We start from the raw sequence: 140,376 nt of genomic DNA on the forward strand, positions 1-140,376 counted from the left end.
CCTGTCAAAAAATAAAAAATTAAAAAAACATTCATGGACCTATGTCAGCATACTTTAACGATTAAATCTGTATGACATATTCCTAGTGGCAGAATTGCTGGGTTGCTCTCCAAACTGTTTGCACAGATTGGTGCCATGACCATTGTGAGAGGGAATTACCTTCCGATCAACAGGACCGGGTGGGATCACACTTTAACATTTTTGTTCACACCAGATAGTCTAGGAGAAATACAGTTTTGATTTTCATTTCAAAAAATTATTAATGAGATTGAGCTTTCTCTCTCTCTCTCTCTCTCTCTGCTCAGTTTTCTATTGAGCTGTGGCTCTCTTCCAGGCTCAAGTGTATAAGCTCATAGGAAAAGAAGAATAGAGCCTTTGTCCCATGTACATATTTTCCCCATTTGGTCATTTGACTTTTTTTAAGATTTGTTTATTAATTTTTTGAAAGGCAGAGTAACAGAGAGAGAGAGAGAGAGATCACTAATCCCCTGGTTTACTCCCCAAACGGCCACAACAGCCAGGGTTGGGCCAGGCTGAAGCCAGGAGCCAGAAACCCCAGTGGGGCCTCCCCCATGAGTGGGCCACCCTCTGCTGCCTTCTCACGAGCATCAGCAGGGAGCTGGCTTAGAAGCGGCGCAGCCAGGGCTTACACTGGCGTTCCGATCCGGGATGTCGTTGTTACAGGCGGCAGCTTAACCCACTGTGCCACAACGCCAGCTCTGGTCATTTTTTTTTTTTAGGTTCGAATTTACTTTCATTTTTCTTCCTGATTTTTCATTGCACTAGTTTTAAAGTATAAAGCAATTCAGGTTGCTAGTGTGTTGTGTGTGTGCGTGTGTGTGTGTGTACAGTAGTAGAGCCATAACAGTGTTTAGCACCAAACTATTCCCTGAGGTCGCTGCAGCACCCCTGGGCCGTGTGCTCTGTGTATCTCGCAGTTCGTGGCTTCGGTATTTGAAATAGGAGTAGCTTACGTCACCATGGTTCAACAAGCTAGTTAAGAGAACTTGTCTTGAAGTCACTTTTTGTTTAAGATTTTATTTTATTTATTTGAAAGTCAGAGTTACAGAGAGAGGTAGAGACAGAGAGATAGGTCTTCCATCCGCTGTTCACTCCCCAGATGGTCGCAACGGCTGGAGCTGCAAAGCCAGGAGCCAGGAGCTTCTTCCTGGTCTCGCACGTGGGTGCAGGGGCCCAAGGACTTGGGCCATCTTCTACTGCTTTCCCAGGCCACAGCAGAGAGCTGGATTGGAAGAGGAGCAGCTGGGTCCCGAACCGCTGCCCATGTGGGATGCCGGCACTGCAGGCCAGGGCGTTAACCCACTGCGCCACAGCGCCGGCCCCTTAAGTCACTCTCGCTTGCCAAGCGCACTGCTTTTACGGAAACCTGCAGGATTTTCCCCTGGCGCCCCTCTTGCCTCTGTGCCTTAGCTGGGCGCACCCCACCCTGGGGCCACCTCCAAGTCTGGCTGTGCAGCCAGAGCACCCTGTGTCTTCCCACGATGCACTTGAATAGAGCCGTTCAGAGCAGGGCATGGGAACTGGCTGGTGGCGGAGAGCCAGTCTCCTCCCTCTCCTGGGCACCAAGCGCTGGAACAGGGCCTGGGGTGTCCAGTCCTGGAGAAGCCCAGGCCAGCACAGGACAAGCCAGAGAAAAGCCAGCAGCTCCCTCTCCCCGCCCCCACCCGGGGGGCAGCACAAGATCCACAGCCCTCCGTCTGTCACAGCAAATACAAACTATTAAAAAGAAACAGAGAAAGATGCTAGCATGGAGAGACCAAAAAAAAAAAATTCCTTTCTTATTAAAAAAAAAAAAAAAAAGCGCTGCTCTAACAATTCTCCTGACAAGGTCATAGGTCACAGGTCACCTGAGGCTTAATTTCACAATTCTTCAGTGACTCCTCTCTCGGCTGAATTTTGCTATGCTCGCCTGCACCACCGTCCACTTACCTGCACTTTTCCCAATCAGGGTCAGTGGCCCCTGCAGCACAGAAGGAAGAATGAGACCCACACCTGGCCCCCACCCCGGCCGCACGGATTGTGCCCAGGTACTGTAAGGAGAGCTCAGAGCCAGCACCAGGCACCTCTCACTCTGCCCATCACGAGGTGAGCACGCGCGGCAGGCAGGGAGACAGGGGTTCCCGGGGACTCGCCCTGTCCTGTCCTGCTTCCAAGTCTGATCCCCCAGCTCCCGCCTGCCCTGCGAGTGCCCTGGCAATTTGTCCATGACTGCTTTTGGCCTCAGTCAACCAGAGAAGTTTCCTGAGAAAGGGAGGAGTGGGTGAGCCCCGCTGGACTTGGCTGGTTCCCGCCTCGCCTCCCTGTCCAGGACCCGGGTGGCTTGAATGGGTCTTCAATGTGACTTGCCCTCTGTCTCACGTTGGCATTGGCCAGGACTGGTATCCCGGAGAATCAGGCACCGCGGGCAGAGGCGGCTGGCTCTGGGGAGCGCCTGTGACAAGCTAGGACCCACCCTGGTGGTCAAGGTTGACTGGGATTAGAGCGGAGAGGACTCTCGGCTGTTGGGAGGTTTCCGCTCTGCCGTACCTCTCGGCCCTGCGTTCTTCTCCCTTTTGTATAAATGTCCATTCCTGCAGAGGAAGGACCAGTGGAGAAGCAAGCATCTGAAAATACGAGGTCCTCCCCACAAATCAGCACCCTCAGTCACCCTGCACAGCTCCCTGTCTTGGGTGGGGGCTCGGAGTGCTGCGTCCAGGCGCTTAGTGCACACTTCCCAAGATGGCCTGGAGGTGGCGCTGTTGAGCTAACAAATTCACACGCTGTCACCTGTTAGCCAAACCCGATGTCACTTTGTCAGTTTATTCTTGGATTAAAGAGGTTAATTAGTGAGAAACAGGTGAATTTCAAATAATATTTCGAGTACTAGAGAGTACCTTCTGGCACAAATTTCAGAAGCCGTAACAAGATTAGCAAATTTGATCACATAAAAATGTCAAATTTGGGGGCCAGTATTATGGCACAGGGGTGTTAAGCTGTCATCCCACATCAGAGTGCTGATCTGAGTCCTGGCTGCTCTGCTACCAACCCAGCTCCCGGTAATGAGCCGGAGAGGGCAGTGGGAGATGGCCCAAGCGCTTGGGCCCCTGCCGCCTATGTGGGAGACCTGGAAGGAGTTCCTGAATCCCGGCTTTGGCCTGGCCCAGACCCAGCTGTTGTGGTTTTTTGAGGGCTGAATCAGTGGATTGAAGATCTCTCAATCTCAATCCCTCTCTCTCTCTTCCTGCCTTTTCCTTCTCTTTCTCTGTCTCCGTTCCTTTTAAGTAAATAAATAAATCTTTTTTAAAAATGTCAAATGTCTGTGATTTAATAAACCAATAGAAGGAAAACAACCAAGGGAAATAATAGCAAATGCCATGACAAAGGGACAATTCTTTCTTCATTTAAAAATTTTAAAAAATTATTACTTGAAAGGCAGAGTGACAGAGGGAGAGAGACAGAGAGCTCTTCCGTTTGCTGGTTCATTGCTGAAATGCTTGCAACAGCTAAGACCGGGCCAGGCTGAAGCCAGGAGTCAGGAACTCCATCCTGGTCTCCCACTTGGGTGCAGGGGCCAAGCACTTGGGCCATCAACGGCGGCCTTCCCAGGTGCATTAGCAGGAAGCGGGACTCGAACCGGAGCTGTGATAGGATGCTTGGCTCGCTTAGCCCCGCTGTGCCACAACGCATGCCTCAGGATAATTTTCTTAATGTTCAGTGGATCCTTAAAAATAAATTCAATTTAACAATGAAGAAAGGGGGCCTGTGGTGCAAGGGCTAGCCGCTGCCTTCAATGCCTGCATCCCAAATGAGCGCTGGTTCAAGTCCTGGCTGCTCCACCTCCAATCCAGCTCCCTGCTAATGCACCTGGGAGAGCAGCAGAAGGTGGCCCAAGTGCTTGGGTCCTTGCCACCCATGTGTGACTGGGATTAAATTCCTGGATCCAGCGCCGGCCGCAGCGGCCATTGGAGGGTGAACCAACGGCAAAAAGGAAGACCTTTCTCTCTGTCTCTCTCTCTCACTATCCACTCTGCCTGTCAAAAAAAAAAAAAAAAAAAAAAAAAATTCCTGGATCCTGGCTTTGCCCAGGCGCAGCCCTACTGTTGTTGGGGCCCAACCAAGGGATGGTAGATCTCTGTTTCTGTCTTTCAAGTAAATCAAATAAATGTGACAACACACAATTGTGTGTGCATCCAATCGCTGCATACAAACACCCAGTTGCTCTGTCTCAGACCGTAACGGGCGCCTTGCTCGCTGCCTTCTTAGATTTCCCAGGCACTTGGGTTTTGTAAACCGTGTCTCAGCTGTTCCCACGCAGAGCTGGGCCTCGACCGTGGGAACACAAGCTAGGAGCCAATCTCCAGCTCCCCGCACCTGCCACCCCAGGGCTGAGACGGACAAGGCGGCACTGCGGCGGCTAGCGCTGTTACGGGGACGTAGAACAGGTGTGCCAGGAGGGGTTTCTCTACCCAGGGAGGCAGAGAACAGAAGGGAGGGGCCCGCGTGCCTGGGGGTGTCCCCGGCTCCGACTCATTTCCTTTCAAGGGCCCTCGGAATAGTAGCCACGGGACCCTCAAGTCCAACTTTTTCTTTTTATGGACATACACTGAGGGCTTAGAGACGTCAAGTGCCCTGTCTCGGCTCCGACCAAGCCCGAAAGCCTCACGCTCAGCCCCCGGATTCCCCTGCCTCTGCCCCTCGCGCGCTGTCCAGGCTACCCAGAGCGTCCACTCTGCCCCTCAGGATGGTGCGCGGGTTCGGCTCCGGGTGGACTACACTTCCCACAATGCCGCGGGCCCAGCCGCCCTCCCCCCCGCCTGTTTGGCACCGTCTCCGCCAGTAGAAAGGCAGAGTTTCCAGGGGCCGTTCGCAGCAGCCAATGAGCGCGGCGGTGGGCGGGCCTCTCCCGTCCATTGTTCTCGGTGCCCCACGGGCTTGAGCTGAGGTGACTCCGGAGGGGCCGGAGCGAGCCCGGAGGCGCTTCTGCGCGCGGAGCCGCGGCCGGAGCGGGACTCGGGCTCCGGAGAGGTGAGGCGCAGAGGCCGGCCCGGAGCTGCGCGGGCCCGGAGAGCCGCCCGCGGCAAGGGAGGAACGGGCCTGGAGCCAGCGCCGCTGGGGGAGGGGGTCCCTGCCGCCCCCACGGAGGCGCTCGGCCGCGCGCGAAGCGACCCACGCCGCGGCTTCTCCCGGCCGGGAACCCCTTGGCGGCTGCCAGCGGGCGGCGCGGGGTTTGCCCTGGAGGGGACCAGCGCAGCCTCCGGTGTTGCGGATGGGGAAACTGAGGCTGGGGGCGTGGCTTCCCCCGCCGGGACCCGCGCAGTGCTCTCGGCACTGGGGTTGAACGCACTTTGAGGGCTTTGCTTCCTCACTGGGATCTTGTTTCTGCCTTGCTGGTTTTGTTTGTGTCCATTGTTTTCATGTCAGGAGGATGAACTTAAATCGTTAATGATTGATAACCTCTGTCAACGTGATTTAAAAAGCACTTAAAAATGCGCTGATCTTAAATGTCACGTGTGTGTGTGTGTGTGTGTGTGTGTGGGTGGGTGGGTGGGCAAGTGTAGCCCTGGGAGTCCAGACGGAGAGCGTTCCCAGCCCCCAGAAGTCTCTCGGAGCCCCTTCCCGGTCAGTGCGCCCTCCCCCGCGGGAGGCAGCCGCTCTTGTGTTTGAATGCTTTTGAAATACATTTTCCTGGGTGGGTGTGCTACAGTTTGATTTATTAAGATTTATTTATTTATTTGAAAGAGTTACAGAGAGAGAGGAGAGGCAGAGAGAGAGAGATCTTCTATCCACTGGTTCACTCCCCAAATGGCTGCAACGGCCGGAGCTGCACTGATCCGAAGCCAGGAGCCAGGAGCTTCTTCTGGGTCTCCCACGCGGGTGCAGGGGCCCAAGGACTTGGGCCATCTTCCACTGCTTTCTCAGGCCATAGCAGAGTGGGCTTGAAAGTGGAGTAGCCAGGACTCGAACCTGCGTCCATATGGGATGTCGGCACTACAGGTGGTGGCTTTACCTGCTATGCCACAGTGCGGGCCCCTAAACATTTATTTATATTCATTTTATTTGAAAGGGAGAGCAGAGAGAGATCCATCTTCTATCTGCTGGTTTACTCCCTAAATTCCTAAAATGGCTGTGGCTGGGCCAGGCGGAAGGGAGAAACCAAGAAGTTCTGAAGACGTTGATTCGGTGAGGTGAGGTAGAACACAGCCCCCCTCCCCAGGTGTCGGGGAAGACTACTTGGAAGTGAGGCAGTGATGCAGTGAGATAGTGGCTTCCTCCTGTGAAGCCAGAGTGCCCTGACAGGGGATCCTTTGCTAATCCTTAAGATGTCCCCGTGAGATAAGGAGGAAGAATGTCATTATCTCTACTCATTAGGTGATCACTGAGGTTGAGTGGCTAAGCTGTGTCTTAGTCAAAGTCACCTGCCCTGCAGCAAGTCTGGAGTGACTTAGGGCAGACTGACCCTGCCTGGCCTCTTTGGAAGGCTTTGTATTTCCTCCCCTCCCTTCCCCTCGCCTCCCTTTCCTTCTTTCTTGATTGATTTATTTTTATTTGAAAGGCAGAGTGACCAAGAGCGTGAGAGACACAGAGAGAGACTCTTCCATCTGCTGGTTCATTCCCCAAATGGTTGCAACAGCCGGGGGGAGCAGACCAAAACCAGGAGCCCGGAACTCCATCCTGGTGTCCCACGTGGGTGCCGACCTTTGCTGCTTTCCCAGGTGCACTAGCAGGGAGCTGGACTGGAAGTGGAGCAGCCAGGGCACAAACTGTATTTCAGGAGCTCTTGGTGGCCGGAGCTGGGCTGCTGCGAGTCAGATCACTCAGATCACCAGTAAGTCTGCTTACTGGTTCCTTCCTCTGTCTTGTTTCTCAGCAGGTCTGCCTGTGGAGAGTGGGGCAAGGCCGTGTCTTCTCAGAGAGCGTGGCTGGAGAAGCCTCGAAGCCCCCGGTGCCTGGATGATGGCTGCAGAGCTGCCCAGCGTGACCGCTCCCCTGAGCCCCGTGGGCCAGGTGCCCCAAGAGGAGGACGAGCAGGAGGAGGCGGAGGTCACCACCACGATTCTGGAGGACGACGCCTGGGTGCAGGAAGCTGTGCTGCAGGAGGAGGGCCCTGAGCCTGAGCCCCTCGCGCAGGGCGCCGGCAAGGGCAGCCCCCAGGAGGAGGCAGCGGCCGCGGGGCCGCAGGGCGCGCTCGGCCGCCTCCGAGAGCTGTGTCGGCGCTGGCTGAGGCCAGAGGTGCACACCAAGGAGCAGATGTTGACTGTGCTGCCGCGGGAGATTCAGGCCTGGCTGCGAGAGCATCGGCCCGAGAACGGCGAGGAGGCCGTGGCCCTGGTGGAAGACTTGACCCAGACCCTGCGGGAGGGAGGTGAGATGCAGAGGCTCGTTGGCAGAGGGCGGGGCGGAGGGGTGTGCTGTTTAGGGAGGTGGAGAAGGAGGCGGCCAGGACAGGGTGTACCCTGTCCAAAGGCAGTTCAGCAAGTTCATCACCCTCTCATGCCCTATGCCGTGCAGTGGTGGCTCCAAAATTTCGGTCCAGGTAGGGCGTAGGGCGCTGATCTTGGAGCTGTGTTAGCAAAGCGAGCACAGATTTTGCTTGAGGGTTTATTTGCTGTGACTGGGGAGTCGATGGAGGTTATGGGGAGGGAAACTGAAGACCTATAGACCAGCCCTTGGCACTTCACTTGGTTCGGCAGTGAACAGCAGGATACTTCCAGCAGGGCTGGCACCGTGGCCCAGTGGGCAAGGCCACTGCTTGGGCCGCTGTGTCCCCCTCCAGAGTGGTGGTTTGAGTCCCAGCTGCTCCGCTTCCAGTCCAGCTCCCCATTAATGTGCCTGGGAAGTACCGGAGGATGGCCCAAGTATTTGAGTCCCTGCCACCCACATGGGACTCCTGCGTGGAGTTCTGGCTGTGGCCTGGCCCCGCCCCAGCCATTGTAGGAATTTGTTGTGTGAACCAGAGAATGGAAGATCTCTCTCTTTCACTCACTCAGTCACTCTGCCTCTCAAATAAATAAATGTTTAAAAAAAAAACGTTCCAGCAATTTAAAAAATTCTGATTTTTTTTTCAAAGTGACTATGAAACCAGTGACCAAAGTAGCTAATAACTAGGGACTTGCTGGGGTATAAGGCCATCCTGGGCTCTTAAAAAAATAATTCCAAGGCCGGCGCCGTGGCTCAACAGGCTAATCCTCCGCCTTGCGGCGCCGGCACACCGGGTTCTAGTCCCGGTCGGGGCACCGATTCTGTCCCGGTTGCCCCTCTTCCAGGCCAGCTCTCTGCTGTGGCCAGGGAGTGCAGTGGAGGATGGCCCAGGTCCTTGGGCCCTGCACCCCATGGGAGACCAGGAGAAGCACCTGGCTCCTGCCATCGGAACAGCGCGGTGCGCCGGCCGCAGCGCGCTACCACGGCGGCCATTAGAGGGTGAACCAACGGCAAAGGAAGACCTTTCTCTCTGTCTCTCTCTCTCTCTCACTGTCCACTCTGCCTGTCAAAAAAAAAAAAAATAATAATAATAATTCCAAACTTGAGCTCTTTACCCTGGTTACTGCGTGGGTCTCCCGGGTTGCTGCTGAGTTCCTGGCAAGTCACCTAACTCCTGCCTCTCCACTGTGGTCTTCAGTTGTAAACTAGAGGTCACAGCAGGGAGTGAGGAGGGGAGGGGAGAGGTGCATGGAGGATGCAGGGTGGCTGGGACTTGGAAAGGCACAGGTGGGGGCTGGTGCACTTCCCTAGAGGAGCTGTGTGGCTTTTCCTGGGTGACGGGGGGAGTGGGGGTCTGGCCGCTGGAGTGGCAAGTGTGCTTTGAGGAAGTCGTTTGGGGAAGGATGGGTGGCAGCTGGGACCAAATGCTGTGGGTTCTTGAGCGAGGGCCCAGGGGGCATGGGAGGAAGCTGAGTCTGGCAACAGGATGTTGGGTTGGTGCAGGAGGGGAGAGGCCGGGGAGTGGAGGGCAGCCAAGGAGCTTTCTGTCATGGGTGTGCAGGCCGAGGCAGGGCCAGCAGGCACCGAGGAGGAGCTGGACACGTGAGAAGGAGCTAATACTGGGAGTAACTAGCGTTTCTCCAGCTCTTTCTGTGGGCCTGGCAGATCAGAGGCAAGACTTTGGTCAGCGTCACTCCCTGGGGGAACCAGGGGGTTCTCTTTGCCAGCGAAGTTAGAGGAAGCTTGCAGGATCCGGGGCACCATTCACACTGCGGCGTGCAAGGACACAGGCACCGTGTGTGAGCATGTCACCACACGGACAGCGCTGCACGGCCTTCCTGGTGTGTGTGCAAGGAAGGGGCGCTGGTGAGGACGAGGACAAGCAGAGCGCTTGGGGCTGTGTGGTCTGGAAGGTTTAGGAGACAGGACAGGGACATAAGAGGAGAGGGCAGGTGACCAGGGCAGAGGCTGTGGCCACTGCCAGGAACTGGGAAGTTCCAGGGTGGGATGCTCATTTCAGAGACAGGAAGCAGGGGTTCAGTGTGGAGCCGGCATTCAGACTCGGGCCTGTTGCCTTCCATGGGGGTTTGGTAGAGCCTAAGGTTTATTTGAAGCAAAGTAACTGATTTTCTTCAGGCTTGAGAAAAAATTTTATTCTTCCTATTAAAAAAAACCTAGACACTGCACATCCTGTTTCATAACTTTGATGACTTGTCTCCTGATGGATGTGACAGGTTTGCAGTAAACTTCGGGATCTTCAGTTAGGAGCTGAGGGGTTGCTGTCTCGCTGGGGCAGCCACAGAGCAGTCGGATCTCAGCAGGCATCCGGGGTGACGGCAGCCCTGCCCCGGCCCATGCCGGGGGCTCCGTGCCCTTTTTCTTCCACTGAAGTGAGTGGGTTTGTCAGGCCTCTGACTTCTGCCTTTTGTTTCTTTTTACATTTAAAAAAATATTTGAAAAGCAGAGAGAGAAAGAGACTGGGGATGAGAAGCAGAAGGTTGGAACCCCTGGCCCTTTGCGACCTGGCCCAGACCCCCCTGCAGCCTGGCCCCCTCCTTAGTGCCCTTGTTCCGTTGAGAGCAGCCCTTGCTGGTTCCTGAAGGTAACTGTGTTAGGAATGTTGCGCCTGAGTTTTGGGGTTGGAATGGCCTGGCCTCGTCTGTGGATAAAATCCTGGTGTCCTGTGAGTGCTCACCTCTGCCAGCCCTCTCCCTGAAGCCATCCTCAGCCCCAGTCACCCGTCCCGTCCTGTCCCCGGTTGCACCATGTGGGAGCCCCTCTGTCACCTCTACTGCAAGTCCCCTCCCCCCGAACATCTGGGGTCGTCACCCATCCTGTTTCTATTTCTGTGATTCCGTTTCTTCTAGGAATTTGTAAGGTCCCAACTCTCTTTTTTTTCCCTCCTCTCCCTTCTGCCCCCCAAACCCACCCATCACAGTGCCACACACAGAATGGGAAGCCAGTGAGTATGGTGGGGTGAGTGCAGGAATCCTTCCCACCTGTGGATGGGGAGGGGCTTGTCTGCTTGGTCCGGGAAGGAGGCACAGCGCCTCCTTTGCCAAAACAAAGAGTCTGACATCAGGCTGGGCTTTGTATTTTAAAATGTTACTTGAGGCCAGCACCATGGTTCACTTGGCTAATCCTCCGCCTGTGGCGCCGGCACACTGGGTTCTAGTCCCGGTCAGGGCGCCGGATTCTGTCCCGGAGAAGCACCTGGCTCCTGGCTTCAGATCGGCGCAGCGCCGGCCATAGCAGCCATTGGGAGGGTGTGTGTGTGTGTGTGTGTGTGTGTGTGAACCAACGGAAGGAAGACCTTTCTCTCTGTCTCTCTCTCACTAACTCTGCCTGTCCAAAAAAAAAAAAAAAAAAGTTACTTGAGGGGCTGGCACTGTGGTGTAGCAGGGTAGGCTGCCGCCTGCAACAGCAGCATCCCATATAAGAGTCCCTTGCTGCTTTGCTTCCAATACAGCTCCCTGCTCATGTTCCTGGGATAGCAATGGAAAATGGCCCAAGTATTTGGGCCCCTGCCACCCATGTGGGAGACCCAAATGGAGTTCCCAGATTCCTGGATTCAGCCTGGACCAGCCCTAGTCATTGCAATAATTTGGGGAATAAACTAGCAGATGAAAGATCTCTTTCTGTTTCTCCTTCTCTCTCTCTCACTCTGCCTTTCAAATAAATAAAATAAACTTAAAAAAAAAAAATTGAGGAGCAGAGAGAGTGCCAGTCTGTTGGTTCACGCCCCAGCTGCCCACAAGGCCAGGACTAGGCTGGGACCAGAGCCACGAGCTGAGACTCAACCTGGGTCTCCCGGGTGGGTGGCCGGAACTCAGTCGTTTGAGCTGACCGCTGCCTCCCGTGGCTGCATTGGCAGGAAGCTGGAGGCAGGAGTTGGAGAAAGAATAGAATCCAAGCACTCCAATATGACAAGCAGACATGTCCAAGTGAGCGCCAACCTCGGTGTGGCAAAACATAGCTGGGGGGAGGGCACCATTGTGTCGTAGCTGCTGAAGCTGCCTGCTGCCTGCGACACCTGTATCCCCTGCATCCCACAGGGGCTCCGGTTTGAGTCCCCGCTGCTCTACTGCTACTGCTTCTTCCTCTTTTTTTTTTTTTTTTTTTTAAGATTTATTTATGTATTTGAAGGGCAGAGTTACAGAGAGGCAGAGGGAGAGAGAGAGAGAGAGAGGGGTCTTCCATCCTCTGGTTCACTCCCCAAATGGTCGCAACGGCCAGAGCTGGGCTGATCTGAAGCCTGGAGCCAGGAGCTTTTTCCTGGTCTCCCATGCGGGTGCAGGAGCCCAGGGACTTGGGCCATCCTACACTGCACTCTCAGGCCATAGCAGAGAGCTGGATCAGAAGTGGAGCAACCAGGACTTCAGTTGGCACCCATAAGGGATGCTGGCACTGCAGGCAGTGGCTTTTACCCTCTACACCACAGTGCTGGCCCCAGCTGCTCCACTTCTGATCCAGCTCCCTGCTAATGGCCTAGGAAAAGCAGCAGAAGATGTCCCACGTGTTTGGGCCCTATCACCGACATGGGAGACCTGTTAGAAGCTCCTGGCTCCTGGCTTCGGCCTGGCCCAGACTGGCCGTTGATGCCATTTGGAGGAGTAAACCAATGGATGGAAGACCTCTCTGTGTCTCTCCTTCTCTAACTCCAACTTTCAAAATAAATAAATAAATTTTAAAAACAGTAACAAAATCCTGGCCAGGGATATTTCTGAACCTGGAAAGCCTGCAGCCTAGATCTGGGGAAATTCTCAGGCTCGTCGGTGAGTCAGGCCAGTTCATTCCCACAGAGGGCACTTATGCTTAGCCTGCAGGATTTCCGTTGTGAGGAGCTATCGATGAATCCTTTATCAATAGTCAGCATGCCCAGTGAGTACTCTCATTTATGCTGGTAATAAAAGCAGTTTTCAGAGTAACTCGTCTCTGAGTATGGGTATGTATGTTTACAGGGGCCCAGGGAGCCCTCCCTGCTGGCCTGAGTGTGAACCAGCGGTAGGCGACCCTCCTCCGTTATCCGTCCGAGCCGCGGGCAGAATGCCGGGGCTGCCTGCGTTTTCTTGAACAGGACAAGTTTTTAATGCTTGCTTAATGATTATCATCTGCTTGAAAGGCAGAGTGACAGAGACAGAGAAATCTTCCAAGTGCTGGTTTACGTCCCGAAATGGCCACAACAGCTGGGGCTGGGCCAGGCTGAGGCCAGGAGCCCGGAGCTCCATCCAGTCTCCCACATGGGTGGCAGGGGCCCAGGGACTTGGCCCATCCTTGGCCCATCCTTGGCTGCGCCAGCCGGAAGTCCGATGGGATCCAGAGGCGGAACTTGACTGCAGGCACTCCCAATCTCAGGCACTCCATTATGGGGTGCGGCTGTCCTGGGCAGTGCTTTAACCCGTAGCACCACAGTGCCCGTCCCAGGACAGATGTCTGGTGGGCAGCACACTTGCCTGGACGTCAGCGTCTCCTGACAGACAGACAGACTGAAGCTGTCCGGGGCTGGCCTTGCTAGCCCGAGGAGGTCACCACTGCTCCCGTGGAAGCCGTCCTTCCAAAGACTCGGCCTTTCGGTCCAGAGGGATTGACAGTCCCTTGCAGCACGCTTTCCATCTGCTCCAGGCCTGTTGAGAGACCACACGCCCAAAACATGAGTTATCCCAGCTGCTGCCAGACTACCTCCGACCTGTGAGCTGGGGACCGGAAGTCATTTATCAAGTGGTATGGCCCACTTTGGGCTCCGAAACTGTAGTCCCCAAGGGTGGGTGTGTGGCACAGTGTCCCGTGTTGGAGTTCCTCTTGCTATTCCAGCTTCCCGATGTGCATCCCGAGAGGCAGGAGTGATGGCTCAAGTAGTGGGCCCTGCCACCCATGTGGGAGACCCGGATGGAATTCCTGGCTCCTGGCTTCAGCCTGGTCCAGCTGACTGTTGCTGGCATTTGGGGAGTGAACCAGTGGATGGAAGATCTCTCTCTCTCTTTTTCAAATGAATAAAAATGTGTAAATTTAAAAAATAAGCACCTTCAACTTATATTAAAAAAGAAAATGTAGCCCTTATAGAACTGGGACATGTCCTCGAACAGCTCTGTAATTGCTTTATGTGGGTTCACCCAGGTTTCTGGGAGGTAAGCAGGAAAATACCCTTAGGGACAGGGAGACCAGTGAACTCATGCCCTGGTGGAATCCCCTAACTAGCCCCAGGCCTGAGTGATGGCTTCTCTCCTAACAGACACTTTGCTCTCACGGAAGCTCATTTTCCACAAAGAAATGCTGACCCTGAGGAAGCTCGGGAAATTCCAGGGTCAAGAGTGATGATCTCCTGCTGCAGAAATCTGCCGACCATCAGGGGGGCCCCTAGACCAGCTGTGTCAGCGCCATCAGCAGGCCTGTCCAGAATGCACATTCCTGGGCCCCACCCCAGAACTGCTGAATCAGAAACTTTGGCGTTTAACGAGCTCCCTGGGTGATCTTGATTCAAGCTTGAGTTTGAGAACCATTGCATCCGACTCGGCCACACATTGGAATCTGCTGGAGACCCAGAGCCCACCCCTGGGGATTCTTGCTTCCTGATTTTATTGGTCCACTGTGGATCAGGTAGCAGATTCTTGAACACTCCCCAGGTGGTTCTTCTGTGCAGCAGGCCAGGCTGAAGCCAGGAGCCTGGAACTCAATCCAGGTCTCCCGTGTGGGTGGCAGAGACCCACTTGAGTGTATCACCTGCTGGGTGCATACTACCTAGAAGTACTTGAGCTAACACCTGCTGCCTCCCAGCGTGCACATTAGCGGGGAGAGGAATCCAAAACCAGGGGGCCAGGACTTGAAGCAGGTAATCAAGGGGTGTCTTTAACCTCTGCACCCGACACCTGCCCCGCCATGAACATTCTGAAACAGCACCCTCATGCCACAGGGCAGTAGGGAGAGGAAATGTTAGAACTGTAAGGTGTGTGGCAGTCTCTCATTTATGCTGACCAGAGTTCATTGTCGTTTTTGTCAGTGGTCGCTCTTTTTCCAAGCCATGGAGTTCAGGTAGACAAGGCCCCCAGTCCCTCGTGCTAGCCAGGCAGCACTCCAAGGGGGAGAGCCCACATCCAAATGGGGGAGAGCCAAGTTCCGGCAAAATTGGTACTGGATCCACTTCGGTAGCTTAGGTCCATGGCTCCGAGCAGCGCTGACACACAGTGTGGGCACAGGCAGGCGGGGCTTTGGAGGAACTTTGAGTCGGACACACACTAACACAGCAGAGTTGGTGATCACTGTATTTCCCTTGTTATAAATTAATTCAAGTTCATCCCCAAATTGACAGCAGCTTTGCTCATGCATTCTGATAAGCTTTCTAGCGTGGGAGAGGAGGAGGAGGAGGCCCATGGTCAGGTAAGGGCCTGGGGAGCAGCCACGGGAACCTGCTGTGCGTGAGTCCCAGAGCCTGTGTCACAGGAGCCGTTGGCTTTTGACCCAGCTGTGATTGTGGCTTTTGCCTGCTTGCCAGCAAGGGGAGAGGGTGGTTTTTGGACAGGGGTCCGATCGTTGTGAAGGCTGAGTCTCTACAACTCAGACCCCTGCTCCACAGCTTACACAAAAGGGAATTCCAGAATTACAGATCTGTGCAGGGTCTCCAGTGATGAGGAAGACAATATTCTCACGACCTTGGGATGGGGAAGGACTTCATAAGCCCATGAGACTAACAGGTAAGAGCTATAAATATTAGGTAATTTAGAAATTAAGAAATCCGGGGTGTTCCTGGCTCCTGGCTTCAGCCTGGCCCAGCTTCAGATGCTGCGGGCCTCTGGGGAGTGAATCAGCATGGAGGATTTCTCTGTCACTCTGCCTGTCAAAGAAATCAGTCTTTTATTATTATTATTATTTGACAGGCAGAGTGGATAGTGAGAGAGAGAAAGGTCTTCCTTTGCCGTTGGTTCACCCTCCAATGGCTGCCGCGGCCGGCGCGCTGCGGCCGGCACACCGTGCTGATCCAAAGGCAGGAGCCAGGTGCTTCCCCTGGTCTCCCATGGGGTGCAGGGCCCAAGCACTTGGGCCATCCTCCACTGCACTCCCAGGCCACAGCAGAGAGCTGGCCTGGAAGAGGAGCAACCGGGACAGAATCCAGCGCCCCAATCGGGACTAGAACCCGGTGTGCCACCGCCACAAGGCGGAGGATTAGCCTGTTGAGCCACGGCGCCAGCCCTTTTTTTTTTATTATTTAAAAAAAGTTACATTTGCTAGGTATTCATTCCCAACCCTTTTGTGCTAGTTTTCTTGGTTAACTGAAGTTGGAATTCATTTCCCAGTCGTTTCTCCAGAGGAGCTCATGGGAACAGTAGTCCGCCGTGTTCAAAGCTGTTTGCCGACACACTTTACTCGAAAGCCAATTCTGCAGAACACAGAACCTGCGACCCACATTTTCTTGCCTCTCTGGTTGTTGCTGTTGCTCCCCTGACTGCCGGCCTTGGATGTGACTGGAGAGAATTCTGGAAACCAGCGGTCGGCTCCCTCCCCCTCTCAAAGGGCTTTGCTCCTGTGCCTGTGGCCCACCTGCCTGGCTACTGAAAACTGCCCTTGGTTGGGTTGGTTTTCCTTGGCGGGCAGTATTCCTTTGGAGGGTAACGGCTTTGCAGCTTCTATCTGAAGTGTTCTTCCTGCTCCTTTGGTTTTTTCTTCTTTGGGAGCTCTGGTTACATAGTTGGTTCTCCTTTTACCTCACTCTGTTCCTGCCACCCTCTAATCCCTTTAACTCGTGTCCCGCTCGTGTAATTGCCATTCTCGCTTTCCTCCTCCGCGCTTTCCCAGGGGGGGCCCGGGATCCAGGTTGGCTCCATTTCCCCAGGGTGGGTCTCTTCTCCCCAGCTTTCCCGAGCCCTTCCAGCTTGAGTTTCCTCTCCCCCTGTTCCTTACGTTCCACCCCAGGTCTTGCTTCAGACAGGTGCTTTGTTCTCGAACCTGTTTCTGTGGATGGAGGACGGTGCCTTTGCTCAGTGATAGTGAAGTCCCGACTGCTGTGGCGTGTCTCAGGCTCTCCCCTTCTCTGCTGTGCAGGAACAGCTCCCTGCGTGCAGGGCTCACCTGTGCCATTCTGCCTGTCGCCTCACCATCCAGGAGCCACAGGAGCCAGCGCTGCTCACCCACTTGCCAACGCACTGTCATGCTGGAGGCTGACGCCCGCCCCCCCGCCCCTCACTCTCCATGTCGGCCTCTTCCCTTCTGTTCTCAGCCGTCCTACCCAGTCTCTGCTGTTCTGTGAGGACTCGACGTGTATTTTGGTGTCTGCAACTGCATCTTGCTTTTAATTTCACTGAAAATGAAGTTTTGGCTTTTTGTTTTATTTTTATTTACTAGGAAGGCAGAGCAATGCAGAGCTATAGGTATCTTTCAGCCTCTGGTTCAGTCCCCAAATGCCCTTAACAGCCTGTGTCCGGTTCAGACCAAGGGTAGGAGCCTGGAACCCGTCCAGGTCTCCCACGTGGGTGGAAGGGACCCAGGTATTTGAGCCATCACTTGCTGCTCCCATTAGTGCATTAACAGGAAGGTGGATTGGAAGCAGGAGCAGAATTCAATCCAAGGCACCCTAATATGCAAGTGTCCCAGGTGGCGACTTAACTGGCTGAAGTGTGGACTTTTACTGCTTTCACTGTTGCTTCTGAGTTCATACCAGAACTTAACCAGATATATATATATTTTTTAAGATTTTATTTATTTGAAAGACTTACAGAGAGAGGTAGAGACAGAGAGAAAGAGGTCTTCTATCTGCTGGTTCACTCTGCCAAATAGCCACAACAGCCAGAGCTGAGCCAGTCCAAAGCCAGGAGTGAGGAACTTCTTCTGGGTCTCCGATGTGGGTGCAGAGGCCCAATGACTAGGGCGATCCTCCGCTGCTTTCCCAGGTGCATTAGCAGGGAGAAGGATTGGAAGTGGAACAGTCGGGACTTGAATTGGCTCTCATATGGGATGCCGGCGCTTCAGGCCAGGGCTTTAGCCCACTCTACCACAGTGCCGGCCCTAGAACTTAACCAGTTCTAAATGTAAAACAGTAGAAGTCCTTACTAGCTGATGTCACCTATTCAGAGAACAGTCACTAAAGTCACTCCCAAAATGCTTTTGGTCATGTTAGCTTGCTAAGTTGAGTCTTCAGCCTAGAAATCCCATAGAAGAGATACACAGTGCTCTGTGTTCAGAACTTGCAAGAAGACCTGTTTTGGGAGTTGAGGAAACAGAATTCCAGGCTGTGGCCAGGATGGGGTGGAGGGAGATGGGGAGGGCATTATGCCCTCCTGTCTGTCGGCTGTGGAGCCTGCAGGCTACCAGGGGGTTTGTGTGTGTGTGTGTGTGTGTTCCTTTAATAAGGTCTGTTTGCAAGGCTGAATGTGATCTCAGGCTGAGCCCGGGTGCTGCCTGACAAGACACATGTCAGATTTTACCATGCTGACATATGGAAATTGACGTTAATTTCCAGAAACTAGTAATTGCTGAAGTGAGCTTCTAACCCTCAACAGTGTGTTCACTCTAACAGTGGAGAGTTCACTAGGACTTGCGTGATTATTTTACTAATTGCCTTCCTGCTCTCTCGGAAGCTCTGATTTTTGGGGTCTGAGGAATATCAGGCAGTGACATAAAGTTGTTAATTCATTTCTACACACTCTACAAAAGGGGAGAGACACAAAAATAGAGCACAAGGGAATTACAGTAAAAAGGGAAGAGTGGGAGGAAGAACCTGAAATCATAACATACGAAATGCATGCTATAAAAACGTTCAGTTCTTGGTGTAAGCTTCTGGCTCCGAGCTTCCTGGCAGGCGTGGTGAAGGGGAGCAATAACCACGAGCATGAGGGGGACACAAACTGATCACCCAGAAGAATGGCGCTTTTTGGCGTAGAGCTCAAGAGAGACTTCTCCAGGCTCGTCAGGAGCACATCGAGGATATAAACAGCATTGTCAGCGGCTTCCTGGCACCATCAGTGTTGCGACAGCCGTTAGTTTCTCGTGACACTTCCTAAAGCATATGTCTGTTAGCCAGGGCTGTTGAACCAACACACAGTTCCGGAAACAGTTACCCAGGGCAGAGGCGTGATCCAGGTGCCCAGCCCTCTGCCTGTCTGGCTTCACCCCAGGGCAGATTTTAGAGCCTCTCACCTACTTCTGGAAATCCTAGTGGGATCTTTGTTTATCCTTTTCTTTATTTTTTAATGTTTGTTTGTTTTCATCCATTTGGAAGGCAGGACAACAGAGAGAAAGATAGAAATAGATAGAGATCTCCATCCACTGGTTCACTCCCCAAATGCCTGCAATTGCCAAGGAAGGGCCAGGCTGAAGCCAGGATGCAGGAACTTCATTTGGTTCGTCCATGTGGGTGGCAGAGGCGCAAGCACGTGAGCCATCACCCACTTCCTCCCAGGCTTGTTTTACCAGGAAGCTGGATTAGAAGCAGAGGAGCTGGGACGCGAACCAGCCATTCTGATATAGGACGTAGGCATCACAAGCAGCAGTTTGACCAGCTCCATCACAACACCTGCCCCTGGCTTTAATTTATTTTCATTTTATTTGAAAGGCAGAGAGAAAGAAAACCAGAGTGGGGGGGAGGATCTTCCATCTGCTGGTTCACTCCCCAAATGTCTGCAACAGCCAGGGCTGGGCCAGGCCAAAGCCAGAAGGCAAGAACTCAGCAGAGATCCACATACGTGAGCCATCACCTGCTCCCTCACAGGGTGTGCATCAGCAGGAAACTGGATTGGAAGTGGAAGATACAGGACTCGAGCCGGGCACTGCAATATGGGAAACAGGTGTCGCACATGGCAACTTAATCACTACACCGAATGCCCACCTTCCCCTCCTCCCAATAAGTTTTTTTCACCTATATGTTTGCTAAGTATTGAGCAGGAGGGGGTTTGACAAGTTCTTAGAAGCTGGATGTTTTGTATTACCAATTTAAAAAGTCTGGGGGGGGGGTGGTACAGCTGGTTAAGCTGCACTTGTAATGCCCATATCCCATATCAGAGTGCTGGTTCAAGTCCTGGCTGCTCCACTTCCTATCCAGTTCCATGTGAATGTGCCTGGGAAAGCAGCAAAAGATGGCCCAGACGCTTGGGTCCCTGTACTCACATGGGAGACCTGGATGGAGTTTCTGGCTTCTGGCTTCAGCTGGCCCAGCCCTGACTGTCGTGGACATTTGGGAGCAAACCAAGGGACGGAAGATTCTATCTGTCCTCCTGTCATTATAACTGAGTGAGTTTTTAAAAAACAAAACGCTCATCTGTAGGCTCGCAGTGCAAACAAATTTGAGGGCTCCTTGAACTGCCCACTTGTTTGATGTGTGTAGACACCGAGGGTCCTTGCTGCCATCTTGTCATGTGTTACATGCCAAGCAGTAAGCTGATAGACACTGGGCACACTGTAATGCAAGAGGTCAATGTATAAGTTCCACTGGCAAGGAGACTGGGCTTCAGGGAAACTTCTCTGGTACCAATTTAAAAGAAAAAAGAAACCAGTTAAGTTATTCATCAAATTTATTTATTGCTTTATTTATTTATTTATTTATTTGACAGGCAGAGTGGATAGTGAGAGAGAGAGAGAGAGAGACAGAGAGAAAGGTCTTCCTTTTTGCCGTTGGTTCAACCTCCAATGGCCGCTGCGGCCAGCGCACTGCGCTGATCCGAAGCCAGGAACCAGGTGCTTCTCCTGGTCTCCCATGGGGTGCAGGGCCCAAGGACTTGGGCCATCCTCCACTGTATTCCCGGGCCATAGCAGAGAGCTGGCCTGGAAGAGGGGCAACCGGGATAGAATCCAGAGCCCCAACCGGGACTAGAACCCGGTGTGCTGGCGCCGCAAGGTGGAGGATTAGCCTGTTGAGCCATGGCGCCGGCCTTATTGCTTTATTTTTTTTAAATATTTATTTATTATTATTTATTTGTTTATTTATTTATTTTATTATAAAGGCAGAGTTACAGAGAGGCAGGGGAGGGGAGTCTTCCCTTCACTGGTTCACTCCCCAAATGGCCACAACGGCCAGAGCTGGGCCGATCCAAAGCCAGGAGCCAGGAGCTTCCTCCGGGTCTCCCACGCGGGTGCAGGGGCCCAAGGACTTGGGCCATCTTCTACTGCTTTCCTAGGCCACAGCAGAGAGCTGGATCAGAAGTGGAGCAGCCAGGACTTGAACCAGTGCCCATATGGGATGCTGGTGCTGCAGGTTGGGGCTTTAACACGCTGTGCCACAGCGCCCGCCCTGTGCTTTATTTTTTAATTATTTGTTTGAAAAACAGAGACACAGGCAGACACAGATCTCCCATAACTGGTTCACTCCCGAATGCCGCAGCAGCCAGGGCTGGGCCAGGCGGGAGTCACAGCTGAGAACATAACCCACAGGTAGTCAGCTGCTGGAGCCGTCACCTGCTGCCTCCTAGGGCTGCTGCAGGATGCTGGCGTTGAGAATGGAGCTGACCGGAATCAGGCGCTCCGCTGTGGCACGTGGGCGTCCCAGGCGGTGTCTTAACACCGCGCCACACACCTGCCCCAACACCAGACCGGGCACCGCAGAGAACCGGGCACCAGGGCGGTGTAGAGGTCATTGTGTATCCGTTGCTGCCCTCTAAGTAGGATTTTCAAATTCCCACCTGACCTTGTGTCCCAGGGGAGAGACAGGTAAGAGCCGTGGGACCTTTAAGACTTTCAGCTCCAGGCTGTGCCCACAGCTGTGCGGCCTGGCGCACGTGCGCCATTGGAAGGAAGCAAACCTTCAGGGTGGCGATCCCCTCCCAGCCTCTTCGTTTCCACTGGAGTCCCGCTAGCAGACGTGTCCCTTTGGTTTCCTTTTCCGCTCATGACCCGAATGCAGTCGGCACCGTGTGTTTTTCGTTGTTACAGGTTTTGACACACACAGCGACAACGGGGAGAGTGACTCCGAGACAGGCCGTGGGCCCCGGGCCCGCGGGGAGGTGCCGCCCCAGGGCAGGGCCGAGGGCCAGCTCATAGGCCTGCAGGGCACCTACCTGGGCGAGAAGCCCCACGAGTGCCCGCAGTGCGGGAAGACCTTCAGCCGGAAGTCCCACCTCCTCACGCACGAGCGCACGCACACGGGCGAGAAGTACTACAAGTGCGCCGAGTGCGGCAAGAGCTTCAGCGACGGCTCCAACTTCAGCCGGCACCAGACCACGCACACGGGGGAGAGGCCCTACAAGTGCCGGGACTGCGGGAAGAGCTTCAGCCGCAGCGCCAACCTCATCACGCACCAGCGCATCCACACGGGCGAGAAGCCCTTCCAGTGCGCCGAGTGCGGCAAGAGCTTCAGCAGGAGCCCCAATCTCATCGCCCACCAGCGCACCCACACTGGGGAGAAGCCCTACTCGTGCCCCGAGTGCGGCAAGAGCTTCGGCAACCGCTCCAGCCTCAACACGCACCAGGGCATCCACACGGGCGAGAAGCCCTACGCGTGCAAGGAGTGCGGCGAGAGCTTCAGCTACAACTCCAACCTCATCCGGCACCAGAGGATCCACACCGGCGAGAAGCCGTACGCGTGCAGCGAGTGCGGGCAGAGGTTCAGCCAGAGCTCGGCGCTCATCACGCACCGGCGCACGCACACGGGCGAGAAGCCCTACCAGTGCGCCGAGTGCGGCAAGAGCTTCAGCCGCAGCTCCAACCTGGCCACGCACCGCCGCACGCACCTGGTGGAGAAGCCCTACAAGTGCGGGGCGTGCGGGAAGAGCTTCAGCCAGAGCTCCAGCCTGATCGCGCACCAGGGCGTGCACACGGGCGAGAAGCCCTACGAGTGCCGGGCGTGCGGCGAGAGCTTCAGCTGGAGCTCCAACCTGGTCAAGCACCAGCGCGTGCACACGGGCGAGCGGCCCCACAAGTGCGGCGAGTGCGGGAAGGGCTTCAGCCAGCGCTCGCAGCTCGTGGTGCACCAGCGCGTGCACACCGGCGAGCGGCCCTACCAGTGCCTCCTGTGCGGCAAGAGCTTCAGCCGCGGCTCCATCCTCGTCATGCACCAGCGGGCGCACCTGGGCGAGCGGCCCTACCGGTGCCCCGAGTGCGGCAAGGGCTTCAGCTGGAACTCCGTGCTCATCATCCACCAGCGCACCCACACCGGGGAGAAGCCCTACAAGTGCCCCGAGTGCGGCAAGGGCTTCAGCAACAGCTCCAACTTCATCACCCACCAGAGGACGCACGTGAAGGAGAAGCTGTGCTGACGCTGCGGGGGGGGGGGGGGGGGGAGCCGGCCCCTGGACCGTCTCTGGGGTTTCCTCTGCCGCAGTATGGCCCGGCTCTCACTCCTAGGGCACTGGGCAGAGGCCAGCCTCCCCACGTTCGAGAACAGAAACTGGGTCTCATGTTTCACCGCTTGGTTGGGCTTCTCCCCGATTCCTCTGTGCCTCAGTTTCCTCCTTGGCCTGGGGGGGAGGGGGAAATGTGTCTCTGTGTGAGATGGAAGACAAAGAAATACCAGGCATTTGTGTGTGTGTGGTTGTTTTGCTACCACTGTTGGGCCAAGGTGCCTTCACCCCAAGCCGCCAGCCTCCCCGGACCCTGCCCATGGCAGAACCTGCTCTTCCGGTCTGTGCCGTCTTGGGCTTTGGTATCAGCTCAGGATGGAGGGGCCTCTGCTGCTCCGAGACACACACGTGAAGGTCAAGCCCTATTTCCATAAAGTGTCCAGAACCAACACGTTGCAGCCTGGAACGTGGGTCCCAGCGCCCCCTCTACTGGTCGGAGGCCAGGGCCTGTCGGGAGAGGTCTGCACTGAGGGGACCACGTGCTTGCTCTCGTCTGCTCACTGCCCTGTGTTACATTGGCTGCCAGGGGAACACACTTGACCTTGGGCCTCGTGTTTGCAGCGTGACGTAGGACTCAGGACACCTACCGTCCGGGGTGCAGGTTTGTCTTATCAAGGGCCAACAGTCCTGCTCCCTGCAGATTCCCACGCCCAGACGCCTGTCTAAATTAACTCCGTCTGTGCATTTGTGCTCTCCCTGTTAACATTTTCACTCTGTCCACTTTTCTGTACTAAGAACACTGTTAAGGAAGGGTTGATTGAGGACATCAGCGCTTCTGGAGAGACGGAGGCTTGGGGCAGGAGCTTGTCCTCCTTCTGTCACCACTGACCTGGGGATGCTGGCAGTGAAGATGGGAATGGGAGCAGATGAGGGGTTGCTAAACAGAAGGGGGGAGGGCAGGTGTTTCCCAGAAATGGGAAGTGGCCACCTGCTGCTGCGTGTGGAATCTGCTCAGAATCGGCCTGGATTCTTAGGGGATGGATGTGGCGTGCTGCCGAATAAAGTAGAGTCCCGTTCTCTTCCTGAGTCTTTTTTTTTTTTAAAAAAAAGATTTATTTATTCAAAAGGCAGAGTGAGACAGAGCTGCTATCCAGTGGTTCACTCACCAAATGGCCACAACAGCCAGGGCTGGGCCAGGCGAAGGCCAGAAGTCTAGAAGTTGATCTGGTCTCCCTCATGGATTGCAGGGGCCCAAGGACTTGGGCCATCTTCCTCTGCATTCCCAGGAGCAGGGAGCTGGATCGGAATTGGGGCATCCTAGACTCGAACGTGCACTGACGTGGGAGGCCAGCTTCACAGGTGGCACCTTAACCCAGTCCACCACAACACCAGTATTTGTTCTTTTAACGCATGCTAAAAAGCTGAACTTGACAGTTCACTTCCCGGTCCCACCTCCCCACAGCCACTTCCTCTCCAGGCTGGAAGGGGGCCGAGAGCTTCCGGAGATGTCAGTGCTTCACCAACGTTAACATTAATGAATCCGGACTCTGCTGCTCTACGTCCAAGACTTGCAGCAGAAGCCTTGGCTTAGGGTCCAGGCGGCTCCCGAGCAGGTCGCTGGGAGTCCTGTGTGTCCACACCAGCCGAGGGACCCAGGGAGTTTCAGGCAGTGACAGCTGCTAACCCAAATCTAGCAGGCTGTGACACTGCCACCACTCACTCCATCCCCGCATCTGTCTGGCAAAGGCTCACCAAGGACTCTGCCATGACAGCTGGTGCCGGGCGGGGGTGTGGACAGTCCCAGTGCCTGTCAGTGGAGGAAGCGTCTGCTCCATCTGGGAAGACACGGGCCTGCCAGGGAGACTCCACAGGGTGGTCTCCTGAGGAAAATGAGTCCTGGGATTCGATTACGGGAATCTTGAGTTGAAGAGGTACTAGATGTGTAAGTCTCAACTTGAGAGAACAGTTAATAGTACGCAGTTGAAACCTTGAACTCCTCCCCACCTAGCAAGAAGACAGCATCTTGGGGTGGGAGCAGCTCACTAGGCCGGGGAATGACAAATGGTGGGTCTTGAAAGGTCGCCAGGCCATCACGTCATGGCCTGCGTCCTCCAGGCGGGCCCACAGAGGCGATGAGGGGTGGGTGTGCACTGTCTTCCCGTGGCTCCGTGCTGGGCGGAAAGACGTGGTCCTCTTCCCTGAAGGACTTCCAGGAGGAGCCCTGATGCCCTGGGCAGGTGCCCCTCTGCCCCAGCTCAGGTACCACATGCTCTTTCCCCATACGGCTCCCTATGTTTAGGGACGGAGCTCCAGGCACCAGCTGACCTCTAAGATCAGAAATCTACACTAAAAGCGGAAACAACAAGAAAACCGTCTCCATCTCACTGGGAGGGGCCCCTCCCCAGGACCTCAGTGACCCTGGGCGCTTCCCGCTCCCATTCCCCACACTCTTGGGCCAGTTCTCAGAATGCAGCCCCCAGGCTCAGCTACATCCTGAGACCCTGGAACCCGCCAGGTGTGCGCTGCCCCTCCCACCCTCAGACCACAAACCCCAGCCCAGAGACCTGGTTGGCTGTTTCCTCTGGGGTCCGGGCTCTCCAGACTTGCTCCAACAGCCTGCACCCCCGCTGGAGCTGTTCCTAGAGCCGCACTCTCCGCCCGTCCACAACTCGCCTCCCTGCCTGCCCGCCCTTGCACTGCCCCTTGGGGAACGGTGCCACCAAGCACCCGCAGCCCGGCACTCAGCCGTCTTCCTCCCTCATCGCTCACAGCCTCCCGAAGCCCCTAGCGTAGCTCCGATCCCAGCCTGACACCTGTCCCGGCTCCCTAAGCTCCCCACGTGCGACGCCCGGACCCCAGAGGAAACAGCCGGGCCGGGCCTCGGCTCTCCCTAGCGGGTCCCCGGGGCCGGAAGCTGCCCCGTTGGTGCTCTCAGCGCCCCCCGGGGACCCCTCCCCGACCCTCCACTGAACCTCGGACGTTTCACCCGCGGAGCAGCAGAGACGCGGGGACTCCGTGTCAGAGCCGAAGCAGAGAAGGCGCCAAGTGGGTGCCAAGCGGAACGGCTTCCCTCCCGGGCTCTCCCAGCCGCCGCCTCTGAACGCTCGTCCCGTCAGCACTTACCGCACCGCACGGGAACGCGGCCCCGCGGCCGGCGGTGGAGTGAGCGGGTGCTGCTGCCGGTCTTCCTGACTCTCACCCGGGAAACGAGGCGACGTGTGTGCAGGGGAGGGGAAGTGGGGACGCAGTGTCGTCGCCGGCGCAGCCCCGCCACAGCGAGGCGCTTCCACCGCAGGACACCGGAGTCCCAGCTCCACACCGACAGAGGCTCGGGCCCCAGCCGCCCGTCAATGCGGATAAGCAGGGGTAACGGCCGCTCTGGGCCGTCGACGAATACGTTCTCAAGCTCCGCGCCCCCGCTCCTGCAGCCCGGGGGTCCCCTCACCCGCCGCCCGCTGCCCGCTGCCCGCCACGCGCACTACGACAGCCCTGCCCACCCTGGGAAACGAACGGGCGCCGGAGAGGCCCTCGTTACCTCATTGGTCAGCACTGCTGTCCGTCTGCGAGCAGAGACCTCTGGGAAACGTAGTAGTTCCGGTGCCTTTCTGGAGCTCGATTTCCGCTTCCGGTGGTTAGTGCGCCCGCCACATTCCCGCGCTCGGGGTCGCGGCTCCGGGTCACGGGGTTTCGTGGGAGTTCGTGCGGTCGCGGAGGCGGTGCCGTGGGGCGGATAGTCGGAGGTCACAGGCGTTGAGCTGACGGGCGGGAGGGTCTCTCCCTTCTCTCCGGGGCCAGTCCCCGGGTGGGCGCGGCTAGGCGCAGAGCCAGCATCCGGCCTCCGGGACCCAGGCCTCGCAAACCCCGATCGGCGCACGCCCTCGGCGTCGCCATCCGTCCGGCCCGATCTTTTTTTTTTTTTTTTTTTTTAAGTATCCTTGTTTTTGTTGTCCTTGTTATTAATCCCTGTTAACGAGGGCACAGCCTCCTCCTTTGAGAAGCCTGGGCAATGCTAAACAGGGCCCCCGAGGCTGAGAAACCAGCCAGAGGCGAGGGAAGTGTAGCGGTTTATTTCATTTGGTAAGATTGACTTCATTTGAAAAGCAGAGTTACAGAGAGGGAGAGACAAAGAGATTTCCATCCACTGGTTCACTCCCCAGATGGCTGCAACAGCCAGGACTTGGCCAGGAGCTTCCTGGCCTCCTACCAGGGCGCAGGGGCCAAGCCCAAGATTCGGGCTATCATCCTCTGCTTTCCCAGGACATTAGCAGGGAGCTGGGTCGGAAGTGGAGCAGTGGTCCTGATTACCCCGCTTTTGATCCACACAAACCCACGCTTGTATGGGCTGCTGCCATCACAGGTGGTGGCTTAACCCGCTAGGCTGCAGTGCCGGCCCAGGCAGGTCCCGCCAAGGGCAGTGCAGTTTAGCTGTGGGAGCCTTAGATTCTCTGAAGCTGGGATCCAGCTTTTTCAGGTGCTGCTCTCCAAGGTGCTGCTGCCTTGTACAAGGGCTCCACTTGGTCCTGGGCTTCGGCTTTGCACTACTGTTTCCTGGAGGCCACCGGTGGCTGGGGAGGGCAAATGCCTCTTTGTGCCGTAGGTAGTGTCCATCAGCCCACGCTCATTCTTCAGCCTTGTAAACCGCTGTAGTAGACACACGGCATGCTCCGCTACTTCCAGCAGATACCGGCCCTGACTCCTGTTTGACCCTCTGGAACTGGGGTCAGTGATGTGGATAGTAGTGAAGTCTCCGCCTGCAGTGCCAGCATCCCATATAGGCGCTGGTTCGAGTCCTGGATGCACCACTTTGATCCAGCTCCTGGCTAACAGCCTGGGAAAACACTGGAGCACGGCCCAAATGCTTGGGAGACCTGGGAGAAGCTCCTGACTCCTGGTTTCAGATTGGTCCAGCTCCGGCCATTGCAGCCAAATGGGGAGTGGACCAGCAGATAGAAGACCGCTCTCTCCCCATCTCTGTAGCTCTGCCTCTCAATGTTTTTTTTTTTTTTTTTAATTTGACAGGTAGAGTTATATTCAGTGAGAGAGAAAGTCTTCCTTCTGTTGGTTCACCCCCCAAATGGCCACTACAGGCAGCGCTGTGCCAATCCGAAGCCAGGAGCCAGGTGCCTCCTCCTGGTCTCCCATGGGGTGCAGGGCCCAAGCATCTGGGCCATCCTCCACTGCCTTCCTGGGCCACAGCAGAGAGCTGGACTGGAAGAGGAGCAACTGGGACTAGAACCCGGGGTGCGGGCGCCACAGGTGGAGGATTAGCCAAGTGAGCTGTGGCGCCAGCCAATTTTTTTGTTTTTAATTTTTGTTTATGCAGCTGACGCTGTGGTGTAGCAGGTAAAGCCACCGCCTGCAGTGCCGACATCCCATATGGGCGCCACTTCTCCAGCCTCCAGTATGGGTGCCAGTTTGATTCCCAGCTGCTCCACTTCCAATCCCGCTCTCTGCTATGGCCTGGGAAAGCAGTGGAGGTTGGCCCAAGTCCTTGGGTCCCTGCACCCGCGTAGAATGCCTGGAGGAACCTCCTGGCTCCTGGCTTCGGATTGGTGCAGCTCTGGCCATTGCGGCCAACTGGGGAGTGAATCAACGGATGGAAGACCTCTCTCTCTCTTTCTCTCTCTGCCTCTCCTTCTTTGTGTAACTCTTACTTTCAAATATATATATATATATTTTTTTTTAAGATTTATTTATTTACTTAAAAGAGTTACAGAGAGAGAGAGAGGGAGAGACAGGAGAGGCCTTCCATCTGCTGGGTCATTCCCCCAAATGGCCGCCAACTGCTGGGACTGGGCCAGCCAGGAGCCAGGAACTTCCTCCAGGTCTCCCACGTGGGTGCATGGGCCTAAACACTTGGGCCATCCTCCACTGCTTTCCCAGGCCATTAGCAGGGAGCTGGATTAGAAGTGAAGCAGCCAGGAATCAAACTGGCGCCCATATTGGAAGCTGGAGTTATGGGAGTCGGCTTAACCCGCTGTGCCACAGCGCTGGTGCCATCTGTGAAGTCTTGAACAGGCCCCTCCAGAGGGAGGAGGGACATCAGGGGGAATATCTTGTCAAACATAGTGGGGTGCGGGGGGGGGGGGGCTCCAATCAAAAAGGAAACAAAGTTGCTAAGCCTTCGCTCAACAAGGCCGCTAAGCCTTTGCTTGAGTTTGCCGCACTTCCGCATCCCAGTGACTCAGCGTTTCCAACAATCCAAGATGGCCCCTGGGGGAGGTACCTAGCCTGACAGGAGTCGTCCATATTCGTGAACAGTATGAGTCCTTGGCTGTGATTGGCCCTTGAGGGCGAGCCTGGCTCATGTCCTGCCTTACCTTTCTGCTGGTTGGCTCGGTTCCCTTGTGCACTGGACAGCCCCCTTTCAGTGTCTATAAAAGCTCTTCCCCTCCCAATAACCCGGCTGCGCCCTGGGCATTCACTGATCTCCCGGCTCTGGTGTGGTTCCTTTGCCGCCGACACTCATTATCCCGCTCGGCCCCTGAGCTCCCCGGGCTGGCCCTGCTGCCCTGTGACGAGCAGCAGTGGGGGCCTGTGTCCCCCTTGCTCATGTGCGTGACAGATTACTGGTCCCCGTTGGCTATGGGCAGGGGCAGATTCGGCCTGGTAGGTGATCCTTAATACAGGGAGGTGTCCCTGGGCCAACTCCGGTGACACTGAAGCATCACCAAAAACGGAAAACAATCCAAACCTGGCCGGCAGTACCTCGGTAGGTGTCCAGAACCCGGAAGGTATCTGGAACTTTCCTCTGAGACCATGTTGGTTCTCACCGACCCTCCCTGGATAGGGCAAAGCAGACACTACGAGAGGGCGAGCTGAGACCCCCACCTGTGGGCTCCAACAGCTCCTGTCTCTGTGTGAAGCCCCACAGAGCAGGGTGGTGATGCCCGGGGACAAGGGCAGCCTGCAAGTGAGCCACACTCCCTCCGGCGTCTCCTCCTCCTGCAGTGGGGCCCTCTGCAGCCAGCCCTCACACCTCTCCGAAATCCCCAATGAACTTGACCCTGCAGAAAGGCCCAAGGACTCCGATCAGGCTTCTGCATTTTAGCAGCCTGAAGATAGCTGCCCAAGTCTCCTTACTTCTATCGGGCAGGGCCATGGCTGGGGCAGTGAGAAGCTGTATTAAATTCAGTCTTTTGGGCCAGCGCTGTGGCTTAACAGGCTAATCCTCCGCCTTGCAGTGCCGGCACACCAGGTTCTAGTCCCGGTCGGGGTGCTGGATTCTATCCCGGTTGCCCCTCTTCCAGGCCAGCTCTCTGCTATGGCCCGGGAAGGCAGTGGAGGATGGCCCAAGTCCTAGGGGCCCTGCACCCGCATGGGAGACCAGGAGAAGCACCTGGCTCCTGGCTTCGGATCAGCGCAATGCGCCGGCTGCAGCGGCCATTGGAGGGTGAACCAATAGCAAAAAGGAAGACCTTTCTCTCTGTCTCTCTCTCTCACTATCCACTCTGCCTGTCAAAAAAAAAAAAAAAAAAAATCAGTCTTTTGGTTGGAAGACCTTCAGCGTTGCCCTGGTGGAGCGGGCACAGCCCTTGGCTCGAAGAGACGCATAACACACGGTGACCCAGCAAAGGCTGCCAAGGATGTCTTCCACAAAGGACATGGGGTTGGCCTGGTCAGAACAGACCTGAGAACCAAGTCTTGTGGTGGCGTGGACTTTCCTACTTCTGGTCTTGCGTAAACTGATACAGGGAAAGCGTCAGGCAGCCTAGAGACCACATGTAAGGTCTGTAACTTGGACTCCCAGAAAATACTCTGGGGCCAGAAATCTCTCCGGAAAATAGGTTGGCTGAAGGGTTGAAACTGGCGCGCGCTCTCTCTCTCTCTCTTTAAGATTTATTTATTTATTTGAAAGGCAGATAGTTAGAGAGAGAGAGGTCTTCCATCCGCTGGTTCACTCTCCAGATGGCCGCAACAGCCAGAGCTGAGCTGATCCGAAGACAGGAGCCAGGAGCTTCTTCCAGGTCTCCTACACAGGTGCAGGGACCCAAGGACTTGGGCCATCCTCTGTTGCTTTCCTAGGCCACAGTAGAGAGCTGAATGGGAAATGGAGCAGCTGGGACTCAAACCGGCACCCATATGGGATGCTGGCACTGCAGGCGGTGGCTTTACCTGCTACGCCACAGTGCCGGCCTCTGAAATTGACCCTTGATACCATATTCGTACTGAACTCAGGAAAGAAGAGTGGGAAACTGATGGCCTCCTATAAATGGGATTGTTTCAATCTTGGAAGTAATGTTGATACAGATTTTTCTGGACCAACCATCTATGGGCCGAATTGGCTTTTGAAGGTTGGCTTGCTGGCTCTCAGATGAGTTTTGACACAGCCAAATCCAAACTGTCACAGGATAATCTGGCCCTGGGCCACAAGGTTGCAGACTTCCAGCTGCACACCCACGTAAAGGATGGCCCTGAATTCGGAGGGTCCATCTACCAGAAGGCCAACGAGAAGACTGAAACCGGTGTGGACGCCTGGCGGTAACAACACGTGTTTTGGCATCGTAGTAAATACAAGCTGGACTGTAGAACTTCTCTGTCTGTTGAAGTGAATCACACCAGCCTGGTTGGACTGGGTTATACTGCAAGACCCCTGCTACAAGTAAATATTAAAATATTAAAGGGTTAAAAAGTTTAGCTGTTGACAGTAGACATCCCTTAAAATAACTGTGTCTCCACCTGCCTGCAGAATAACCTTGGGAAACTGCTCTGTGTAACTGTCTCACGCGATAACACTTGCAGGAGTCCGGAAAAGAGTTGCAATAAGGTTCTGTGACCATTGTATAAACTTACCCCTTCCCTCGCTAAAATCGCAACAAGAGTTTGCCCTTCAAAATAGCTAATCACCAAATGCCCCGCATACATATGTTAATCAGGTGGCTATTGTCTTTAAAAACTGCTGCAACCCCTGCTCCAGGCTCTCTCACTCTCTCGACTGCCTGTGGTGCTGGGGAGCCTGTTTGCTCAAACGCCTAATAAAAATCCTCTTGCTTTTGCATCTACTGGGCTGGAGTTTTGGGTCTTTGGGCGACCACCCGAGTGCGTTGGATTCCCAGATTTGGAGTCCTTCAATACGCAGACCCTCCGACCAGGAGTCAAACTGACCCTCGCCGCTTTGATCAATGGGAAGAACTTCAACGCAGGAGGCCACGAGGCTGGGCTGAGATTTGAACTTGAAGCTTAACGTGGTTTTGAGTAAAGCATCACATCGGTCCCTGGCAGCGAATCTCCAGGCTTCCGTGCGGGAAGCATTACAATTCTTTGGAGAATTTAAAAAGTCCACACTCTGAAGGTTCACATAGGGGGTTCATTTCTCTTCGCTGCCAGGGACCACGGAGTCAGCCGCACCTTAGGGCACACAAGCAGATCGGTATGATCGGGCGATTTCAGGGTCAGGGAAAAGGCTGGTTTTTTTCAATGTTCCAAATATGATGGGTTTATTTTAGTTACGCTGATGCAGAACCATATTCCGCTACAGCACGGAGAGGAATCATATTAAAAGGTCATGGAGGTGTGGTGGGGGACGTGCAGGCTGTGACAGCACACTGCTGCCCGGGTTAACACGAAGGTTACCCCAGGAACTGAACAGGAGCGCGGCACACACACAACGTCTGGGCACACCTCCCAGAGCCTGGAGCTTCTTCTGGGTCTCCCACGTGGGTACAGGGGCCCAAGCACTTGGATCATCTTCCACTGCTTTCCCAGGTTCTCCGGCTGGATCTCACGCGTGCGGCTGTGACATTGTGTAGTGGGGAAAGCCACAGGGTCAGACGGGCCGTGTGCGGATCCCGGCTGTCCCTGCGCTACACGTGCCCCTCTGAGCCGGTAGGAAAAGCGGAAGTGATAGGAGGGTTAGCTCGTTTCTTTCTTTTCTTTTTAAAATCCTCTTCTGTCCTTTTTATTGCATTTTAGAGCCAAAAAGGGCTCACTCTTTAGTCTCTCCTATTTTGCTGCTTGGCCTTGGGCCCAGGTATCGGAGGCATTATGTGTCCCGTTCCCCCAGGAGCTGCTGGCCTTTGGCGTTGTGGCCTTGGTGTCTCCTGGGAGGCACCGAGGCAACCGGAACCCGGATGGAGAACCACCCAGAAGTAACCTGGGAGAAGGCTCCAATTCAGGGCCTCCCTACGTACGAATGCCTTTTCCTTTCAAGGTGGAGTCACAGTGGGGTTCCTACCAAGCAAGACCCCACTTGCAGACCTTCTTTAGGTTGAATGTTTCAAATCTACTCCTTCCTTCAATCTTGCTTTAAACGAAGCTTAGAAATCCAGTGCACTGTGGTATAGCGGATAAAGCCACTGCCTCCAGTACCAGCATCCCATATAGGCGCCTGTTAAGAGTCCTGGCTGTGGCCGGCGCCGCAGCTCAATAGGCCAATCCTCCGCCTGTGGCGCTGGCACCCCGGTTCTAGTCCCGGTCGGGGCACCGGATTCTGTCCCGGTTGCTCCTCTTCCAGTCCAGCTCTGCTGTGGCCCGGGAGGACAGTGGAGGATGGCCCAGGTCCTTGGGCCCTGCACCTGCATGGGAGACCAGGAGAAGCACCTGGCTCCTGGCTTCGGATCAGCGCGGTGCACCGGCCGCAGCAGCCATTGGAGGGTGAACCAACAGAAAAGGAAGACCTTTCTCTGTCACTGTCCACTCTACCTGTCAAAAAAAAAAAAAGTCCTGGCTGCTCCACTTCCGACCCAGTTCCCTGCTGTGGCCTGGGAAAGCAGTGGAAGATGGCCCAAGTCCTTGGGCCCCTGCACCCACGTGGGAGACCTGGAAGAAACTCCTGACTCTTGGCTTCCACCTGACCCAGCCCTGACCGTTGCCACCATTTGGGGAGTGAGCCAAGTGAGCTAGCGGACGGAAGACCTCTCTCTCTCTCTCTCTCTCTCTCTCTCTCTACCTCTGCCTCTCCTTCTCGGTAACTCTTTCAAATAGATAAATAAATCTAAAAAAAAAAAAAAATTCCAATGTCACTGGGAGTGATTTTCTTGAGTCCAGAAAGGACACGAGATTGAGGGCCCGTCTCAGGGAGGTGGTGTCAGCACGTGCCCGAGCTGTGTGTAACCACGTGGATGAACCTGGGTATGCGGGTAGAGAGTCGGCCAGGATTTGTTGCTGTTCCCTCCTAGTCCTTGATATTATTTTCACTAGACCTTCTCAAGAATCTGCTTTGACTATTTTCTCACAAATTTTTATCTCCTTTCCCTGGCGAATCAAATGATGGGGGGAGGGGAGCATTGTGGCACAGCAGGTTAAACGTGCACTTGTGATGACAGCCCGCATCAGTGCCGGTTCAAATCCTGGCTGCTCTGCTTCCAACCCAGCTTCCTGCGAATGCCTCCAGGAAGGCAGTGGGAGATGGCCCCAATGATTGGGGTCCCTGCTACCCATGCGGAGACCTGGATGGAGTTCCTGGCTCCCGGCTCTGACCTGGCCCATACCTGGCTGGCTCTGGCAGCCATTTGGGGAGTGAACCAGTAGATGGAAGACCTCTCTATTATTGTCTGTTTGTCCCTCTGCCTTTCAAATAAATAAGTACATCTTTTTTAAAAATAAAATGATCGGAGTTTAACTCACCAAACCGTAGGTCTTCTGTTTATCTCCCTGCAAACAGATGGCCCAACTCACAGTGGGAGCTCCGATAGGGAGCAGGACCAAGACCTGCAGAGCCCAGGCCCTCAGCACGCCCAGGAGGAGTGTGTGGGAGGCTGCTCCGGGCCCTACAAGGCTCGAGGAAAGCCACGCCCTGGAAGTGTGCGGCTGGCAGGGCCTGCAGGATGAGGTGGACAGAGTGCACTGGGGCTCCGAGGAAACTAAGGTTGTACTGGGAATTCCCAGTGAGTCCTGGGTCCCTGAGGAGCTCCGCACCTGCCACCAGAACTGCCAGGTGTACCGGATCATGGCCGGGCGGCTGCGGGAGTGTGGCTTCCTGTGGGCCCTGAAGCAGTGTCGCTACCGCTTCAAAGCCCTGCAGACGACCCACCGCAAGGCCAGGAGCGCCCCACGCCGGGCACCTGGGCCTTCTCCAACGAGATGGACGCCCTGATGCGCCCCGCAGGCAGCCACCCCCACTGCAGAGGGGCTGGGGGTTTGTTTGGACAGCGTGAGGAACTGCGCAGAGGGTGCTGGGAGCAGGAGGCAGTGCCGGCTGAGACCATGTAGGAAGGGCCGCAGGGCAGAACCCGGTGCGCACAGCAGCGCCTTGGGAAGAAGGGCATTCAGGAGCGGCAATAGAGGATCCTGCAGGGGAGCCCCCCCACTGGTACGGCGGGAGGAGGGTCCTAGTTGTTTTTTTATTTATCGATCTATTTATTAATTTGAATGGCAGAGCTACAGAGAGGCAGAGGCAGACACACACACACACACACACAAAGTCTTCCATCTGCTGGTTCACTCCCCAGATGAATGCAATGGCCAGAGCTGTGCTGATCCAAAGCCAGGAGCAGGGAGCCTCCTCAGGGTCTCCCACGCAGGTCCAGGGGCCCAAGGACTTGGGCCATCTTCCACTGCTTTCCCAGGCCACAGCAGAGAGCCGGATCAGAAGTGGAGCAGCTGGGACTCGAACCAGTGCCCATATGGGATGCTGGCGCTGCAGGCGGGGGCCCCACCTGCTCTGTCACAGCGCTGGCCCCTACTTATTTAATTATTTTTAAAGATCTATTTATCTGTTTGAAAGGCAGAGTTATAGAGAGGGATAGGCAGAGGTAGAGAGAGATCTTCCATCTCTGGTTCACTCCCCAAATGGCTGCAACAGCCAGGGCTGGGCCAGATCAAAGCCAGGAGCTGTTTCTTCCAGGCCTCCTATGAGGGTGCAGGGGCCCAAGCACTTGGGCCATCTTCCACTGCTTTCCCAGGTGCACTAGCAGGGAGCTGGATCGAAGTGGAGCAGCCGGAGCCAACCAGAGCCATACCGATGCCGGCGTTGCAGATGGCAGCTTACCCGCTATGTCACAGCACTGGCCCTGGTGTTAGGATTTGATCCCCGTCATATAATGTGTTGTGAGCTTTCCAGATTTTTAAAGATTTGTTTATTTGAAAGGCAGAATAATGGGGGTGTGTGGGGTGACTGAGAAAAAGGGAGAGGGAGAGAGAATCCATCTTCCATCTGATGATTTACCCCTCAGTGCCCACAATGGCTAGGGCTGGGCCAGGCCGAAGCCAGAGGCCAAGTGGGTGCAGGGGCCCAAGCACTTGGGTTGTCCTCTGCTGCTTTCCCAGGTGCACTGGCAGGGAGCTGGACTGGAAACGGAGCAGCCGGGACTTGAACCAGTGCCCATGTGGGATGTGGGTGTTGCAACAACTTAACCCACTATGCCATGCTCCCAACAGTTTTTAATGCTGAAGCCACCACACTATGAAACTTCACTGTTCTTTTGAGAAACTTATCTCCAAACTGTCATCCCCACATTTTTCTTCACATTATGACTGGACGAGGTCGGGACATCCCCGTCTACTCCCCGTTCTCATTGTCCCCTTTCCTCGATCTGAGCGGAGTGCCAGCTGTCGGTCCACTCGTCCTCAGGTCCATCCGAGCCGGCTCCTGCTCAGCTCACTTCCCAGAATGCTTTGCACAGAGCTCCAGCAGGGCTAGGCCGGGGCACTGGCAGGATCTCCGAGGGTGGGAGAACCGAGGGCGCTCTCCCCTCCCTGTACCTGGGGCAGTTCCAGCACTGCCAGGAGCCCCAGCTGCACAGCCCCAGTGCTAGCCAGCAGGCAGTGGCCCCATCCCCACGGGAGACCCCTGTGGCAGCTCCCGTCCCCCCCCCCCTTCCTCTTTCAGGTGCTGCCTCCTGAGCTGCCCGCCACGCATTTCCTCTCGCTGGGGCTGGGGGAGGGGCAGTGGCTCAGTCTTCCGGGCCAGACACTGACTGCGACATGGTATGTCGATATTTTCCAGCAAAGCAGCTTTCAAAGTCAGGAATCAGCTGTCCTCCTTTCAAAGGTCACTGTGCTTCTCCTCGGGGCGGGGGCTGTCAGCGGCAGGCGGACCTGGCTCCAGGGCGGGGAGCCCTGCTTTGCAGCCTTCGGCGACTTTTTCTTTTTCTTTCTTTTTTTTGGACAGGCAGAGTGGACAGTGAGAGAGAGAGACAGAGAGACAGGTCTTCCTTTGCCATTGGTTCACCCTCCAATGGCCGCTGCGGCCGGCGCACTGCGCTGATCCGAAGCCAGGAGCCAGGTGCTTCTCCCGGTCTCCCATGGGGTGCAGGGCCCAAGCACTTGGGCCATCCTCCACTGCCCTCCCGGGCCATAGCAGAGAGCTGGCCTGGAAGAGGGGCAACCAGGACAGAATCTGGTGCCCCGACTGGGACTAGAACCCGGTGTGCTGGCGCCGCATTGCGGAGGATTAGCCTGTTGAGCCGCGGCACCGGCTCTTTTTTTTTTTTTTTTTTTTTAAGATTTTTATTTATTTGATAGGTAGAGTTACAGACAGTGAGAAAGAAACAGAGAGAAAGGTCTTCCTTCTGTTGGTTCACTCCCCTAATGACCGCCACAGCCGGCGCTGCGCCAATCCGAAACCAGGAGCCAGGTGCTTCTCCTGGTCTCCCATGCGGGTGCAGGGGCCCAAGGACCTGGGCTATCCTCCACTGCCCTCCTGGGCCACAGCAGAGAGCCGGACTGGAAGAGGAGCAACCAGGACTAGAACCCGGCGCCCATATCCCATATCCCATATGGCGGAGGATTAACCATGTGAGCCACAGCGCCGGCCCCAATTTTTTCTTTCTAAGAGTCATTTAAAACAAGCAGAGAGAGACAGAGAGACTCTTCCATCCATTGGCTCATTCCCCAGATGACTGCAATAGCCAGGGCAGGGCAAGCTGATGCCAAGAGCCAGGAACTCCATCCAGGTCTCCCACGTGGGTGGCAGGAGCCCAAGCACTCAGCCCTCTATCTGCTGCCTTCCTGGGCACATGAGCAAGAAGCTGAATGGGAAGCAGAGTCGTCAGGCACTCCAGGATCGGACGTGGGGGTCCCAGGCAGCAGCTTAACCCACCATGCCACAAAGTCCACCCCTTGCCAATTTCTTTCCCACTGTGGCTGGTTTCAAGGCAGCGATGTGACACCATCGACACAGAACTGAGAAGGGATCTGTAGAACCTGCTCTCATCAAAGTGGAGTCAAGTGGAACAGTGATTGAAAAGGCGACTCCCAGGGGCTGGCATGGCTCAGTGAGTTAAGCCATCACCTACAATGCCAGCATCCCATATGGGCGCCAGTTCAAGTCCCAGCTGCTCCACTTCCGATCCAGCTCCCTGCTAATGTGCCTGGGAAAGCGGTGGAAGATGACCTAAGGCCCCGCACCTACATGGGATACCAGTCTCTTGGCTTCGGCCTGGCCCAGTCCTGGCCATTGCGGCCATTTGGGGACTGAACCAGCAGACGGAAGATGTCCACACCCTCCTGTAACGTGGCCTTTCAAATAAATAAATCTTAAAAAAAAAAAGGCCGGCGCCGTGGCTTAACAGACTAATCCTCCGCCTTGCGGCACCGGCACACCAGGTTCTAGTCCCGGTCGGGGAACCGGATTCTATCCCGGTTGCCCCTCTTCCAGGCCAGCTCTCTGCTATGGCCCGGGAAGGCAGTGGAGGATGGCCCAAGTCCTTGGGCCCTGCACCTGCACGGGAGACCAGGAGAAGCACCTGGCTCCTGGCTTCGGATCAGCACGATGCGCCGGCCGCAGCGGCCATTGGAGGGTAAACCAACGGCAAAAAGGAAGACCTTTCTCTCTGTCTCTCTCTCACTATCCACTCTGCCTGTCAAAAAAAAAAAAAAAAAAGTGGAAATGGTCACATCTTGAACGGAGAACTTTAAATATCTTTAAAATATAACATTCTATCAACCTATTGTTAAATTAAGTATTCAAAGAATTTATCTCACTTTCAAATGTTAGGTTTTCCTCACTTCAAAATAATTCCCACGTGCTAAGGACTGAATCAAATCCATATGGTGAAGCCCCCATTCCCAATGTGACTGTTTGGAGATGGCCTAGAAGGGAATTAGGTTTAAATGAGGCTGTAAGGATGGGGCCCTAATCTGACAGACCCAGTGTCCTTCCAGGAAGAAGAGGGGCGGGCATCTAGCCCAGCACTTACGGCTCCAGTTAAAATGCCTGTGTCCCACATCAGAGTACCAGGGTTCGCTACCCGGCCGCAGCTCCTGACCCGCTTCCTGCTAATGCACCCGCTGGGAGGCAGGTGATGGTTCAAGTTGTTGGGTCCCTGCCACCCACATGGGAGACCCTGATTTTAGTTCCCAGCTCCTGACTGGCCTTGGCCAGTCATTCCATTTTTTTTAAAAAAAATTATTTATTTATTTTTTTTTTGACAGGCAGAGTGGATAGTCAGAGAGACAGAGAGACAGGTCTTCCTTTTTGCCGTTGGTTCACCCTCCAATGGCTGCTGCAGACGGTGCATCTCGCTGATCCGAAGCCAGGAGCCAGGTGCTTCTCCTGGTCTCCCATGCGGGTGCAGGGCCCAAGCACTTGGGCCATCCTCCACTGCCTTCCTGGGTCATAGTAGAGAGCTGGCCTGGAAGAGGGGCAACCGGGATAGAATCCAGTGCCCCAACTGGGACTAGAACCCAGTGTGCTGGCGCCGCAAGGCAGAGGATTAGCCTGTTAAGCCATGGCGCCGGCCCAGTCATTCCATTTTTACAAACATTTACGTGGGTGCTGGCAGAGTGGGTAAAGCTACTACCTGCAGTGCCAGCACCTCACATGGGCACTGGTTCGAGTCCCGGCTGCTCCACTTCTTATTTATTTATTTTATTTTTTGACAGGCAGAGTTAGTGGGAGAGAGACACAGAGAGAAAGGTCTTCCTTTTTCCGTTGGTTCACCCCGCAATGGCCGCCACGGTTGGCGCACCAGGCTGGCTGAAGCCAGGAGCCAGGTGCTTCTCCTGGTCTCCCATGCGGTGCAGGGCCCAAGCACCTAGGCCATCCTCCACTGCACTCCCGGGCCACAGCAGAGAGCTGGCCTGGAAGAGGGGCAACTGGGACAGAATCCAGCACCCCGACTGGGACTAGAAGCTGGTGTGCCGGTGCCGCAGGCAGAGGATTACTGGCTATTCCACTTCTGATCCAGCTCTCTACTATGGCCTGGGAAAGCAGTAGAGGATGGCCCAAGTCCTTGGGCCCCTGCACCCACGTGAGAGACCCAGAAGCTCCTGGCTCCTGGCTTTGGATTGGCCTGTTGCGGCCATTTGGGAAGTGAATCAACAGATGGAAAACCTCTCTCTCTTTCTCTTCTTCTCTGTCACTCTGCCTTTCAAATAAATAAATAAATCTTTAAAAAAAATATTATTTGAAAGGCAGAATGACACAGAGGGGGAGGGCGTCCACGGCCAGGGCTGGGCCAGGCCAAAGCCAGGAACTCTTTTTTAAAAATGGGATATGAATTATATCTCAGTGGAGATATTTTTAAACAAATCAAAGTGCAAAATGTGACAAGTAATCAAATAATCTTAAAGCAAAACTGCTAAAATCCTTCAGTAAATGCTAGTGAGAAATTCTATTTAATGGGGACACGCTTAAGACTCTCCTGCTTGCTACAGGCCCTGACAAGGGACTGTCGCGGGGCCCACGCTCCTGTGGGGACAGGTGTGGAGCAGACCCGCCCTGGGGAAGGCCGCGAGGCAGTGTGAGTGTGGGGACTACCAAGAGAGGGTGACAGAACTCCAGGGCCGCAGGTGGTGCTGGGTCACAAGGCCGAGTTCCCCATATTGTGGGAAATTTCAGAAATGAGTTTAGAAGTGATTGTCCCCAAGCGTTAGAATGTGAAGGGTCTCAACCTCGCAGATAAAAGCTTCAACCTGAAGCTGTAAACGCTGACTTCACGGATCAGACCGGCCAAGGTCAAAGCGTCAGTAAACAGACTTTGTTTGAGGAGGCAGACGACAGCGGCCCCACCTCTGTTGGCAGGGGCCGAAAGCGGCTCCTTGGCAGTACTTACACAACCTGCAAATGCACGAGTCTATTCTATTCTTGGAATCGCCAGGCAGGCGTCCTGCTCACGGGGACGAAAGCTATTCATCACACTATTTATAACAGCAAAAGCCGAGAAAACTTTCATTGTCATCCAACAGGGGACTGGACACACACAGGCAAACCATGGTTCAGCTGAACAACGGGCCTTACCCAGCCGGGCAGGAACCAGGCCGCCTCCGGACCTGCGGCCCCGTGGAGCACAGCTCAAAGTGGTCCTGTTGTAGCATCTGGCTGTTCACCAGGCGAGATCGGCGTGACCTTGTTTCCACTGCCGTTCCCAGAACACCCCCAGCGCATGTTTCTTTGCTGCCTCTGGGCCCTGCGTCGCTTTCTTCACATGACACATTGCACTCGTGAGCTCTTCCCGCTATCACTGTCCTCAGGGCTCACGGAGGCTGGCGGGCCTGCCGAGGCCACCCAGCTGGTAGGGGGACCTGCGGCCACCAGCGTCTGCACCAGCAGCCCTGCAGCAGCTCCTCCTCCCCGCCGAGAAGCCGGCGTCAGCAGGAGGCCTCCGGCGCCACCCAGTCCCACACGTGCAGAGAGGCGTCGCTGGCTGCTGACAGCAAGGTCCTCGGCTTGCAGGGGTGCCAGGTGTGGGTGGTGACCAGGGGGGCAGACTCCGCCCCGTTTCCGTCTAGGAAGAGGTGGCCTCTGTGCGTGAAGCGCGGCGCCACTTGGTTCCCTGCTGCAGCCCAGGAGGTGACGTCATGGACCTGAACTGTCCCGTCGAAGCCTGAGCAAGGGCACAGAAGAGGTCAGACGGCGAGGCCCTGGAATGCTTTCATCCTTTGTTCCAGGTGCCAGACAGGCCACAGGGTGGGGACACAGACAGCGAGGCACTCAGAGGCCAAGCCAGGGGCCGGGACCTGGCCGCGGGCAGCTGTAACAAGGGGCACCGCCAGGCCCGAGGTGACCGAAGCTCCCTAGGCAACGCACTTAGGAGACTCTCAGACCTCTTCCACTGGCCCCGAAAACCTATGCCCCCACCCCTGGCCACCCGGGGGTCCTTCTCAGCAGGTGGCCTCATCTCCTTGATGGAGGAAATGGAAACCATTGGCCCCCCATGACCTGGCTGACCCCATTCCGCATGCCCCCTCACCCTGCCTGGGCTGGGTTCTCTCCTGCTCTTTCTGGATCCCGACGCTGCTGGTCCCCCTCTCCTGCTCCCTCAACTGTCCTTTCAAGCCCCCCCACCCCCCAACAGCTGCCTCCCACTGGCTCTCTCACCAACCCACTGCTGCAAGATTCCCCTGGGCCTGACCCAGGAGTGCTGACCCGGAGAGGCGCCCCTGCGAGCCCACCACCTCTCACCGCTGCCCGGTGCGGCACCCTGGCTCTCCCAGCACCGGGCCAGCTCATCTGCAGGCCTCTTGGCTGGCCTGAGCCTGGGTTCTGGCCAGGCTGGGAGAGGCCGGCTGCCAAGCTGTGGCAGTGTGGTAGCTATGGAGGGCCTGCCCGGGAGGACCCTGGCACACTGACGTGCAGCTTCTCTCTGCACACTGCAACTTTTTTGACAGGCAGAGTGGATAGTGAGAGAGAGAGACAGAGAGAAAGGTCTTCCTTTTTGCCGTTGGTTCACCCTCCAATGGCTGCTGCGGCTGATGCATCTTGCTGATCTGAAGCCAGGAGCCAGGTGCTTCTCCTGGTCTCCCATGCAGGTGCAGGGCCCAAGCACTTGGGCCATCCTCCACTGCACTCCCGGGCCATAGCAGAGAGCTGGCCTGGAAGAGGGGCAACCGGGATAGAATCGGGCGCCCCAACTGGGACTAGAACCTGGTGTGCTGGCGCCGCAAAGCGGAGGATTAGCCTGTTAAGCCATGGCACCAGCCCACACTGCAACTTCTGGAGCCAGCTTCCTAAGGGGCCGCAAGCTCCTTCCTGAGCACCCAATCCATCAACCCCGAGACAGAGGGAGAGGGAGAGGGAGAGAGGGAGAGAGAGCGAGAGCGAGAGCGAGAAAGTCACACACACAAAGCCGGCTCCGCAGTACCTGAAATGGCCAGGCAGTTGTGGAGCCCCGGGGCCCAAGTCACTCGCAGCAGCTCCGGGTCAGGACTAGGCGTGGGAACTGGGCACTGGACCAAGCTCACAGGGCGGCTCAGGTCCCGGGGGTCGAGAAGGCGCAGCTGCCCACCAGAGCCAAGACTGGCAATGCTGGGCCCAGGTGCCTGGCCTCTGCCCCCGACGTCTGCACACCAGCTCTGCCCACCGAAGCTGGGGCCAGGACGGAGACTCTCTGACGGCGCCCACTTCTGGCGGGCGTCAACGAGCCCCAGGCGGCCCGAGGTGCAGCAGAAAGCAAAGGTGTCTCCATCCAGGACCTGCAGGTTACTCAGCTCCTCGCGGTCACTGACACCTGGGGCCGAAGGCACAGGAGAGAAGGCGCTGGAGTCGGCTGTGGCTGGCACGCGGGCGTCCACTGACCATGAGTCCCCGCCCACCAAAGCCAGGCAGCCGGGCCCTGTCCCCCTCCCACTCCTCTCGCCACAGGGGACTCAGCCAGGCGGGCTGGTCCCCACCCCCCAAGGAGAGCCTCTGGGACCTGGCCTTGTCTCCCTCCCCGCGCTCTCTCCCACCTGGCCGCAGGGCTGACCCAGGCGGGCAGGGAGGCGGGCGGCAGTACCTGAGGCGTACGTGGTCCTCTGGGACTCCAGATCCACGATCTGCAGGTCACTGAGCCTCCTGCCGTGGAGGATCCCGGGAGCCGTGGCGGCGAAGATGGCCACCCGAGGCCAGAGGCTCCCCTCTGCCTCCTGCACAGCGACGGTGCTGACAACCTGGATGACATCTGGGGGGACAGGAAGAGGCCAAAACGCAGAACACTCAGGCCACACGGTGTGGAGAGGACGCTGGGACGGAAACACTTGGGGTTACATTTACATTTCTGAATCTGCCAGAAGCACTCGCTTCTTTAAATTTTTCTCATGAATAGTTTCTACAAGTGGGGGGGATGAGTCACCACAGCCCCTGAAGCCCCAGAAGTGGAACTGGTCTAGTTCGGTAGAGAACCCCGGAGGGGAGACAGCACGCAGGCCACGAACTCTACAGGCTTCTCCAAACACACGTTCTGTGACCTCAAGCCAGCAAGCCAGAGGTGTGGATTCTGTCCTCTCCTGATGGGGACGGGGACGGGGCCAGTGGGGTGGGGCAGCACGTTGAGCCACTGCGTGGAACATGCGTGTCCCACATTGGAGCGGGCTTAGTCCTCTGCCACCTATGTGTCACAGCCCTGGATGGAGGCCAGGCTCAATCCTGGCTGTTGTCATCTGGGAGGGAACCAGCAGATGAAAGATCTCTTTATCTCCACCTCTATCTCTTTCTGATGCTCTGCTCTGCCTTTCAAATAAATAACATCTTAAGAAAAAACAACAGAGGTACGGGCTGGGGTGGAAGTGCATGGCACAGTGGGTTAAGCCACCTCATCCCCCATCCGGGTGCCATTTAGAGACCTAACTGCTCCCCTTCAGATCCGCTTCCCTGCTGATGTACCTGCGAAGCAGAAATGATGGCTCAAATACTTCAGCCTCTGCCACCCATGCGGGAGACTGGATAGAATTCCCAGCTCCTGGCTTTGGCCTGGCCCAGCCCTGTCCATTGCGGCCATTTGCCAGCAGATGAAAAAATTGATCTCTCTCTCCCCCTCTCTCTGACACTCTGCCTTTTAAATAAAAAAATTAGACAACACTGTTGGCCTCAAGTAGAATCAAGTGTGAGTTGGTTTGTCTCAACCTGCTGCGCTAGCGGGCGGGTTCTCACATCTGTACACTGGAGGCTTCTCTCAACAGCCGCAGACCAAGTCACTCACCGCACAAGCAACGTAAGGGGAAACCCTTGCCATCTTGTTTCCCTGCTCTAGGGGGCCCACTATCTGGTTCACCCGCTCTCGGACGCAGATGAAGATCTGGGCACGTTTTCAGTTCAACAAGAGAGGAAGGGTCAGCGGGAAGGAGGAGGGAGAGGTGGAGAAGGGCGCTCCAGGGTGGGTAACAGCGGCGCCCCCCTGCAGCCCCCAGGCGGCTCTGAGGGCCGCTCCAAGGCTGGGCTGCAGCACTGCGCCAGGCCACACGGCTCTGGGCGCTCCACTGGGACCTGCTGAGCTCACCGCTCCCATCGCAGGAGCTGGAGGTCCTGAGCAGACGCAGCAGCGGGCTCCTGGGGCCTGTCTGTAGGGACGACGCAGTGAGGTGCGACCCAGGCCTGTGGGCCACCCTGCAGGGGGCCTCTTTCTTCCCTTCCCTCAGAGCCTGAGGAGCAAGGCCGGGCTCCCCCAGGACGTGCGGCTCTGAGCCAGGGGATGGCTCAGATGTGGCTCAGCCCCTCCTGGGAGGAAGGAGAAAACCAGAAAACAAAGACTGAGGCCCCCGCCTGGAATCACAGCAGCAGAGATCAGTCCGGGGGGGGGGGGGGGGGGGGACCCTGAGGAAACCCACCCCAAACCCACCAGCCCAGCTGCACTCTGAGACACACCACCACAGAGCAAAGGGAAGGCGCTTCCGGAACCTGGACACAAGCAAAGGTGGTCTTCGAAAACGAGGCCACCACAGAATGATCAGAGCAGGCCGAGGCCCTGTGGAGTAGCCTGGCCCGGCCCTGCCGTGCTGACCACGCAGGACTCGGCTGAGGGAGGGCGGCAGCCCCGAAGGCGGGATATTTGAGGTCTGAGTGGGAGCAGCAAGTGCCGTTGGAATCGAGTCCCTCAGACCCGGTATTCATCCAGCTCAGTGGTTTCCGCAGCCTAGGGCCGGGCCACGCCCAGGGCCCGGGCAGCAGGGCCTTCCCAAGCTGCCCTGCCTGCCCGAAAGAGCTCCTAACAGAGCCAGCTGGAGGCCCTGGAGCCGACTGCTCTTGTTCTGGTTCCCTTTACCCTGCAGCCTTTGACCCAGCCACAGAAGCAAGGAACATGCTAGACGTGAGGCCCAGGAGCACCCTACTGTGTTTTATTATAAACTAAAAGGTTGATACGGCAGCTCTGTGAGCTGCTGAGTATGTCTGCCCCATAAACAGAGGGGACTGGTGCTAGGTGTGCTGACAAAATCAGGTACTTCAGACACCAAGGCTGGGGGTCAATACTGGGATGTGGAAAATTCACCAAGACGATGCTATGCTTTCACTTCTAGGAAAGAGCTGGCTAGTTCCCCTCAACCTGGAACATTCTATATTAACAGAGAGAGGAAAACGACTCCATGTTGACGGTCTACACCCCTATGAGTACCACAACAAGCCCCCTGGGGCCACTAGCTCCCCCCACCCCAGGCCTGTTCCGTGCCAGGGACCCAGGCACCGTCAGGACAAAGGGCACCTCCTAGTGGTCTCAAGAATCTTCTCCCATCTTGAAACCGCTGCCGCCCACCCAGCTTGTTTCCGGGTGAAGACAAAAGCACCCCCGTTAATGGTGTAAGGACAGACATGCTCTTAAAGGCCAGTGGAGCGGAACTGGAGTTCAGAAAGACATTTTATGTCTATCGGCACTTTGAGCAAAGGCGCCAGGGCACAGGGCAGGCACGTCAACACACGGATGGGGGCACCTGGACAGTCATACGCAGAAAGACAAACTCACCCCTCACCTTCCCTCACCCCACACAACAAAATCAACTCCAGACGGATCAGAGATCCAAATGTTGGAGCTAGGAAAAAAAAAAAAAAGGGAGATAACCTACAAGTTAAAGATGTCTTAACTATGTCAACATAATCTCTAAGAGGAAAACTGGACAAACCGGCCCTCATGAAAACTGAACACCTGTATGTTTCACGGGACATTGTTACGATGGAAACACAGGTGACACACTGGGAGAAAGCATTCACAAGATGCATGTCCAAGAGAGACAGAGCTTCTGCAACACTGGAAAGACAAACAGCCCGATCCAAAATGTGCACAACACCTCTGTGGGCATCTCACCAGGGATGTGAACAGCCAGCGAGCACAGGGAAAGACACGCAGGTTCACTGTCATTTGGGACATGCAACTTCACACTCTTTAGAATGGGTTTCATGAAAAAGACAAAAACATGTTGGGGACAACACAGAACAAGGAGACGCCTGGGGCGCAGTGGGTTAAGCCACCACTTGTTACACCAGCATCCCATACTGGAGTACCAGTTCCAGTCATAGCTGCTGTGCTTCTGATCCAGCTCCCTGCTAATGGGCCTGGGAGGCAGCAGGGGCCCAAGTACTTGGGTCCCTGCCACCACCGAGGTGGGAGACCCAGGAGATCCTGGCTCCTGGCTTCGGCCTGGTCCAGCCTTGGCTGTTGTAGCCATTTGTGGTGAATGAACCAGCAGGTGGGAGATCTCTCTCTGTGTGTCATTCAGCCTTTCAAATAAATAAAATCTTTTTAAAAAAGATTTATTTTTATTTATTTGAAAGACAGAGTTGGGGCCGGCGCTGTGGCATAGCAGGTAAAGCCGCCACCTGCAGTGCTGGCATCCCATATGGGCACCAGTTCGAGTCCCGGCTGCTCCACTTCTGATCCAGCTCTCTGCTATGGCTTAGGAAAGCAGTGGGAAATGGCCCAAGGGCTTGGGCCCCTGCACCTGCACGGCGGACCTAGAGGAAGCTCCTGGCTCCTAATCGGCACAGCTCCAGCCATTGCAGCCAACTGGGGAGTGAACCAGCAGATGGAAGACCTCTCTTTGTCTCTGCCTCTCCTTCTCTCTCTGTGTAACTCTTTCAAATAAATAAATAAATCTTAAAAAAAGAAAGAAACACAGAGTTACAGAGAGAGGTAGAGATGGGGGAGGGGTCTTCCATTGTTGGTTCACTCCCCAAATGGCTGCAATGGCCAGAGCTGAGCTGATCCCAAGCCAGGAGCCAGGAGCTTCTTCCAGGTGCAGTAGTTCAAGGACTTGGCCCATTCTCCACTGCTTTCCCAAGTGCATTAGCAGGGAGCTGGATCAAAAGCAGAGCAGGTGGGGCCAGCGCCGTGGCTCAGTGGGTTAACGTCCTGGCCTGAAGCGCTGGCATCCCATATGGGTGCTGGTTCTAGTCCCGGCTACTCCTCTTCCAATCCAGCTCTCTACTGTGGCCGGGGAAAGCAGTGGAAGATGGCCCAAGTCCTTGGGCCCCTGCATCAGCATGGGAAATGCGGAAGAAGCTCCTGGCTTCTCCAGCCATTGCAGCCATCTGGAGTGTGAACCAGCAGATGGGAGACCTCTCTCGCTCTCTCTGCCTGTAACTGTGTCTTTCAAATAAATAAATAAACCTAAAAAAAAAAAAAAAAAAAAAAGGAAGAAGTGGAGCGGCCGGGACTCAAACCAGCGCCTATATGAGATGCTGTGCTGCAGACCAGGGCTTTAACCCGCTGCACCACAGTGCCGGCCCCAATAAATAAAATCTTAATAAAAGAAAAATGAGAGCCATTATACATAGGTGGTAGGAATGCAAATGAAGACATTTTGGAAAAGTCTGAAAGGTTCTATCAACCCAGCAAGAGAAATGAAAACATGTCCACACGAACATTTAAGCATCCATGTTCTTAGCACCCCTGTTCATACTAGCAAATAACCGATTTATCAGCGTGGCCAGACTGTGGCTTGTTCACACAGCGGAAAGCTATTTAGCCAGGAGAGGAACACACCACTGACACAGGCCCTGATGCAGAGGGACCCAAGCATCACGCTGAGTGTGGGGCGCCAGGTGCAGGAGACCACACCCGGCTGACTCCACCGAAGTGGAATGGCCGAGAGGACAGGTCTACAACATGGACAGAGAGCAGACTCGCCGTTGCCTGGACGGGGGTAGGGACGGGAATGAACAGAAAATGGCATAGTTGATCATTATTTTTGTTATTTCTTTCTTTCTTTGAAACATAGAGTGATGAAGAAAGGGAGAGAGATCTTCCATTTGCTGCCTTACTCCCAAGATGGCCAGAACAGCAGGTCTCCCATCTAGGTGGCAGGGGCCCAGGCACTTGTGCCATCATCCACTGCCCTCCCAGGTGCACTGGCAGGGAGCTGGGTCAGAAGCAAAGCAGCCGGGACTTGACCTGCTGCTCTGATACGGGCTGCCAGTGCCCCAGGTGGCAGCTCAGCTGGCTAAGCCATAACAGCAGCCCAGTGAGTGGATCTCATTGGGTAACAAAAATGTTCTAAAACTCATTGATCGTGAGGGCTGGAAAACTTGTAAAATTTACTAAAAAAGTAACTGAAAGTACACTTGAAATGGGTGAATTATATGCTATGCAGAACATACCTCAAACTGTTAAAAACCAAGGGACGATTAACTGTAAGTAAAGGACACAAACAACTGGAAGCCCCAGTGGACAAGTGCCAGGGCAACACAGGGGAAGCGCACAGGGTCAGTGAGAGCAGAGGGCACAGGAGCTGAGCAGAAGCTCAGGAAGGGGAGCTGAGGCAGGAAGGGGCTGGGCGGAGGGCTGCACAGCCAAAGCGCAGTTCCAAGAACAGTGGCTCACGCCTCCGAAGCACTTGCGAGCGGGCCTACAAAACTAACCCAAGGAGGATGGAAGGGACTGGACCAGGCCAGAGGGCAACAAGCTCCATGCCTGCCTCTCCCCATTCCTTTACGGCGAAGCACAACAGCTCTGGAGTGGAGACCGGCCAGCCAAACCTCGTGCTACCTCACTGTTTCCCTCCCCAGGGACGAGCATGCGTCCCTGCGCAGAGACCAGCCCCTCGCTGCCTTCTCTTTGGCCAGAGGTGAGCTCTCCGGAGTGGCCCAGCTCTGCCCCAGCCCAGCCCCAGCCCAGCGAACTGGCCTTACCTGGTATATACGGGCTGGTGAATGCAACTCCTGGAGCAAGTCACAGGAAGCCCTGTTTGGGAGCCGCAAGCCGCGGCGTGGCTGCTAATTCACCTCGCCTACATTAAAGCAGATACTGCGTGCTCATTCCCCAGGCCCCGAGCCTACTTCTTAATGGGGGTAATGGCGGGGGGCGGGTGTGTGTGAGAGTCACCACACCTCCCTAGAACCCAACCCTCACCAAGTCAAGTTCACTCACCACTGTCCTCTGAGACTTGCCACACCTCCAGGTAACAGCCCGGAAGGCCACTGGTCACCAGCAACCTATTCAGGACAGAGAGGAGATCTGGGTCCAGGCAGTGGGTGCTCACCCACATCCCCCTCCTTCCCCGCCCACCACTCAGCACGGGCTCCCTCCACCCTCCGTTTCACAAGAAACTGCAGGCCCATCCAGACCACCCAGGCTCACGAGAGGAGGAACAAGCTTACTCCACTTGAGGGACAGGGACACAGCTTACGGGAGTCACGGGGCTAAGTCCAGCCATCCACATGTCCTCAAGTCACCTCGAGGGGACACTAGTGGGGAACCTGAACACCTGCCCTGGCCCAGGGCCCCTCAGAGCCCTATCGGTGCTCTCAGAGATGAAGGGCACCCTCTGGCCCGATCCCACACCCGTGCTGGGTACGTCACTGAGAGCAGCAGGGGCGAGTGCGAAGCCACAGGCGTGGTGATGACAAGGCAGGACCCCTGTGCCACAGAACTGGCCTTACCTGGTATCTGGCACGTGCTTTAGATCAAAAATACACCTGTCTGAAAACCCTCCATGACACACTTTAAAGTCTCTTTCCGGGAATAAGCCCTGAAATGCAAAACGGGCCAGTGAGAGCCGGCCACAGCCTCCCGAGGGCCCTGGTGTGCCATCTATAGGTGTCAGTCGCAGGTGCTCTCCCCCTTCGCTGCCACCCAAAGCCCTGCCCCTAGCTTCGCCAGGCCCTTCCACTCCAGCACCCACGACACCCCAGCCCTCTCAGGGGAGTCCAGGGGGTTGGCAGCTCCATCAGGGCAAGAGGGATCCAGGAGCGATGAACACACGCCCACTTCTCCCCTGGACACCGGGGGTTCTTGCAGCTACACAGGCGTTAACAGCAGCTGCGTAACACGTGCTTGCTCTGCCGTGTCCTCTGTTTGGGGCTTTATCACATTTACGTCTTACACTACCCTGTGGCGCAGCTACCAGAGCTGGCGCTGTTCTCAACATGACAACCCTAAGGCACAGGGAGCTTGGGCAGCTTCTCTAAGGTCCCAGAGGAGTTAAATTGCAGGGGCTGGCATTGTGGCGCAGTGGGTTATCCGACTGGTAGCCTCGCCCCTCCCGTCTCCCCCGAAGATCACCATCAAGCCCTGGAGTACCATCTCTTGTCACCCTGTACCCCTGGAGGCAGAATCGTGTCCGGGGTGCTGCTCCCTCCCTCCCTCCCTCCCGCACATCCTCTCCTCCTTCAGGGGTTCCTTCCCCATGGCTTGTCACTCTGCTCGGGCTCTGCTTGGGGGAGCTCTCCCTGGAATCTGTGTCCCAGACAGGGGGCGGGAGCTGGCTCCCCCCGCCCCCTCCCTCCCCCCCCCGAACTTCCCGACAGCATGGCCTCCTTCCTCTCAATATTTGCCCTGACCAAAAACGCTGCTGCCGACGTCACCACGAACTTCCCAAGTGCCAGTCTTCTGAGTGAACCCACCCACTCCCCAGCAGCGGGGCCCCACAGCATCCGAGGGCAGTCACCAACTTTCTCCTCCTGGCCAGGGGTTCTTCTCTTGGCTTCGGAAACACTGGCCTTTTTCTAACTCCTCCCATCTCAGAGACCCTGAGCGTTCACGGTACCAGTGTGCTCTGGGAGGTTCTATCCTTCGCTGTCGCCTCCTCTGATCCGTTATACACCACGCACTAATCCTAGGCCAGTGGAACCATCCCATACCCTGACGGTTTCCTAAACCATTTAGTTTTGATAAACTAAAATCAGCTTCTCGCTCCAGCAGCCCCACGTAAACCACGTTAGCATTCACCTCTAAGCATTTACCTCCCTCTATTACACTGAAGGACCGGCACAGTGCTTGTCTCTCTCTCTCTCTAGCACCCGGGGCACTACCTGGTAGACAATACAACCTCCACAGATGCTTCATGCGTATTTCCAGTTACCTGGTTTTCCTTTACAGAAAGTCGGTGAGGCAACACGAGATGAAGAATCTCGTTTTTTTTCAGGCTTTCATAGCCAGCAACAAAGACTCCTGGAGAAAGAGGCAGAAGCAGCCGTGAGACCACCGCAGAGTTCACAAACGCCCGCCAAGTCCTCCCCACGCTGGCACGCAGCCCCAGGCGGTGGGCGAGCTGAGAAGGGGATTACACAAGGGAGCACGGACGGGGCGCCCCAGTGCTGCAAGGGGCGGAGTCCCGAGACAGAGCGACTCCACCTGCGTCGGGGACATACACCACCTTCGTTCCCAATCCATTCCAGGACTCGAGTGGCTCCCGAGAGGTCGAATGCATGGAAATCCTGGTACCTGCACGACGAAGGACAGAGACCACTCGGTGCCCCAGAACTCACAGAAGGGGCCGATCTCGTCGGGCGTTCACTCCGTGTCCGGCCCAGCCAGGCGCCTAACGTCCCTAAGCCTCGGTCCCGACTGCGTAACTCCCAGGCCAGCCAGATTCCCCAGGCCGATGCGGGCCATCCGTGAGACATCTGTGTCCAGGGCTAACCTCCGAGATGGAGCGGACGCGCCCGCCACACGCGCCGCTCCCACGAGCGCCTCCCACACCCCGCGCGCGCGGCCGGGCGGAGTCCTCCGCATCGCCCCATCCGCCCCAGGCTTCGCCGCGCTCCTCCACCCGCACCCGTGCGCCCTTCCCGCCAGCTCCAGGCCCAGAGCCCGACCCGCAGCCCCGCGCGACTCACAAACGCAAGGACTCCACCAGCCAGTCCTCCGCGGACTCCATGGCAACGGCCGCTTCCGCCGCCCCACTTCCGCCGCCCAGCGGACGGACAGCCGCCGCGCTCTCGCGAGATCCGGGCGTTGCCTCCCGTCCGGGGGCGGGGCCGGAGGTGTCGGACCGCGGATGCCCGCGCGTCGCGTTTCGGACTGGGAGTGTCCGGGGTTCTCCCCGCGGCAGCCCCGGGGAAAGTGACGTAAAGCCGGGGATTCCCCGCTGCCTGAGGGCCCAAATACTCGCCGGCTGTGTGTGGCAGCCCAGCCCCCTGTACGAACACGGGGGCGCCGTTTGAACTGGGGTTTCAGCAGCCACCCCGCTGAATGCCAGCGAGCGGGTAGGGGGGCGCCCGCCCCTCAAAGCCTGGCGTGGGGGAAGGAATGAGAGGGGCAGGCCCGGCAGTGCGGCGCAGGCAGACGCGGGGGACCAGGCGTGCCGCAGGCGTAGCTTGATTGAGCAGGAGTCAGCGCCAGGCTGGGCCATGGCGCCAGGTGTCCCGGCCCCTCCCGCCCGCCCTCAAACGTGGCTGGAAGGAGAGGGCCACACACTCTGTGGGGAGAGCAGGGTTTTTATTCACAGCTTCAACAGGGGAGCAACCGATACGGCAGGGCTACAACCTCGCGTGCGTCCCGCCACCTCTGGCGACCCCGTCAGGAAGCCCAGCCGTGCAATGACGGACGGGCGCCCAGCATGTCCATCCAGGGGGCACTGCCACCTCCCCCGGGCCGGCACAGTCTAGGGTGAGCTGCTGCTGGCGTCAGTTCTGCAGTATTTGCGCCGGAAGCCTCCTGTACTGAATGAAAACACAGAAGAGTTCATCTGGCAAGGCGGGGTGCGGGCGCGGCGCCGCCCACGAACGGAGCCTCCTGCCGCTCCTAAGTGCCAGGCACCTGCAGAGGTGGGCAGGGCAGGACCCCTAGCCCGGCTCTCCCTGAAGGGCCCGGAAGGAGTCAGGGGCTGTGGCGTCCTGAGAGTTACAGCCCCAACCTCACAGCATAGTCGCCACGCTCAAAGCGGAACGTGAAGTCAGATCCCCGTGCTTGGCACCACCCAGCGTCAGGGTCCTGACCCTCCCGTCCCCAGCTCCGGCCCAGGCCCCACTGATGTCCCACCCCCTCCCGGCCAGGCGTGCTGCAAGCCCTGCGGGTGACACGGTCCCCCTTCAGACTCTTAGCCGTCACATCTGAGGAGGGCTGGCGGGGGACACTAAAGTGTTTCAGGAGTCAGGGGTGTTGGCTGGGCTGAGGCTGAACCTTCCCCAGGGAATGCCATTCCCTCTTTCCATAATGCACACACCCTACGCCAGGCACAGCAGCAGGCACTGCCCGGAGCTCCCACTTACCCAGGGCTGTCTATGCACTAGCACCGCACTGGGCGCGTGACATAAATGGCCTCACTCAATGGGAGATGGGTCCATTACCCTCTCCACTTACAGATGGGGGGGGGGGGTAAAAGAGATTCCTAAGGGCACACAGCTACTAAGTAGCTGGGTTAGGAGGGCTCACCTGGCCAGAGCCCACCTTCTGCACACAGCCACAAGCCCCAGGGACAGCACCAGGAGCAGGGAACAGAGATGCTGCTCAACCAGACCAGCCACTACGGCTGGCTTGGCTTTAGTTTGGGACTGGACTGCATAGGTCAGTGGATTATAACCCAGAATGATTAGGGCACCTTCCTCCCTCCCCCCACCCCCCGAGAACATCTGGTGATGGGCTGGGGGCCTCTCCGGCTGTCACAATCTGGGGGTGGGGGGTTCTGCTAGCATGTGTCAGGTGGTGATCAGGGACGGACGCTGCCGAACACCTGCCGTGCACGGCCTAAGCCCTGCCGCTGGCTACGGAAGCAGGTACTCAGGGTCCCAGCTCCAGCCACAGCACGTGCAGGGCACAGTGAGGATGGATGTGGCCGAAGCAGCAGGGGCTGATGCAGTGGGCCAAGGCTGTTGGGCCTGGGGAGACAGGTCCTGCTGCTAGTGGCTGCCTGATCCTCATCTGACCTTGGCCTGGGTGATGAGTGGGGGCACTTGCGCCATGGGGTCTGCAGGGAGGGTCAGCTTCCCTTCTCCAGTGCCCCCCTCTTTGAGCCCTGGGATAGAGGGAGAACCCGGCATTCCTTCTTCCTGGGCTCTCCACACCCACCTGGCCCTGGCCAGGCCATGACACCCCATGTCAATGACAGCTCCTCCATGCTGGACCAAGAGGCGGGCCCTGGCTGAGCTCTCCTGGTCCTGGCTGGGGTGGGGCCTGGCTCACCTGGGTCTGGGCCGCTGGGCCGCTGAGGCTCAGGCCCAGAGCTTTCTTTAGCAGGAGGATCCGGAGCAGATCATGACTCAGCTGCAGTCTCTGGGCCCTCAGGGCGGTGGGGGGAGCGGTCCCCAGTGGGAAGGGGCTGGGGGGCTCCAGACTCTTCTTGCCCATGAAGTGACCTGGAAAGGAGGTGTTGAGGCCCAAGGAAGCCGGGGAGTGAGGATTCTACCCCAGTGGGGAAGTTCCCCATCGCTCCCATAGTCAGCAGGAAGACACCACCTTCCTCCTCCTCACCAAGACCCACTGAGGTGTCCGGGTGTGGCAAGGCCCAGCACCTCGGCTGTTTCAGAACCGGTGCAGAAGGGGGCCCAGCAACTGGGGAAAACTGTCCGCCATGCAGGCACAGGGAGGGGAGGGCAGGGAAGGAGATACGCCAGAGCCTGGAGGATGCACAAATCCTCGCCAAGAGAAGGAGCAGCACTTGGCAGGCAGATCTGGGCCCCAGCCCAGCCCTGCCCCTGCGTGCTCACCTGTGTGCGTGTCAAGTTCCCCTCTACTGCACGGGAGGAGCCCAAGGGACCCAGCTGCTCCCCGCGGTCCCCAGGACGAGGGGCTGCAGAGGGGAATCAGAGCAGGGTGAGGGGCACCCGCTGCCCCGAAGACTCACCGGTGGCCCAGAGGTTGCCCCGCGGGTGCACTCGGATCTTGGCAGCTCGGCCGCGGGGCTCCGGGAGATCCCAGCTGAGCGGGGCCACGCCGGCAGCCGCAGCGAGCAGGGCGAGCAGCAGGAGGCCGCCCAGCGGCTGAGCGCCCCCCGGCCGCCGGGCCATGGCTGTGCGGCGGCGGCTGGCTCGGGCGCTCCCCGCCTTCCCGGCTTTAAACCCGCGCCTCCGGAGGCGGAGCCTGCCCCCGCGGAGCCGGAGCCCGCCCCGCCGCCGCCGCCGCCGCCGCCGCCACCCGCAGGACCCTTCAGGCGGCGGTCCAGAGTGAACTGCCCGAGCCCACGCCCTCACGCTGAGGTCCCGGCACGCGAACAGGGGTCGGGAGCCCAGAGGAACCCGCGGGGCCCCCTGGCCGCTCTGCCGGCTTTCAGAGCCCGCCTGGGCAACTCAGGCACTTCAACAGTCCTGGTTAACATTGCCAGGCACCAGATGAGCTCCATCACCCCTTCCCTCTCAGGGCACTGGACCTGTGTCCCTGGGTGCTTTACCAAGGTTCTGTGCTGGGATATGGAGTTGGGCAGGAGGCAGAGCAGGTAGGAGTGGAGAGAGCACTGGATCAGAAGTCCATATAAGAGGACGTTGGTAATAACTGCACTGCCCTATTTTTAATAATTCTACACTTGGCAGCACACCTATCTTGTGCCAGCCAGCAGCAGCCTCCCAGGAGCTGCCCTCCCCAGCAGCCCTGTGGTCCTCCAAGGCGCTGCCTGTCTTGCCTGGCAAAGAACTGCGGCAGTGCACGGCTTCAGGAGCAGGGGAGGGCGTGGTGCACCAGGATAGTGCTGCTGATTTCTGCCAAGTGCTGGCTGAGCACTGTGCTAGGCCCAGGAGGGGGAGACGAAGCTCTCCGTGGGGCACGGGGGACCCGTCGAGAGTGAATGATGGAGAGGCTGTGGCTTAGCCACAGGGGACCTGTCCCTGGAACGATGCACAAGGCGGCTGTGCCACAACCTGCTCCTGGCTGGCTCAGCAACCGCACCGCTCTTCCTACTTCTGCCTGTATGCAGCTCAGATCCCCTTCCCCGAGAGAGCCGTTTGCCCAAGGAGCTGGGCGTCGGGCTCAGCCTCCAGGAGTGTGACACACGGCATGGGGACACTGCATTTCCGGCCCTGTCTTCCTGCTTCTCACCCCCACCCTGGCAGTTGCACCTCTGCGTTCTTGTCACAGCTCAGCCACGCTGTACAGATATAGCTCTCCTCACCTTCCCATAATAACCATTCCCTCTGTGACCCCCCCCCTTTCATCTGCATCCCTCTCGCCCCCATCCTGAGGTCTCCGGTCCCTGGATGTGGCCATCAGTGGCAACACACAGGAGCTGGTATCTGGGGAGTGCTGCCTCACTACATGCTCCGAGCAATCTTCTTTGGTACGTTTTGCTTTCTCCCGTTTAGGTAGAAACAGGCTCAGAGGGGTTGGCACTCGGCCTGGGGTCAGACTTCCCTAAAGCACGCCGCCTCCGCCCCACTGCAGCAGCCAGTCAGGTTCAGACCTCCGTGGGGTGGGCGAGTGGCTTCACTCCTGCAGCTGAGCCCCGCACCTGCGGTTCTACTTCAGCCGAGCCCCCCCTGACCCAGCTGAGCTCCCAGCGCCCAGCACCCAGCACGGCTCCACAACTGGCCTCAGAAGCCCGTCAGTCCTGCCCAGGAACAAGGCGGCCTGTACGGAGCCTGCAGCCGCAGCCAGCTACACAACATCCGTGGACAGAGCAGCTCTGGCTGGCCTGGGGGGTGGGGGGGTGGGGACTGGCAGGCAGAGCCCAGAGGGTGGCCTGCCCAGGGCAATGCTGGATAGGGTTTAGCAGGAGGCCCAGCACTGTCTGCCAAAAGCCTACTCCCTCTGACTACTCTGATGGCAGAAGCCCAAAGGCCTGCTTCCCTCAGGGAAAGGGTGACTGCGACCAGGATGGATGTGGACCTGCGTGCGGAAGCTCTTCATTCTAGAACAACACAGAAATTGCGGAGAGGGCCCACAGGCCAGTCCCAAGGGTGATTAACGACACTTGGGAAATCCAATGATTACCAACACTAACAAGACATCAAGCTGCACCATGACTGTAAATCAGAAATAGTTTGAAATGAAGCACATATGTGTTAATGTTTTGTTATATTTTCATTAAACTGGAATCAATTACAAGTAACACCTTTTCATGACTTGGTTTTTCTCTGGTCTCCCAGATGTGTGTCCTCAGCCCTGCTGGACACAGCAAGAACCAGTGCTGTACCCATTTTCTGGATGAGTATACTCAAGTAGAACAGACAAACTAAACAAAGGGAGAAAATCAGAGTGTGGACTCAGATACACAGGACAATGGAGAAAGGGAGATGGAGAAATTTAACTTAGACATAAACAAGCCCCAGGAGAGGGAAGTACAGGCCGAGCGCTACTCCTGACAGACAGCAGGGGGTAAAATCTCCACCCTCGGGGGCCAGCGCCTTGGCTCACTTGGTTAATCCTCCACCTGCGGCGCCGGCATCCCATATGGGCGCCAGGTTCTAGTCCCGGTTGCTCCTCTTCCAGTCTAGCTCTCTGCTGTGGCCCAGGAAGGCAGTGGAGGATGGCCCAAGTCCTTGGGCCCTGCACCCACATCAGAGACCAGGAAGAAGCACCTGGCTCCTGACTTGGATTGGCGCAGTGCCAGCCATGGCATTGACGCTACCTGTCAAAAAAAACACAACTCCACCCTGCAAACTCCAGACCTGCCTCCATCTGCGGGGACCAGGACGGGGACAGCAGAGGCACAGGGAGCTTGGGACAGTGCAGATCCTACTGCTGAGTTTCAGAACAGCACAATCTTGGAGGGAGGAGAAGAGAATCTGGGACGTGTGATACAATTTGCCAAAGTCAATGAGAACTCAAAGGGGCTCTCACCAGTAAGGAGATCTTGCAGAAACTAAACCACCAAAAGGCAGCTTTCCGAAGAGAGACCAGCTGCACCTAGGAGAACGTGAGGGATCCCAAAGGTGGCTAAGAGGCTACTGCTGGGGCCGGCGTGGTGGCGCACTAGGTTGATCCTCCGCCTGCAGCGCCGGCATCCATATATGGGCGCCGGGTTCTAGTCCTGCTTGCTCCTCTTCCAGTCCGGCTCCCAGTGGCCTGGGAAAGCAGTGAAGGATGGCCCAGGTGCTTGGGCCCTTGCACTGGCATGGGAGACCCAGAGGAGGCACCTGGCTCCGGATCATCGCAGCTCCGGCCATTGCAGCCACCTGGGGAGTGAACCAACGGAGGGAGGACCTTTCTCTCTGTCTCTCTCACTGTCTATAATTCTTCCTGTCAAATAAATAAATAAAAAAACTTAAAAAAAAAAAAAAAAGAGGCTACTGCTGAGCTAACTGGTGCAAGTGAGCAGGAAAGCTCTGGAAACCCAGGAAAGGGAGAGGCCACAGGCCCAGTGTCTGGCACAACTGGAGTGCAGTAGTCATGTATTTCAGGGCACACTCTGTAACTGAAATAACTACTCCTGGGGCTGGTGTTGTGGCACAGTGGGTTAAGCGGCCACCTGCCACTCCAGCATCCCATATGAACGTGGGTTCAGGTCCTGGCAGCTCCACTTTCAATCCAGCTCCCTGCTAATGCACCTGGGAAAGTAGTGGAAGATCGCCTAAGTGCTTGGGCCCCTACTCCCATGTGGGAGACCTGGATGAAGCTCCTGGATTCAGCCTGACCCAGCCCTGGGTATGGCAGCCATTTGGGGAATGAACCAGTGGATAGAAGAACTGTCTCTCCCTCTCTCTGTAACTCTGCCTTTCAAATGAATAAAAATAAATCTTTTTAAAAAAATAAAAAAAAGGAAATAACTATTCTTTCCACTCTAATCTGCCAGAGAATCACTTCTAAGACATTTATAGAACAAATCAGAGGAAGGAAAATCTAGTGCCGCTAAAGAATTCCCAAGTCCCATTCAACTTTGCAAGGATAGAAGGACTGGGTTATGGCGTCCAGCATGGCAACAGGGTGAAAGCAGCAGACTTTCAAGTCTGGGTCTGCCGTGGTGGATCAAAGGACCCTGCGCAAATCCCTTCAACTTCTCCTGGGTTCTCTTGTAGAACAGAGGTCATTTTGAGGCTTTTTAAATGCGAGAAAGTCAAAGTTTGCTATAAACGATAAAGCCCCACAGCACCTGGCATATTCTAAGTACTCATGTTATTAACTGGGTCCTGGGAAAAGCAAAGCCTGCTTAAAATCTGGAGCCCTCAATAGCAGCTAAGGCCGTGGCACTGACACCACAGTGCCCAGCCCTGGCGAAATGCCTATTACACTCCAAGCTGTTAGATAAACTTAAATACCAGCACATCCGCCTCAACTCTTGACTGATTCTGAGAAAAGGAATCTATACCATATTCTCTCTTTTTTAGCTTAATGTGAGATGTCAGGCTAAGAGCTCTGATCAAAGCCTGATGCCAGCTGAGTTACTTACTTACCAGACATAAATCCTAAGCATAAAATCTTCTAACTATACTCTTTGAACTCAAGCTGGAATCCAGCTTACCAAGCTAAATGATGAGCCATTTAAAGCAATGGCTGTAGAGAAATGACCCTTAAATCAGAGTAGGTAGCATTCCAGAAACTCTGAAGGTTGGTAAAACAAGGATATGATATATGAGTATAATGTGAAAGTCATATTTGGCATAACAACATAAACTGTATCTGGGAAGACAGTAACTGCTGTTTCTGTAATATAACTTAGGGAAAAGCAAGACAAAATATTCTTGGTTATAAAGGATAAGAGGTTGGTTACAGACTGGAGGGAGGAAGGCTTATAAGAAAAAAGAGCAGGAACGAAAATTCTGTTTCCTAAAAGAGGCCATAAGTTTTTAAAAATCACAGAACACTGCTCACAGGACAGACGAAGATTCCTGGCTGGTCTTGCATAAGATGGCTTTTCGCAGAAGTTGCCAATCCACACTGATACCAAGGAGCATCCTCTGAAGTAGCTCTATGGACCGGCATTGTGGCATAAAGGGTTAAGCTGCCGCCCGCACTGCCAGCATCCCATATAGTTCTCGAGTTCTGGCTGCTCCATGTTCTTTTTCTTTTTTTAAAGATTTTATTTATTTATTTGAGAGGTAGAGTTACAGACAGAGGGAGAGACAGAGAGAAGGGTCTTCTGTCTGCTGGTTCACTACCCAAATGGCTGTGACAGCTGGAGCTGGGCTGATTCGAAGCCAGGAGCTAGGAGCCTCTCTGGGTCTCCCACGTGGGTGCAGGGGCCCAAGGACTTGGGCCATCTTCTACTGCTTTCCCAGGCCATAGCAGGGAGCTGGATTGGAAGAGGAGCAGTCAGGACTGGAACCAGTGCCCATAAGGGATGCTGGCGCCACATGTGGAAGCTTAGCTTACTATGCCACAGCGTGGCCCCTGCTCCTTTGTCGATCCAGCTCCCTGCTAACGCACCTGGGAAAGCAACAGAAAATGGCCAAGTACTTAGGCCCCTGCACCCACATGGGAGACCCAGATGAGAGTTAGGCTTCAGTCTGGCCCAGTCCTGGTGGTTGCAGCCATTTGGGGAGTGAACCACTGCATGGAAGACCTTTCTCTCTATCTCTTCCTCTTTCTGTAACAACGCTTTTCAAATAAAAATTTTAAAAAGTCTTAAAAAGAGAGAAATAGCTCTATGAAAATCATTAGGCTAGTTATGTCTTGTTTCCTAAAGACATGTCTTGCTGACTGGCGGGAGATGGACACACAGAGCCACTCTGTGGCAATGCTGACAAGGAGGGTCAAGAACCAAGTACAGCCTGAGCAGGAAGTGCACACTCCAGAGCTCAGTCAAGAACAGGAAACTGGGGCCAACGCTGTGGTGAGCGGGTAAAGCCACTGCCTGCAATGCTGGCTTCCCATATGGGCACTGGTTTGAGTCCCAGCTGTTCCACTTCAGATCCAGCTCCTCGCTAATGTACCTGGGAAAGCAGCGGAAGATGGCCAAGTGCTTGGGCCCCTGTACCCATGTGGAAGATCCAGAAGAAGCTCCTGGCTCCCGGCTTTGGATCAACGCAGCTCCAGCCATTGTGGCCATTTGGGGAGTGAGCCAGCAGACAGATTCTCTCCCTCTCTGTCTCTTCTAACTCTGCCTTTCAAATAAGAAAGAACAGGGAATTCCCCTTGCTGGGGCCCTCTGTGCATGTCCCGATTGTTGTAGTTGGGATCCTGGGTGAAAAATTTGCCCAGGGAAGGCATCACATCCTTGGCAGGGCAGGAGGTCTTGCCTTGCTCGTCTTTGCATCCCCAGGCCTAGCCCAACATGTGTACAGCGTAGACGCTCAAGAAATGCACACTGAGTGAATGAGAAAGCTTTCAGCAGGTGGTGCGACTGGCTCAGGAGGAGATGGAACATCTGTGCAGTAAGGCCAAGGCCAGGTGCAAGAACGTGCAGTCTGGGGAGGGCTGTGGCTGGGAAAATCCTGAGGGCCCAGAATAGCACCTGGAAGGCAAGGTTTTCAGCATTTTTTGGTAAGCCCTGCACATTCTAGTTTCTTTTTTAACTTTTTTTTTTTTTTTGGACAGGCAGAGTGGACAGTGAGAGAGAGAGAGAGAGAGATAGAGATAAAGGTCTTCCTTTGCCGTTGGTTCATCCTCCAATGGCTGCTGCGGCCGGCGCATCGCGCTGATCCGAAGCCAGGAGCCAGGTGCTTCTCCTGGTCTCCCATGCGGGTGCAAGGCCCAAGCACTTGGGCCATCCTCCACTGCACTCCCGGGCCAGAGCAGAGAGCTGGCCTGGAACAGGGGCAACCGGGATAGAATCCGACGCCCCAACCGGGACTAGAACCCGGTGTGCCGGTGCCGCAAGGTGGAGGATTAGCCTGTTGAGCCACGGCACCAGCCTGCACATTCTATTTTCTATACCACTTCTTGGTTACACAGCATTCTTTCATGTCCAGACCCACCACAGTTGTATATGAGGGTTCATATTTGTTGCTTTAATTCTAAAAACTCACCTGGTATTGCTGATGACTCTGTCAAGGGCTGGAAGTAATGAGGAAGACACACCTGGCCAGGCAACAGCCAGACCAGGCCATGAAGATGTGCGAGAGCACCAGCTACAATCAGCTGGATCATCTCTGAGGCTGGGGGGAGGGGCGTGAGCAGATGCTAAAATGCCTCCCACCACGTTCTGAGAGGGTAACTGAACTTAATCAAACACTTATGCAAATACCAAGAAAATATGCAGACATACACTTATGTAAATACCAAGGAAAGCACACAAAAGCCCAGGGCTGAGAAACCTGTGACTCCCTAGGAACAGTGACAAATGTCAGTACTCCTTCCATCAAGAAAGAAGACACACAGAGTCCAGGAACACAGACGAAAAAAGAGAGCACGATTAACACTACAAAGTCGGAAAGAGAACCATGAAGAGATGAAGTTTTCAGATTCAAGTCTGGTAAGACCAAGAGAATATACTTACTACACAACAGGAAAGTACAAATCACTTAAATGATTCATGTTCTCTGCCCAGAACAACAGCTCAACAACAACGCTAACCTAAGTTAGTGCTTGTAGCTCCAAAGCACGAGCACGCTGAATAGTTCATCCACTTTGCTTTATGATAGCAGGGAAACAGAGTAGTAGAGGGTCCGTATGATGGGGCTTCTGCACTGGAGGAGCTTACGATGTAGAAGGGCAAGCACAACACTTCTGGTTTAAACAAGAGCACACTGGGCCAGCATTGTGGCACACTAGGTTAAGCCACTGCCTGCCATGCGAGATTCTGTATCAGATCGTTGGTCGAACCTCGCTGCTCTGCTTCTTCTTTTTTTTTGACAGGCAGAGTGGATAGTGAGAGAGAGAGAGACAGAGAGAAAGGTCTTCCCTTTTGCCGTTGGTTCACCCTCCAATGGCCGCTGCGGCCAGCACATCGAGCTGATCCAAAGCCAGGAGCCAGGTGCTTCTCCTGGTCTCCCATGGGGTGCAGGGCCCAAGCACTTGGGCCATCCTCCACTGCCTTCCCGGGCCACAGCAGAGAGCTGGCCAGGAAGAGGGGCAACCGGGATAGGATCCGGCGCCCCAATCGGGACTAGAACCCGGTGTGCTGGCGCCGCAAGGCAGAGGATTAGCCTGTTAAGCCACAGCGCCGGCTGCTGCTCTGCTTCTGACCTAGCTCCTTGCTAATGCACTTGGGAGGCGGTCCAAGTCCTTGGGTCCCTGTCACCCATGTGGGAGAACTGGATGGAATTCCAGGCTCTGGTCTTCGGCCTGGCCTGACCCTGACTATTGCAGTCATTTGGGGAGTGAACCAGGAGACGGAAGATCCTTTTCTCTGTCTCTCCCCTCTCTCTGTTTATCTGCCTTTCAAATAAAGAAAAAAGAACTTTAAAAAAAAAGTCACTTTTGAAAGTAAAATACACCTTAAAACTAATTAACAGATGGTAATCTACTATAACAGGCAGACTGGCATGCTGGGGGAATGTATGTTTCTGGATTTGAGGGACGGCAATGAGAGTGAAATGACAGGGTAAATGCCAGACTTAGGAAGAGGTTGGAACTACAGTTGGCATGCCCATGCCCCTCACTGGACTGCTTCGGTTCAAGTCTCAACTGTGCTCCCAGCTCAGCTTCCTGCTAATGTGCACCTCAAGGAGTTTGGTCCCTTCTATCCATATGGGAGGCCTTCATCAAGTTCCTGGCTCCCAGCTTTGGCAGGGCACAACCCTGGCCATTGTAAGCATCTGGGGAGTGAACTAGCAAAGGGGACAAGGTCTGTCTAATAAATACATTTTAAAAATTAAAATGACTGGGCCGGCGCCGCGGCTCACTAGGCTAATCCTCCACCTTGCGGCGCCGGCACACCGGGTTCTAGTCCCGGTCGGGGCACCGGATTCTGTCCTGGTTGCCCCTCTTCCAGGCCAGCTCTCTGCTGTGGCCAGGGAGTGCAGTGGAGGATGGCCCAAGTGCTTGGGCCCTGCACTCCATGGGAGACCAGGAGAAGCACCTGGCTCCTGCCATAGGAACAGCGTGGTGCGCCTGCTGCAGCGCGCCAGCTGCGGCGGCCATTGGAGGATGAACCAACGGCAAAGGAAGACCTTTTTCTCTGTCTCTCTCTCTCACTGTCCACTCTGCCTGTCAAAAATTTAAAAAAAAAAAATTTTTTTTTTAAATTTAAAATGACTGGACATGGTAGGAAGATGAAAAGTCTATGTGAATACTCCTTCACAGAAAATGTGAAATTTGGAGAGGAAGATCAGAGGAAACATTGAGCTTGAACAAGAACAATCAAGGGCAAGTATCCAGTGGCAACAGAGACACAGGGCAGAGCTAAGGGTGGAAGCTTGGAAATGACATGAAGACATTAGCTGAAGTTATGAGAAAAGATGAGTAACAGCCAAGAGACAATCCCATTATCAAATTCTCATAATAGGTAAGCCCTCCTAACTTCCTACTTGCCCTGTCATCTCTCTCTCTCTTTTGAAGTATTTATTTATTTGAAAGAGTGACAAAGAGAGGGAGAGACAGAGAGAGAAAGAGATCTTTCATCCACTGGTTCACTCCCCAAATAGCCACATCAGTTGGGGCAGGGGCCAGGCAGAAGCTAGGCAGCAAGAACTTCATCCAGGTCTTCCATGTGTGTCTTCCAAGTGCAGGGGCCCAAGCACCTGGACCATCTTCTGCTGCTCTTCTAGGCACACCCGCAGTGTGCTGGACCTACAGTGGAGCAGCTGGAATTGAACTGGGGTCCAGGTGGGATGCCGGCGTGGGTGGCAGAGGCCCAACCAGCTGAGCCAAAACCCCAGCCTGAGATTCCCTCCCATTCCACAGAGAGGCTGTTTCAGAACCCCACAGGGCTCCTAAGAAAATTCAGTACTACATCAGCCTTACAGCCAGGCTCCAGAAGCTTTTGGTAGCGGTGACTTGCCAAGTGTCTTACTCTATTGAGATCATTAAGACCCCACATCCAAGGTATGAAGGCTAAAGCCCCGCTAATGGATGTAGGGTGGCACCAGTCTCTACAGAGGAGGCTTCATTCCATTAACATTACAGCATGGGCTGAACAAATTACAGAAACCGTTCACGGAGCCCAACAAAGAAAGCTTGCTTACTTTGCAATTTCACAATAACATAGAGAACAGATAGAATCACATGTATTTCGTGCTTACTCTACTATCTGTCTCTCACTGTCCACTCTGCCTGTCAAAAAAAAAAAAAAAATAGTAAAGACAACGGGAGAGGGTCAAGCCGCCGCCTGCCACACTGATATCTACATGGGTACCGGCTGGAGACCCCGCTGCTCCACTTCTGATCCAGCTCCCTGCTAACGTGCCTGGAAAGGCAGCGGGAAGAGACCCACATGTTTGGGCCCTGCAGCCCACATGGGAGACCTGGAAGAGGCTCCTGGCTTCAGCCTGGCCCAGCTCTGGCTGTTGCAGGGATTTGGCGAGTAAAGCAACGGACGAGAGCTAGCTCTCTCTCCCTCCTACCTGTAATTCTGCTTTCAAATAAATAGATAAGTCTTCACAAACCAAAGACAACAGGAGAACGCCTGCTGTCCAGCAGCCCGCCCCCAGCTCCTGCAGCCGCCAGCGCCCACTGCCCACTGCCATCACGGAGGGCCGAAGGTGTCTCCAGTGCAGAAACGCTGTGAGCTTTTACAGCCAAGCCAGGTTTTCTGAACCTCTCAGCAACACTGTCTGGGCTTATACACATCTGAGTCACGCCCTAGTGAAGAATCAATTTTATGACTAAGAGACTTCCTATGAACGTCAATAGCTACTTTTGCTTCACAAAAACAAAATCTAAACAAAGAATAAACACTTGTTCCTATTAGGGCCACCTTGTTTTCTGGGGGACTGTTCACACCAAAGCCGTTACATCTCCTCCAGGGTCCTAAGCACCAGCCACGGAAGGCAATTTTCAGGAGCTCTCCCGATAAACACAATTCAGGGATAAGGGGTTCAATGTGCAAAGTCTTTTATTTAAAATTCTGCAAAGTTAAGACTGATGACCTCCTGAGCACGTGCCACCCCCTGGCAGGAGGAAGGACGGCCGCGAGCTCGTGGCAGCTGCACTTGCGTCTGCAGAGCTCTGTAGGCACTTCAGAAGTGAAGCCTGGCTTCAGATACAAACACTGGGGGCTTTGGCTCAACCTTTTAATATAAAAAATTCACTGATGTACAAAAATGCCAAAGTGTGACAATGACAACATAGGAAATCCTGTGATTGAAAGTCCCCTCGAGTGCACGCACCCGCCCACACATACTCTGGCGTGGAAACATGAACTAATGTAAACCAGTGCTACCAAGAAGCGCCAACACGTGTGTTCTCCACTCCACCAATCAGAGACCAGAATCTACTCCAAGCGTTCGGTAACAGAAAGTGCGGCATCTTCCCAGAGGCGGCAGGGCAGGCTTCTTACTCGCGATGAACCAGCACAAACAAGCCCAGCAGAAAGAGCACTGCGTACTGGAAGACAAACACGACCACGCGTCAGAGAAGTGGCTACTCGCCCACAAGGCTGCAGTTAACAAGCTGGCCTTCAGGGCCAGGACACATTTCTGAATTAACTGGCTCTTTCTTCATTTTGTAAACTGTAATCCACTTAACGGTTTCAAAATTAAGTGAAAGATTATGTTTTAATGGAACATACAGCAGACATTCTTACCTTAAATTTAGGATAGTCATTCATGAGAATTGTCACAATTCCAATATAAGGAACAAACCTGAAACAAACAAACCAAACCCAGTCACCACAGCTGTTACCATTAACTGATGATTTTCCGCTCACAAGGCCCAGGAGTGTATCCTGTTCTACGGGGGAGTTAGGAATATCACCATTTTATAGATGAGGAAACAGATGATCAGGCCCAGGACCTGCCCTGGTGACTGACGGCTGCGTGCTAACTCAGCACCAGTGTGGGGTTCTGGTCCCAGCCCTTAGGGAGCTGCCAATCTGGCTGGGGAGGGGAGGCAAGGCAAACACACCAGAGTACCACAAGGTAGTTCATGTTCCTTGGCCACAATGTGAGTCTGAGAGCTCTCACAGCACTCAGGGTTTCACCACTCTCTCACTTTTTAACCTGTAATTTGGATTTGGCTCTCTCAATCCTCAAACTTTTCTCGGACCATTTTCACCACCACATGCAGTAAACCAGCCTCATGGTCCTTCACACCCTCACATCTCCACGACAACCACAACCTTGCCCTTGAAGTCTCTCCTCCGTGGTTTCTGTAACGCACCATGAATCTGGCTGTGACACCGTTGATTTTTCCCTAGTTCCCTTCCTTCTCACCCTAAAAGTTTGTTCTTTTAAGCAAAACAGGGTCATGAGTTTTTACAGCAAAATAATTACAGCTAAATAATCTGACAGTGCCTGACATTTCCCTGAGGTCTGTCATAACTTTAATGAAGTAGTTATTCAAGCAGCTGTTTGCCAACCTGTCCCCTCGGAGCCCCCCGGGCCAGCACAGTGCCCCGCACACAGTGGACTGCCTCCACCTCTTACTTTATGCTCCCCTCGGGGAAAACTCATCTTCTCCAAGTCTTCTCCAAGGGCTTCACTACCCTCCCTCCCTCCCCAAGCAAAAGACACCTCCACCCTGAGCATCACAAGAATTCAGGGCAGAGGAGAAAACGCAGGCACCACGGGTACGGGAGGACACGTCCAGCTTTCTTACCCTGTGTCTTCCATGACACGACTCATGAGTGACACCCTCGCAGGCTAGAGCTGCCGCAGAGCAGGGAAGCTGGGCTGTAGGGGAGGCCGACCTTGGCACAGCATTAAACAGCCCAGACACTTGTGTTCAGGGCACCTTTGCACCATGCCAAGGGCAGCACAAATACAAAGTCCCTTCTTTCCAACATCTCCACCTTCGAAGCCTCAGGCAACCTTGAACAGACATCTTTTCTTCGATACATTTCACTTCCGTTTAAGAACTCCCCTCCCCTCCTATCTCCTGCCCCTCTCCCTCTGGCAGCACAACAGGACCTGTCTCTCCCCCGCCCCCAACTCTGAAAGGCACAGGGAAGTTCAAGCAGCACAGTTCTGGTGTGAGGTCTGTGACACAGATGCGTCAGGGCCAGGAACACCCCTTGTAGAGCCTACACTTTAATCTCAAACCCTGAGACCTTTAAGAGCTGAAAAATGACAGCCACATGGGGCTGGCACTGTGGCATAGCAGGTAAAGCCACCGCCTACAGTGCCGACATCCCATATGGGCAATGGTTCAATTCCTGGCTGCTCCAGTTCCAATCCAGCTTCCTGCTAATGCGCCTGGGAAAGCAGTAGAAGATGGCCCAAGTCCTTGTGACCCTGCACCCACGTGGGAGACCCGGAAGAAGCTCCAGGTTCCTAGTTTTGGATGGGACCAGCTCCGGCCGTTGCAACCTTTTGGAGCGTAAATCAGTGGATGGCAGACCTCTCTCCCTCTCTCTGCCATTCTGCCTTTCAAATAAATAAATAAATAAATCTAGCTATCTTAAAAAAAAAAAAATGACAATCACCACAGAATGGCCCTGCTAAGCTCCAGGTGGTAGATGGAAGTCTTCCATAGTTTGTAGAACATTTTTTCTCTTTAATGCAATATTTATTTCTTTAAATGCAATCACTTTAGTGAAGGTGAGAAATTTAAGAACATACATAAAGGCAAAATGCCTCCATAAAATGCAGAACAAGAGCTCTAAGCCTCTGACTTCTGGAAAACACCCAGCTGCTAATTCTCTCGCGATGGTCAAGGGGCAGCCATTCCCACACAAGATCTCCTCTGTCACCTCCTCAGAGCCACATCTATGCCTGAAATCCGCAACTCGGCTCCCAACAACCACACATTCTGTTTACGAGTAGTCCAGGGAAGCATCCTGTTGTCTAAAGGCTGATTTTCTGTATCCTTCAGAGAAATATAAGCGAAACGTGGGCTGCCAGAATATGACAGGGCAGTCCAAAGTCAAACAAAAGGTTTAATTATCTGTACCACCGCTTCCCTCCCTGGACAGAGATGGCAAAGAGCTGATAATCAAGTGCACAATGCCATTACCATCAGTCATCTGAAATTCAAATCAGCTGCACTTTCTTCCCATTCTGTTCAGATAAACACATATGCTAAAGTAGAGTTGCTAACACAAAGACTGAGGTTTAAAATAAGCAAAACAAATGCCATCCACAACACCTGCCTATGACAAGTTAACATCTGGAAGGTGGAGTGCAGTCAAATCCCTTTCCCTGGGGGTTCTTGGGATCGCAGGTGCTGCTGAGGAAGTAGCCTCTGCAGAAACAACTGTCCATTGCCAACATTTGGGGAGAAAACGAAAACGGTTTTGCAAAAGGCCACGCACACTCAAGAAAAATGCCACAGAAAACAACAACAGGGGTTGGCCTTGCAGTGTATCAGGTTAAGCACAGCCTACGACCAAGCATTCCATGTGGGCACAGGTCAAGTCCTGGCTGCTCCACTTCCAATCCAGCTCCCTGTTAATGCACCTGGGAAAGCAGCATATGACAGCCCAAGTGCTTGGGCCCTGCCACCAAGATGGGAGACTCGAATGGAGTTCCAAGCTCCTGGCTTTAGCCTGGACCAGCCCTGGCCATTGCAGCCACTTGGGGAGTGAATTGGCGGTTGCAAGGTGTCTCTCTATCACTCTGCCTTTCAAATAAAAATGAATCTTGAAGAAGAAAAAAATAACACATGACCCAGCACAATTTTGTCAGATAACAAAAGGAGTCTGTATCTGAGAAGTTTGACCCCCAAGAGCCAAGAGAATACACAATGACCAAAAAAGGACCACGTTGCTTCTAGAATGATGTTTTCAGTTCAGCAAAAAAGTAAACTTGAAAAGCCTTGTCCATGACACCGATTTCAGTCAACACAGCTCTCCTTTCCTGGATTTTCCTTTTTCTTTCTGTTTTCAATGCTTCCACTCCCTGATCTCCCACCAGAAATCCATCCTATTGCTCTCTGCTCCTCTCTGACTAATAGATCCTCTCGTGTTTTTCAATTTCCTGGATTTAGAAAGAATGACCTCCATTTAATACTTCATCAGCCAGTATGAATTTCACTTTTCTTTTCTTTTCTTTTTTTTTTTTTGACAGGCAGAGTGGACAGTGAGAGAGAGACAGAGAGAAAGGTCTTCCTTTGCTGTTGGTTCACCCTCCAATGGCCGCTGCGGCCGGTGCGCTACGGCCAGCGCTCCGTGCTGATCCGAAGCCAGGAGCCAGGTACTTCTCCTGGTTTCCCATGCAGGTGCAGGGCCCAAGGACTTGGGCCATCCTCCACTGCACTCCCGGGCCACAGCAGAGAGCTGGCCTGGAAGAGGGGCAACCGGGACAGAATCCAGCGCCCCGACTGGGACTAGAACCTGGTGTGCCGGCGCCGCAGGCGGAGGATTAGCCTACTGAGCTACGGCGGCACCGGCCTGAATTTCACTTTTCTAAAACTGGTTTTCTCACATGGAAACATTAGGCTAGGTGAAAGAAGCCAGACAGAAAGGTCCACAAATTGTAATGGAATCCCATTTGTGTGAAGGACCCAGGACAGGCATTCGTAGACAGAGAGTGGGTTAGCGTTGTCAGGGGAGGCAGGAAGGATGGTGTGAGGAGCAATGCTTATGAGAACAGTTTTATTTTAATTGTGGTCATGGTTGCACAACCTTGTGAATAGGCTAAAACTCACTGAATTGTTCACTTTAAAGTGTGAATTTTATATCCAAATATATGTGAATTCTATCTCAATAACATTTTTAAAAAATAATTATCACTTTGGGCCCCAAGCCCATGTGTAAAACTTTCTATATGTTGTTTAAAAATAAGGCAAAACAAGCATTTTAAAAAACGCATTAAGACATTTGTACCACAGTCACAGATTTCTCTGCGGAAAAGCTCTATTCTCAAGGTTTGGGTACAGCCTGACTTTGCAATATCAGCTTAGTGTTTTATAAACACAATTTCCACAAAAGAAGGTGATATGTTCTATTATGTGTCAAGGTAAATGGTGATACAATCAATGGAAAGTGAGTTTGTGTAGGTAAGATTCGGGGCTCCTGCTGTTCATGCCTCAAGTCTTACTTCAGAAAGTTCTAGACTATTACATCATTTTTTTTTTATTAAAAGCTACAAGAAGCTATATATATATATTTTTTTTTGACAGGCAGAGTGGATAGTGAGAGACAGACAGAGAGAAAGGTCTTCCTTTTTGCCATTGGTTCACCCTCCAATGGCCACTGCGGCCGGCGCATCGTGCTGATCCGAAGCCAAGAAGCTATATTTTCAATGATGGAATTTAAAAAAAAAGATTTATTTACTATTTGTTTGAAAGGCAGAGCAACAGAGAAAGAGGGAGAGAAAGAGAGAGAGAGATGGAGAGAGACTGAAATCTTCCACCCACTGGCTTACCCCCCAAAGGGCTGCATGTAACAGCCAGGGCTGGGCCAGGTCTAAACCAGAAGTGCAAAGCCAGGAACTGCACCCAAGTCTCCCACACAGGTGCCAGGGACTCAGGCACTTGGGCCAGCATCTGCTGTCTTTGCAGGCACATTAGCAGGAAGCTGGATTGGAAGTTGAGCAGCCACAACTCAAACAGGCACTCAGATATGGGATGCCAGCGTTGAGAGTGGCAACTTAACCTGCTGAGTCACAGTGCCGGCCCCAACACTGGGTTTTAGAAACAGCAGCATATATATTCTGAGATTTCCCAAAATTTCCTCAGGAAGACAAATTACTGGAGTGAAAGCCTGGCTCCCCTAACCTGTCGTAGGATGATGCATTTTTTGCCCAACAAACGGCCAGAGAGCAGAAACAGTGGAAACAAACACTTCAGAATCAAGAGATTCTGTGTGAGGTGACAGAGGAGATCTTGTGTGGGAATGGCTGCCCCTTGACCATCGCGAGAGAATTAGCAGCTGGGTGTTTTCCAGAAGTCACAGTGTCAAAGGACACTGTTGTGCTGATACAGTCTAAATAAAACAGTATGGCAAAATTTGTCAAAAGCCTTAAAATATGCATGTTTCGGGGCTGGTGCTGTGGTATAACAGGTAAAGTCACTGCCTGCAGTGCTGGCATGCCATATGGGCACCGGTTCGAGTCCTGGCTTCTCCACTTCTGATCCAGCTCTCTGTTATGGCCTGGGAAAGCAGTAGAAGATGGCCCAACTCTTTGGGCCCCTGAACCCATGTGGGAGACCTGGAAGAAGCTCCTGGCTCCTGGCTTCGGATCAGCGCAGCTCCAGCCATTGCGGCCAGCTGGGGAGTAAACCAGCGGATGGAAAACCTCTCTCTCTCTGCCTCTCCTTCTCTCTTTGTAACTCTTTCAAGTAAATAAATAAATCTTTTAAAAAAATGCATGTTTCATTCTGTAATTTCACTTCTGGGGATTTACTGTGAAGAATGAATGGACAGAGGCACCAGCATTTATGTAATAAGGATGTTTGTCATCACATTGTTCACAACAAAGAGCCTGAAACCGGTCCCGGCGTTTGGCTCAGCAGTTAAGTCAGCTCTTAGGATGCCCGCATCCCACCTCGGCCTGCCTACTTTGAGTCCCGGCTGCCTCTGCTTCCAATCCAGCTTCCTGCTAACGCACATCCTGGGAAACAGTGGATGACGGCTCATGTGTTTGGGTCTCTGCCATCCACATGGAAGACCCAGACTGAGTTCCGGGCTTTTGGCTTTGGCCTGGTCCAGACCTGATCTGTTGCAGCCATTTGGGAAGTGAACCAGTAGATGGAAGATTTCTGTCTACATTTAAATTTAAAAAATTAAAATAAATCAATTAAAAAATGTGAAGCCTGGGAACAATCAAGAGCATCTAACAGGAGACTTCTAACTGACAGTATGGCCTAGCCTAGAGTGAGAGAGCACACAGCTTTGAAAGGGACGATCTGGAGATAATTTATCGCTAGGTAAATATGCTTCTAATTTTTTGGGTGAAAAAAGGGTTATAACATAGTGTGGCTGTTCTTCTCCCACACACAAAATGTATTCCTGCATGTATGAATGCACGTATGTTAACATCTACACCTTGGGGGCTGGCAGTATGGCACAGTGAGTTAGGCTGCTGCCTACAATGCCAGCACCCCATATTGGAGCACTGGTTCGAGTCCCAGATGCTCCACCTCTAATCCAGTTCCCTGTTAATATACCTGAGAAAGCAGCAGAGGGTAGCAGCAGTCCAAAGTACGTGCATCCCTGCCACTCATGTGAGAAACCAGGATGGAGTTCCAGGTTCCTGGCTTCAGCCCTGGCTTTTGTGGCCTTTTACAGAGTGAAGCAGTGAATACAAGATCTTTCTCTCTCCCTCTATTATCCTGCCTTTCAGATAAACAAATAAATCTTTTAAAAAAAATCTGCATCTTTACCTCTTATACATAAAGGCTAAAAGAACATAAACCAAAAAGCGGACAGTGAGAGGGAGAGGAGAAAGGAGCTATCACCCACCCTTCTGACGGCTGGTATTCCCTTTTGTTTCTACATGAACCTGTGTATTCACAATGAAAGGAAAACAAAAAAATTCAGAGAAGTTTGTGGCTGAATAAACACACTGGGAACATCTTGGGAACCTAGGGAGGTGGGGACTACTATTTCTCAGAAGCACTGATAACCTGATTTGGATGCAAAGGGTATTTTTAGCTCTATCATAGGAGATGAAGTTCCCCTGAAGAGGGCACACACGAAAAACAACTCTGCGGGACAAAGCACAGTGGTGCTTGTTCTAAACCAATCTCTGTGGCCCCAAACTGAACACCTCTGGTGCTGAAACGGACAACTTTCACTTAGGAACGTGACTTCCTTCTCTACAGGAAACGGCATTCTCAGCATGGAGGCCTGCGTCTGGTCGAGGTCAGAAGCGGCCGAGGTTCTGATATTGGCCAGAAGGCCCTGTGCATCTTAAAGCGAGGGCCAGAAACCGCCCCCTTTCAGAAATGCTGTGTGCACAACTACAGGCAGGCGCTGGAGTCAGCCAACCACCACCGTCACTGTGATCCCAGCTAAATGAGCTTCTCTGTTTGTGTTTCCTCATCTGTAGAATGGGAATGTTAGAATTGTTCTGAGGTTAAAATAGGTAATAGTTGTAAAACGCTTAGAACGAGTGTCTGGTACACAGTAGCCCTAATAAAGGTAAGTTATTGTTAATACTATTAATAATATCAAGGTAGTAATAATTCCATACTTCCTTACACCAGGAACTTACAAGTCCTGTCCTCCACTGATCTGTTCTCCTGATAAAATCTGAAATAAACAGGCTTTATATAATTTTTAAATTTCAAGACTAGAAATAAAACAGTATGGGATAAACTAATACAAAATAATTAACCCAGCTTACTTTAAATTGCTGATTCGGTACATTAAGAAACGTGCTTCACGGAGCAGGATTCCCACTGGTCTGCAATCCCAGTGCCCAGCCCAGCATCGACATCAGAGCACATGCAAGTGCCAATTCCGTTTCCTCAGCGAGCTGCTTACATCCATTCACCACCATCACCACTGCTCTGGTCTTGGACTGCACCCGTGCCGCTCTCGGCAGCAACACGCCTCAGGTGTAAGAGACATTTTAGGAAGCACACTTTCCAAAGGACACCAAGGTCATCGGATGGGTTCCATGGCGTGGGATCCAACAGCACCACTGTGAGTGCCACGTTTCAGAGACACGAAAAAGCTCTGCACCCACTCCCCTCCACACTTACCCCCGGGCTCTGCCCACCACGTCCTTTTTCTCTAGCCAATGTTGTCCTTGTTTGTAGAGGCCTCGGTCATCAACTGCATTATTATCTCCTTTGGTCAGAAACTTAATATGTCCATTTTGCCTTAAAAGAGAAAGAGAAAGCCAAGTCATCCAACAGTTTGATGGCACTTGAAAGCACAAGATTTATTCTTGTTAACCAAAAACTCCTGTGGCACTGTAGTATTTCATCACCATTCCTAGTATCAAAATAATTATTTAGCTAAAAGAATGTTTGTAGCAGGTTTTTTTTGTTTGTTTGTTTGTTTGTTTTTTTTTTTTTTGACAGGCAGAGTGGACAGTGAGAGAGGGAAAGGTCTTCCTTTTCCGTTGGCTCACCCCCCAATGACTGCCGCAGCCGATACGCTGTGGCCGGCGCACCGCGCTGATCCGAAGCCAGGAGGCAGGTGCTTCCTCCTGGTCTCCCATGTGGGTGTAGGGCCCAAGGATTTGGGCCATCTTCCACTGCACTCCCGGGCCACAGAGAGCTGGACTGGAAGAGGAGCAACCGGGACAGAATCTGGCACCCTGACCGGGACTAGAACTGGTATGCTGGTGCCGCAGGCAGAGGATTAGCCTATTGAGCCATGGCACCAGCCAAGCAGTGTTGTTTATCATAAGGACTAAAAACATCTAAAAATCCAACATACATTGCAAGCATTAAGAACAATGTTGTAGAAGAATACTTAATGACTCTAGGAAGGCATACAAATTTATTAAGTAAAAAAATTATAAAAAGCATCAACAGTATAATCTCATTTTTGTAGTAAAATATACATAAGCTGCCAATTTTTTGAAAATACAAGGAACAAAGAACACATCAGACTCCCCCACAGGAGGCGATGGGCAAAATGCAGGTAAGGGAAAGCACAGAACAAGCCTGCTCCTTCAACCTACGAGTGCAAGAAAGAATGAACGTTAGAGAGAGAACCTACAGACTACATAAGAGACCAAAAGCCATAGCAACCAACTTCAGGCCAAGGACTTTAACTGAATCCAAATTCAGACAAAGTGTTTTTAAAAACTTAAGATACACTAAGAATTTGAAAAAGAAAACAGAAACTTAATCAGACAAAAGAATTCTTTTTTAGTATAACCGTGCTAATTGTCATTATGCTTTCTTTTTCTTTCTTTTTTTATTTTTGACAGGCAGAGTGGACAGTGAGTGAGAGAGAGAGAGAGACAGGTCTTCCTTTTTGCTGTTGGTTCACCCTCCAATGGCCACTGCAGCCAGCGCATCTCACTGATCCGAAGCCAGGAGCCAGGTGCTTCTCCTGGTCTCCCATGGGGTGCAGGGCCCAAGCACTTGGGCCATCCTCCACTGCACTCCCGGGCCACAGCAGAGAGCTGGCCTGGAAGAGGGGCAACCGGGACAGAATCCGGCGCCCCGACCGGGACTAGAACCCGGTGTGCCGGCGCCGCTAGGCGGAGGATTAGCCTATTGAGCCGCGGCGCCAGCCCATTATGCTTACTAAAAGCCAGTGATCATGTTTTAGAAATAGTAATTGAAATCTTTACAGATGACACAATATGATATTGAGGATTTGATTCAAAATAACAGACGGGAAGAGCGGGAAGTGCAGAACTGAGAGCTGGCCATGTTCTGATCGCGGCTAGGACTGGACAGCAGATACCGGGGCGTCATTACACTCTCGTATGCGTGTTGGAAACTCTTCACATTCAAAGAAGAAAAGGAGAGGAAAAAAAGGCACTAAACAAGGCCTAAAATAACACAGATGAAGGTATAAAAAATGACCAGCTCTGTTGTGGCACAGTGGGTTAAGCCACAGCTTGCGACACTATCCATCCTGCAGCACCAGTTCCAGTCCTGGCTGCTCTGTTTCCAATCCAGCTCCTTGTCAGTGCACCTGGGAAGGCAGCGCAAAATGGTCCAAGTACCCTGCCGCCCACATGGGGAGACCAGGACAGTGGTCTGGCTTGCAGCTTCCGCCTGGCCCAAACCTGGTCATTGCAGACATTTGGGGAGTGAACCAGCGGATGGAAGACACACAGCTCTGTCTCTCTCTTACCCCTCTAACTCTACCTTTCAAATAAATAATCTTAAAAAAATAAAAATAAATAAACAGTAGCTATCTCTAGTTTTCTTTAGTGAATTTTTACCTTACTTTTCTGTAATAAACGTTACTTGTATATTATGGGAAAAGATTAGTTTTAAAAGGAAAAACCCTTCAATTCTTCAGACATACCTCAGTTTATATGAACAGCATCTTGCTTACTCAAAAAAAGTATTAGTTTAAGGGTCAGCATTGTGGAACACTTGATTAAGCCACCACTTAAAACACTGGCATCCCATCTGGGTACCAATTTGTGTCCCAGCTGCTCCACTTCCAACCCAACTCCCTGCAAACACACCTGGGAAAGCACTGGAAGACGGTCCAAAGTACTTGGGCCCTTGCACCCACAGGGAAGACCTGGAAGAAGCTCTGGCTTTGGCCTGGCCTTTGCAGCCATTTGGGAAGTGAATGAACTGATTCTCTCTCTCTGTAACTTGTGCTTTCAAATAAATATATAAATCTTTTTTTAAAAAAGTATTAGTTTAAGTCTACCAAAGAACCTTGAAGTTTTCAGCAATTTTAAAATTTAACTGAAGGGTGGTTGTTTCGCCTGCAGTTAAGAAGCTGGTTAACACACTCAAGTGCTTGGCTTGTCTGCCTTCATTGGTTCCTGACTCCAGCTTACTGGTTCCTGCCACCCCCATGGTAAAGCTGGATTGAGTTCCTGGCTCCCAGGTTGGGCTTCCCCCAGCTCTGGCCGTTGTGGGCATTTGAGGAGTGAATCAAAGGGCAGAAGCTCTCTGCCTCTCAAATAAATAAATTTTAAAAATTTTTTAACTGAACAAAAAGTATATTTTATAGTTAATAATGATTAGCTTAAAATTACTTCAAATGATTTTGGGTTAATCATTGTACTAGAAAGAAGAAAATTAGCTTCAGACTTCTAAAACCCACTTAGATTCTGGGTCAGAAACTGGCTCACCAGACACTAAATCTGCAGATGAAACTAAATTGAGAGGTGCTGCGAACACCAAAGACAGTGAAGTGCAAACAGTCACATTACAAATGAGATTCCAGTTAGAACAAATGCAAATATATACAGAGAAAAGGAACCTGTGGCTGACAATTCAGTAAGTGAAAGAATATCTGCAAACTCCTAGAAGGTCAGAGGACAGGTGCTAGCACAGGCTGGCTCCAGGAGTGAGAGTCAGGGGTCGCAGGCAGAGTCTGCTCCTCCAGGAAAATAACACTGACCTCGAAGAGCAGAAAAGTAAAACCAGAGATAAGAAGGGAAGACCTGGGCCGGCGATGTGGTGCAGCGGGTTAAGCCAAGGCCTGACTGCTGGCATCTCATAAGGGTGCCGGTGCAAGTCCCAGCTGATCTACTTCCAATCCCACTCCTTGCTAATGTGCCTGGGAAAGCAATGGAAGATGACCCAAGTACTTGAGCCCTCCACTCACGTAGGAGACCTGGAAGAAACTCCTGGTTTCTGGCTTCACCCTGGTCTAGCCCCAGCCACTGCAGCCATTTGGGGAGTGAACAAGTGGGTGGAAGATCTCTGTCTCTCCTTCTCTCTCTCTAACTTTGCCTCTCAAATAAATAAATAAATCTTAGAAGAAGAAGAAAAAAACCCAGACAGTGGGATATTCCCTAGGAAACGGATGTGACACATGATCCGGGCTACTCCCAAAGACCTGAATTCAGCAAAGCACACACACACGCCCCTTCCGGGTGTTACCAGGAGAGACCACCAGCTTTTTTAAAAAAGCACAGATCTCCAACAACTTAATGGTGGGACAAATATCCTAAGGTGACAACCAAGATCTATTCCAGCACTTCACACCTCATAAGCTCAAAATACTCAAGGAACATTATTACAGGAGTTCTCCCTTGCTAGCAAGGGACCAAATATTTAATATTATCTACTTCTAAAGAGCTCAAAGTGTTCAGAATGTCATTCATCGATCACAATACTACGAAACTGGGAAGGAGGAAATAATCACTTTACAGATGAGAAAAAAGAAGACCCCAAAAACCAGTGGGTCTAGAGTTCATTAGCTGCATATCTGCCTGCCAGGGGAAAAGCTAAGCTAGAGTCTGGGTCACGCCAAGGGTGGAATTTCTTCTTCCATACACTTGATCATGTGGCAGTGTTCATTATCACCAAATTATAATACCTCCAAGGGCTGAACTTACTAAAATACATGCAGTTTTGTCATTTGGCTATTTAAAAATTTAAGGAATCTGTAATTAACATATCTGCAATGAACCTGCCTTGAAACAAAAAAAGAACTGCTTGAAAGTCAAGTCTGTAGAACTCACTCAATTTCAAAGGATCATAGATAAACGTGGAGAAAGGGAGAAAGTCTGCTGTAGTCAAAGCAAGGCCTGGGCTTAATCTGATTCTTGCTGGTAATTTCAGGGGAAAATTGGTTCTGTTTTATTCACAACAGCAATGCTAAGAATGATAGCACGGATCTATAGGAATCTGGAAACACTACCCGTGCTGAATAAACCTTTACAATTTCTTCCCACTCAGTGACAAGGTATCATTTAAAATTTTCATTTATTTGAAAGGCAGAGGCAGAGGCAGAGTCAGACTGAGAGAGAGAGAAAGAATGAGACAGAGCTCCAAGCCAAAGCCAGGATCCCAGAACTCAAGCTACGTCTCCCCTCAAGCTGCATCCCCATTGTGGGTAGGAGGGACCCGACTACTTGAGCCACCATCTGCTGTCTCCCAGAGTGCACATTAGAAGGAAGCTGGAAGCAGAAGCAGAGCTGGGACTCAAACCCACACACTCAGTAGGTGAGCATCTTAACCTCTGTGATAAACACCCCCCCTCCGCCCCGAATGTCATTTTAAATTATCAGCTTCCAAAATATATACTAAATCCTGATTTAAAAAAAAAAAAAAGAGCAATCACAGGCCGGCGCCGTGGCTCAACAGGCTAATCCTCCGCCTAGCGGCACTGGCACACCAGGTTCTATCTAGTCCCGGTCGAGGCGCTGGATTCTGTCCTGGTTGCCCCTCTTCCAGGCCAGCTCTCTGCTGTGGTCCGGGAGTGCAGTGGAGGATGGCCCAAGTGCTTGGGCCCTGCACCCCATGGGAGACCAGGAGAAGCACCTGGCTCCTGGCTTTGGATCAGCGTGGTGCGCCAGCCGCGGCAGCCATTGGAGGGTGAACCAACGGCAAGGGAAGACCTTTCTCTCTCTCTCTCTCTCTCTCTCACTGTCCACTCTGCCTGTCAAAAATAAAAAAAAAAAAGAGCAATCACATCTTTATTTCATCAATGAAGAAAGAACTCTTCTCAACTAGAAGAATAAAGGGATTTAAATAAAAAACAATGGCTGAGAGTTCCCTTTTCTTTATCTGGAAAAGACAAAATACAGGGCAGTGAGAATAGATAATACTTATTTAGGGATTCTTCATAGTCAAGAACCCTAAATCCCATCCCCCTTAACATACACACACACACATTTCTCTTCTTCTTTGTGAGTCCGCATGGCTCATGGGCATCTCCCTTTCATTTTCTTTCTCTTTCCTTCCCTCCTGAGAGTTTTCCTTAACTAGCAATAGTACACAATCTGCAGGGAAGGGTGTGGAATATGTATCTGGACAGGGATCAGAGTTAGAACTCAGAGATCTTTTAATTGATCTTCCTGCACTTCTTTATGTTACCAGTAGGAAACTGAGACCCAGAGCAGTGAAATATTCCACTCACTGCTATACCCACATCTGCCCCAAGGAGATCCTAAAGACTGTATATACGTCCTTTCCCATTGCAAAAACACAAAACTCTGTACTTAAAAGGATAACTAAAATTTATTTTTCTTTGAAATTTTAAAATGTTCTTAAATTTGTTCTCCTTTGAAATGTCTGTTAAACTGCCTTAAAGGCTTTTTGAAAGGCTAGGCCTCCTTCATTCCCTTAACATCAGAAGACTGTAGTTCGGATCCATTCTCGTGTTATGGTTTTTTGGAGTTATATTCAGGGTTACTACTAACTGGTTGGGAAGTATCAGAGAAGAAAAATCTCTGGGAAAGGTTTCAGTAAAATAAGTGACTTCATAGATAAATATTTACAGCTTCCTAAATATTTACTATGCATACAAATGAACTGGAAGAAGAGCCAAGGACTTCCTCACGCTCAAAGCGATCAAAACTAAATTCCGCAAATACAAAAATAAAAATACATAGACATGAAGAAGATAGATATTTGCACATACTTTTCATGAATCTTCAAGACTCGATGAACTATAGGAATCTCTCTTCCTTCTATCCTAAAAACAACAATCTCTCCCACTCGTATGGGATCTTCAACCCGATTTGTTAGGAAGAGAAGATCTCCTCTGTGAAATGCAGGCTCCATGCTGCCACTGGGGGGGGGAGAAGAACAGAACAGCATGAAGAACATGTGAGGTTACATTTATTTTCAAAATTAGATATTCAACAAAATAATTGAAAGTATCACCTTTGTAGTACACCTTTAAAGGTCACTACACAGCCCAGTACCTCAACAACTGTACTGATATAATGTATATTATTCTCAAAATATGGTTTCTCCAGACTAATGATATACAATACAGGATTCTTTAATTAACTTTCAGTAACTAGTTCCATTTCAGGCATTACTATTCTAAAAAGCTTAAATCTTTTTTTTTTTTTAATATTTATTGTATTTATTTGAAAGGCAGAATTATAGAGAGGTAGAGAGAGAGAGAGAGAGACAGAGAAGTCTTTCATCCAATGGTTCACTCCCCAGATAGCCACAACGGCCAGAGCTGTGCTGATCCGAAGTTAGGAACCAGGCGCTTCTTCTGGGTCTCCCATGCGGGTGCAGGGGCCCAAGGAATTGGGCCATTTTCTACTGCTTTCCCCGGCCATAGCAGAGAACTAGATTGGAAGTGGGGCAGCTGGGACTTGAACCAGCACCCATATGGAATACCGGCACTGCAGGTGACAGCTTTCCCCACAGCGTTGGCCCCAAGAAGCTTAAATCTTGAAAAGGGCAGTGTTACTAAGTCCTTAACCTTTTAAAATTTCAAATGACAAACAGAATATAAAAGAATGAACTTTCAAAAAACACTGCCCTTATTCTCACTTTATCTGAAAAACTAAACATATTCAAATATTCAAATGAGAACTGGATCATCTTCTGCCATTTATAAAGATACAGACCAAGATGACCTTATGAGTTCCATCCATTCAGAAGGAAAACAGCTCACCAAGTCAAAGAACAGACAGTCATGGAGATAATGCTTGTGTTATCAATCTACTTATTTATGTTTAAAAGAGAAACAAGAAAGAAAACCAAGGACTCAGCAGAGATTTCTGCCTAACAATTTCAGAAACCAGAAAAAGATTTAGTCTTATGGTAATAAGTGAGACAAAGTCCTAACAGTGTCTTCTTACCTTTCACTTACTCTACACCAGGTTTTAAGAAAATTCTAACATATTTACAGTGATTAGGGATCTCTTTTTTCCTTTTTTTTAAAAAAGATTTATTTTATTTATTTGAAATACAGACTTACAGAGAGAGAGAGGGAGGGAGAAAGAGAAAGAGAGAGAGAGGGAGAAAGGTCTTCCAACCACCGATTCACTCCCCAAATGGCCACAACATCCAGAGCTGGGCCAATCCAAAGCCAGGAGCCAGAAGCTTCTTCCCAGTCTCATACACGGGTCCAGGGGCCCAAGGATGTGAGCCATCCTCCGCTGCTTTCCCAGGCTACAGTGGAGAGCTGGACCGGAAGCAGAGCGGTGGGGACTTGAGCTGGTGTTCCAGTATGAAACAGAGGTGTCCTGAGCAGCAGCCTAACCTGCTGCTCCACAGTGCCTGCCCTGTACTTTCATTTTTTCAATCAGTGACACTCTCTGTTCAAATAAAACCTTATCTGACAAGTACATAAGTTAAACAGATAAAAGTTGAGTTGCTTTGGTGAATAGTTATCTTTCCTGAGTACTGATTTATGCAAAGTGCCAGTCTAAGTATTTTTTCAAGTAATCTTCAAAACAAGTCTATGATAGAGGTACTATTACTACCCCAACCAAGAGACAAGGAGACTAAAGCTCAGAAAGGCCTGAAGTTTATATCTCAATAAATTGATGCAGATGAGATCTGGACCCGGAGTGTCCAGCAGAATCTGCTCTCGTGGTGTCAAGGTGCCTCCAGGCCGCCGCTGAATCTCAAGGAGAGAACGCCATCCTCACATCTGCACTAAGGGAAGATGGCTCCAGAAGACACGGAGGACAGAGACAACACTGACACACACTGCATCCACAAGTAAACCGAGAAAGGCAACTATTAAAAGTGTTATAGAAAAGAGACAAATGATATGGAGAGAAAAAGACACATAAAATATTAACTCAATTATGTAAAAAAAAATACATGACAAAAGAGACTAAGGCGTTAATGGCGATTGTATCTAGTAGTATGGGTGACCCAGTTTCATCTTGTTTTCTGGGTGTGTTTTCATCATTTCATATAATGAAAACCTATCAACTTTTTTATTTAATAAAAGCATTTCTTTAAAGGTCACTACAACAGGCCAGGCGGGAAAAAGGTGAGGGCTTGAAATAGAACAGTAGGGAGAGCAACTATAAAGGACTGAACAGAGAAAAGGAAAATAACAAATTTGGTGGCCAACTGGAGATGACAGAAGGGGGAAATCAAGGATGACTTCTAGGTTGTTTTTTTTTTTTTTTTTTTTTTCTTGACAGGCAGAGTGGACAGCGAGAGAGAGAGACAGAGAGAAAGGTCTTCCTTTGCCGTTGGTTCACCCCCCAATGGCCACTGCAGCTGGCGCATTGCAGCCGGCGCTCTGCACTGATCCAAAGCCAGGAGCCAGGTGCTTCTCCTGGTCTCCCATGCGGGTGCAGGGCCCAAGCACTTGCACTCCACTGCACTCCCGGGCCACAGCAGAGAGCTGGCCTGGAAGAGGAGCAACCGGGACAGAATCCGGCACCCCGACTGGGACTAGAATCTGGGGTGCCGGCGCCACAGGCAGAGGATTAGCCCGGTGAGCCGCGGCGCTGGCCAACTCCTAGGTTTTTAACACTGGCAATTGAGCAGATGGTGGAGGCAGCCACAGAAATGGGCAAGAGAGGTTTTCAGAACAGGAGCTGGATTGCGTGGTTGTTATGCTGAGTTTCAAGTGGGCCAACATCAGAGAGAGATCCTATCTGTAGGGTCAAAGTGAAAACAAGGGTCTAGATTCAGGAAAGGAAGGAGATGAGAAATAGAGATTTAGGAGTGCTTATATAGATAGCAATTAAAGACATAAAAGCACATAATAAAGTGAGAGGCCATTAAAGAAACCAACCAGGGAAAACAATTTTTAAAGATTTAAAAAAAAGATTTATTTTATTAAATTGAAAGGCAGAGTTGTCAGAGAGAGAGAGAGAGCGCTAGAGCGAGAGTGAGTGCGAGCGAGAGAGCGAGAGAGAGAAAGAGATCTATTGGTTCACTCCCCAAATGGCGACAATAGCTCAGAGCTGGGCCAGACCGAAGCCAGGAGCCAGGAACACCAACTGGGTCTTCCACAAGGCTGGCAGGTACCCAAGTACTTGGGCCATCTTCCACTGATTTACCTAGGTATATTAGTAGAGAGCTGGATTGGAAGCAGAGCAGCCAGGACTAGAACCAGTTCTGCAATATGGGATGCTAGTGTCACAAGCAGGGGCCCAACCCACTGTGCCACAATGCCAGCACCAAGGGAAAACTTTCCTTTAAAATGATTGATTGATTTGAAAGAGTTATAGAGAGAGAGATCTTCCATTCGCTGGTTCACTCCCCAGATGGCTGTGACAGCTAGGGCTGGGCCAGGCTGAAGCCAGGAGCCAGGAACTTCTTCCATGTCTCCCATGTGTTTGGCAGGGGCCCAAGATCTTGGGCTATCTTCCACTGCTTTCCCAGGCCATTAGCAGGAAGCTGGATTAGCAGTGGAGCAGCTGGGACATGAACCAGGACCCATATGGGATTCTGGCATTGCTGGTGACTGCTGGGCCACTACCACAATGCCAAGCCCCAAGGGAAACTTTTTAAACACGAAATAAATTACTAGCAAACTTATTGTTATCATTTGATTAGAATTTGCATTTAAATTTAATACAAAGCATGATAAATTGTTATATTAAAATTTTTTATCAACTTCAGTTCTATAAAGGAAAAAATACCAGTTTTGAATGTTGCCTGAAGTGTCAGTTAATAAAATAAATAATATGAAAGTCCCAAAAGTGGGTTCTCAATGGGCCTGCATCCTCTGAGGCATGTGCAGTTCCAGGTAAAAGCTATATTCCTGGAGTTACACAAAACCCTGTCCACGCAAAACCTATCCCGTCACCCCACACGTAAGGGGCCTTTCTCTAATGACTGCTCCTTCTGATCCTGACTAGATTCTCCTCTAACACAACCTGGCCTCTTTTCTTTATTCCACATGGCAACCAGAGAAGCTCAGGATATAAATCGCCTAGCCACCAAACAATTCAGGGCAAACACCTCTGTTAAGTACCACCTATATCACAGATTTCCTAGCTACAGAGGGCAGGACACTCTCAGCGCCAAAAGTGTTTTCAGTGGGTCCTCTGGTCTAATCCCCACTTTAGAGGCCGGATATTCGTAAATATCTCTACTGCAGGAACTAAATCTGAAATAATTCCAGAACAATCTCCAAAAGCAGCCTCCCTAGGCCTCTCTCCTACACCTTCCACCCAGAGTGCCAATCATTGGCTTCTCCTCCTGTTGGTGTTTGAACACATCACAAATCAAAGCTCTGTACCGAATTCCAGACCATCTGGGAACACAGGGCCACATGCTCTTAGCACTACATCAGTCCTCTGATGACACTTAGGTCTAGCTTTATGGATGAGGAAACTATGGTTCAGTAAATAAATGACGTGCTCAAGGCTGTAGCTGGACAATGAAAGAAACAGAGATCCAAGTCTATATTCCCAGAGTAGTATTAAAGCAATGTTAAATTACACCATCAAATGCTTTCCCAGGAGTAATATCCACACATTTCTTTAGGTTCTAGAACTACAGCTGTGTTTGTTAATAAAAATAGAATTAAGGGACTGGTGTTGTGATGCAGTGGGTTAAGCTACCACTTATAAAGCTGGCATCCCATATCAGAGTAACAGTTTAAGTCCCGGCTACTCTGCTTCTAATCCAGCTTCCTGCTAATGTGGCTAGGAAGGCAGCAGAAGGTGGCCCGAGTAGTTAGGCCCCTGCCACCCATTTGGGAGACCAAGATGGAGGTACTGGCTCCTGCTTTCAGCCTGGCCCAGACCTAGTAATTGTAGCCATTTGGGGAGTGAACCAGCAGATGGTAGATCTTGACCTCTCTTTCCATCTTGCTCTGTTGTTCTGCCTTTCAAATAAACAAATCTTTAAACAGCCAAACAAAAACAAATAGAATTAAGGTACAAGTATAAGTAAGAGTACAGGTCAGGCGTAAATAAGAACTAGAGGGGCCGGCGCCGTGGCTCACTTGGTTAATCCTCCGCCTGCAGCGCCAGCATCCCATATGGGCGCTGGGTTCTAGTCCTGGTTGCTCCTCTTCAGTCCAACTCTCTGCTGTGCCTGGGAGGGCAGGTGGAGGATGGTCCAAGTGCTTGGGCCCTGCACCCACATGGGAGACCAGGAGGAAGCACCTGGCTCCTGGCTTCAGATCGGTGCAGTGCTGGCCATTGCGGCCATTTGGGGAGTGAACCAATGGAAGGAAGACCTTTCTCTCTGTCTCTCTCTCTCACTGTCTAACTCTGTCAAATAAATAAATAAACAAATACATAAAACTAGAGACCCAGTGCCTCTGACCACTTGCCCAAAGTACATCAGAATGTGGCAATGAAAGAATCAAATTCATCTTGTTAAGACAAATATTAAGTGTTATCACCAAACTAAGTACATGAAGAGGGAGGGAGGAAACTTTGGAAGGCACCAATTGTGTCACAGGAGTATATTCATCTCCAAACTCATCAAGTTGCCTATATTAATTAGTTTTTTGTGTTAATGACACCTCAATAAAGTAGTTAAAAAACACGCATAATATACTACTATCTAGATCTAGATAGCATTAATGATTCAATTTATCCTATATTTGTACTTTATTATCTCCACAAAGAATTTGAGATGGTTACAAAAATAAGCCTAAAATAAGACAGAACAATTTCAATTAAAACAGCAAGTGGTAACTCTCAAAAAAGGAGTTTCAAAATGAGATTCTAAAACCACTGAAGAGTATGAATGCAAAGACAGAGAAGGAGTGTAGAAAAAAAAATCAGTACTATTTGTCACATTAAGAGATGGCACTGGGGGCTGGTGCTGTGGTGCAGCAGGTTAAAGCCCTGGCCTAGCAATGCTGGCATCCCGTATGGGCACTGGTTCAAGTCCCAGCTGCTCCACTTCTGATCCAGCTCTCTGTTATGGCCTGGGAAAGCAATGGAAGTCAGCTCAAGTCCTTGGGCCCCTGAACCCACATGGGAGACCCAGAAGAAGCTCCTGGCCCCTGGCTTTGGATTGGCTCAGCTCTGGTTGTTGCAGCCATTTGGGGAGTGAACCAAGGGATGGAAGAACTCTCTCTGTCTCTACCTCTCTAACTCTTTCAAATAAATAAAATAAATCTTAAAAAAAGAGAGAGAGAGAGAGAGAGATGGCATTAAGGGGCCGGCAAGGCCAGTGCTATGGCATACTGGGCTAAGCCACTGCCTGCAGTGCCGGCACCCAATATGGACGCTGGTTCAAGTCCCAGATGCTCCTCTTCCAACCATGCTCCCTACTCTGGCCTTGGAAAGCAGTAGAAGGTGGCTCAAGTCCTTGGGCCCCTGCACCTGCGTGGGAGATCTGGAAGAAGCTCCTGGCTTCAGATCAGCCCAGCTCTGGCCATTGTAGCCATTTGGGGAGTGAACCAGGGGATGAAAGTCCTCGCTCTCTCTGCCTCTGCCTCTCTGCCTGTAACTCTACTTCTCAAATAAATGAATAAATCTTAAAAAGAGAGAGAGAGAGAGAGAGAGCATTAGTAACTTCAAAATTCCTGAGGCCTAGTTTAGAAGTGATTTTGAAGGTCAGCAGAAAACATGGAAGCAATCAGTGATGCTCTGCACTGACACTGAGAACACGGAGGTTCTATAAAAATCTAAGGAACGAATGGGAAAACATCAGGCCTGATCCATGGAGCGAGGAAGGTAAGAAGACAAAAGAATTTCAGGGAAATAACGCCCACTGAATAGTAGCCGCTTCATGGAAAGGTCTCAGGCGCTTTGCGGTTCTGAATGGTAAGCATGACAAGGTGAGAATTTCTTACAGCTGAGATACAGTCACTAATTTTCTTCCAGGGGAAGGGTAGTTTCTAAGAGACCCATAACCAGTTTTCAATATCTCAATTCTTCTCCCAAATAATGCCATGCAATTCCATGCCTTGAAAAGAAAAATTAACTGTTACCTGAGCACCACTACAATCGGACTTTCACTTCCAGTTATTACCATCAACCCCTTCCAGATCATTAGTGCCGAGGAGACAATCATCCCAAAATTTAGGACTTGGTAATAGAGCTGTAGGGACAAAAGAGAAGAGATCAGACCCACCGTCCTCTCCATGAGGGAAGCAATGGAGTAAACTCAGAAGCTTCAAGCAGTCCGACCAGGGCAGCTGAAGTTCTGGGCACTCTCTACAATACCGTAATAACTACACCGCAGTGACCCAAAACAGGCCCCCATTCCGGTTTGTTGAAACACTAGTTACATTTGCCTAATAACATAATAGTGCCAGACTCTTTGCACAATTTATTTCATTTCACAGCCATTCAGTTTAGGTTCAATCACACTCCAGTCACATACCAGCCAAGGCTAATATCCCTTTGCTTCTTATTTCCTGTGACATTTATCCCCGTAGCAGAGTCTAGAACATTTAACTCTCCCCTCATTTTATAGTGTGAGGGAACTAAGCAGAGACTTTGCCAAACTGTCACAGCTTGTCAGTCACACAGGCAGGACCTGAAGGTCAGCCTTCTGTCTTACTAAATTTCCACTAGTCCACAAACTCTAACATCCCATGACTCGAATTAAGCAGATACAACACTACAAAGGCGTTTCGAGCAAGGGAAATAATGTGAGCTAACTGTGCTGGGCCGTGGCTTTTTGGAAACTGGGTAGAACAGAGGATGACCAGACACCAAGGCAAACAGTTCAAAGAATGAAGAGACAATGCTGCACAGTACTGAAGAAATCTGAATAAGCATGTTAGGTCAAATTATCAATAATTTTAAATGCAGAACTGAAAATACGAGCTTGAAAAATTCATAGTACATATTAAAGTACAAAAACAAAAGTTTCAAAAATATGCATAAAGAGCCCGCGTTGTGGTGTGGCCAGGTAAAGCCACTGCTTGCAACACCAGCATCCCATATGGGCACTGGTTTGAGTCCTAGCTACCTCCACTTCAATTCAGCTCCTTGCTAATGGGAAAAGCAGAGAAAGATGGCCCAAGTGTTTGGGCTCCTGCACCCACATGTTAGACCCAGATGAAGTTCCTGGCTCCTGGCTCTGGCCTGGACCGGCCCAGGCCATTGTGGCCATCTGGACAGTGAACCAGCAGATGGGAAGATTCTCTTTGTCTCTCCCTTCCTCTCTTTAACTCTTTCAAATAAATAAATAAATCCTTTTTATTAAATGCACAACTTAAGTTCATATTTATTTTAATTTTTCATTTTGTTTGAAAGGCGGTGACAGTGTGAGTGAGAGAAACAGAGAGACAGATCTTCCATCTGCTGGTTCACTCCCCAGATGCCTGCAGCAAGCTGGGGCTGGGCCAGACAAAAGCTAGGAGCCTCTCGGAACTTCACCTGGGTCTCCCACACCAGTGGCAAGGACCTGAATACTTGAGCCGTCACCTGCTGCCTCCCGGTGATGCATTAGCACAAAGCTGGATCAGACGCAGAGGGACCCAGATTCAAACCAGGCACTCCAATATGGGATGTGGGAGTCCCAAGTAGAGATTTAACTACTGTACCAAATATCCATGTCCCACTTTTGTTACTTTAAAAAAAAATAAACATGCAGAGGACATTCTACAAGACAATTGTTTTAGTCTTCAAAAATTCAATGGCGTAGAAAAAAAGGCAGGAGACTATTCTACATTAAAAAAGACTAAAGACACACACAGGAACCAAATGTAATACATACACCTCAATTGAATATTTGTTAAAAAAATCATATTGAAAAATACCAACCACAAAAGACATTTTGAGGTCAATTGGGGAGTTCCAAATATGACTTGAATATAAATGATACTAGAAAATCAATGCGAATTTTCTTAGGTGTGATAAAGGTATGTATAGCGGTAATGTAGGCACCATACTACATTTCAATAGTTACCTAGAGTTGTACTTAGGAGTGAATTGTTGTGTTTCAGATTTCAGAGTATTTCTTTTCTTTTTTTTCTTTTCTTTTTTTTTTTTTTTTTTTTGACAGGCAGAGTGGACAGTGAGAGAGAGAGAGAAAGGTTTTCCTTTTCCGTTGGTTCACCCCCTAATGGCCGCTGTGGCCGGCACGCTGCGGCCGGCGCACCGCGCTGATCCGATGGCAGGAGCCAGGTGCTTCTCCTGGTCTCCCATGGGGTGCAGGGCCCAAGCACTTGGGCCATCCTCCACTGCCCTCCCGGGCCACAGCAGAGAGCTGGCCTGGAAGACGACAGAGTATTTCAGAATGCAGGTTTTTGGATTTGAGATATTTAACTTCTTTCCGTTATCCATTTTCAAATGATTCAAAAATTTATACATATATATGCATATACAAAAATCTACAGAACAAACATGGCAACATGTTAATTAACAGTTTAATTGTTGAATCTATGTAGCAGTTGATAGGTGTGTTCACTATACTGCTCTTACAATTTTTTTTAAAGATTAATTTATTTGAAAAGCAGAGATACAGAGAGAGAAGGAAAGAGAGAGAGACTGAGACCTTCCATCTGTTGGTTCACTCCCTAAATGGCCACAACAGCCAGGGCTGGCTAGGCTGATGCCAGGAGGCAGGGGCTTTATCCAGGTCTCCCATGGGGGGCGACAGCCCATGGACTTTGGCCATCTTTCACTGCTTTCCCAGGAACATTAGCAGGGAGCTGGATCATTAGTGGAGCAGCCAGGACTCCAACTGGCGCCCATATGGGATGCTGGCACTGCAGGTAGAGGCTTAACCTATGCCACAATGCTGGCCCCTCAATTTTTCTTAAATATTGAAAAAATGTACAGAAAAATGGAAGGAACTAAATATGTTGGTAGTTACATCTTGGGATATAATATTAAGGAATTTTATTGATTTAACTTTTTTATCCATATTTTTAGCATTTTTCCTTTTTAAATCAATGTTTATTTCTATCGAGATATTATACTCATATATATACAAGAGATATATAAGAAAAAAACAGCAATATCCTAGCCATAGCGTGCCATCTACAGCAAATGTTTTTATATATTTTATGGCTTCTGGTATCTACATTCCTCCTTCTAACTGTGGGGTGGGCGTTTAGCCTAATGGTTAATATGCCAATGGGGACTCCTGCACTCCACAGAGTGAAGTGCCGGGTTCGAGTCCCAGCTACACTCCTGACTTCAGCTTCCTGCTAAGGTACACCTCGGCTCAGCCTTAGCCACTGCAAGACTTTGGGGAGTGAACCGCTGGATGGGAGCCCTCTTGTCTCTCCACCTTGCCAACAATTTTTTGAAAACCAAATGTTTCTCGTGTTATAGCAGGTAGTTAACAGACGATGTTTAGCATTTATGAGGAATTCAGCTCTCTTATGCCATTTTCTATTTTTTCTCTAGAACTATCTATTTTTCCTGCCTAGTGGAAAATTTCAAGATTTATCTTCTTACAAACTCATGGTTAATTTCTGGCAGGGTACATAACAAACTGGAGACAGCCTCTTGAGGAAGAATGAGATGGTGGGGTGGAAGGAAAATAGTTTACCACATATACACGCTTTCTATTTTTTAAGTTTTTGCTACACACAAGCAACATCTATTTTTTTTTTAAACTGTCTCAGCTTATTTTCCGAAGTCTATGCTAGTGGCCAGAAAGCTATTTTTCTGGCATTCCAGTGAAACATCATGTGCTGTAGCAAGGTGAAGTGTCCTCCACAAGGGAAAAACTTCCTAGGAGGACTTGGAAACATCTGCTGTCCTTTGGAGTAGCAGCAACATGAGGACATGGGTAATCTGAAACTCAGTTTGACATTCCCATTTACAGGTGAGGAAAAGGAGGCTAAAATATGTGTTTATGTTTATTTTCTTATTGTCATTTGATTTCAAAGAGCGACAGGAAGACAGAAATCTTCCATCTGCTGGTTCATTCTCTGAATTTCTGCAAAAGCCTGGGCTGGGCCAGGATGAAGCCCGGAGCCCAGAGCGCCATCTGGGCCCCCGGGCTGGGCCAGGATGAAGCCAGGAGCCCAGAGCGCCATCTGGGCCCCCGGGCTGGGCGAGGATGAAGCCAGGAGCCCAGAGCGCCATCTGGGCCCCCGGGCTGGGCCAGGATGAAGCCCGGAGCCCAGAGCGCCATCTGGGCCCCCGGGCTGGGCCAGGATGAAGCCCGGAGCCCAGAGCGCCATCTGGGCCCCCGGGCTGGGCCAGGATGAAGCCCGGAGCCCAGAGCGCCATCTGGGCCCCCGGGCTGGGCCAGGATGAAGCCAGGAGCCCAGAGCGCCATCTGGGCCCCCGGGCTGGGCCAGGTTGAAGCCAGGAGCCCAGAGCGCCATCTGGGCCCCCGGGCTGGGCCAGGATGAAGCCAGGAGCCCAGAGCGCCATCTGGGCCCCCGGGCTGGGCCAGGATGAAGCCCGGAGACCAGAGCGCCATCTGGGCCCCCGGGCTGGGCCAGGATGAAGCCCGGAGCCCAGAGCGCCATCTGGGCCCCCGGGCTGGGCCAGGATGAAGCCAGGAGCCCAGAGCGCCATCTGGGCCCCCGGGCTGGGCCAGGATGAAGCCAGGAGCCCAGAGCGCCATCTGGGCCCCCGGGCTGGGCCAGGATGAAGCCAGGAGCCCAGAGCGCCATCTGGGCCCCCGGGCTGGGCCAGGATGAAGCCCGGAGCCCAGAGCGCCATCTGGGCCCCCGGGCTGGGCCAGGATGAAGCCGGGAGCCCAGAGCGCCATCTGGGCCCCCGGGCTGGGCCAGGATGAAGCCGGGAGCCCAGAGCGCCATCTGGGCCCCCGGGCTGGGCCAGGATGAAGCCGGGAGCCCAGAGCGCCATCTGGGCCCCCGGGCTGGGCCAGGATGAAGCCCGGAGCCCAGAGCGCCATCTGGGCCCCCGGGCTGGGCCAGGATGAAGCCCGGAGCCCAGAGCGCCATCTGGGCCCCCGGGCTGGGCCAGGATGAAGCCCGGAGCCCAGAGCGCCATCTGGGCCCCCGGGCTCGGCCAGGATGAAGCCCGGAGCCCAGAGCGCCATCTGGGCCCCCGGGCTCGGCCAGGATGAAGCCAGGAGCCCAGAGTGCCATCTGGGCCCCCCATGTGCATGACAAGGACCCAAGTACTGGAGTCACTCATTACTTGCTGCCTCCCAAGGTATGCATTAGCAGGAAGTTGGACTGGAAAGAGATGCTGGCACTCAGAATACGTGATGTGAGCATCCCAAGCAGCAACTTACACTGCTGTAACTTAAGCTGCTGTGCCAAATGCCTGCCCCAAGATGACCACTTAAAAAACAAAACACTTTATTCAATTTAAAGGCAGAATTACAGAGAGAGAATCATACACACACACACACACACACACAGAGTTATCTTCTGTCTGCCGGTTAACTCCCCAAATGTCCACAATGCCAAAGTTGGGCCAAGCCAAAGCCAGGGGCCCAGAACTCCATCCAGGTCTCCCACGTGCGTGGCAGGGGCCCAAGTATTTGGATCATCTTCCGCTGTTTTCCCAGGCACCATCAGCATGGAGCTGGATTGGAAGTGAAGAAACCAGTGCTCACTCATATGGAATGCTAGCATTGCAAGAGGCTGCTTAACTAAATATTGGGCCCAGTGGTAGCTTTTTTTTTTTTTTTTTTTTTTTTTACTTTTATTCAAGATTTTATTTATTTGAGAGATAAAGTTACAAACAGAGAGAGGGAGAGAGAGAGAAAGGTTTTCCATCCTTTGGTTTACGCCCCAAATGGCTGCAATGGTCAGAGCTGAGCCAATCTGAAGCCAGGAGCCAGGAACTTCTTCAGGGTTTCCCATGCAGCTGCAAAGGCCCAAGCACTTGGGCCATCTTCCATTGCTTTCTCAGGCCAACAGAGAGCTGGATCAGAAGAGAAGCAGACAGGACAAGAACCTGGTGCCCATATGGGATGCTGGTGCTGCAGGCGGAAGCTTAGCCTACTAGCCACAGTGCTGGCCCCCAATGGTAGCTTTTTAAAAGACAAAAATGGGGGGAAGGGCCAGAATGTGGTGTAGCAGGTTAAGTCACCATCTGCAACACAGGCATCCCATATGAGTGCCAGTTCAAGTCCGGGCTGCTTCACTTCAGATCCAGCCCCCTGGTCATGTGCCTGGAAAGCAGTGAAAAATGGCCCAAGAGCTTGGGCCCCTACACCCCCGTGAGACCCAGATGAAGCTCCCAGTTCTGGCCTGGCCCAGTCCTGGCCATTGCAGCCATTTGGGGAGTCAATCAAAAAATGTTAGATCTCTCTCTGTGTAATTCTGATGTTCAAATAAAAAAAATTAATCTTCAAAACAAAAGGACAAAAATGGTCATTTTATTCGGATGACTAAGTTGAGGAAGTAAACCAGGGGATGACAAAGCAGGAAAACTAGCTTTAAAGAAGCAATCATGGGGTCAGTGTTGTGGCACACGAGGTTAAGCAGCCCCCAGTAACACTGGCATCCCATATCACAGTGTCAGTTCCAGTCCTGGTTGCCCTGCTTCCAATTTAGCTTCCTGCTAATGCCAAGTGGGAGGGCAGCAGATGACAGCCCAAGTACTTGGGCTCCTGTCACCCATGTGGGAGGTCTGGAGGGAGTTTTGGGATCCTGGCTTTGGCCTGGCACAGACCTAGCTGTTGTGTCCAACTGGCGAATGAACTAGCAGATGAAAGACATCTTTGTCTTTCCCTCTCTCTGTGTCACTCTGCCTTTCAAATAAATAAATAAATATTTAAAAAAAAAAAAAAAAACCTACAGTACTGATTAGGTCAATGGATTGTAGACCTCAATCCAGAATCTGAGGGAGAGGCTGCTGAATTCCACAAAAATTAGTTTCACGATCTCTTCTCTAAAACCCCTGGGGAGGGAGTCGAATGTGTTTCAGAACTCAGAACTGGCTGGATTTTGAAAAGGCAGTATCTGCATGTACCATTTGCACATAATGCAGGGTCTACAGCAATATTTCACAAATGTATCAAGATTTACACAGTAAAATGTAAAAATTCACACTGAAACAAATAACTAAAAGTAGCAACATACCAATCAGTTCAAGCTTGTTTTTGCTAAGGAAAAATCCTCTATTTTCAGAAGGGCTAAGATTGTCAGAACAAGCACCTAATATGATATCTAATAAGATAATTTCCTTTTGAAAGAAAAATAAGCAACTTAAAACCTGATTTCCTCCGTCTCTGTAAGATCACTCCTTTTCCTCAGACACGTAACAGCACCTTTGCTACAGAACCACACTGTGAAAGCGACCTCAAGATCCTGCCCTTCATTTTTATGAGAAAGAGGGTCAAAGTCCCTGAGAGTACGTGTGGCTGGTATGTGCCCATCTGCACGGGAGCACCAAGTCAGTGTGCAGGCCAAAACTTATACAGAGGCAAACGACTTGCTAAAGGAAATACCCAATCCAGGTAGGTTTCCAAGCTGTCACTCTTCTCCCTTTGTTCTCTCCCCTCTTTTTGCTGCCAACAACCTTTACTCAAAAGTCAAACACAGGGCTCCGCAGCCCCTGCTTTCCTCACCACTGCACTTGAACGCCTCTCACAGAAAGCGCACTCCCTTCCTAGTACCGGCAGAAACAAAGTGGCAGTGACCTAACCTTCTCATGCCACTTGGTCACATCAAGCTAATTATTAATAAGACATTGTGACATATGTAGAATAATAACCACAGAACTGAATACCCTATTATTTTTTTTCTAATAAGTGACCAGAACAGTTTATTGCTCCATGCTCTAGGTGAAACTAGAAAAGAATGCTATTAAAATCAACAAAAGTGCTATATAATACCTCTAAATAGGTATTGTGTAGAGACTTGAATACTAGTTGTTTGATTTTCATTTTTAGGAAATAATGTGTGGAACTCGCCCCAAAAGTCCTGTGACTAGAACAGTCCACAGGACAGCTGATAGTTCTCTCTAATATATACATACACTGTATTATTTTTTTTTATTTGACAGGTAAAGTTACAGACAGTGAGAGAGACAGAAAGGTCTTCCTTGCATTGGTTCACTCCCCAGATGGCCACCACGGCCCACACTGCACCAATCTGAAGCCAAGAGCCAAGTGCTTTCTCCTGGTCTCCCACGCGGGTGCAGGGGCCCAAGCACTTGGGCCATCCTCCACTGTCCTCCTGGGCCACAGCAGAGAGCTAGACTGGAAGAGGAGCAACCAGGACTAGAACCCAGCACCCATATGGAATGCTGGCATCGCAGGAGGAGGATTAACCAAGTGATCCACAGCGCCGTCCACATACACTCTAATATATACACACACAGAGACGTGTGTGTATAAAAGAAATTTATAAAATATACATAAAAGAAATATATATATATATATATATATGAAATTAAGAAAAAGGCTAGGACAGAAAATTCACCAAAGTAAAAGCTGATACTTCCGTAACTTTAAATACAGTAATTGAACATGCTACAATCTAGAGGCTATACCCTGGCTATTTACCTATTACAGTTGTCAACTATTGTTTCTTACTCTTGTTTGTTTCCAGTTTTTACATGAAATATCCAATGGTTTACACACACGATATTTCATAGCAATCAGACTACCACCAATTTTAAGCAAAGACAGTAGTGACCATGGAAGAGAAACTGTGTTATAAAGCCACAAAACAGCAGCTGGCCTAAATCTTAAATTCCATTTATCTTAAGACTTACCAATCCACAGTCACAATTCCCTCCCTTTCTAACTCCGGGGAGGAGGAGCAGTGAGAAGCTGGTATCAGAACAGCTAGAAGTAAGGCTGGGCTGGATGGCTGGCACTGAGGCGGGTGTCTGGTGCAGCAGTTGGGGTCCCTGCGTACCACGTCAGATTGCCTGCTTCTGACTGCAGCTTCCTGCTGCTGTGTATCCTGGGAGGCAGCAGTTCAAGTACTGGGGTCCTTGCCACCCACATGGGAGGCTCAGACTGAGTTCTGAGCTCCTAGCTTCAGCGTTGCCGAGCCCCAGCTGTTGCAGGCATTTGTAGGGGCGAACAGCAGGGAGAAGACCTTTTTGGTATATCTATCTATGTCTCTGTTTTCCAAATAGATAATAGATAAACATAAAAAAAAAAAAAACACAAAACCCTGATGACACTGGTAAAACTGTTATTCAGAATAGATACTTTTACTGTGGTCCAATAAAGTCAGTGAAGGCCCCAGTATGGATCTTAAATGGTAGGACAAAATTCTTAACAGTTCAAATGGGCATAATATCAGTAATAAACAAATTTAATTTTAAAAGATCTGTTCAACCTTTTAAAAATCTGACTAATGGGACCAGTGTTGTGGAGCAGGGGGTTAGGCCACTGCCTGCAACGCCAGCATCCTAAATGGGCACCGGTTCAAGCCCTGGATGGTCCACTTACTAACACACCTGGGAAAACAGCAGCAGATGGCCTAGGTCCTTCAGCCCCATTCCTATGTGGGAGACCCAGATGAAGCTCCTGACTCCTGGCTCTGGCTTGGCCCAGCCCAACTGTTGTGGCCATTTGGGGAGTGAACCAGCGAATGGAAGATCTCTCCCACACCTACACAAACACATATACAGCAGCTTCCTTCCTTACAGTCTCAAACTGAAAATAACCCAAATGCCTACCAACATATCATAATTAACCTGCAATAATCCCAGATAATGGAGTACTACTTAGGAATAAAAATGAATGAACCCCTGACATACGCAACTGAGATGGAACTGAAAAATACACTGTTCTAGCTGTGTTGGCGTAACACGGACCAAACTCACCTTTATGCCTGAAATAGCTAAGGCATTGACACAATGCATGAAACAGGGTTTCCAGACATTGGACATGTGACTGTGTCTGGTAGCACAGGACTGTGATTACACAGAAAGGGAAAACTGACAAGTTGAGACCAATTCAGCCAACTCTGGAGATTGGGGAGATCCCAGACCACAGGGCAATGGGGAAACAGACAGTACCCAGCAATCTCCCTAAAGGATACAGAACTGGGGGTGCAGAGAGGCAAAGAAAGCCAGAGAGGACAGGAAGTACAGAAATGAGAGCCTCACGGGCACCTGCAGAGGGTCTCAGTCTCCTGTTCCCAGCTGGGCAGTGGTAAGCGCACGCGTGTGAGGGAACTACTGAGCAGGAGAAGAGGAGCAGATGGAGCAAGTCTCGAAGCTGACAGGGAAAAGGAAGTTTATTTCTAGCAGGCAGAGGGGAAATCTTCATTACACATGTGGCTTTGGAGACAGTCATCAGCAATATATTCATTGTAGAGTAAAATTAGCACTAAAGACTGCTATGGATCTCCCTACCACAGGTTCCAAAGAACTCTGAAAGGACCAAACTGGAAGCCAGTGTTTTGGCACAGTGGATTAAGCCACCACCTGCAACGTTGGCATCCCAGATCAAGTCTCAGCTGCTCCACTTCTGAAGATGGCCCAAGTGCTTCCATCCCTGCATCCACATGGGAGACCAGGATGGAGTTCCAGGCTCCTGGCTTCAGCCTGGCACAGCCACAGTTGTTGTGGCCATTTGGGGAGTGAACCAGCAGATGAAAAGATCCCCCAATTTCTGTAAATCTGTCTTTCAAAAAATAAATCTTTAAAAAAATATTTTTTTTTAAAAAAAGGACCAAATTGCTTCCAAGTAACTTGCCTGCATCCAAGAATAAAGCTCAAGAATATTCCTACAAATACAAAAATAACCAGTACCCAGAGAGGTAAAATTTACCAAGTCTGGTAGCCAATAAAAATTTACCACACATGAAAAGAGGCAAAACAGTATGATATAATGAGAAGAATCAATAAACAGAAACAGATTCAGAAATGTTAGAGATGACAGGATTAGCAGACAAAGAAACAGAATAACATGTTAAAGAAGAGACATGTTCAGCCTGGAGACTGGTATCTGTGTTCCATATATGGAGTGCCTGGCTTCAATACCCAGTTTTGGCTCTGGCTCCTGACTTCAGCTTCTCGCTAATGCAAAAAACAGTGATGGCTCAAGTAACTGGGACCCTGCCATCCATGCAGGAGACTAGCTGAGCAGACAGCAGATAGAAGTACAGCTCGCTTCCTCACTCTGTGTATGTGTGTGTGCGCGTGTGTCTCTCAAATGATTTTTTTAATTAGAAAAAATAAATAAGGGGCCAGTGTTGTGGCATAGAGTTAAGACGGCAATATTGGCATACTGTATGGGCACCCACTCAAATCCTAGCTGCTTCACTTCCAATCCAGTTCCCTATTAATGTACCTGGGAAAGCAGTGGAAGATGGCCCAAGTATTTGGGCCCCTCCACGAACATGGGAAACCTGGGTGGAGTTCTTTCTAGGCTCCTGGCTTGAGCCTGGTCCAGTCCCAGTCTTTTGTGGCCATCTGGGGAGTGAACCAGTAGATGCAAGATCTTTCTGTTTCTTCCTCTCTCTTTGTTAACTCTGCCTCTCAAACAAATAAATCTTTGTTTTTTTTTCCAGGAGAAAAAAGTGAACAATAAAAAAATCAAATCAATGAAACCAAAATTGGTTAAGATCAATAGCCAGACTAACCAGGTGGAGAACAGAGAAAAGATATGAATTATCAGTTTCAAGGAAGGACTGGGAGGACTAACATCACTAAAGAGTCTACAAATGTTATGAGTAATAAACAAATATCATAAATACTTTTAAATCTAAATATTAGACAATGTTACAGAAATGAAGAGATACAAACTACCAAAATTCATTCAAAAAGAAAGACAACTTGAACAGATCTACATCTATTAAATATATTTCTTTTTAAAGTGTGTGTTTATTTGAAAGGCAGAGCAGAGAGGGAGAAATCCTTCCATTCACTGGTTTCCCACCCAAATGCCCACAATGGCTGGGTAAGGTCAAAGTCAGGAACCACATTCAGGTCTCTCAGGTGGGCCACATGACCAGCTGCCTTCAAAGGTGCACATTAACAGGGACCAGACTGGAAGTGGAGACAGGACTCCGTCTCAGGCCCTCTGATATGGGATGTGGGCACCCCAAGTGGAAGCCTTACCTTCTGCATCACAACACTTGCCCCATATTACATAAATTGAATTTATGGTTTAAAAATCTTTCTACAGGGGCCGGCACTGTGACGCAGTGGGTTAATGCCCTGGCCTGAAGCACCGGCATCCCATATGGGCGCCGGTTCTAGTCCCGGCAGCTCCTCTTCTGATCCAGCTCTCTGCTATGGCCTGGGAAAGCAGTGGAAGATGGCCCAAGTCCTTGGGCCCCTGCACCCACATGGGAGACCCAGAAGAAGCTTCTGGCTCCTGGCTTCAGATCGGCACAGCTCTGGCCATTGTGGCCATCTGGAGAGTGAACCAGCAGATGGAAGACCTCTCTCTCTGTCTCTACCTTTCTCTGTAACTCTTTGAAATAAAATCTTTAAAAAACAAAATCTTTCTACAAGGAAAACTCCAGGTTCAGATGGCATTCACTGATAACTTCTACCAGGCATTTAAGAAAAAAGTCATAATAATTCTATACTAATTCTTCCAGAAAATTGCATAAAAGGAAATAGTTCCTAACTTATTCTATTTACGTAGTAAACCAATTTTCAGCCAGTTTTGATTAGGCCTCCACAACTAGTGAAGGCTGTTAGTTTTCATGGTGGCTGACTTGTCTGACAGACAGGAATGTCCCAAGTACCTATTGTTGTTCCCTAAAGGTGAATGCCAGCAGACTTCTGGGATCTGGGGCAACGCTGTGCTGTCCTTTGGAGAAGTATTCTCCTCTTGAGTAACAGCATCTAGCTTGCTTCTGAGTTCTAACAGAGATTAATCACTCGACCCCGGGCCACCAAGTTACCATGTGATCTCAACTTCCCGGAATGAAGTGGACACTGTTAGATCTATGGATTCATGACCTGGCACGCACAGTAAGTACTCCATCCACGGGGAGAGGTGGTACCTACGAGACTGAGCTCCAGCGCATCCTGCAGATGAGGGTGAGCAAGTGACTCACGGCTCCTCATCCTGCAGTCACAGCCTCATGAGGAGCTCCCTATGAGCCAGCTCACCAACAAAGGCTTTGGGCCTGGTTTTTAAAGGGTCCCCCATCACCCATCAAGCTAAGCAGTCTGGCTGCCAGAGACTTGGATGCAGCTCTCCAAACAGTATACAGAACGTGAAGATGACTGTGCCCAACGCAAATGCTCACCAAGGGTAGATAAAATGACCTGTTCTGTGGATGCCTGTCAGCCTCCTTCCCTAGCCTCCTGTCTTGCCCCACAGACACATGAGCAAAGGGGTTGGTAGCAGCCAACGTGAGGTTAGCAACATGGACTTCCCCTCACCCAGATCAGTTAGGTTCCAGCGATGATGAATCCTAACCTGCCAACAGGAGAAAACCAACACTGTGTCATGCCCCACGGCAGGCTGATGATGCTGGATCACTTCCAACACAGAAGCAGTAGTAACTTCTTCCTGCCAGACTAGACCCTGGGTACGGAGCAATCTTCCTCAGCCACTACCCATGGTCTTAAAGATGCCTTATTGTGTACCACAGTATCCCACACAAATTGCTTCTGTGTAGATAATTTATTTTATGGCAACCAAAATATAACAAAATTCCCTGCTCTTCCTGCATCCCCCATCACTCAGGAGTAGCTGGCCTGAGAGAACGTGGAATGTTAGAGCAGTTATCAATTTGTCTCAACTCTAAATCCACCCTCCTTTGTGTTACTGAGTCCTATAAATACTTCTCCTTGGCCAGCAGGCTCAATGATGCTAGGTTTTCTTAATGAAGGGTGCTGAAGGGACACTGCCAAGAGATACGAGGAAGGGGCTTCCGATTCCAACATGCTTGTGTCCCACACAGTAGTCGGCAGGCGTGCATACAGCAGGCCGCGCAGTGCTCACCTCCAAAACCATCACAGACTGGCTCCAGCCTACACCCTCTCTCTGGCTAAGTCCTCAGCCTTCCAATGGGCCATTACTGCTCTGGCAAACACCACTGCGTCGACAGGCTCCAATCCCGTGGCAGTCACTCCCTCTCCACGGTGACTCTCAGGCAGTGTCGTGCAGCTGGCAGGAGTTGCAGTCCTTGTCACACTCATCTGGGAAGTGGCAGTTATCTTCTGGACCCTCTTCAGGGTCCTCTTTTACCTCTCTTAGTAGTTAAGTGTCTTGCTAGTTAACAATCCCTTATTTGCTTATTCACTCCCCAAGGTCCACAATGGCCCATGGCCGGGACTAAACCTGGGAGGCAGGTAAACAAGCCAGGTCTCCCACGTGAGTGCCAGGAACCCAATTTCTTGGGCTTCCAAAGATCTGTACTAGCAATAAGTTGGAGCCAGAAGCCAGAACTATGAATTAAATCCAAGCACCATAATTGTGGGACGTGAGTGTTTTAACCACTAGTCCAAAAACCTGCCCATTAATGATTCTTTAAATTTTTCCCATACAATTATTGCTGTAGTTTCTGTCTTCTGAGTGACATAAATCACCTTTTGATGACACAGTATAGCATCATCTGATGGAAACCCTGTGGGGCTCTGAATCAGCTGCTTTTTCTACAGCTAGGATTCACTAGCCCGGGACTTAGTGTAGAATGAGACTGACTCTCTTACTATGACCCCTAATGATCTGCAGTGAAACACATGCTCCCCATGCTCCCAACTTTGGGTTCTGCTGTTTAGAGATTTTAATTCCCAAAGGAGATATCTACCCACCAGGAACAAAACAGTTCCATTAAACTTGAAGTTGACTGCTACCTGGGCACTTTGTGCTCCTCGGGCCAGTGAACCAAACTAATCCTGATCAGACAAAAACCAGACCGTTACTACACAACAAGGAGAGTGAGTAGAACTGGGATACGGAAGATCCTCCAAGCCCTCTCTCAGCACTCCATGTAAAAGTTAGGGAAAACAACCCAACTGAGCCAGGACTATGTTCATTACTCAGATTTTTATTTTTAGAATTTTATTTATTTATTTATTTGAAAGGTGGAATTACAGAGAAGGAGGGAAAGATAGAGACTTTCCATCTGCTGGTTCACCTCCCTAAATGGTGCAATGACTGGGGCTGGGTGGGCTGAAGCCAGGAACCTGGAACTCCATCTGGGTCTCCCATGTGGGTGGCAGGGGCCCAAACACTTGGGTCATCTTCCTCTGCCTTCCCAGGCACATTAGCAGGGACTGGAACAGAAGCAGAGCAGCCAGAATTCAAATCAGCACTTGTACTACTCAGCTTTTTGTCACCACAAGAAAATATCTGAGCAACCAACTTTATAAAGAGAAAATTTATTCAGCTTATAGTTCTGGAGTTCAAGTGCAAGAATGTGAAGCACGCTGGCTGGCCTCTGATGAGGACAGGCACAGTGGAACACGCATGGAGGTTCACGTGGTGAGCCAGGTAGCTGAGGGACAGAACTTGGGGCCCCACTCACTCTTTAGAACCAACCTTCTCTGGAGAATTACCTTCCAGAGCACAACTGATGACAAGGAATTCCCTTGCATGCTGCATCCTCAACACTGTAACTGGATTCCTCCCCACCCTGTAGTAACATAGGACTTCGGGCTGAAACGTCCACGGGAGCTTGGAGCCACATCACAGTCAAACCATAGCGACGTGAATCCTTCAGTAATGCCCCACCCAGGCAAGAGGTTGTGATGAGTTTAGGTTTTTGCTGGGGGCAGAGACAAAGAAAACTGCTGTAGCCACGGGACCAGCTACAGAAATAAAGGTGACGGCATATTAGATAGAAACATAACCTTGCTTTTATGTTTATTTGAAAGTTAAGTATGATTAAAACAGGTCTGTACAGATGTCACGCTGACAAAGACTACAGCAGCTTCTGACTTTGTCACCTTGCTTAAGCTAGAACTAGATTTCCCCCAAATCCCCTTCCCTGTATAGATCTGGATTAAAGTCAGCCAAAAACGAGAAATTTGCCCAAGTTTTGGAAGGTGAAAGTGAAGCAGCTATGACTACACGAAGGTCGCTGTGTTAGAGGAGTTGAGACAGACGCTGAAGGGCTGGCAGAACCTATTCTGTCCTCCTTCCCCTGCTCCACAGCCAGCTCTCCCAGCCAGCAGAGACTGGATATAGAAGCAGCTGCTTTTCACAGGCTTGCCAAATGCTCTTTGTGGTCCAATCCGGTAGCAGGACATGGAGTTCTGCCCCATATGTCATGGCAAGATGTCCACCTCATACCAGTGCTTCAGAATAGCTGGTTGGGGGCCAGCCCTGTGGTCCAGCAGATTAAGACACCAGCATCCCATACCAGAGCGCCAGTTCAAGTGCCAGCTCCTCCACTTCTGACCCACTTTCCTGCTAATGCAGCAGGAAAAGCAGCGAATAACGGCTCAAGTAGCTGGGTCCCTGCCACCCACGTGGGAGACCCAGATGGGAGTTCCTGGCTTGTGGCTTCAGACTTATCTGTTGCAGGCATTTAGGGAGTGAACCAGCACACAGAAGATCTCTCTCTGTCTCTCTCTCTCTCTCTCTCTCTCTGTCACTCTGCCTTTCAAATAAAGTCTTTTTTAAAAAAGAGCTCCTTAGTGACATTTCTATGATTCTTTAACTTCTGTTTTTATTCATTTTATTTGAAAGGCAGAGAGGCAAGACAGAGATGTCCCATTCACTGGTTCACTCCCCAAACACCTAAAAGCCAGACCTGGGTCAGGCTAAAGTCAGAAGCCCAAAACTCAATCTGGGTCTCCCATGTGGGTGGCAGTGGCACGGACCCAACTACCTAGGCTATCACCCACTGCCACTCAGAACGAGCATCAGCAGAAAGCTGAAATGGGGAACAGAGCAGGACTGGAACCCAGGCACGTATCCCAGGCAGCTGTTTATCCACTAAGCCAACTACCTGTCCCTAACTCCTTAGTATTTGCTTGCCCTACAACTGCGTAAAGGCATTCCTACAACAAATTCCTTATTCCCTAATATTCACAGTTCTTCCCAGACTAAACCCTGATTGACCAACTGTGATTTTCAGCAAAGCGTCCTGCCCTGTGGATACTGTGCTGGGATTCTACTCTGCATCTCTTTCCTTAAAGTCAGAAGACAACCCTCTGGAGAAGAGGGACACTGTAATCACCATTTCTGCTTACAGGAAACCCATGTTTATTGTCGTGGGCTTGTGGGAATGAATATCCATGCTTCTCCTTATGCCTGCAGAAAGAACGGTGTGACAAAACCGAAAGATGGGAAGCAGCAAGGAGCAGCAGCAAGAAAGCACCTTCGAACCTTACAAGGTGTTGTAACCTGGATTTCACTCAATCACGTAAGACAGAAAATAACTTTTAGATGCTCAAGGAGAACATACACATGAATGGTATGGGAAGTATGGTTAAAACACATTTGTGACTTCCTTGTACATGTAATGGAGACTGATGTTAGTATTACCACATCGCATCGAAACTTCGCAACTCACGAATGAACGCCGACACCCTGCAGATGATAAAAATTTTTCTGATCCTAAAGAGTAGATTTTTTTCAAGATTTTATTTATTTATTTATTTATTTGATAGGTAGAGTTACAGACAGTGAGACAGAGAGAGAGAGAGAGACAGAGAGAAAGGTCTTCCTTCCGTTGGTTCATTCTCCAAATGGCCCCAACGGCCGGAGATGGCCCGATCTGAAGCCAGGAGCCAAGTGATTCCTCTTCGTCTTCCACGTGGGTGCAGGGGCCCAAGCACTTAGGGCATCATCCACTGCCCTCCCGGGCCACAGCAGAGAGCTGGACTGGAAGAGGAACAACTGGGACTAGACCCGAGCGCCCATATGAGATGCTGGCACGGCAGGCAGAGGATTAACCTAGTGTGCCACAGCGCTGGCCCCAGATTTGGTTTTTGTGTTTTTTTTTTTTTTTTTTTTTTTTTTTTTTTGACAGGCAGAGTGGACAGTGAGAGAGAGAGACAGAGAGAAAGGTCTTCCTTTTTGCCGTTGGTTCACCCTCCAATGGCCGCCACGGCCGGTGTGCTGCGGCCAGCGCACCGCACTAATCCGAAGCCAGGAGCCAGGTGCTTCTCCTGGTCTCCCATGGGGTGCAGGGCCCAAGCACTTGGGCCATCCTCCACTGCCTTCCCGGGCCACAGCAGAGAGCTGGCCTGGAAGAGGGGCAACCGGGACAGAATCCGGCGCCCCGACCAGGACTAGAACCCGGTGTGCCGGCGCCACAAGGCAGAGGATTAGTCTATTGAGCCACGGTGCCGGCCAAAAGTGATTCTTAAAATTTGCTATATTTGGGGCCGGCACCGTGGCATAGTGGGTAAAGCTGCCACCTGCATATGGGCGCCAGTTCAAGTCTAGGCCGCTCCTCTTCCAATCCATCTCTCTGCTATGACCTGGGAAAGTACAGAAGATAGCCCAAATGCTTGGGCCCCTGCACCCGCACGGGAGACCCGGAAGCAGCTCCTGACTCCTGGCTTCATATTGGTGCAGCTCTGGCCATTGCAGCCATCTGGGGAGAGAACCAGTAGATGAAAGACCTCTCTCTCTCTGCCTCTCCTTCTTGCTCTGTGTAACTCTGCCTTTCAAATAAATAAGTAAATCTTTAAAAAAAACTTGCTATATTTTAAACAGATTTATAAACTGATTCTAAAAGCTAAAGAAAGAACATGTTTTTAAGATTTTAGTTTTTGGGCCGGCACTGTGGCTCAACAGGCTAATCCTCCGCCTAGTGGCGCCGGCACACCAGATTGTAGTCCCAGTCGGGGTGCGGGATTCTGTCCCAGTTGCCCCTCTTCCAGGCCAGCCCTCTGCTATCGCCCGGGAGTGCAGTGGAGGATGGCTCAAGTGCTTGGGTCCTGCACCTGCCATGGGAGACCAGGATAAGTACCTGGCTCCTGCCTTCGGATCAGCGCAGTACGCTGGGTACGGCGGCCATTGGAGGGTGAACCAACGGAAAAGGAAGACCTTTCTCTCTGTCTCTTTCTCACTATCCACTCTGCCTGTCAAAAATAAAATTAAAAAAAAAAAATTTAGTTTTTGGGAGCTGGTGCTATGGTGCAGAGGGTTAAGCTGCCAGCATCTCATATGGGCATGAGTTCCTCGTTCCCAGCTTCACTTCAGCCCAGTCCAGTCCAGTCCAGCCCAGCCTGGGCCACCATAAGCATTTGAGGAGTGAACCAGTAGATGGGAGTTTGCTTTCTCTATGTCTTTCTTTCCTGTGTCTGTCAATTTTTTTTTTTAATTTAAAGTAAAAATGTCACTTTAATATGCATCAAAATTCTTGCAATTTGGCGCAGGCATATGGTGCACTAGTTAAGATACTGCTTGGGATGCCTGTATCCCATATAAGAGTACCTGGATTCAAGTCCTGGCTCTGGTCCTGATTCCACATTCCCACTAAGGCACACCCTGGAAGGCACCAGGCAATGGCTCAAATAGTTGTGTCCCTGCCACCCACATAGGAGACCCAGATTGAGTTCTGGGCTCCCAGCTTTTTTCTGGACTGACCACAGCTGTTGTTGACATTTAGGAAGTTAATCAAGACATGAAAGATCTCTCTCTGCCTTTCAAATAAATAAAACTTAAATTCAAAAAAAAAAAGTCACATTAACCACTGCTGTATTAAAGCCAATCTGCTAAACTTTTTGGAATTTTGCAAGCCAGTTGTTAAATACAGTGCTACTAAAAATTAGTAAAACTACATTAAAAATGAAGGTAAAAAGGGCTGGCACTGCGGCTCAATAGTGCCGGCACCCCGGGTTCTAGTCCCGGTCGGGGCGCCGGATTCTGTCCCGGTTGCCCCTCTTCCAGGCCAGCTCTCTGCTGTGGCCCGGGAAGGCAGTGGAGGATGGCCCAAGTGCTGGGCCCTGCACCCCATGGGAAACCAGGAGAAGCACCTGGCTCCTGGCTTCGGATCAGTGCGGTGCCGCCGGCCGCAGTGTGCCGGCCGTGGCGGCCATTGGAGGGTAAACCAACAGACAAGGAAGACCTTTCTCTCTCTCTCTCTCTCTCTCACTGTCCACTCTGCCTGTCAAAAAAAAAAGAAAAAAAAAAAGGTAAAAGATACTCTAAATTCATCAGTTCCTAATTATTTTACAATTTACTATCATCTATGTTTTTTTTTTTAAATAAACTTTACTTATTTATTTATTTCAAAGTCAAGAGTTACAGAAACAGAGAGGGAGAGACAGAAAAAGATTGTCCATCACTGGTTCACTCCCCAAATGGCCACAACAGCCAGGGCTAAGCCAGGCAGAAGCCAGGAGCTTCATCCAGGTCTCCCACATGGGTGGCAGGGGCCCAAGCACTTGAGTCACCTGCTGCTGCTTTTCCCAGGCCATTAGCAGGGAGCTGGATTGGAAGTGGAACATCCTGGACGTGAACCAGGGCCCTCATGGGATGCCAGCGTCAGAGGCAGCAGCTTAATTGGCCGTGCCACACGCTGTGCCTCATCTATGTTCTTGAGGTTATTCTTTTCATCTGTAAGGCATCCGGTTGTTGTGCTATTACCTGTCTCTTCCTAATTTCGCACTCAGTGATGTCACACTGGTACCAGGAAATTTGACATTTTGGAATTATTTACACCACAGAAACTGGCAAATCCTACAAAGCAGGGCTTCACAGGTTAAGACAAGCCCCAGTAAAAGGTGATTTGATACTACAGTAAAGGAGCTACAACCAAGAAAAGGGAAGAGGACTAATAAAGTAGTACAGAACAGAGGGCAGGACACAGAAGCCATGCAGTCCTCCAGGGCAGTCCCCAAAGACACAGAAAGAACACAGATGTTAAAAATCAATGAACAAAAATGAGATACTGCTACACACCTATTGCAATGGCAAAATCTAGAACAATGACAGCACCAACGCTGGAGAGGATATGGAAAAAAGAAATTCACAGTCATTGCTAATGCGAAGGCAAGGTGGGATAGCCACACCAGAAGATAATTTGCTGATTTGTAAAACTAAACATATTCTTACCATATGATCTGGCCATGTATTTATCCAGAGAAGCTAAAAGCCTATGCCCACACAAAAAACCTGAACACAGATATTTACAGCAGCTTTATTCAAAATTATCAAAACTTAAAAGCAAGCTGTGGCATAGTGAGCTAAGCCTCCTGCAGTAGTGCTGGCATCCCATATGTGTGCCATTTCTCATCCTGGCTGCTCTCTGCTTACGGCCTGGGAAAGCAATGGAAGATGACCCAAGTCCTTGGGCCCCTGCACCCACGCAGGAGACCCAGAGGAAACTCCTGGCTCCTGGCTTTGGATTGGCTCAGCTCCAGCCATTGCTGCCATTTGGGGAGTAAACTAGCCACTGGAAGATCTTTCTTTATGTCTCTCCCTCTCTCTGTCTGTAAATCTACCTCTCAAATAAATAAATAAATAAAATTTAAAAAAAAATTGAAAAAGAAATGAGCTACCAGGTCATGAAAAGGCATAGGAGAAACTTAGCCAGCGCTGTGGCTTAACAGGCTAATCCTCTGCCTTGCGGCGCCGGCACACCGGGTTCTAGTCCCAGTCAGGGCGCCGGATTCTGTCCCAGTTGCCCCTCTTCCAGGCCAGCTCTCTGCTGTGGCCAGGGAAGGCAGTGGAGGATGGCCCAAGTGCTTGGGCCCTGCACCCGCATGGGAGACCAGGAGAAGCACCTGGCTCCTGGCTTCGGATCAGCATGATGCGCCGGCCACAGTGGCCATTGGATGGTGAACCAACGGCAAAAAGGAAGACCTTTCTCTCTGTCTCTCTTTCTCACTGTCCACTCTGCCTGTCAAAATAAATAAAAATAAAGAAGAAACTTAAATGCTTACTACTAAGTGGAAGAAGCAATTTGAAAAGGCTATGTACTGCCTAAGTCCAGCTACCCATGTATGACATAAAAGGTAAAACTATGGAAACAGGGCCGGCGCCATGGCTTAACAGGCTAATCCTCTGCCTTGCGGCGCCGGCACACCGGGTTCTAGTCCCGGTTGGGGCGCTGGATTCTGTGCCAGTTGCCCCTCTTCCAGGGCAGCTCTCTGCTGTGGCCCAGGACAGTAAAACGATTAGTAGTGGCCAGGGGTGGGAGTAAAGGGATAAAGAAGTGAAACAAAGAGGATTTTTACGGCAGGAAAATACATGGCACCACACATCTGTCCAAAGGCACAGAACACACAACACCAAGAGTGAATGCTAACGGAACTCTGGACTCTACAAGATGATGACGTGTCAGTGAAGGCTCCTCACCATTCTGGTGAAGGATGCTGGGACTGGGGGAGCTTAGGTCTGGGTGGGGGCTGAGGGTTTGTGTGAAACTTCTGTAGCTTCTCCTCAATTTTGCTGTAAAACTAAACCTGCCCTAAGAAAAGGGCATCTTTTAAAAATTAAAGACAAAATAATCAATTAAAATTTAAAGAATACATACTCTGTGATTCCATTTATATAAAATGAAAACCCCTATATACCAACAAAAAGAAATCAGGTTGGGCCAGGTCAAAGCCAAGAGCCAGGAACTCAGTCTGGGTCTCCCATGTGGTGGCAGGGGTCCACATACCTTCACCGTCACCTACTGCCTCCCAGTGTGCACATTCGCAGGGAGCTGGAATGCACAGCAGAGCTGGGACACAAATCCAGGCACTCTTGATACGGGGTGCAGGTGCCCCAACCTGCAGCTTAACCTGCTACACCTAAAAGCCCACTCTTCAAACATTTTAAATGAACAGAATTTAGGGAGCAGCACCATGGTGTAAATGAAAGGAGTTTATTACAAAAGTATTCCTCCTGAACCTCATAAGGGGGAAAAAAGAACACTAACCCAAGAGCAGGTGTTGTGACACAGCAGATGAAGCTACCACTTGGGACACCTGCAGTCCATACGAAATGCAGGTTGGAGGGCTGGAGACCCAGCTTCCTGCTATTGCACCTGGGAAGGCATGTATAACTCATGTAGTTGGGTCCCTCCCACTCACGTGGGGGGCCCAGATGGAGTTCCCTAACTTCTGGTTTTAGCCTGGCACAATTCTGACTGTTGCCACCATTTGAGAAATGAACCAGAGAGTGAAAGATCGATCTCCCTGTGTCGCTCTGCCTTTCAAGTAAACAACAAATCTTTATAAAAAAGTAAAAGAGGGGCTGGCACTGTGGTGTAGCAGGAAAAGTCGCCGCCTGCAGTGCCAGCATCCCATATGGGCACCAGTTCTAGTCCCAGCTGCTCCACTTCTGATCCAGCTCTCTGCTATGGCCTGGGAAAGCAGCAGAAGATGGCTAAGTCCTTGGGCCCCTGCACCCATGTGGGAAACCTGGAAGAAGCTCTTGGCTCCTGGTCGCAGATCAGCGCAGCTCTGGCCATTGCAGCCATTTGGGGAGTGAACCAGTGGATGGAAGACCTCTCTCTCTGTCTCTCCTCTCTCTGTGTAACTCTTTCAAATAAATAAATAAATAAATCATTTAAAAATGAATAAAATGGCAATTTTTTTTTTTTTTGACAGGCAGAGTGGATAGTGAGAGAGAGACAGACAGAAAGGTCTTCCTTTTTGCCGTTGCTTCACCATCCAATGGCCACTGCAGCCGGCGCATCTTGCTGATCCGAAGCCAGGAGCCAGGTGCTTCTCCTGGTCTCCCATGCGGGTGCAGGGCCCAAGCACTTGGGCCATCCTCCACTGCCTTCCCAGGCCACAGCCGAGAGCTGGCCTGGAAGAGGGGCAACCGGGATAGAATCCGGCGCCCCAATCGGGACTAGAACCCGGTGTGCCGGCGCCGCAAGGCGAAGGATTAGCCTGTTAAGCCACAGCGCCGGCCTGCAAATGTTATATATACTTCTAGCACAATGAGAAGATAAAGATAGGCACGGAGAGGTTAACTAGCCCAAAGGCACACAGCCAGTAAGAACAGTTACTTCAAGCCTCTGCAGTGTAGCTCCTGAGTCCACACTCTCAACGTCCAGTCACAACTGCTTCTCACAAAGCCTTTTCTTCACATGGATAACAAGAACATTACCCACCTCCTCTGCACTTCAAAATATCCACAGAAAAATAGAATTAAAAGATAAGTTTATTTGGGGGCAAAAACCCATGTGTAGTTTTTACATAATACGCATTTCCCACAAATTTTTGGAAGACCCTCAGATGAAGCATTTCACACACAGCAAGAGCTCAAAAAAGTTCATACTTTGCCTTGGTCATTCTGTACCCACTGATGCTCCTTGAAGGCAGTCTGTCTTGTCTTTGTGTCACTGTGCCTAGCACAGCGTCCAGTGGACAGCAGACCCAAAATAAACATTTTCTTCAGAGAAATATCTGTGATATCTAGAAATCCAAACATGGATAAGGGGCTGGCACTGTGGCGTAGTGGGTAAAACAAACACCTGCAACGCTGCCATCCCATTGGGCGCAGTTCAAGTCCTGGCTGCTCCACTTCTGATCCAGCTCCCTGCTAATAGCCAAGGAAAGCAGCAAAAGATGGCCCAAGTGCTTGGGTCCCTGCACCTCCCCACGTGGGAGTCCCGGAAGAAGCTCCCAGCTCTGGTCGTTGTGGTCATCTGGGAAGGGAACCAGCAGACGCAAGACCTTTCTCTCTCTCCCTCTGTTTGTAATTCTGCCTCTCAAATAAACAGATACATTAAAAAAAAAAAAAGCAGTATACAACACGTAAACCATCTGAAGCGCTGTCATAACGATGTAACGACACCGGGACAGTTCTTGACAGCAATACTGGGAAGAGGTCCGACGCAAGCAAACCAGGTTCTACATACACACCCAGAAGAAGGAACCTTTTCCAACGACGGAGGAATTACCACGCTATTCCCAGTCCCTTCTAACATCTAATCTGGCAGACCAAGGCAGGGGAAGGTCTACAGACTAAACCAGGAGACCTAAATTTCAAGATCCCAGGGCCGCCAACCTGAGACGGGGAGCGGCCACCTTACTGCTAAGGGCAAGCAGAGTTAGCTCCTCCAACTTCAAAGCATGGTCCGAGTCAAAGTCCGGGCAGCCCCGCAGGACCCAAAAAAGGGCTGCGACCGACCGAAAGCAGCCGAATGGCTTTTGTGGGGCCTGCAGCCGCCCTCCCGAGCGCCCCGGCAGCCGGATTAGCGGTGAACCGCTAACGCTCGTCTCCGGACTCCATCAGGAGTGGCTGGGCTGCGAGGCACCACGGGTCTGCCGGCGTTCGACGCCCCAATCAGTAGGAAGCCCCAGCTCCCGCTCGCGACGCGCCCCACGGTTTCCATCCCTCCGCCGGCTCCAGGGCAGGAACGGAAGGTGCACACACCGCTGCCCCAGGCAGGCCCCGCGGAGCCAGGGGGCTAAGCCCCGGGGGCACACAAAGCCGCCTCCGACGGCCGGCCCCTTAGCCAGGCAAGGCTCCCGGCTTCAGACCCTCTCGGGCCCGCGGCTCGGGGCCCTGGGGTCCGTCGGGGTCCCGCAGTGGCGGCGGCGAAGGGGACACGGGGAAGCTGAGGAAACAGAGGGCGGCCAACCTCACCTGCCTCTTGTTCATTCGCCGCACATCGTCCAGAAAGTCTAGAGACAGCATGGTGGGGACGGCTAGCGGGACACGGGCAGGAGAGAGGGCGCCAAGCGACCAGGGAGGGCGGAACGGCTGGAGCTCGGGCCGGGCTCACACTGGACAAGACCCCGCGGCGCTTGCACTTCCGCTTCCGGGGCGGGTGCCGCCGCGGCCCCGCCTCTTCGCTTCCAGAGCGGACAAAGCGACGCGCGAGCCGGCTGGTCCGGCCCCGGGCCTGGCCTCGCCGTTGCGGGCCTTCCTGCTCCGTGCAGGGCCTGCGGAGCTGCGACCCGAGCGCGCGTCCAGCGCCCGGACCCCGTGTCCCCCTCGCTCAGGCGGCGACCCGGGGTTAGATAGGCCCGCCGCCTCCGGAGGGCGGGCCCTCCGCACGGCCGGCCAGTGGGGAGCCGCCTGTCGGGTCTGGGCGGGCCCTCCGCACGGCCGGCCAGTGGGGAGCCCCCTTCTGGAGGGCGGGCCCTCCGCACGGCCGGCCAGTGGGGAGCCGCCTGTCGGGTCTGGGCGGGCCCTCCGCACGGCCGGCCAGTGGGGGAGCCGCCTGTCGGGTCTGGGCGGGCCCTCCGCACGGCCGGCCAGTGGGGAGCCGCCTGTCGGGTCTGGGCGGGCCCTCCGCACGGCCCCTGAGTGGCCGGCGCGTGCCCGAGCGCCCCGCGTGGGGGGCTGGGTGTGGCGCGGGACGTGTCGGCTGCCGGTTTGTTCTCGGGTCCGGCGCGCCGCGGAGCCGAGGATGGAGATGGTTCGCGTCAGGAGATGGACGCGAGAGGCTTTGGAAGCACTGGCCCTCCCCGGAGCTTGCTGTCCGGTCGGGGACACAATTGGAAGACAACCTGAGGACGCGTGTCGCCAGGAAGTGCCTTTCTCCCCGGGCTTTGCCTCCTTGAACTCCTGTGTCTTACCTCGGGCACCTGGGTGTGCCCCTCTTCTGGCCGCCTCCTGTCCCCTTGACGGAGAAACAGCGCCGGCCTTGGCGGTGCCGAGCTCTTAGTGCCCACCCCAGCCGGCAAGAACGCGAGCTGAATCTCTTGTGATTTCAGAGTAGTGGGCCTCTGCCAGTACCGGGAAGCCGAGTGGAAGGGAGACCGCAACGCTTTGTGCTATCTTTGCAGTTTTTAAAGTTGCAAATTATTTCATATATATGTATTATTTCATATATATGTATATATATATATGAAATCATTTCATATGTATATATGTTGGAGGATGGTTAGGATAAAAAAAATTTAACTTTGAGAAGAAATGGGGAAGCTGGCACTCTCATACACTGCTGGTGGAAATGGAAAATGGTGCGGCCACTTTGGAAAACAGCCTGAGAGTTCCTCAAAAGGTTCAACACAGTTACTGTATTAAATAGTTCTTCTCCAGGCATACATCCAAGGGAACTGGGAACTTGGGTCCAATAAAACCTGTGCCCAACGTTCCACATTGCCCATAATTGCCAGAAGTACAAATAAATGTCCACCAACTGATGGAGGCACAGACAACAACAAAAAAGTGTTTGTACAATGGAATATGACTTGGCAATAAAAAGGAATACTGCAGCAGGAGTTAACAATAAGTTAATAAGGGCTGCTGTTGTGACATAGTGGGGTAGGCCACCACCTGCAATGCTGGCATCGCATATGAGTGCTGGTCCGAGTACCAGTTTCTCCACTTCTGATCCAGCTCTCTGCTAATGCTCCTGGGAAAACAGCACAAGATGGACCAAGTGCTTGGATCCCTGCCACCCATGTAGGAGACCCAAATGAGGCTCTTGGCTCCTGGCTTCAGCCTGACCCAGCCCACTGTGGCCATTTGGTTAGTAAACCAGCATATGGAAGATTCCTCTGTCTCCCTCTCCCTCCCTCCCTCCCTTTCTCCCTTCATCTCTCTCTAACTCTGCCTTTCAAATAAATATCAGAAGAAGAAAAAAAAACAAGTTTAGTGAAAGAAGCCAGTCACAAAAGACCAAGTTATTACATGATTCCATTTTGTAAAATGTCCAAAATAGGCAAATCCATAGAGAAAAAGTAGTTTGTTCAGGGTTGAGAGAACCGGAGGAAAAGCAGAGTAACTGCTAATGGGTGTGGAGTTTCACTGGGGAGGAGGAGGATGGCAGTACTTGTACAACTCCGTGAACATACTAAAAACCATTGAATTATATACTTTAAATTAGTTGTATGGCATACAAACTATTCCCAATAAAACTGTTAGGAGAATAAATAGGAGAATAGGTATGCAGTAAGTACTTGATGAACTTAAAATGTGTGTGTGGGGCTATGATCTCCAATTGCTACCCCTAAGTGCCCAATGCTTAATGAGTTCACAAATGAATTCTTGGGGCAGGCATGGTGGCTGAACAGATTAAGCCACTGCTTGTGACGCCCTCATCCCATGTCAGAGTGCCAGTTGGAGGAAAGGCTTCCTGCACCCAGGAAGCTGCAAATGATGGCTCAAGTACTTGAGCTCCTGTTACCCATATGGGAAACCCAGTTGGAGTCCCTGGGTCCTGGCTTCCGCCTGGCCCAACTCTAGCTGTTTACAGCCATTTGAGGAGTGAACCAGCAGATGGAAGGGCTCTCCCCACCCCACACCACACCAGTTGCTTTGCCTTTCAAATAAATCTTTCAGAAAAATAGGTTCTTGATTTCTCCAAATTGGGAAGAAAATACATGCAAACTATGAAGAGTACATTTGCAGGGGCAGGGCCCTTATCCTCCTCTCTACTTCAGTTTCTATAACAGTGCCACACATGTGGCAGATACTCGATAAATCCTTATTAATAAATGCTGAGTGTGGGTTCTAATCTAAATTGTGACTAGAGCCCTTGACTCATGCTTGTTAATGTTGAACTCAAATCTGAAGATGAGTGTCAGCAACCACTTACATGAGCACGAGTCTCAATCCACCCCTTATAATATGAAGAAAGAGCCCTGTGGGTCCTCAGATGTGGGAAAAGTCAACTTTCTTGGACAGCTTGATAGGAAGCTTAAAAGGGGCCCTCAGAGTGGAGAGAACATTTGAGATATGTATGAAGTCCACTTGACATGTGGGTCAAGTTGGCAGGCAAAAGGATATACCAAAGTCAGAGAACTTTCAGGAATAAACATACAAAGGTAGGAAACTGGAAAATGTATTTGAATCATTCAGTTTGATTTTTCAACCTTATCCTACCTCATTAGCCTGACCTGCAGATTATCTTGCTTCCAAGGAGACTTGAGCAAGCCTACAAAATTACTTTTAGGATCCACACATTTCCTACCCATGTCTGTATCTAGGTCCTGCTGAAATCCACATTCTTTTTTTTTTTTTTTTTTTGAAGATTTATTTATTTATTTGAAAGGCAGATTTACACAGAGCAAGAAGGAGAGGCAGAGAGAGAAAGGTCTTCCATCCGCTGGTTCACTCCCCAATTGGCCACAACAACTGGAGCTGCACCGATCTGAAGCCAGGAGCCAGGAGTCAGGAGCTTTCTCTGGGTCTCCCACATGGGTACAGGGGCCCAAGACTTCTACTGCTTTCCCAGGCCATAGCAGAGAGCTGGATTGGAAGTGGAGCAGCCAGGACTTGAACCGGCACCCATATGGGATGCCAGCACTGCAGGTGGTGGCTTTACCTGCTACGTCAGGTGGTGGCTTTACCTGCTACGTCACAGCGCCAGCCCCCAAATCCACATTCTGAGGTTACTTATTTTTTTGTTTCTCTGTAAATTTTATTTATTTTTAAAGACTTGCTTATTCATTTTGAAAAGCAGAATGACTGAGAGAGAGGGAGAGACAGAGAGAAAGATCCTCCATCTGTTGGTTCACTCCTCAAATGCCCACAGTGGCCGACGTTAGCCCAGACGAAAGCCAGAGGCCTACAATTCTGTCCAGATCTCCCATGTGGGTGGGAGGGACCCAAGCATTTGGGGCATCATCTGCTGCTTCCTGCTTTCCCAGGCGCACTAACAGGGAGCTAGATCAGAAGCAGAGCAACCTGGACTCAAACTGGCACTTTGATATGGGATGCTGGCCTTGCAAGCAGCAGCTTAACCCCTGGTACCATCATGCCAGCCTGTGTACATTTAAATCATAAAAGACAAAGACAAGCAATTGAGCAATTCCACTTCTGGATACATATCTCAGAGAACTAAAAACAAGGTCTCAAGGAGATATTTATATGTCTGTATTAGTTTTGACTTACTACTACAATGACCAATGGCAGGCTACTTATAAGGAAAAAGGTTTATTTCACTCAGAGTTTTGTGGGTTCAAGGGCATGACACTGGCATTGGCTCAGCTGTGGTGGGGGCCCTCTTGACTGTGACACATCATGGCAGGTTCAGTGACAGGAGCACCTGTGGAATAAGGACTCACAATTCAGACAGGAAGTCAGAAAGTGATTGAGTGGGACCAGGGTCTGGCTTTAAAAAATAAAAGATTTGCTTTATTTGAATGGCAGTTACAGAGAGACGGAGAGATCTTTTACCTACTAGTTCACTCCAGAAATGGTCACAGCCACCAGGGCTGGGCCAGGCTAAAGCCAGGAGCCTGGAACTCCTGTTTTCCCAGGCACATCAACAGGTAACTGGAACAGAAGTGGAACAGCTAGGCCTTGGACCAGTGCACATGTGAGACTCGCTGTGCCACAGTGCTGGTTCAGGCTCCGGCTTTTATAGCAATTCTCTCAAGAGAACCAGAGTCCCACAAGAAATACCTTAACCCCTTTCCAGGGTATACACTTATGGACGGAGGACCTCCTACTAGTCACCACTTCCCAAAGGCTCGCACTGTCTCCCAGCATTGCCACCCTGGGAACCACGCTTCCAACGTATGAACCTTTGGGGGCCACTCACACCATAACCAAACCCTCGCCACACCCACATTCATAGCTGCACAACTCACAGTGCCTAAAGGTGGAAACAACCCAAGTGTCCAGCGTCAACAAAATATGGCTTAACATTAACATGTGGAATATTAGTCATAAAAAAGGTGGAAGAGGGGCCGGCACTGTGGCGCAGCTGGTTAACACGCTGGCCTGAAGTGCCGGCATCCCATATGGGCACCGGTTCTAGTCCCGGCAGCTCCTCTTCTGAGCCAGCTCTCTGCTATGGCCTGGGAAAGCAGTGGAGGATGGCCCAAGTGCTTGGGCCCCTGCACCTACGTGGGAGACCCGGAAGAAGCTCCTGGCTCCTGGCTTTGGGTCGGCACAGCTCAGGCCGTTGCAGCCATCTGGGGCGTGAACCAGTGGATGCAAGACCTTTTTCTCTGTCTCCACCTCTCTCTGTAATTCTGTCTTTCAAATAAATCAAATAAATCTTTAAAAAAAAAAAAAAAAAAAGGATGGAGGAGCTGGCGCTGAGGTTAAACTGCCGGCTTGCAATGCCGCATCCCATATCATAGCACTAGCTTCAGTTCCAGCTACTCTGCTTCCAATCTAGCTTCCTGCTAATGCACCTGGAAAAGAAACAGAGGATGGCTCAAGTACTTGGCCCCTGCCACCATGTGGGAGACCAGGATGGAGTTCCTAGCTCCTGGCTTCAGCCTGGTCCAGCCCTGGCCAATGCAGGCATTTGGGGAGTAAACCATCGGATGGAAGATCTTTCTGTCTGTCTCTCCTCTTTCTCTCTCTGTCACTCTGCCCTTCAAATAAATAAATCTCTTTAAAATTTTTTTCAAAAAAGGAAGCAAATCTTGACATGTGCTATAGACAAGCATGGATAAACCCTGAAGACTTTTTTGTCATGTGAAAAAAGCCAGTTACAAAAAGACAAATGAGGTTGAATTCCACCTACCTGAGATATATAATGTAGTCAAACTCAAAGAAACTGAAAGTCGACTGGTGGTTGCCAGAGGCTAGGATTTGATTTGTTGCTGATTCGTAGGTATAGTTCTGAATAATTGCTACAGATGGGTTGTACAACAATGTGACTATGCTTCACTTAACAAGGTAAATTTCAAGTAACAATGTATTTGGGTACAACCAAAGAAAATAAAAAGGTAGACATACACAGAGTAGAAGTGCATGTTCTCTTAGCTCTCTTGCTCTCTCCCCTCTCACACTCATCTCTGCTGTTGTCCCTTCTGGTGCTTTTTCTGTGCATTGAAACATTATACTTTTTGTGTGTGTGCCTTTCCCTTCAGCTTCTGTACTCACTTACTCCACTCACACTCTTCTACTTCTATGAATCCTCCAGTCACCTGACTGGGCAACCACCTCTCCCACGAATCAGCATCCCTCTAACATGTTGCCCCGGGACCAATAATCTATCAAGTTGTCTGCAGGCTATTTTATTGAACTAAAAAAGCTTTGCTTCTATTTCACAAAGATTCATTCATTTAATCATTTTTATTGAAAAGCAGAGCAACAGAGAGAAAAAGGGACACAGAGAGAAAGAGAGAAAATCTTCTACTCCCCAAAGAGCTGCAACAGCGCAGGCGGATCCAGGTCGAAGCTGCAAGTCTGGAACTCCATCCGGTCTCCCATGTGGGCGGCAGGAGCCCAGGTACTTACGTCATCCTCTGCTACCTTTGAAGGCGCTTTAGAAGGAAGCAGAAATGGAGCTTCGGGGCCAGCGTTGTGGCATAGTAGGCTAAGCCTCTGCCTGCAGCACTGGCATCCATATGGGCACTGATTCATGTCCTGGCTGCTCCTTTTCTGATCCAGCTCTCTGCTAATTGCCTGGGAAAAGAAGTGGAAGATGGCCCAAGTGTTTGACCCCTGCACCCATGTGAGAGATCTGAATGAAGCTCTTGGCTTCTGGCTTCTGGCTCCTGGACTGGCCCAGTGCTGGCCATTGTGACTATCTGGGTGGTAAATCAGCGGATGGATAGAAGCTATTCTCTCTCTCTCTTTCTTTGTAACTCTGACTTTCAAAATAAATCAATCAATCTTTTAAAAAACTGCAGAGCAGTTTGGATGCAAGAGTCACAAGCAGGGTTTAACCTGCTGAACCACAACACTAACCCCTATATTATGATTTTCTCAGAAATCCTGTTACACTCATTTTGCTCTTAAAGTTTAGACTGTCATGGCTCTACAAGTATACCAGCTAACAGTCTGTTAAGAAGACATAGGTAATCTACACTATTGTGTTCTCTCTGTGTTATTGTTTATGGGCTACATTTGAAACTTTTTTTTTTGACAGGCAGAGTGGACAGTGAGAGAGAGACAGAAAGGTCTTCCTTTTGCCATTGGTTCACCCTCCAATGGCAGCCGCAGTAGGCGCACTGCGGCCGGCGCACCACGCTGACCCGATGGCAGGAGCCAGGTGCTTCTCCTGGTCTCCCATGGGGTGCAGGGCCCAAGCACTTGGGCCATCCTCCACTGCACTCCCTGGCCACAGCAGAGAGCTGGCCTGGAAGAGGGGCAACCGGGACAGGATCGGTGCCCAGACTGGGACTAGAACCCGGTGTGCCAGCGCTGCAAGGCGGAGGATTAGCCTAGTGAGCCACGGTGCCGGCCTGAAACATTTTTTTTTTTATTTGAAAGTCAGAGTTACAGAGAAAGAGGAGAGGCAGAGAGAATCTTCCATCTGCTGGTTCACTCCCCAGATGGCCACACCAGCCAGGCCAATGTACCGTGCCAAAGCCAGAAGCTTAATCCGGATCTCCCACATAGATGGCAAGGAACAAAGCACTTGGGCCATCCTTTGATGCTTTCCCAGGCACGTTAAGAGGGAGCTGGATCAGAAGTGGAGCAGCCAGGACTCGAACTGGCACCCATATGGGATGCCAACACTGCAGATAATGGCTTTATCTGCTATGCCACAGCACCAGCCCCCAAACTCGTTTTGTTACATTTCATTCTCCGTCCTCATAAATGGACCAGTAACTCAAACTAGCTGGTTAAAGGTTAATTGAATTAGGATGTTGAATGCTGTACTTTTAAACTTAGAAAAAACTTGTGAGTGAAACATTGACCAAGAATCCAGTGCAAATAAACATGGAGTGAATCATGTGTGAGTGTGGCATTTGCTGGTGAGCAGCTATGTAAGGAAAGTGCTCGGCTGGCGCCACGGCTCAATAGGCTAATCCTCTGCCTGCGGTGCCGACACCCCAGGTTCTAGTCCCGGTTGGGGCGCCGGATTCTGTCCCAGTTGCTCCTCTTCCAGTCCAGCTCTCTGCTATGGCCCGGGAAAGCAGTGGAGGATGGCCCAAGTGCTTGGGCCCTGCACCCGCATGGGAGACCAGGAGGAAGCACCTGGCTCCTGGCTCGGATCAGCGCAGCGCGCCGGCCATAGTGGCCATTTGGGGAGTGAATCAACAGAAAAGGAAGACCTTTCTCTCTCTCTCTCTCTCTCTCTCTCTCTCACTGTCTAACTCTGCTAGCAAAAAAAAATAATAATAAATAAATAAATAAAAGAAAAAGAAAGGAAAGTGCTGACTGGAAGTGTGATAAACCTCCAAGAGGCAAGTTTTATATAAGTGGTGATCCAATGGCCCCTGGTTCTCAGTACATTATGTTACAATTCTTGGTCAAGGAATGGCATAAAGCTGATGAAATTTTAGTGCCATTTTTAGAAATGATTTATTATTTGAAGGGAGAGTTACAGATAGAGAGAGAGAGAGAGAGATCTTCCATCCAGTGGTTCACTTCCAAAATGGCTATAACAGCTAGGGCTGTGCCAGGCCAAAGACAGGAGCTTGGAACTCCATCTGGGTCTCCCATTTGGGTGATAAGGGTCCAAGCACTTGGGTCATCTTCTGATTTCTTCCCAGGTGCATTCGCAGGGAGTTGGATCAGAAATGGAGCACCTGGGACTCTTTCTTTCTCGCTCTGTCTCTCTGTCTCTGTCTCTGTCTCTCTCCCTCTGACACTGCCTTTCAAGCAGATGAAAATAAGTAAATAAACATTTTAAAAACCAAAAATCGGGGCTGGTGCTGTGGTGCATTAGGTTAATCCTATATGGGTGCCAGTTCTGGTCCAGGCACTTGGGTCCCTGCACCCATGTGGGAGACCCAGAGGAAGCTCCTGGCTCCTGGCTTTGGATCCACAGAGCCCCAACCGATGCAGCCGTTTGGGGAGTGAACCAGCCGATGGAAGACCTTTCTCTCTGTCTCTCCCTCTCGCTTTCTGTAACTCTACCTCTCAAATAAATAAATAAAATCTTTTTAAAAAATTCAGTGGCCCCTCTTAGAGTCAAAACAAACTTTCTAGAGTAGGGAAGAGGCAGAAAATAATGCTTACTAATACAACATTGGTGAAATTTCTCCCTAAAATACAAGATCAATGAAATTTCTCCCTAAAGAAAAGAACAATGTTCAAAGCTATAAAGGCGTTCTTTTTTTTTTTTTTTTTTTACAGGCAGAGTGAACAGTGAGAGAGACAGAGAGAAAGAAGGTCTTCCTTTGCCGTTGGTTCACCCTCCAATGGCCGCCGCAGCTGGCGCGCTGCGGTCAGTGCACCGCGCCGATCCGATGGCAGGAGCCAGGTGCTTCTCCTGGTCTCCCATGGGGTGCAGGGCCCAAGCACTTGGGCCATCCTCCACTGCACTCCCTGGCCACAGCAGAGAGCTGGCCTGGAAGAGGGGCAACCGGGACAGAATCCGGCGCCCCTACCGGGACTAGAACCCGGTGTGCCGGCACCACGAGGCGGAGGATTAGCCTAGTGAGCTGCGGCGCCAGCCTTAAAGGTGTTCTTTCAAATTGTATGTCTCCCGGTCAAAATAATAACAGGTTACTTTTTTACCAAGAAGCTTTTTTTTTTTTTTTTGACAGGCAGAGTGGACAGTGAGAGAGAGAGACAGAGAGAAAGGTCTTCCTTTTGCCGTTGGTTCACCCTCCAATGGCCGCCGCGGTAGCGCGCTGCGGCCGGCGCACCGCGCTTTTCCGATGGCAGGAGCCAGGTGCTTTTCCTGGTCTCCCATGGGGTGCAGGGCCCAAGAACTTGGGCCATCCTCCACTGCACTCCCTGGCCACAGCAGAGAGCTGGCCTGGAAGAGGGGCAACCGGGACAGGATCGGTGCCCCGACCGGGACTAGAACCCGGTGTGCCGGCGCCGCAAGGCGGAGGATTAGCCTGTTGAGCCACGGCGCCGGCTACCAAGAAGCTTTTAAAGCCAGTGACAGTGCTAATGATCAATATATTCAGTAAGAAAATTAAATAGGCTTTTGGCAAATATCCTTTACCAAAAGGTATTGTTGGAAGGGAGAAGATAATGTTGGATATTGCGTAACATTGCTGGAATACAAAGTGAGCAAACACATGGTCTGCAGTCACCCAGAGCAGCTGGAGAGAAGTTATCCAACTTAAAACAATAAACAGGGGTATGTGTTTGGGGAGTGAGCCAGTGGATGAGAACTCTGTCTCCAACTGTGTCTCAAATACAAATAAGACAATAAACATTAACTAACAGCTTCTGTGGGTCAAAAATGTAGGGCCAGCTTAGCTAGATGTTTCTGTCGTGAAGCTGAAGTCATGTTGTCTGGAGGGGCTGAAGTCTCATCTGAAGGCTTCAGTGGGGAAGGATCTGCCCCCACTGCCCCCACACTCCATTCATGTGGTTTCCAGGAGATCTGGATTCCTCCTGGGCTGTTGGGTTGAAGCCTCATTTCCTAGTTGGCTGTTGACCAAACCAGCCTCCCCTAGCTTCTCAACCTGTGGATTACTCTGTAGGGTAGCTGTCAACATGGCAGCTGGCTTCCACTGGAGTGAGTGGTCCGAGAGAGAGCAAGCCAGCCCAAGACAAGGGTAATCAACTTGTACTAACTTTCCCAGAACTTTCTCAGATTTTGCACATCCCAGGAAACCCCTCCATCCCAGGTAAATCAGGATAGTTGATTATCCTATTAAGACAAAAGTCAGTTTTTTATAACCTAGTCTTGAAAGTGACATATGAGGGTACTTCAAAACTGGAATTAAAAGATAAATTCGGGGCAGGCACTATGGCACAGTGGGTTAAGCTGCCCTCTGCAGCACTGGCAACCATATGGGCACCAGTTCAAGTCTCAACTGCTCCACTTCTGATCCCTGATAATGTACCTGGGAGAGCAGTGGATAATGGTGCAAGTACTTAGGTCCCTGTTGTCATGTGGGAGACCCAGAAGAAGCTCCTGGCTCCTGGTTTTGGCTTGGTCCAGCCCCTGGCCCAACCCTGGCCATTGTGACCATTTGGGGACGGAAGATTTTCTCTCTCTCTCTCTCTTTCTGTATGTGTCTCTGCCTCTCTGTAACTCTGCCTTTCAAATAGATAAATAAATCTTTTTTAAGAAAAGATAAATTCATTTGGATGCAAAATAATTTTGAAATCTATGCATAGTTTTCCATAATACAAATTTTCATCAGCTTTTTAAATACCCATCCATCATAGGCATGTATTTCAATTTTTTGCACTAAAATAAACTTATGTTTTATTCTCCATGAACTTTTTAAAAAATAAACATTTATTTATTTGAAAGGCAGAGTTGGAGAGAGAGAGAGAGAGGGAAAGAAAGAGAGAGAGAGTGAGAGAGAGTGAGCGAGCTTCCATCCATTGGTTTATTCCCCAAATGGGCTCAACAGCTGGGGCAGGGTCAGGCTGAAGCCAGAAGCCCTGAACTCCACCCAGGTTTCCCAAATGGGTGGCAGGGACCCAAGTACTTGGGTCATCTTCCACTGCTTTCCTGGCACATTAGCAGGGAGCTGGATTGGAAGTAGAGCAGCTGGGACTCCAATTGGTGCTCTAATATGGGATTTCAGCAGCCAAGGCAGAAGCTTGGATCTCCACACCACAGTGCTGGCCCTTCCATGAATTTTTGAAATACCCTCATGTCATCATTTCTTCTGCATTCTTTTTGTTAGACTTGAGTCCAAAACAGACTCAAAAGGAGAGAAATTCAATTCCATCTTTTGAAGAGCAGAGTAGCAAGGAATTTATGGACATATTTTATAACCACCACATCTGGAGTCCAGCTACATAGAGAAAGGAAAAGTCTTAAATAAAAACTTTGAATTTCCTACCTTACCCCTACCCAACATAGCTACCCCCACCAACTTCCCTGCCTCCTCCCTCATTCCTCTGATGGTGAAAGAGACATCCCCCTCCTTCCACTGCAGGGCAGCCCTTCCACTGCCCTAGGCTTCTCCCATCTACCTCCTTGGAACCCGCTCCCGGTAATCCTTCTCTCCTGTGACTTTCTCTTTTCCCAGCATATGATTGTGTTCAAATATTTCTCATAGAATCTGTGTCCAGTGCTTTGCTGAGGTATAATTTGCTTATGGTAAAATGCCGAAAGAAGTGTACAGCTCAATGAATCTCAGTAAATACGTGCACCCATCTAGCCACCATCTGCTTCCTTCTGACTTTGCTGAAAGCTGACTTCTCCGCCCATTCTGCCACCGAGAGTCGTAAAGCAACTGCTGGAACCCCGGGTGCTGCCTCAGCTCCGCTTTCCCAGCCTGCCTCTGGCTGCTCTGCATGATGGTTCCAGTCTCCGCCATGGACTCTCTCATCCACTCCTCGAGCACCATCCTCACTGCCTCCGTGTGGCCTCATCTCTTCTCCTGGCTCCAGCTCCCTTCTCCGTACAGCTCTATATCCTAAACACCTAGAGCCCTCCCCTTCCCCCAGGTGTCAGATCTTCTGCCTTTGGACATCTCAACCTGAGTGTCTAGCAGACACCTCAAACTCCCTCTGTCCCAGTATCCTATCTCCCCATGCTCACTCCTTCGCACAGAGACCTGCCCTTCTTAGCTTCCAAATCTCCACGAATGCCTCCACCCAATCACAAACAAAAGAAATCCTATTGTCATCCTGGGTTCTTCTCTCCCCCACCTCCCAAATCACATTAGTCACCAATGTCTTTCCTTTAAAAAAAAAAAAAAGATTGTTTATTTACTTGAAATCAGAGCTACAGAGAGAGAGGGAGAGGCAGAGAGAGAGAGAGAGATCTTCTATCCACTAGTTCACTCCCCAGATGGTTTTAATGGCCAGGCTGGGCCGGGCCAAAGTCAGGAGCCAGGAGCTTCATCCGGGTCTCTACGGGAGTGGCAGGGGCCCATGTACTTAGAACATCTTCTGCTGCTTTTCCCAGGTCATTAGCAGGGAGCTGGATCAGAAGTGGAGGAACTGGGACGTGAACCAGTGGCCATATGGGATGCCAGCATAGCTTCACCTGCTATGCCACAAGACCAGCCCTGTGGTGAAATGAAAAGGTGAGAAGGTCATGAGAAGGTGAGAAGGTCATGCCAAGATGGCCACCGACAACAGAAACTGCCTGGCAACAAGCCATGATTGGATGGCTTCGGAAACCACATTACAACAGAGCCTGACTGACAACAGACTGTGATTGGATGGTTTCAGAAACTGCCTGGCAACAGAGCCTGACTGGCAACAGGCTGTGATTGGATGGCTTTGGAAACTGCCTGGCAACAGGCTGTGATTGGTTAGGGCATAGGCCGCCCCTTGACTGGATTGGCTGCCTTGGCTATATAAGCAACTGTAGCAACTGAAATAAACAAATCTGCGGGCTGCTTGCCTCTGGCCCGCTTTTACCCGACTCCCGGGGTCTGTGTGGTGACTCCACACCTCTTGCCCCCACCACACTCCTCCTCTCAGAAGAAATCAACCGCAACACAGCCCCAATTTTATTTATATATTAAAAATTAATATAAAGAGAACAGAGTTCATGTAGTTATGAGTGTCTTTCTTAAGGTCCACTTTCCTCATCCCCACATTCACTGCTTTGGTCCATGCCACTGTCACTCATCCCAGCTACAGCAATGAGCTCCTAACTCATCTACTGGGCTGCAGCCTGGTTCCCATATCTCACCTCACTCCCACCCTTCTCCACACTGCAGCCAGAATGATGTATACAAACCATAAATTTGATTGTGTTCCCGCCTTGCACAAAACCTTTCAGTAGATTGTGGTGACTCTCAGGACACGGACAAACCCCTTAGCATGAGCTTCCAGATCTGGCCCCGGCCGGCCTCTCTGGCCGCACTCACTGCTCTCTTGCTTGAGCGTGAGTGCCTGCCTCAATGCAGCACATGCCCCACCTCTGGTGTCTGGTGTTCCTCTCTCCCTGCCTGAAAAGCTCTCCAACCCACCCCAGCCTTGGCTACTCCTCTTGTACCACCTCCTCCAGGAAGCCCTCACCACACTTCTCCTATCAGCACACTCTCTATCTTGGTCTGGATCTGTTGCTCTCACCAGACTTGAGTTTTTTGAGGGCAAGAGCCTTGTCACTTATCTTTTGACCCCAGTGTTTTCCCTCTAGAAAACACTGAAAGAAGTGTTGAAGGAGTGCATGGAATCCCTAAAGCCCTGGAGGCCCAGCCTTGCCGCAGACAGACAGACGAGATAAGCAAGCTTGTAAGGATAGCATTTCCTCACTCACTGCTCTGGGACAACACCCAGAGCTCTGGGCTGGAAGAGGACTTGGTGAAGAAAGAAGCAGCAGAGACAGCCCTATGCTGAAAGAGCGTTCTTTCTCTTATTTGAGAAACAAGCACACAATGCCCACAAGAGGCAGGGCCGGGCCAGGCCAAAGCCAGGAGCTGGGGACGCAATCCAGGTCTCCCACGTGGGTGGCCGGGGCCCAATTATCTGAGCCATCGCTGCTGCCTCCCATGGTTTGTGTTAGAGCCAGGAGTGAGAAATGGGAATAGAGCCCAGGTAGTCCCCTTTGGGATGCAGCCATCTTTTTTTTTTTTAAAGATTTATTTATTTTATTTGAAAGTCAGAGTTACAGCAAGGAATATGGAAAGACACAGAGAAAGAGATTTTCCATTTGCTGGTTCACTTCCCAAATGGCCACAATGGGCCGGACTGAAGCCAGGAGCCAGGAACCAGGAGCGTCATCCAGGTCTCCTATGTGGGTACAGGGGCCCAAGCACTTGGATCATCTTCCACTGCTTTCCTAGGAGCATTAGCAGGGAGCTGTATCAGAAGTGGAGCAGCCAGGACTCGAACCAGTGCCCATATGGGGTGCTGGCATTGCAGGTGGCGGCTTAACCAACTGTGCCAGAGCGCCAGCCTGCTAAGCCTTCTCTGATGTTCTTGGATGGGGTAAATTATTCTCCTAGGTAGCCATTTGGCCCCCTCGTTCTTTCTCTATCACAGTATGTATCACAGCACCGACCCTGGGATGCAGACATCCAATCAGTATTTAACCACTATGCTAACCAGCCACTCCTTACAAGAGCTTTGAGTCTCTATTACAAGAAGGAACAACTTAAGGTATAACTACCAGCTTGCACATGCTATAAAAACTGCAGGGAGCTGAAAGAAGATTCTAGTCATGGCCTTAGAGGAGGCTTCTGAGGGAGACTGGGCTGCAGTGGGGTCAGCTTTGAACTGTCAAAGAGGCACACAATGGGGGCCGGCGCCATGGCTCACTTGGTTAATCCTCCACCTGCGGTGCCAGCATCACATATAGGTGCCAGGTTCTAGTCCCGGTTGCTCCTCTTCCAGTCCAGTTCTCTGCTGTGGCCCGGGAGGGCAGTGGAGGATGGCCCAAGTGCTTGGGCCCTGCCACCCACATGGGAGACCAGGAAGAAGCACCTGGCTCCTGGCTTTGGATCGGTGCAGCACCGGCCGTAGCGGCCATTTGGGGGGTGAACCAACGGAAGGAAGACCTTTCTCTCTGTCTCTCCCTTTCACTGTCTGTAACTCTACCTCTCAAATAAATAAATAAAATCTTAAAAAAAAAAAAAAAAAGAGGCACACAATGACAAATACAGACCGGCAGGAGCTTGCTGTGGGGAGATGGCTAACACCCCAGGAGTCTGCAGTGTTGAGGGGACAGGCTGAGCAAGAAATCATTGGGATGCAAAGAATGCATTAAGAAGGCACAGGACTGGGAGAAAGTAATATAAGCTAGGAGGAGTCCAAAGGCTTAATGAGGCTTCCTGTAGGGCTGGGGTAGAAATAGAGTCGTCGTTGAACATAACTCAGATGTTTAAGACAGGTGACCCCCGGCCTGGATGAAGATGTAATGCCCAAGGAATTAAGCTTTCCAAATGTGGGACTCTGATACACTATTTTCTCCACCGACTGGGATGCCAGTCTTCCCAACACATAAGTCAATCCCAACAGCATGCCTGGAATCTTCCTGAAGGCTGCAGACCCGCTTGGCTTTGAATCACAGATCAGCTGCTTCTAAGCTGTGAGATCTTAGTCTGCCAATCAGTTAAGTCTTTTTAGCCCTCAATTTTCTGGTGTGAGAAGTGGGTGTACAAAAGAATGTTGGAACCAGCACTGTGGCGCAGAAGGGGTAAGCTGCCATCTACAGAACCGGCCATCCCGTGTGGGTGCCGATTCAAGTCCCAGATGCTCCACTTCTGATCCAACTCCCTGCTAATGCGCCTGAGAAGGCAGCAGACCATGGCCCAAGTACTTCTGCCCCTGCCACCCACATGGGAGGCCCAGATTGAGTTCCAGGTTCCTGGCCTAATCCTTGCTGTTGTATCTGTCTTGGGGAGTAAACCAGCAGATGCGAGAGCTCTCTCTGTCTCTCCCTCTCTAACTCTGCCTTTCAAATTAAAAAACCACTCTTCTTGTCCAGGAGAGTGGAATCCTGTGGCCTCATCACCTCCTAGATTCCCCACTTCTTAAAACTGTGACATTGAACTTGAAATTTGGAGGGACATGGACATTTGTCACCATTAGACCGGTCTTTCAGGTGGAACTACAGGACAGTAGGTAGGAGTACAAAGCTGTAAAGAAATAAGATCTCTGGGGAGGCTAATTTTTTGTCATGATCAGGGCATGCCAAGTATATGTGTTGAAATATTATACTGTAGCCTATAAAACTACTGGTATTACATGTTAATCCCAAATTTTAAAATACTCTTTGATTTCTTTCATTGATGATTTATAGTTTTCATTGTAGAGCTCTTTTACCTCTTGGGTTAAATTTATTCCCAGGTATTCTCTTTCTCTTTAGTGTAGCTACTGGACATGGGATTGCCGTCTTGATTTCTTTTCCAGATGATTCCAAATGATTCACTATCAGCGTATAATGATGCTACTGGTTTTTGTACTTTGACTTGATAGCCTGCATCTTTGCTGAATTCAATCAGCTTTTTGGTGGAGTCTTTGGGGACTTTTCTGTATATAAGATGATGTCATTTGCAAACAGTAACAATTTGGCTTCCTCCTTTCCAATTTGGATGCCCTCTATTTATTTCTTTTGCCTAATCACTCCAGCTGGAATTTCCAGTACTATGTTGAATACAATTTGAATGGTCTCTAGAAACATAGATTTATTTATTTGAAAGGAGAGAGAGAGAAGGAGAGACAGAAAGATCTTTCATCCACTGGTTCACTCCCCAAATGCTGGGTGAGGTTGAAGCCAGGGGTCTGGAGCTCTATCCAGGTCTCACACTTGGGCCATCTTCCGCTGCTTTCCCAGGGGCATTGGAACTGGATGGGAAGTGGAGGAGCCGGGACTCACATTGGTGCTCTGATATGGGATGCTGCAGCACATTGCTGGACCCTGTCCTGATCTTTCAGGGGAGGAAGTGGTGGGTAGGAAGAAAGGTCCCCCTGTGATGGTGCCAGAAAAGGAAGTGGCCCAGGCATGTCCCTGGATAGGCAGTGCATAAGCCATGCTGAGGACCTGCCTCTTCCTTGACGCTGTCTCCCAGGAGGATCTACTTGGGTTTGCTGTGCGAGGTCAGGCCTGGGGGCTGCAGAGACAGGACTTTCCGCCTACAAGTCCTTGGCTGGGGACAACAGGGAGCACAACTTTAAAAGGTGTGGCAGGGGCCAGTGCTGTAGCGCAGCAGGTTAATGCTCTGGCCTGAAGTGCCAGCATCCTATATAGGCACTGGTTCTAGTCCCGGATGCTCCACTTCCAATCCAGCTCTCTGCTATGGCCTGGGAAAGCAGTAGAAAATGGCCCAAGTCCTTGGGCCCCTGCACCCACATGGGAGACCCGGAAAAAGCTCCTGGCTTCAGATCGGCGTGGCTCTGGCTGTTGTGGCCAACTGGGGAGTGAACTATCGGATGAAAACCTCTCTCTCTCTCTCTCTCTCTACCTCTCCTCTCTCTGTGTAACTCTGACTTTCAAATAAGTAAACAAACCTTTAAAAAATAAAATAGCCGGTGCTGCGGCTCACTAGGCTAATCCTCCACCTTGCGGCGCCGGCACACCAGGTTCTAGTCCCGGTCATGGCACCGGATTCTGTCCCTGTTGCCCCTCTTCCAGGCCAGCTCTCTGCTGTGGCCAGGGAGTGCAGTGGAGGATGGCCCAAGTCCTTGGGCCCTGCACCCGCATGGGAGACCAGGAGAAGCACCTGGCTCCTGCCTTCGGATCAGCGCGGTGTGCCGGCCGCGGTGACCATTGGAGGGTGAACCAATGGCAAAGGAAGACCCTTCTCTCTGTCTCTCTCTCTCTCACTGTCCACTCTGCCTGTCAAAAAATAAAAATAAAATTAAAAATAAAATAAAATAAAAAGGTGTGGCAGTTCTATAAAGCTTGGGATGTCAGGAAGCCCTCTCCTTTCTCAAAATCAAAGCCCCCACCCCACCCCCCTGTGCAGCAGGATTACTGGAGTCACTCCTGTCTCTGTGGAAGATTTTTGGAGAGCTCTCTTAAAAAAATCCTGAACAGCTGCAGGGGCAGCTGGGAGAAGAAAGCCCCAGGCTCCTGGGTGTGGGGGTAGGGGGTTGGTATGTGTGAATATAGGAGGATGGAGGGGTGGGGCAGGGACCCACCAGTTCCCTGCTGGGCCACACTGCTTTGGCTAAAAGAGGAAAGGCACCTCGATGTACATTTCACAGGTTCTTAGAGAAGAGACAGCCCCTGGTGGGCAGTGCGCCAGGAGAGGACCCAGCCTTGGCCTATCCCTCTGACTGGGCTTATTCCTCCTTGCTCTCTGATGAGCTGTCTTCCCAGCTCCTGCACTTTACAGCTAACAACAGAGGGCTGGCTCCTGACACCTCTTGACAGCTTAAGGGATCCTACGGGAATAGGTTGAGGCAGTGCATCGCTGCAGGAAGTAAAATCTGGATATGAATATAATGTTCTCTTAATGCAACCACATTTGAAGATAGGATCATTAGTGATCAATTATATATGCATTCAGGAATAAAGCCTATTTGCCTAATGGCTACCTTGAGCCTGTCTTTGAGGCACTCGTGCCAAGACTGCATTATTTGGCCACTGCCTCCTTGGTTAGTTTGATCTCTGACACTCCTTGCTAACATCCAGCCCCAGGGTATGGCATAGGCACAGGGGTGGGGAACCAACCAAGGGCCATTTGGATATCTATAACATCATTCAAGGGCCACACAAAATTATAAGCTACGCATGAGCCCCTTATAGATGTATTGGATTCTGAGTCCACCTGCAGTTGCCTTGGCAGGGCCAGACCAGATGATTTCCTGGGCCTCCATTGGCCCTGCAGGCTGGATGTTCCCCACCGCTGGCGTGGGTGTTAGTGAAGTGAGTGCTGGCGTTAAACTGCTCTAACCCTTACTGCGTGACTCTACACGAGTTACTTTCCCTCTCTGTGCCTCGATTTCTTTATGAACAGTGATAATAGTGTCTAGGGTTCTGATGAAGATTAAGTGAGCCAATGAAGAAGACTGTGGGGCCGGTGCTGTGGCACAGTGGGTTAAAGCCCCAGCTTGCAGCCCTGGCATCCCATATGGGTGCCGGTTTGAGTCCCAGCTGTTCCTCTTCTGATCTAGCTCTCTGCTATGACCTGGGGAAGCAGTAGAAGATGGCCCAAGTCCTTGGGCCCCTGCACCCATGTGGGAGACCCGAAAGAAGCTTCTGGCTCCTGGCTTCGGATCAGTGTAGCTCTGGCCATTTCCAGTCATCTGGGGAGTGAACCAGCGGATGGAGGACCTCTCTCTCTGTGTCTCTACCTCTCTCTGTAACTCTGTCTTTTGAATAAATAAAATAAATCTTTAAAAAAAAGAAAAAGAAAGAAGATTGTTACCCGAGTGCCTGACACTTCGTAGTGGTCCCTGTCAGCAGAATGGCCCCTCACTCCGAGGCAGGAACCATCCCTGCTCTTCTTACAGACCCTCAGTGTCCCACCCTCTGTGAAGCCTGCACAGACCAGCCCCACCCCGTGCAGGGTGAAGTCGCTCTCAGGTTAGTTGTACTTTGGTATTTTACCCATCCCTCCTCATGCGGAGCTTCAATCATTTGCACTTTTCTAAATCCACACGGAGCATCAAGGCCCGACGTGATCTGGGAAGACAATACGGTAATCAGTATGGCAGCCAGTGCTGGTTTCCTTTAGAAGAGTTTGGGAAGCGCTGAAGTCTCTGCCTGGGGAACTCGAGCTGAAAGGGTGAAGGAATGTTTTGGACGTGGAGTCCCTTCCTGTGCTGGGTGTGCCTATTCAAGGTCTATTGACAGCCCGCCTCTCAGCCCCCAGTGCTCACGAGGCTGCCCAGAGAATCAAGCCCAGTGCCAACCTCACTTGGCCCCTGGAGGTCAGTTCCCCGCAAGGCTGCTGACCCTCCCCAGCCCTGCCTTCTCCGTTTGCTTCCCCGTCCTTTACTCACTCTGTTGTTTGCAGCTTAGATATCACTTCTTCCCACCCCCTAAGCCTTCTCTTATCTTCCTGGATGGGGTAAATTACTCTCCTAGGTAGCCATTCAGCCCCTTGGTCTTTCTCTATTACAAGAGGTATCACTTTAAAAAAAGAGAGATTTATTTATTTATTTGAAAGGCAGATTTACAGAGAGGCAGGGGCAGACAGAGAGAGGTCTTGATCTGCTGGTTCACTCCCCAGATGACCTCAATGGCCAGAGCTGGGCTGATCCGAAGCCAGGAGCCAGGAGCTTCTTCCTGGTCTCCCACGTGGGTGCAGGGGCCCAAGGACTTGGGCCATCTTCTACTGCTTTCCCAGGCCACAGCAGAGAGCTGGATCAGAAGAAGACCAGCCAGGACCCGAACTGGCATCCATATGGGATGCCAGCACTGTAGGAGGTGGCTTTTCCCACTACGCCACAGCACTGGCCCCCACATATCACTTTTTATAGGGGATATTTGTTTGGCTTTTCTGCTTACCAGTAGGCTTCCCAAGCCAGGCAAGAAGTCTGTGAGCCAGCCATGGGCATGGTTTCCACCCCACAGTGCTGTTCAGTAGCTTTGGTTATAAAAAAGCAGCAACGCAACATCCCCCTGCCTTATTAGCTTCTCAAATGAGCCTGTGTACCAGTGGGCTTTGAAAACAACAAAAGGGGGGCAGGCATCTCGCACAGCAATTCCCACATCAGAGCGCCTGGCCTTGAGTCTCGGCTCGGCTGCTGATCCAGTTTCCTGCTAATGTACACCCTGGGAGGCAGCAGTGATAGCCCAAGCAGGGTCCAGCACAATCACTCTTAGCCTCACATGGCTCCTAAGACTGAAAATGGAGCTAGCTGCGAGTTAGACGTGCCACAAGCAATAAATGCAGATCCTGAAGGCTTAGTATGAAAAAAAGATGGGGGCCGGCACTGTGGGCACTGTGGCCTAGTGGGTAAAACTGCTGCCTGTGGTGTCAGCATCCCATATGGGCTCCAGTTCGAGTCCTGGCTGCTCCACTTCTGATCCAGTTTTCTGCTATGGCCTGGGAAAGCAGTAGAAGATGTGGCAAAGTCCTTGGGCCCTTGCACCTGTGTGGGAGACCTGGAAGAGGCTCTTGGCCTCCTGGCTTCAGATCAGTCCAGCTCCAGCCATGTGGCCATTTGGGGAGTGAAACAGTAGATGGAAGATTCTCTCTGTCTCTCTCTCTCTCTTCTCTCCCTCCCTCCCTCCCTCCCCCTTCTGCCTCTGCATCTCTGTAACTCTGCCTTTGAAATAAATAAATAAATCTTAAAAAAAGATAATTACAAGTAGGGATGATAGGCCAGCACTGTGGCTCACTAGGTTAATCCTCCACCTGCGGCGCCGGCACCCCAGGTTCTAGTCCAGGTTAGGGCACTGGATTCTGTCCCGGTTGCTCCTCCTCCAGTCCACATCTCTGCTGTGGCCCAGGAGGGCAGTGGAGGATGGCCCAAGTACTTGGGCCCTGCACCTGCATGGGACACCAGGAGGAAGCACCTGGCTCCTGGCTTCGGATCGGCACAGTGCCGGCTGTAGCGGCCACTGGGGGGTGAACCAACGGAAAAGAAAGACCTTTCTCTCTGTCTCTCTCTCTCACTGTCTAACTCTGCCTGTCAAAAAAAAAAAAAAAAAAAAAGTAGGGATGATAATACTTTCGCTATACTGAGCTACATAAAGTATATGAGAGGTCTTCTAGAAGCTCACCAAAGGGGGAGGTATGTTGTGAAGCAGCAGGTTAAGCCGCTGCTTGCAATACCTGCAGCCTGTATCAGATGAAATTAAAAAAAAAAAAAAATAGGGACCTGTATTGTGGTGTAGTGGGTTAAGTTGCTGCATGCAATGCCGGTATTCCATGTGGATGCTGGTTCGAGTCCCAGCTGCTCCACTTCACATCCAGCTCCCTGCTAGTGTGTCTGGGAAAGCAGCCAAAGATGACCCAGTGCTTGGGCCCCTGCCACCTTTGTGGGAAACCTGGATGAAGCTCTTGGATCCTGACTTCAGCTTGGCCCAGTCCCAGCTGTTGGGGCCATTTGGGAAGCAAACCAGCATAGGAAGATCTCTTTCTCTCTCTCTCTCTCTCTCTCTCTCTGCTTTCAGATACATAAATAAATCTTTTTAAAATCTTTTAAATTGGGCATATGACTCATATCATATTTTTTTTCAAGATTTGTTTATTTATTTACTTGAAAGGCAGAGTAACCAAAAGAGAGAGGGAGAGAAAGATCTTCCATCCCCTGGTTCACTCCCAAAATGGCTACAACAGCAGGGGCTGGGCCAGACTGAAGCCAGGAATTCCATCCAAGTCTCCCATGTGGATAGCAGGGTCCCGAGCACATGGGCCGTCTTCCATTGCCTTTCCAGGCACGTTAGCAGGAAACTGGATTGGAAATGGAGCAGCTAGAACTTGAACAAGCACTCCAATATGGGATGGCAATGGCACAAGCTGTGGCTTAATCTGCTCTACCACAACATTGGCCCCTGCTTGCATTATATTCTTACATAAACGTATGTTGTGATAAATAGGATTCTCCTGAGAGGCAGGTGGACTGGGTAGACAGAGGTAAACTGGCAAGTTGGGTCACGTAGGTATGTACTTTTTTTCCTTTTAACATGTACTTATTTATTTGAGAAGCAGAGTGACAAGATAGATATTTTCTTTCTTTTCTTTTTCTTTTTCTTTTTTTTTGAAAGGCAGAGTAGACAGTGAGAGAGAGAAAGGTCTTCCTTGTCCGTTGGTTCACCCTCCAATGGCCGCTGTGGCCGATGCACCGCGCTGATCCGAAGCCAGGAGCCAGGTGCTTCTCCTGGTCTCCCATGGGGTGCAGGGCCCAAGCACTTGGGCTATCCTCGACTGCATTCCCGGGCCACAGCAGAGAGCTGGCCTGGAAGAGGAGCAAATGGGACAGAATCTGGCGCCCCGACTGGAACTAGAACCCGGTGTGCTGGTGCCGCAGGCAGAGGATTAGCCTGTTGAGCTGCGGCGCCGGCCAAGAAAGATATTTTCAATCCACTAATTCACCCCCTAATGGCTGCAACATTGACGACTGGGCCAGGTGGAAACCAAGATTCAGGAACTCAATCCTGGTCTCCTATGCTGGTGGCAGGGGACCAAGCACTTGGGCCAGCATCTGCTGCCTCCCAGGAACACTAGCAGGAAGCTGGATTGGAAGCAGAATAGCTGGGACTTGAACCGGTGCTCCAATACAGGATGCCATCATCACAAGTAGCAGCTTCACCCACCGCACCACAATGCCAGCCCCAGTCATGTCCTTTTTGGCTCAGATCTGCATTTTTCAGTCCTTTCTTGGTTTTTAGCTGCCCTGAACCCTGGCATTTCCTCTACTGCCTTTGGTGTGACGTCGGGGGTAGGGAAATTTGTTGGCAACAGGGTTGCCCCTTGGCATCCTGGGTCTTGGGTGCTGTTTACCCAGTTCACTCACCATAGCTCTAGTTTTTTTGCCTCTGGCTCTAGCCCATGACCTGATCGTGACACTGCACAGTTCCCTTTGCCCTGTGGTTTGGTTGGGTTTTCCCCACATTTGCAGCATGTGGGAGTTTTGGCCAGAAAAGTGAGGTCTGTTCTTTAGGCCGATATTTTAAAGTCATCCATCAGCAAACACTGACAGATGAGAAATACATCACAGGATCCTTCTTTTTCTTCATTTCCTCCCCCCCCCCTTCTGTCTCTCTCTCTCTTTCTCCCTTTCTCTCTTTCTTTTTTTGAAAGCCAGCATCATGGAGTGGGGGAGAGACAGAGAGAGATCGTTCAGCCACTAGTTCGCTCCCATGACAGCCAGAGCTGGGCTGAACTGAAGCCAGAAGCCAGGAGCTTCTTCTGGGTCTCACACATGGGTGCAGGGGTCCAGGGACTCCAGCCATCTTCCTCTGCTCTCCCAGGTGCATCTGCAGGGAGCTGGATTGGAAGTGGAACAGCCAGAACTTGAACCGGCACCCATATGGGTTGCCAACACCACAGGTGGCAGCTTAACCCACTATGCCACAGGGCCAGCCCCCACAGGATCCTTCTAACTGCAATAAACAGCTCACCAGCATGTGCAAACTCTTTCTCCCCTCCAGCCTCTTGAATGAAGGGAGGCCCAGTCCTCCCACGATGCATTTGGGTAGCACACTGGGCAAATCGATTGGCCACACGATTGTCCTGAAGCTCCAGCTGCAACTTCCTTCCGTGGCTGTGTCCAATTCATGCTCTGACCACGGAAAGGTCAGCTCAGTCCTTTGGCCTGAATTGTTTTCTCTCTAAAGCGAGGCTTTCTCAGTTGTGCCTATGTATGTAAGTGGGAAAGAGAACAATTCTAAACAATAAACACAAATCCCAGCTCTTTCTCCTCTTCCTTCCTCGGTGTTGACATCAGCCTCCCTCCTGCCCTACAGCACCAACTTTTCTGCTTACCTTTAGCAAAGGGGTAGGCGGCAAGCACTGGTTCTTTGGAGCCATATGACCTGGGTGCACATCCTGGGTCTGTCATCTACTAGCAGGGTGATATTGGGTAAGTGACTCAGCTTCTCTGAGCCCAGTTCTCTCTTGTGTAAATCAGGGATAGCATAGTCCTATGGAAAACCCTGGCCCAGAGGAGCTATCTCCTACTATATGGTGCTGCCTTATACCCACCCAAACTTTTCAGGCCCCATCCTTCCCTTTCCTGCCTTTGCCTAAAAGCAAACAAGCCAACAACATCTTTCCCCTCCTTTAGCAAGAAATCTCAGCCTCCCTTCACTCCGTCACTCTCTCTCCGGTGGATGCCTTGCTTTGCCCTTTCGAGTTCTTGGATTGCATGAGGTTTACTGCCTCACTGTTCTCTCTCCTTCCTTCTGAGCCGTGCGTCATCTGCTCTGGCGCCCGAGGGACTCAAGACACTGCTTCAGGGAGGACAGTCGGCTGGCAAGCCCAGCGACCCTTACTGTCCCCATTCTGCGAGGCTCCATCCCCACGATGTCCCCTCCTGGGGTTGCTTTTCTGCTCCTGAAGCTGCCATGGCCAGCAGAACACGTTACCCATCATGCAGCTGGATGTTCCTGTCTGTTCACTGGTCCCAGATGGTCCCTGGCACTCGCATCCTCTCTCCTGGAAACGGTGCTTCCCACCCTCCCCATCCTCTCCCCCCATCCCTGTTGGCGACATTCCTTCTTGCAGGCCTGGGTTAGTCCAGAATCAACAAGGCCACCCCCACTCCCTCCTCCCCTCCGCTCTCAAGGGAAGTGACCTCCTAGGAAAACCAAGCCCTTCACCTTTGGCCCAGATCCCTCCCTGCCTGCCACTTGGGCCTCTCTGCGGAGAGGACACGTCACCAGTGATGTATGAAGGTGCTCCTGAAGCTACACAGAGGGGTGGGCATTTGACCCAGTGGTCTCCCCCTGTGTGTATCCCATGTCAGTGCCTGGGTTCAATTCCTGGCTCTGACTCAGCTTCCTGCTAGTAACACACACCCTTAGGCCGGCGGCGTAGCTTAACAGGCTAATCCTCCGCCTTGCGGCGCCGGCACACCGGGTTCTAGTCCCGGTTGGGGCGCCAGATTCTATCCCAGTTGCCCCTCTTCCAGGCCAGCTCTCTGCTATGGCCCGGGAGTGCAGTGGAGGATGGCCCAAGTACGTGGGCCCTGCACCCGTATGGGAGACCAGGAGAAGCACCTGGCTCCTGGCTTCAGATCGGTGAGATGCGCCGTCCGCAGTGGCCATTGGAGGGTGAACCAAAGGCAAAAAGGAAGACCTTTCTGTCTGTCTCTCTCTCACTATCCACTCTGCCTGTCAAAAAAAATAAATAAATAAAAATAAAAAAAAAAAATAAAAAAGTAACACACACCCTGTCAGGCAGTGGTGATGGTTTAAGAAGTTGGGTTCCTACTACCCATATGGTGACCTTGATTGGGCTCCTGGCTCTTGGCTTTGGCCTCACCTGGTTATTGTGGGCATTTGGGGAATGAACCAGCAGATGAGAGCTTCCTGCATCTGTCTCTCTCTCAAATGAAAAAGAAAAATTCACAGGAAAACTGAATTTAAAAAATAAGTTTGAGCTGGCACTGTAGCACAGTGTGTTAGGCTACTGCTTGCCTGCCAGCAACCTATATGGAAATGCTGATTTCAGTCTCAGCTGCTTGGCTTCCAATCTAGCTCCCTGCTAATGTGTCTGGGAAGGCAGAGGATGGCGGCCCCAGTTTTTGGACCCTGCCACCCATGTCGAAGACCCAGATGGAGTTCTAGGCTCCTGGTTTCCACCTGGTCACACCAGGCTGTTGTAGCCAACTGCGGAGTGAACCAGTGGATCTCTCAGTTG

At 51.5% G+C, this 140,376-nt stretch overlaps 4 protein-coding genes and 1 pseudogene across 11 annotated transcripts; 2 read left to right on the forward strand and 3 right to left on the reverse strand.

Moving 5' to 3' along the window:
• Positions 1-4,931: 4,931 nt before the first annotated feature.
• Positions 4,932-22,592, forward strand: ZSCAN2 (zinc finger and SCAN domain containing 2). 7 transcript variants are annotated; one of them, XR_009867325.1, is made up of 5 exons: positions 4,932-5,025; positions 6,869-7,363; positions 14,987-15,104; positions 15,705-15,897; positions 18,960-19,382. XR_009867325.1 is itself a non-coding variant. In XM_062206292.1 (4 exons), exons 2-3 carry the CDS (start codon positions 6,952-6,954, stop codon positions 15,085-15,087), a joined length of 513 nt encoding a protein of 170 aa, XP_062062276.1. In that variant the 5' UTR covers positions 4,932-5,025; positions 6,869-6,951; the 3' UTR covers positions 15,088-15,104; positions 21,265-21,335. The 7 variants fall into 7 exon arrangements, 6 of the variants coding, with proteins under 6 accessions (XP_062062276.1, XP_062062277.1, XP_062062273.1 ...); XM_062206292.1 differs by lacking the exons at positions 15,705-15,897; positions 18,960-19,382 and adding an exon at positions 21,265-21,335; XM_062206293.1 differs by lacking the exon at positions 18,960-19,382 and having other exon boundaries at positions 15,705-16,508.
• A 7,604-nt stretch (positions 22,593-30,196) lies between these two features.
• On the forward strand, positions 30,197-31,794 carry LOC133769641 (voltage-dependent anion-selective channel protein 3-like; annotated as a pseudogene).
• A 7,446-nt stretch (positions 31,795-39,240) lies between these two features.
• On the reverse strand, positions 39,241-52,309 carry WDR73 (WD repeat domain 73). The gene is made up of 8 exons (XM_062206295.1): positions 52,231-52,309; positions 51,768-51,835; positions 51,474-51,562; positions 50,053-50,141; positions 49,541-49,605; positions 43,208-43,372; positions 42,575-42,940; positions 39,241-41,317 (listed from the first exon to the last, which is right to left on the reverse strand). The coding sequence occupies exons 1-8, from the start codon at positions 52,269-52,271 to the stop codon at positions 41,082-41,084; spliced, it is 1,119 nt and encodes a 372-aa protein (XP_062062279.1). The 5' UTR covers positions 52,272-52,309; the 3' UTR covers positions 39,241-41,081.
• Positions 52,310-52,928: 619 nt separating this feature from the next.
• On the reverse strand, positions 52,929-55,339 carry NMB (neuromedin B). The gene is made up of 3 exons (XM_062204838.1): positions 55,176-55,339; positions 54,515-54,687; positions 52,929-53,055 (listed from the first exon to the last, which is right to left on the reverse strand). The coding sequence occupies exons 1-3, from the start codon at positions 55,336-55,338 to the stop codon at positions 53,020-53,022; spliced, it is 372 nt and encodes a 123-aa protein (XP_062060822.1). The 5' UTR covers position 55,339; the 3' UTR covers positions 52,929-53,019.
• Positions 55,340-66,113: 10,774 nt separating this feature from the next.
• On the reverse strand, positions 66,114-113,949 carry SEC11A (SEC11 homolog A, signal peptidase complex subunit). Of its 2 annotated transcripts, XM_062206296.1 has the most exons (6): positions 113,609-113,925; positions 88,314-88,423; positions 81,105-81,254; positions 74,828-74,947; positions 66,822-66,879; positions 66,114-66,622 (listed from the first exon to the last, which is right to left on the reverse strand). In XM_062206296.1, the coding sequence occupies exons 1-6, from the start codon at positions 113,657-113,659 to the stop codon at positions 66,572-66,574; spliced, it is 540 nt and encodes a 179-aa protein (XP_062062280.1). In that variant the 5' UTR covers positions 113,660-113,925; the 3' UTR covers positions 66,114-66,571. The 2 variants fall into 2 exon arrangements, with proteins under 2 accessions (XP_062062280.1, XP_062062281.1); XM_062206297.1 differs by lacking the exon at positions 81,105-81,254 and having other exon boundaries at positions 113,609-113,949.
• Positions 113,950-140,376: the final 26,427 nt, after the last annotated feature.

The sequence above is a fragment of the Lepus europaeus genome, chromosome 11 (assembly GCF_033115175.1).
Source record: "Lepus europaeus isolate LE1 chromosome 11, mLepTim1.pri, whole genome shotgun sequence".
Lineage (NCBI taxonomy): Eukaryota > Metazoa > Chordata > Mammalia > Lagomorpha > Leporidae > Lepus > Lepus europaeus.

Bases quoted from the DNA above. Each gene is read 5' to 3' on its own strand.
- WDR73 (XM_062206295.1), bottom strand. From the start codon at position 52,271: ATGGAGTCCGCGGAGGACTGGCTGGTGGAGTCCTTGCGTTT. The intron at 51,563-51,767 runs GTGGTGTATGTC...CTCTTTCTCCAG, and splicing joins GGAATGGATTGGGAACGAAG to GAGTCTTTGTTGCTGGCTAT. The intron at 50,142-51,473 runs GTAACTGGAAAT...TTTGCATTTCAG, and splicing joins TTTCTGTAAAGGAAAACCAG to GGCTTATTCCCGGAAAGAGA.
- ZSCAN2 (XM_062206289.1), top strand. From the start codon at position 6,952: ATGATGGCTGCAGAGCTGCCCAGCGTGACCGCTCCCCTGAGCCCCGTG. The intron at 7,364-21,264 runs GTGAGATGCAGA...TCGTTGTTACAG, and splicing joins CCAGACCCTGCGGGAGGGAG to GTTTTGACACACACAGCGAC.
- SEC11A (XM_062206296.1), bottom strand. From the start codon at position 113,659: ATGCTGTCTCTAGACTTTCTGGACGATGTGCGGCGAATGAACAAGAGG. The intron at 74,948-81,104 runs GTATGTGCAAAT...TTCTCTTTTAAG, and splicing joins GTCTTGAAGATTCATGAAAA to GCAAAATGGACATATTAAGT. The intron at 66,623-66,821 runs GTAAGAATGTCT...TTTGTCTTCCAG, and splicing joins ATGACTATCCTAAATTTAAG to TACGCAGTGCTCTTTCTGCT.
- NMB (XM_062204838.1), bottom strand. From the start codon at position 55,338: ATGGCCCGGCGGCCGGGGGGCGCTCAGCCGCTGGGCGGCCTCCTGCTG. The intron at 54,688-55,175 runs GTGAGTCTTCGG...CCTCCTTTCCAG, and splicing joins GGGCAACCTCTGGGCCACCG to GTCACTTCATGGGCAAGAAG. The intron at 53,056-54,514 runs GTGAGCCAGGCC...GTTTTCATTCAG, and splicing joins GCCCAGCGGCCCAGACCCAG to TACAGGAGGCTTCCGGCGCA.